This window comes from Pinus tabuliformis, chromosome 9 (assembly GCF_031772625.1).
Source record: "Pinus tabuliformis cultivar Carrire ecotype Pingquan chromosome 9, CPIR1, whole genome shotgun sequence".
Taxonomy (NCBI): domain Eukaryota; kingdom Viridiplantae; phylum Streptophyta; class Pinopsida; order Pinales; family Pinaceae; genus Pinus; species Pinus tabuliformis.
Genome location: NC_142307.1, coordinates 261,745,325 through 261,889,503, shown reverse-complemented (window position 1 = coordinate 261,889,503; position 144,179 = coordinate 261,745,325). Strand labels below are relative to the sequence as shown.

General features: G+C 37.1%; 1 protein-coding gene and 1 pseudogene across 2 annotated transcripts; both read left to right on the top strand.

Moving 5' to 3' along the window:
* The first annotated feature begins 32,906 nt into the window (after positions 1-32,906).
* Positions 32,907-34,458, top strand: LOC149148190 (putative phospholipid hydroperoxide glutathione peroxidase). Its single transcript, XM_089445069.1, has 6 exons — positions 32,907-32,987; positions 33,101-33,177; positions 33,426-33,487; positions 33,647-33,765; positions 33,973-34,140; positions 34,313-34,458. The coding sequence occupies exons 1-6, from the start codon at positions 32,934-32,936 to the stop codon at positions 34,343-34,345; spliced, it is 513 nt and encodes a 170-aa protein (XP_089301195.1). The 5' UTR covers positions 32,907-32,933; the 3' UTR covers positions 34,346-34,458.
* Positions 34,459-60,956: 26,498 nt separating this feature from the next.
* Positions 60,957-97,095, top strand: LOC149148189 (putative glutathione peroxidase 7, chloroplastic; annotated as a pseudogene). The gene is made up of 6 exons (XR_016263191.1): positions 60,957-61,261; positions 95,266-95,658; positions 95,780-95,856; positions 96,122-96,183; positions 96,640-96,758; positions 96,901-97,095. The product of XR_016263191.1 is annotated as a putative glutathione peroxidase 7, chloroplastic (transcript).
* Positions 97,096-144,179: the final 47,084 nt, after the last annotated feature.

The following is a 144,179-nucleotide window of genomic DNA, read 5'->3' as shown; positions in this document are numbered from 1 at the left end:
GAAAAGACAGTTGTACAGTATTCGAATGAAAGAAGGTTCAAAATTTGCAGAACATTTCATATGTTTTTAATACACTTATATGTCAATTAACAGATATGGAAGTTAAAATTCAGGAATAAGATAAAGCCATAACTTTGTTGTGTTCTCTGCCCGAATCATGGGATCACTTCGTAACTTCAATCAGCTTGAGCACTGATGATTCTTTGAAGTTTGAATCAGTCGTGGGAGCTCTCTTGTTTGAAGAAGTACGAAGGAAATTCAGTACTGAAACAGCTGCATCAGAAGCCATGGTAGCTAGAGGATGCTCAAAGGAAAGAGGAGAAAAACCAAGGGGGTCTTCCAAATCTAAATTGAAGAGAAAGGAGTGTAAGGCAAAATGTTGGCACTACAATAAAATTGGACACTCGAAGAAAGACTGTTGGAAACGAAAAGAATCTGATAACCCGAAGAAGGAAGCGAATCAGGTTGATTTAGGTATGATAGATGAAGTTTTATCTGCTGAAGAATTATGTATGATAGATGAAATTTCACCTGAATGTAATGTTTCTCAGGGTTTAGAAAGCTGGCTGTTAGACTCTGGTGCTTCTCATCACATGTGTCCACACAGAAATTGGTTTACTTCGTTTGAAAATGTAAATGGTAGTTCTGTGTCTATGGGTAATAATGTGTCATGTCAGACTGTTGGGATGGGGAATATCAGGATTAAGATGTATGATAACACAATTAGAACATTAACTATTGTTAGACATGTACATGATTTGAAGAAAAATTTGGTTTCTTTGGGAGTGTTGGATTCAGATGGTTATAAGTTTATAGGTCAGGATGGCATCTTGAAAGTCTTTAAAGGAGCCCTAGTGATTATGAAAGCAGAGAAGGTCAGAAATCTTTATAGGTTAAAAGGAAGTACTCAGGTCAGTGAAGCAGCAATTGCGTCAGAAAAGGAAGAAGCAGGTACTCGTCTATGGCATTAGTGATTAGGTCATATGAGCGAGAAAGGTCTTCAGATACTGATGAAACATAAATCTCTTCCCTTCTATAAATATTGTGTGTATGGAAAACAATGTAAACAAAGATTTAAAGTTGGAAATCATAATAGTAAAGATATTTTTGATATATTCATTCTAATTTGTGGGGACCATCCCCTGTTGTATCATATGGTGGTGCTCTATATTTTTTTAACATTTATTGATGATTTCTCCCGTAAAGTTTGGGTCTTTATGGTAAAAAAGAAAGCTGATGTATTCAATGTCTTTAAGTAATTTAAAACAATGGTAGAGAAAAGAATAGGAAAATCTATTAAATGTTTAAGAACTGACAATGGTGGTGAGTTCACTTCAATTGAATTTGAACAATACTGTAAGGATGAGGGAATTATTAGACCCAGAATTGTTGTTTATACTCCTCAGAAAATTCGTGTTGCTGAGCGTATGAATCAAACTCTTATGGAAAGAGCCAGAAGCATGATCAACAATGTTAACATGGAAAAGGAGTTGTGGGTAGAAGCAGTATCTACTGCGTTATTTAGTTAACAGATCACCTTCAGCAGCAATTAGTTGTAAAATTCCTAAAGAAGTTTGGACAGGTCAGTCTTGTGATTATTCACATTTGAGGATATTTGGTTGTGATGTTTATTCTCTTATTCCTAAAAATTAGAGTTAAAAATTAGATCCAAAATTGAAATGTTATGTCTTTGTTGGGTATGACTATGCAGTGAATGGATAGAACTTGTGGGATCCTACATTGTGGAAGATAGTCATTAGTAGAGATGTAACATTTGATGAATCTTCTCTTTTAAAATCAAATGTTGAAAGAATTGAACAGGAACAGGTATCGCCAAATCAACGAGTTTAGTTGGAGGCTAGACCTTTTAGTGACAGTCAAAAGGAAGGAGAGACTTCTGGAGAAAAAGGTGTTGAAGACACAAAGGAAGCCATTGAAGCTTCTAAACCAGTTCAAGTTTCTGAACCAGCTCAACAACCAATCGCTCTAAGAAGGTCTACAAAGGAAAGAAAAACTCCCAAAAGGTATGAAGATTCTGCTTCATATTTTTCTTTGATTACTGAAGATGGGGAACCTTCTTGTTATCAAGAAGCAGTAGATGATACAGATAGAGAAAAATGGAAAACGGCTATGGAAGAAGAAATGGATTCCTTAGCCAAGAACAATACCTGGGATCTTGTAGAGCTTCTTGAAGGGAGAAGCGTTGTTGGATGCAAGTGGGCCTTCAAACTGAAACGGAAAGTTGATGGAAGTATCGAAAGGTATAAGGCGAGACTGGTAGAAAAAGGGTATTCTCAGGTTGAAGGTATAGACTTCCATGAGACTTTTTCTCCAGTTGTAAAACTTGTTTCTATTCGTACTGTGTTGGCACTAACTATGTTACTTAACTTTGAGTTAGAATAGTTAGATGTTAAAACAAATTTTCTACATCGTGATTTGAATGAAGAGATATATATGGGACAGCCTGAAGGTTTTGTACAAGGTCACAACAGAAGATTAGTTTGCAAGCTCAGGAAATTATTGTATGGTCTGAGGCAGTCTCCCAGACAATGGTACAAGAAGTTTGATTCCTTCATGGTGAGCCAGAAATTTATAAGAATTGAGTATGATCATTGTGTATACTTCAAAAGTTTCAATGGCATGTTCATTATCTTAGCTTTGTATGTTGACGATATGATTATTGCAAGCAAAAGCATGGAAGAGATCAACAGGTTAAAGGCTCAGCTCTCTAGGACATTTGATATGAAGGATCTTGGAGTAGCAAAACATATCTTGGGCATGGAGATACATAGAGACAGGAAAAATGGTAAGCTTTGGTTATCACAGCAGAAGTATGTGGAGAAAGTATTTGAAAAGTTCTCTATGAACAATGTGAAACTTGTTAATGTTCCACTAGCTTCCCATTTTAAGCTTTCTTCAGTTTTGAGTCCTAGAACTGATGAAGAAAAGCAGTATATGTCTCATGTACCATATGCAAATGTTGTAGGCAACTTAATGTATGCGATGGTATCTACAAGACCTGAAATTTCACATGCAGTTGGAGTTATCAGCAAGTTCATGGCAAATCTAGGTGAAGAACATTGGTGAGCGGTGAAATGGGTGCTTCGATATCTAAGAGGTACAAGTGACCATTGTATCATCTTTCGTGGTGGTGAAGGATCAGTCTGTGGATATGTAGATGCTGATTATACAGGTGAGTTGGAGAAAAGATGTTTCTAAGTTTCTGGAATAGAGTGCTCAATAAAGGGTGTGTTTTTGTTTTTAACTATGATTCTTTTATCTCACAATTCCAAAGAAGATGTGCAATTTACTGGCAAACTACGATACTGCAATTTTAATTTTTAATGTTGTTTTTAAAATTGACCCCAAAATATAAAAAAAATCTATTATATTCATGAGAAGTGAATATACATGTTGTGGTTCTGAATAGGACTGATCTACCTTCTAGGATCTTACAACAAAAGGATAACAGTCCTTTCTACTTTTACATCTGAATTTACATCATGCTTACCCTATGGTTAAAAACATTACATTAAATAATTACAGTCAGAAAAAAACATGAAAAAAAACGATGAGCTGACTATAGCAGAAATTCCGTAGCATCAATCTCCTCACCATCCATGAACTTTAGATATGAAAAGAACCAGTAGTAGATCTTGTTTTGTCCAAATCACCTGCGTAGTCAGCGTCTACATATCCACAGACTGATTCTTCACTACCATTAAAGACGATGCAATGGTCACTTGTGCCTCTTAGATATCGAAGCACCCATTTCACTGCTTGCCAACGTTCTTTACCTAGATTTTCCATGAACCTGCTAACAACTCCAACTGCATGTGAAATGCCAGGTCTTGTAGATACCATCACATACATTAAGTTGCCTACAACATTTTCATATGGTACATGAGACATATACTTCTTTTCTTCATCAGTTCTAGGACTCAAAACCGAAGAAAGCTTAAAATGGGAAGCTAGTGGAACATTAACAGGTTTCACATTGTTCATAGAGAACTTTTCAAGTACTTTCTCCACATACTTCTGCTGTGATAACCAAAGCTTACCATTTTTCCTATTTCTGTGTATCTCCATGCCAAATATATGTTTTGCTACTCCAAGGTCCTTCATATCAAACGTCCTAGAGAGCTGAGCCTTTAACCTGTTGATCTCTTCCATGCTTTTGCTTGCAATAAGCATATCGTCAACATACAAAGCTAAGATAATGAATATGCCATTGAAACTTTTGAAGTATACACAATGATCATACTCACTTCTTATAAAGTTTTGGCTCACCATGAAGGAATCAAACTTCTTGTACCATTGTCTAGGAGACTGCCTCAGACCATACAATGATTTCCTGAGCTTGCAAACTAATCTTCTGCTGTGACCTTGTACAAAACCTTCTGGCTGTTCCATATATATCTCTTCATTCAAATCACCATGTAGAAAAGTTGTTTTAACATCTAACTGTTCTAACTCAAGATTAAGTAATGCAGTTAGTGCCAACATAGTATGAATAGAAACACGTTTTACAACTGGAGAAAAAATCTCATGAAAGTCTATACCTTCAACCTGAGAATACCCTTTTTCTACCAGTCTCGCCTTATAGCTTTCGATACTTCCATCAACTTTTTGTTTCTGTTTGAAGACCCACTTGCATCCAACAACACTTCTCCCTTTAGGAAGCTCTACAAGATACTAGGTATTTTTCTTCGCTAAGGAATCCATTTCTTCTTCCATAGCCGTTTTCCATTTTTCGCTATCTGTATCATCTACTGCTTCCTGATAACAAGAAGGTTCCCCATCTTCAGTAATCAAAGCAAAAGATGAAGCAGAATCTTCATACCTTTTGGGAGTTTTCCTTTCCCTTTTAGACCTTCTTAGAGCTACTGGTTGCTGAACTAGTTCATAAACTTGAACTGGTTTAGAAGCTTCAACGGCTTCCTTTGTGTCTTCAACACCTTTTTCTCCAGAAGTCTCTCCTTCCTTTCGACTGTCACCGAAAGGTCTAGCCTCCAACTGAACTCGTTGATTTGGCGATACCTATTCCTGTTCAATCCTTTCAACATTTGATTTTAAAAGAGAGATTCATCAAATGTTACATCTCTACTAATGACTATCTTCCGCAATGTAGGATCATACAACCTATATCCTTTCACTGCATAGTCATACCCAACAAAGACATAACATTTCGACTTTGGATCTAATTTTGAACGCTGATTTTTCAGAATAAGAGAATAAGTATCACATCCAAATATACTGAAATGTGAATAATCACAAGACTGACCTGTCAAAACTTCTTTAGGAATTTTACAATTAATTCCTACTGAAGGTGATCTATTAACTAAATAACAAGCAGTAGATACTGCTTCTGCCCACAACTCCTTTTGCAAGTTAACATTGCTGATCATGCTTCTGGCTCTTTCCATAAGAGTCTGATTCATACGCTCAGCAACACCATTTTTCTGAGGAGTATAAACAAAAGTTTTGTGTCTAATAATTCCCTCATCTTTACAGTATTGTTCAAATTCAACTGAAGTGAACTCACCCCCATTGTCAGTTCTTAAACATTTAATAGGTTTGCCTGTTCTTTTCTCTACCATTGCTTTAAATTGTTTAAAGACATTGAATACTTCAGCTTTCTTTTTTGACATAAAGACCCAAACTTTACGGGAGAAATCATCAATAAACGTTAAAAAATATAGAGCACCTCCATATGACACAACAAGGGATGGTCCCCACAGATCAGAATGAATATAGTCTAAAACATCTTTACTATTATGATTTCCAACTTTAAATCTCTGTTTACATTGTTTTCCATACACACAATGTTTACAGAAATCTAACTTCAAGGATTTCAGATCGGGAAGAGATTTATGTTTCATCAGTATCTGAAGACCTTTCTCACTCATATGACCCAATCGTTGATGCCATAGACAAGTACCTGCCTCTCCCTTTTCTGACGCAACCACTGCTTCACTGACCTGAGTACTTCCTTTGAACCTGTAAAGATTTCCAACCTTTTCTACTTTCATAACCACTAGGGCTCCTTTAAAGACTTTCAAGACGCCATCCTGACCTGTAAACTTATAACCATCTGAATCCAACACTCCCAAAGAAATCAAATTTTTCTTCAAATCAGGTACATGTCTAACACTAGTTAATGTTCTAACTGTGTTATCATACATCTTAATCCTGATATCTCCCATCCCAATAGTCTAACATGACACATTATTACCCATAAACATAGAACTACCATTTACATTTTTATACGAAGTAAACCAATTTCTATGTGGGCACATGTGATGAGAAGCACCAGAGTCTAACAGTCAGCTATCTAAACCTTGAGAGACATTACATTCAGGTGAAGTTTCATCTATCATACATAATTCTTCAGCAGATAAAACTTCGTCTGTCATACCTGAATCGACCTGATTCAATTCCTTCTTCGGATTTTCGGATTCCTTTCATTTCCAACAGTCTTTCTTCAAGTGTCCAATTTTATTGCAATTCCAACATTTTGCCTTACACTTCTTTCCCTTCGATTTCGATCTGGAAGACCCCCTTGGTTTCTCTCCTCTTTCCTTTGAGCGTCTTCTAGCTACCATGTTTTCTGATGTAGCTTTTTTAGTACTGGATTTCCTTTGTACTTCTTTAGACATGAGAGCTCCCACGACTGATTCAAACTTCAAAGAATCAACAGTGCTCAAGCTGATTGAAGTTACGAAGTGATCCCATGATTCAGGCAGAGAACATAGCAAGGTTATGGCTTTATCTTCTTCATGTATTTTAACTTCCATATCTGTTAATTGACATATAAGTGTATTAAAAACATTCAAATGTGCTGCAATGTTTGAACCTTCTCTCATTCGAAGACTGTATAACTATCTTTTCAGAAACATTTTGTTGGTTAATGACTTTGTCATATAGAGTTTTTCCAGTTTTTTCCACAATCCTGAAGCTGTAGTCTCTTCAACAATATTAAATAGAACTTCATCAGCCAGACATAACCAGATGGTACTGAGAGCTCGGGCATCCAAGTCCTCCCAGTATGATGTATTCATGGTTGCAGGTTTCTTAGTTTCCCCATCCAATGCCTTGTGCAACCCTTGTTGCACAAGAAAATCCCTAACCTTCAGTTTCCAAAGAGCAAAATTGCTCTTTTTGGTGAATTTCTCCACCTCGAATTTTGCATTCGACATCTTGGCCATTTTTCTAAGGTTTCAATCTTCAGTCTTTGAACTAGGGTTTTTCCTTTTAAAAAAAATAATCTTAGTCTTTGAACTAGGGTTTATCCGTTTTCTTTCTTCAAAAACTTTAAAAAATAATTACCCAAAACAAACCTTGGACAAATTTTTATTAAAAAAAACCTCTGTTTTATTTTTTTCAAAACACATCCACCCCTTTATTTTCCACAACTTTCTGGAAGAAAAAATAAGTTCTGAAACAAAATTTCTTTCAAAAAATACCCGGATGCACCTTTGCTGAACAAGTTCTGGCAGCACGCAGGGAGAGGGTCTTCCTCTTCGCTGGACAGCAGCTTTGGCCTCTTCCACACAGGTCTGGTAGCTAATTTTTCTTGCATGCAGACCAGATCCACATTTGCTGATTGCAACACGCAGAACAAAGGGTCTTCCTCTTCGATGTTCAACAACTGCTTCTCGATTTGCAAACTGGCGGATCTGCAGCTTGCTTACTAGGTTTTGTCTTTCACAAGATGACTCAAGACAAGCTAGCCTCTGGTCAAGCCAGCAACATAACACCAGCAGTGGTGCCCTCTTGCTCTCTTCGACGCAAACCAGCAGACAGTTCTAGACACACGTAGCAGGTCCACGTAGAGCACAGAGCAACGGTTGCTCCTCGACGGTTCTGAAACGGGCCAGCAACAGGCCTCCTTGCTCCTCGACAGTTCTAGATAGAGCCTCCTTTCTCCACGCAGGTTCTGGACATATGGATAGGGCCAACAATGGGCAGCAACGGTGGTCCACGCAGAGAGCACTCAAATCAGGGTTTGGCCTCCCTCAACTCAACAGCTCTGGCTTCCTTGACGGTCCTCGATTTTACATGCAGAGAGCATGGATCTTGTCCAACGTAGAGAACACTCCTCCTTGTAAATGATCCCACACTAGTTCACATGCAGACTCTGGACAGGCCAATGGTAACACGTAGATACCACCCTCCTCTCGACGGTTCTAGACAGAGTGATAACACACAGCAGTTGTCCGCTGAAACAAAACCACGCAGCGGCTCTTTCACCTTTTATTATGCAGCATCTCCTCAACTCAACTCATGCTATGATACCAATTGTTGAATGAATATTGGAAATAATGAAGAAAAGAAACTAAACACATTCAATTATACATTAACCAAGAAAAGAAACAGAATTCAATCATGCGCAAATAGACACACAAGATTTACATGGTAAAACCTCGACTGGGTGTCAAGGAAACATCCACGAGGCAAGGGATTGGAATCTCTATTAATTCAACAATGATTCTCCACGATTACATTTCTCGGGCATTCACTAGTTTTATACCAGTCGCCTCCGTTACATAACTACTATTTCGGTATAGAACTGAGTAGTTACATTTTACCCAAAATTACATAATTTGTTGTCAAACTAACACTTAGGTGAATGCATTGTTAAAAATTTCTAGCCTTCTATTTTCCCCTCTATGAAATAGTACTTGTCTTTGTGGTTTCATACAGTTTTCTCTCAAATATTGTGCATTTTTTGTTTGATATTTTTTATTGTGGATACTCACAAAGATATCATTGCAGGTAGTTTGAAATTATGATACATAGGTAATTTCCTTCCAATGAGTCTTTATAACTTTTTACTATTGCAGAATCCTAAGCATATCCTTTAATATTGTTGCACTTAATAATTGCACAAACATGGTATCAAATGCATTTCAATTCATAAAAGGTATATTGCAGAATCTTAATCATATCCTTTAATACTGTCGTGCACAAGGATGGTATCAAATGCATTTCAACTCATAAAAGGTATAGTGATCATGTAAATTGATTTAACAGGGGTCATTAAACCACACTTTTCTAGCATTGACCCACATATATGCAAGTAGTTAGTATTGCCCCATATACATGCAAGTTGTTAGTATTGCCTCATATGTCAACTTAATTCATTATTCCTTTTAACGAAGTCCAGATTCACAAGTTCCATCACATATCGTCTAGTTGCAATATGGTCTACTGCTAGGAATATTATGCACTCATGAGATGATAGGGGGTAAATTTGTCTAGAGACTAGTGTAAATACCTTCTTGTATTCTTTGTTTTTGGTTCTTCTACATTTGTTCAATACTGAATACTTTCATTCTTTGTTTTTCGTCATCCTACATTTGTTCAATTTTAAATACTTGCGTATCAAAGACTTGTCCAACATTAACCACTGATCACTAAACATTATCCGCTGGTACACCTTTAGAACATGATATAATTGTATCAGCTCTGGAGCTACAGGGTATGTTGCCTGCCAATATGCAGGTAAAGAAATTCCCAGAAAATAAATGTGTGAGATACATACAGACATTACATCTTCTACCATTTTCTGTGAGCGGATTGCAACTGCTTGTAACTGTCAAGAATGTAATGTGTGAATACTAATATTGTTGTATAGTAGAGGTTTAGTATGTGTTGCCTAGGTTGCAAATAAATGATCTATGTGCCACGGTCTGAGTACCCTTAGGGTCACGCACCATGTAAATTCTACAGATTTAAAAAATAAATCATTATTTTTTATAGAAGTTACATGGTATTACCTTTATTAACGTTCTTTTGGAAAGCGATCATGGAGATGGCTGCTTTTCTGAAATTCAACTTTTTGCATGCCAAGATCAAGCTACTTTTTATCAGAAATCTGTTTTTGTGAATTCTGGAACGACCTAAATTTTTAATGAACAAAAAACTTTAATGTCAGATAAGTTCTAAGTGTGCATTTTTCTTTTTACAGGAAATATTCAAAGATTTTAGGGAGCTTATGGACTTCACTGGGTGACCAATTGTCATTACAACCCAGTTTTGGTACAACACAGTATATTGGATTGAGGGATATTCATGCTTATGTTCAGGCAGGTGCTCAAAGTTTTGGAAGCTTAAAGTAAATGTTGGCCAAGAATACTAAGAGGCTATATTTAGTGTTGATTAGTTTTGGATATGTCATAGACAAGACAATGTTTAATGAATTATAGTGTCTTGAATGTTTCCTTTACTAGCAACGTTTCGTGATTTTAAATTATATACAATATTGTTTGAAACTAAAATTTAATCCTTAATTGTGACGGTTTGGATACAATGGATGAATGGAAGATAAAGAATGAAAATTCAACTAGCTGTGTTTGTTTGTTTGTTTGTTTTTGTTTTTTTCTATGAACTACAATCTTAAGAACTACCACTTCAAAAATTTACTCAAAAATGAAATAATTGTTCTTGACATAATGATTATTTTCTTATTGCATGGATTAACATAATGATTATTTTCTTGTTGCATGGATCGTGAAGAACATAATGATTATTTTCTTGTTGCATGGATCCTGGAGATGGAAACTATGTGATTGTTCATTAAAATAAGTGATTATGTAATGCTCGTTCCTTCAAATATCCTATCTTTCTTCTTCTTGCATTACCCCTGAAATAGAAAATTTTGTCAGTTTAGAGGAAATGGTCACATCGTAATTTCAATATAATCCCCCTTAAATAGAAACTTTTGTCAGTTTAGAGGAAATAGTCACATTTTAATTTCAATGTAATCGAGTTAATTACTGATGTAGGAGCATCGAAACACCCTTAATCCAAATTTAAACTCAAAGTTGTGAAAGGGGAAACGTGGATAATCATTGTAAACTAGGGAAAATTTTGTTTAAACAGAGCTAAATTGATGGAATTGATAGTCTCTAGAAGGCTTGATTAAATGCAATTATCTGCCATACATGTGAATAGAGAGAATTAGGGGTTTGATTGAGTGATTGTGGGAGAAACTCATAGAGCGTAAACGATTCGTCCCTTTGTAATTTCCTATATAAGAAAGTCTTTGTTGTGTGATAGAGAGAGGTAAGCAATGTAGTTGCAGGGCAATTTGTGATTCGGGCCGTGAGACCTTAGCTTGTAATCGAGTTCTGTATATAATTAGAATATGCTTGTTATCTGGATTTTGTGTGTCTGTATATGGTTTACGTATTGTTCTTTATTGTAAGTTGATAAATATGCGTGTGTGTGTGTAAGGGACAAAGTTCCTATGAACTTCGCATTAGAAAAAGTAGGGAAAAGGTAAATTTGTGTTGTAACGCAATTCCACCAATAAGCGAATGAGAGATCCATTGAGAATAGATCAACGAAGAAGAGTGTTCAATGGAAACTAGAGTCGACTGAATAGCACAGTGGAAACTGTCAGATCAACTAGATCGACGAATAATCTCGACAAAAGAGGAATGGCAGAGATTAAACCACGTGTTAGCAAAAGGGCGGAGCAGTCTTGAAAAGACAGTAAGCAATATCTTGCACGCCCTAAAGGTGGTAACCAGTATTTCTAAATTCTACATGATTAACCTTAGCAGTCAACACGTAGCACAAGAAAACTACTTTTCTCGCGCACTCTCGACCTAATATCGGTCGTGCATGATTTCATGTGAGATTGCATGATAGTCGTTGGATCGACAGGGATTGATCAACGATGGAGATCGGCCAAGCTAGTTGGCGAGTGGGTGACGCGATAGCTGTTGGATTGAGGAATAAGATCGACGACGTGGATTGAAGCCCCTGACAAAAGGAAGAGTCAAATGTTGAAATAACTACGTCAACTATGTGACACACGGTTGACGGTGATTGGTCAAGTTTTGTTGTGAAGTCTGCTAATTAAAATGCTTCCGATGTATACGTGGGCCCATAACCCATAGGTCCACGCGAAAAATATCTAAAGATACAGTTTCGATGCACCATTAGTGGTATCAGAGTAGAGAAAGGTTTCCTGCGAGAAAGAGCTTGTGTGCAAAAGAAGGAGGTACAATTATGTTGAATATTGGTGAGTTTGTGGTCTTTATATTGTCTTACAGATAGCAACATAAGAAGGTGAGAAGATTGCATCAACCTAGAGCCAAGAGTGCTCATATGGTTCCAAAGGAGAGAACAAAGAGATACTAAAAGACTAAGCTCATAGGAGAGAAGCTTCATGAGGTCTTTTAGTAGGAGGACTTGTTACTGCAGAGGTTTTGTTGTAGCTCATGGAAATATCATAAAGGAAATTCCACAGAGGATGTGGGTAGAACTGCTAAGGGATGGAGAAGGCATATGACCAGGAGGTCATAAATTTTTTGTACCTCGGGACTCTGATGCAAGAGCATTTGAACACCCTTAATCAAAATTTAAACTCAAAGCTGTGAAAGGGGAAACATGGACAATCATTGTAGACTGGGGCAAATTCTGTTTAAACAGAGCTAAATTGATGGAAAGTCTCTAGAAGGCTTGATTAAATGTAATTATCTGCCATACATGCGAATAGAGAGATTTAGGGGTTTGATTGAGCGATTGTGGGAGAAAATCATGGATCATAAACGATTCCTCCCGTTGTAATTTCCTATATAAGAGAGTTTGTGTTGTATGATAGAGAGGGGTAAGCAATGTAGCTGCAGGGCAATTTGTGATTCAGGCCATGAGGCCTTAGCCTATAATCGATTTCTGTATATATTTGGAATATGCTTGTTATCTGGATTTTGTGTGTCTGTGTATGGTTTACGTATTGTTCTTTACTGTAAGTTAATAAATATGCGTGTGCGTGTGTAAGGGACGAAGTTCCTATGAACTTCGCATTAGACAAAGTATGGCAGAGGTAAATTTGTGTTGTAATGCAATTCCACTGATAAGCAAACGAGAGATCCGTTGAGAACAGATCAATGGAGGAGAGTATTCAATCGAAACTAGAGTTGATTGAATAACACAACGGAAACCATCGGATCGCCCAGATCGACGAATAATCTCGATAGAAGAGGAATGGCGAAGATTAAACCACGTGTTAGCAGAAGGATAGAGTGGTCTTGAAAAGACAATAAGCAGTATCTCGCGCGCCCTAAAGGTGGTAGCCGATATTTCTAAATTCTACACGATTAACCTTAGCGGTCAACACGTAGCACGAGAAAACTACTTTTCTCACGTGCTCTTGACCTAATATCGGTTGTGCACGATTTCACGCGAGATGCGCGATAGCCGTTGGATCGAGTGGGTGACACGATAACCGTTGGATTGACGAATGAGATTGACAGCGTGGATTGAAGCGCCTGACAAAAGGAAAAGTCAAACGTTGAAATAACTACGTCAGCTATGGGACACACGGTTAACAGTGATTGGTCAGGTTTTGTTGGGAAGTCCACTGATTAAAATGCTTTTGATGTATACATGGGTCCATAACCCACAGGTCCACGTGCGAAATATATAAAGATGCAGTTTTGCTGCACCAATTACTGAACATTTGAGGGCCTTAACAATATGAGATAGAAAATGTGGAGAATACACCCTATTTTATTTAATTTTTTTATGAAATCTCACAATTAGAGCCAAAAAGACAATCTGGAAGAAAGTAATTGATTGAATTGGTGAAAATTGCAACCCACCTTGGGAACACCTGCATATACATCACTGTCTTTAGGACGATTGATAATAATCCCTGGTTGAGGATTTCAGGATTGTTGGCTATGTCATCATACATAAACACAATAATATTCTCATCTTTCAAGCCACCTATTTTAATGATTTGATATGCATGGAAAACATCAGCCTGTAAACAAGTGATTCAACACCTAACAGAGTTATGCTAAAGTTCTAAGTAACATAAATTGAATGCATCAAGAGTTTGTAGTATTCCTATAATCATAATCTTACCCTACATGTCCATGTAACTTGAAGACCAAATAACAAAGGTATAGAAGTTGGAAGCATAACTTTTCCATCTTTAGATCTATACACATCTTGCTATCAAAATGGAATCCAGATGCATCAACAATCTCATGGAATCCCACAAGGAAAAATAAGAGAAAAAGACACACAAAGAAGATGAACTAACATCCACATTGAACCCAACCCAAGCACCAACACCAACACCGTTCTTCGCCAAACTGATAACTCTTCTATCATTAGTTGGGTCATTCAAGACTTTCTTGAGTCTCTTGGAATCCAACAACCTACTTACAGTTCTACAAGCACAGGCAAACAATATAGAGAAATGTATTACAATATTTGCACCACATCTGATATTTCATTCTCTTCTCTCCCGAAGAAAATGTTGGCCAATCTGATAGTCGACGAAAATAAAGAATTGTTGCTGGCCCATTGCATTTCCAAGTTCTACACATTAACAAATTTCTAGGAGTTTAACAACCATGCCAACACAATGGTAATGAACAACAATGGGGGAAATACAATCTAAATATCACTGGAGATGGTGGGGCTGTGATTGTGTCCTCTGGTTACGTGACCACCAATTCTGGGATCTCATCATACATGACGATGTGTATCATTGCAATTTTGTCAAATAGAATTAGCCATGGGTCATTGTTGAAATATTCTTTCAAAATCATCTCGAGCCCTCTATGTTGTATCATTTTATATTGAAGTGGGGAGACAAAGGGGATGGTTAGAACAACGGGTAGTTAGTTCTAATCCTTATCTGTCTTCATTCATTCCGAAGCAATGGAATGCACAAAACAAACAATGAAGTGGAGGAAGAGAATCTGTCCCTTTAGAAGTTTTTTCCATGACCTCATCCTTGAGAGTTATTTCCTCCATTTTTTTCTTCTTACAATGAGGAAAGAGGGCTCACCAAACAAAGGAGGGAGAGGAAAGAGATTGATTTTATACTCCTATTAAAATGGGTGAGTTATAGATATTTGGGTCATAACATGTCTTTGTAGTTTTTGAAAGTATGCTAGTGTCTATGTGTATTATGCATGGCTGCAAGCATAAATGGGGCAATTGTATGAGAGAATAAGAGAGATGAAATGAAAAGGAAGGCAAACTAGTTATATGGGATCATAAATTTGAAATATATGTATAATACATGCCTAGCAAATTCACCTCCATTGATAATTCCTTGACTGTGATTTACTTGATGCATGTGCCTTGCTCCTTATATTGTAGATTTTAAGGCCTATCAGTCCTCTCTTTGTAAATATTTTACATTGCCTTGTTGTCCATTTAACGATTAAATGTTAAAATTATTTCGCTTTTGGTTTGTGAAGAGCTACCCTCTTCAAAGACACATTAATGAATTTAATTGACCCACTTCAATGACACATAGAGGGGAAGGATTTCAAACAAAAGTAAGACAATGAAATGAATTGTTTAGATCAATATTTGCATTAAGAAGTATACTAGCTTTATTGACGCTGGAAAAATATGTTCATATAACACAATGTAAGCTTGATAAGAGAAGAAAATAATAATGTAAAATATGTATACCAATGCCTCAGGATAGTGCTTTCCCGCACTAAATAAAGTGTCTATTATTCATTGTGAATAGCCTTGTAAGGTTGAGGCCTTGATATCTAACCATTGATGCTCAATCTGTTCATCATAGATGACATTCACCAAAGAACTTAAATCCCTAGCTGATTTAGGAAGTCGCTTCGCATGAGAACACTATCTCATATCAACTTCTTTTAAGCTAGATAATTGTCTCAATTGATTTAGGAACTATTTTAGGTGCCCACGTACATTGTAGTTTGTCTAAGTTTACAAATTGAATATGGTAACTACTTCCATCTTCTATGCTACTCTTTCCTATTCTCCCGCCTTACTACGTTCCTTTTGCAACATGTGATGCAATTGCTAGTTATATCATTATTTAGATGGATTAGTTCAATTAAGATTATTATGAGGTATTATTTTTTTCGTTTAGTTTTTCTTAAAGCAATTAATTATATTCATAATTGTGTTTATTTTAAAGTAGAGTTTCCAATCTTTTAATTTAAATATTAATACTTTTTAAGTGGACAATAGGGATTTAATCTTCATCTAGAATATTCTTAATAGTAATCATAAAAAAAAGAAGATTTATTTCAAAAGTAATTATGTCCTTTCTATCTTTTTAATGAAATAGATGAATTAAAAGAAATGTCATATGCACATAAGTATAGTTTTTCGGGCATGTGATCTTCTTAACCCATAGTATTGGTGCATTTTATTGTAACAAGTCTATTTATATGTTAAAAATCTCCATGATAAAGTAGAGTAAATATCCATGATTAAACATTTTGTTACATGTTTTTTTTTTTAAATGTATATATATTTAATTCATATATTGATACTTATAAATTTTTACTAATCATTTAATTTATATAACTACACAATTTATTAATCAATAAAAAAAAAATTATATATATATATATATATATATATATATATATATATATAATTAATATTAATTTAAAATAATAGTAATTGACATATGAATCTTTTAAAATAATAATAATTGACATATAAAATAATATTTATATTGTATTAAATTATCAAATACTTCTTAACCTAATAACTATCATATATTTTAACTATATCGTAATTTAAATTATAATATTTTATATTAATATAATAAATTACACCAAATTATTATTTTAAAAACTTAAAAAAAAATACAAGTGAGAATTAGATTTAGACTTTTATTTGTTATATATATATATATATATATATATATATATATGATATATAAAATTTGTAAAAAAAATTAAAACGACTGTACACCATTAAAACTTGCAATATTTTAACTATATAGTAATTTAAATTATAATATTTTATATTAATATAATAAATTACACCACATTATTATTTTAAAAACTTAAAGAAAAATACAAGTGAGAATTAGATTTAGACTTTTATTTGTTATATATGAAAGTGCATCTCTTTGATATATAAAATTTGTGAAAAAATTAAACCGAATGTACACCATTAAAACTTGCAATCTAAAACCCGAAATTGAATTATAAAACCAAACTCTAAACCATTATGAAAGTGCATCTCTATGATATATAAAAATTTTGTGAAAAAAAATTAACCCCAAAGCTCGAAATTGAATTATAAACCCAAACTCTAAACCGTTTAAAAATAACTCATCGTACTTTAAGTCAAACTTTGGGAAATTTACATAGTAGTGGGAAGTATGAAACTAATGGAAACTATAAAAAACAATTATTATACCATCAATACAAATATATTACAAAATTAAATTTCATTAATACATATATACTACAAAATTAAATTTCATTATTGATCAGCTAGGCATAAAATATGTCATTGATTACTTATTAGCTTAGATTTATCTTAACGCTAGATCTATGAAGCGCCAAGAGGAATCAAACTTCTCGAGGTGCAAACTTCTTTTTGAATGCAAAACTTTAGGAAATGTTTGCACCTCAAGATATTTGATCCCTCTCGGAGCTTGATAGATCCAAAGTTAAGATGGATCTAGGCTGGTTTCAGTCGTGTGTGGCCAAAGAAAATCTAACGCGCATATGATTAATTTTATCAATAATATGTAAATTCATCTAATATTAATATAATCATTTTAAATATGCTAAATATGTCTCATATTAATCAGGTCATTTTAATTTTAAATTTGCTTAGTTACCTCAATTTGTTGAGATGATAAATATTGTTGATACATTTAATGATGAAATACAAATTTTGAATGTAAAGTGACAATGTAATAGTGTTAAATGATAGAAAATGTGAATAATAAGAATATAGTCAATTATAAATAGTCTTCATTATGATTAGTATCAAACTATTTTCTTCTACTATTCTTATTGTCACCCTTGTTACTTTTGTCATCTTTTCATATCGATTATCATATTTTCATATTTCTTATATGAAAAGGACAGGTTAAATCATAAACCATTTAAATCTTTAGCTCGAGCTATTGTATTAAACATCATACCCTTTCTCCCTTTCTCTCCAATACTAATAGGTTGAATTACTATAACACATAAATCAATGTACATTGTCAATAATTTTTTTGTGCATACACTGAAATCAATGTACAATGTTAATCCAATCAGTTTAAAATTAATGTACCATCATACATCCAATCACATAAAATCAGAAATCAATATCTACACTAAAATCAATGCATCTAATGCAAGCAATCAAATAAGATTAGAAAACAACATTTACACTTAGATCAATGCATCTGGTGCAAGTAAGAAAATAAGATTATAATCTATCTACACTAAAATCAATGCATCTAGTGAAATCAATCAAATAGGATTAGAAATCACCATCTACATTGAAATCAATTCATCTAGTGCAAGCAATCAAATAGGATTAGAAATCACCGTCTACACAGAAATGAATGCATCTTATGCAAGCAATCAAATAGGATTAGAAGTCATCATCTACACTGAAATCAATGCATTTAGTGCAAGTAATCAAATAGGATTAGAAATCATCTACATTTAAATCAATGCATCGAGTGCAATAAATAAAATATTATTAGAAATCAACATCCACATTGGAATCAATGTATCTAGTGCAAGCAATAAATATCATTAGAAATCAACATCTACACTAAAATCAATGCATCTAGTGCAAGCAAGCAAATGGGATTAGAAATCACCATCTACACCGAAATCAATGCATCTAGTGCAAGGAATATTCTTCCCTCCTTCCCCTTCATATATATCTATATCTCCCACCTTCTCTCCTTCTTTGTCTCTTTATCTCAACCCCTTAAACACACACATTCTTTCACTCCATATATATCAATCTCTCTATCCCTTCCTCCCTTTCTCCATCTCTCTCTTCTTCTCTCTCTTAACTATCCATCTATATCTCTATCTCCCTTTGTCTCTCTTAACTTTTGGTGAAGCTCATTGTAGTGAAATAGTTGTCAATCTTGGTGTACCAAGCATGGGGTGCTTGTTTCAATCCATACAACGTTCGCTTGAGTATGCACACATGCAACTCTTTGTAGAAGGTCTCAAATCCTTACGGCTACTCAATGTACACCTCTTCCTCAATCACACTGCTGAGGAATGATGTCTTCACATCCATCTAATGTATCTTCCATTCCATTTTCGTTGAAAGTTCTAGAATATATTTGATTGAAGAGTACCTTGCTACTAGTGCAAAGTTCTCCTCGTAATCAATTCCCTCCACCTGAGAGAACCCTTTGGCCACAAATATGGCCTTGTGTTTCTCCACACTCCCATTTGCTTCTTTCTTTACCTTGTAAAGCCATATGGAACTCACCACTGAATTGTCTACTGGTCTTGGGACCACTTCCCAAACATTGAGTCTGATAATGGATTCATACTCCTCAATCATGGCATCAACCCATACTAGTTTTTGCACTGCTTCCTCGAATGAGTATGGCTCAATCTCTACACTTTCGCTCATTAGAGCCATCTAGCCAATGTATCGATTTGGTGACCTCCTCTACCTACACTGTGATGTGGGTGCTCCCACATTCTCTCTAGCATCATGCATCGATCTATCAACCTCTCTGGTGCACTTCCTTCCATCTTTGAAGTCTCTCCATGAGTGGGTGATTCCACTCTTTGCTCCTATGCATGTGGCTTCTCCACATTGTCTTGAGGTTCTTCCTTTAGAGCTAAAATCTCCTCATCTGCATGTAAGTGAATCTCCCTCTCGAGGGAACATCTCACATCCATCTCTTCATTGAACTTCACATCTTTATGAACCATTGTAATCTTATGAGATGGTAGCTAAACCCGATAGTTGTGAGGTGTATCAGTGTACCCCACAAATATGCTCAAAGCAGTTGTTGGTTCTAGCTTTTTCCTTGCATTCATGGTAACATCATAGTAAAATGATGAACTAAAGATCCTAAAGTGTGCCACATACGGTTTCTTACCTGAAAAAATTCTTCTGATGTACTCATCCCGAGAATTCAATGAGGACTTTTGTTCTACACATATACAATTGTGTTGCATGCTTCAGCCCACAAGTGCAATGTTAGGCTCTAATCATGTAACATTTCCCGTGCAGCTCCCAGAATACTTATGTTCTTCCTTTTAGCGACGCCATTCTATTGTGGGTTATCGGGTGCTATTAACTCCTCTTGAATGCCTTCTTATGCACATAAGTTCTTGAATAAATTTGACACATATTATCCGCTGTTATCTCTCCTGGGAGCTTTAATTTTCCTACCAGTATCTTTCTCAAAAAGCACTTTAAATTCACAAAAATTAGAGACTGTCTAATATTACTTATCCGTGAAGAAAATCCAACACTTACATGATAAATCATATTCAAATATTACATAATGTTTGTGCTTGGTCGTGGAGGCTGTTGAGAATGGTCCACACATCTGAGTGAAATTTTTCAAGGATCGCTTGCGCTCAACTGTCCTTATCATGAAAGTTTGCTTTGGTGTACTTCTCCATTGTACACCCTTTGCATGTGTCTCTTTTCTCTAGTGTACCCTTGGGAAGTCCTGTAGAAATATTTTGCATGATCTTCAAAACTCTGTGGTGCAAGTGACCCAATTTGCTATGCCACAACTCACCAATGTCTCGACTCTACACCTTCTTTGATTGTGTGCTCCAAGTAGCACAATATTCTATATCCAATTTGTAGAGGTTCTTCACTTGAACCCCTTTCCTTTGCAAAATATCACATCATAGACATGGTCCTCGAACACGACAACTGAAACCAAATTATTCTTCAAACCCAGAACATAGATGATATATTTTAATGTAAGCGGAGAACTAAACTTCCTCTAAAAGGTAACAATACCAATATCGGTCACGCTATACCTTTCATCATCTCCCATTTCGATGTGCATTTGGAGGTCCTTCTTCTACAATAACTGAAGAATTCTTTGTTGTCGGTCATATGGAATGAGGTTCCACTATCTAGATACCACACACTACCAAACACTGATGTCACCATGCAAGAAATGAGGGTGAAATCCAGCTCAAATTGTGAAGCAAGAGCTTCATTTTCTGCTCCTCCTAAGGGCTTCTTACCGACCTTCTTGTGCAGAAACTTTGTGGCATAGAGTGCCAAACCATGACAGTGAAAACATTTAATCTTCGGCAAGTCCTTCTTACCACCGTGACTGGAATGTAATTTTGAATAGGATGAATTCCCTTTCCATTTCTTCACCTTTCTATCTAAGGCACAATTCTCCTCATCATCATCCTTGGATGAGGATGCATCTTTGGTGTTCCACCGAATATCTTCTGGCACCAAGTCGAACCACAAATGCTCCCACTCTGGCAGCTTCTCCCTCCCATTTACTGAGTCCTGGTAGTTGTGCTAGCTCGGGAAGGCCTAAAAGTGTTAGGCTAACCATATCATCTTCAAAAACTGTAACAACAACACTTCCAAGCTCATCCTGGCATTGGGTGAACTTGGTGAAGTACTTTGGTATTGTGTCACCCTTCTCCATCTTGATTTTGCTGAGCTTTTATTTAAGTGTCAACTTCTTGTGGTCACTGTTGTTTTGAAACAGGTATGTGAAGGAATTCCACATTGCATATGGAGTCTCCTTACTGTGGAGATTCGAGACAATCTGATCTCGAATCCTTCTAGGATAATCCTTCTCACTTTTTCCGCACATTTTCTCCACTCTACCACATCTTGAGCATCAGTTGTTGGAGGCTTAGGAATATCTTTGTCTATGAATTCCTTAAGCCTTTTGTCTTCCAACACTACCTCCATCCTATCCCTCCAAGCAATATAGTTCGAACTACCCTCAAGGGGATATTTGAGTCTCAATCTGTAGAACATCATCCTACTAGCTTTAAAGTATGATACTGCAAATTCGATTTCACTTGAAAAATACAAACTCGTATTCTCCTATTCTAGAGTGATTTCTACTCTAATACCATGTAGAAATTGCTTGTAAATTCAAACTTCTAATTGTAATTTACTAATAAATAAACTTGAATCTACTCTACTCATCAGTGGAAACAATTAAACAATCACGCAATCACGAAAAATACAAGAGAAAGAATTCAATCAACACATTACACAATGATTTCCTAGGGAAAGCCACAGTTAAAAACCCTTGTTATCTTTATATTGCATTAATCATAAAATATGAGAAGATTACAATGCTTTGCTCAAGCCCGAGCAACCTCTACACTATCTCTATCTGTCTCACAACTTCCTAGATAAGCCCAGGCTAATACTTAACCAATTTTCATCTTGTCCAAGTCCCGATTCCTTGTGTTGTTTCCTTGGGAATTATCCCCCTATTAATTAGGGAAATTCCTCGAATGAATTACGCAATCCATCATAGGCCTTCCTTTGACTGCATGCACCACCTGTACAATTTGGATGATTATAAAACTAATAGTACATTGTCCCTGAATTCCAATATCAACTGGGTAACTCTCAAATATGACATGCATGAGTTATTTATGAATGAATCACCAGTTAATTGGTTGATCACTGCAAGCAACACCACACTACTAGACCTCCCACTAGTTCCTCCAACAGTTGGGACTAGTTTAACTGACTTTAACTAAGTTAAATTGAATTAATTAATTACAAGTCAAAATAAACTCAACCAGGGCTCCTATAAATTAGGAGACACTCTACATGGCTCAAGTTAGACCCTCAACTTGAGTTAACTGAGCCAACTAAGGCAAATTAACTTATTTAACTAATACAAGTTGTCATGAGATGTGGAATTACAATTTTATTCCTAATTTAGTTCAAGAAAAAAATTAAATTAGGATTTTCTTGTTGCATTTTCAACATCATACGCTTGTGGTTTTGCAATATTTGTCTTGATGCATTCTTGAAATCCTTTTTCATCCAATACCACCTCCATGCAATGAAATTAGAGCTGCCTTCCAAGGCATACTCTAGCCTTAACCCATTGAAGGTCATCTTCTTAGCTCTGAAGAGATCCTGCTACACTCAACTACAAATCTGACCCTCTTGAGAAACAACTTCAAAATTCCTGCTCTAATGTGAAGCTGACTCTGATGCCATGTACAAATTATGATTTATATTTGCAATTGCTTATGAAATTTTACTCAAAATCACAAGACACAAACCTACTCTATTTCTCTGCGAAAACCAATTCACAATTTAGAACATCAATCACAAACATGTAATGAGAAATAACAGGCATGCACAAAATATTTTTCAAGGGGAAGGTTATCTGCTAAAATCCCCTTTGCTTCCTTGCATTAATATGATGAATAGAGATGTATTACAATTTCTTTTCTCAAGTGAGCACAACCTGCAAGTGAATAATCTATCTCTCTTCTCACTAAGAATCTACTTGAGCCCTTATTTCCTTGCACACTTCTTGACAAATTAGGTCCCTTTTATTTAGGAAATTCCTCCAAATTTATTGCACAATTCCGAAATTCAATCATCTAACTGCATGAAAAACCTGTACACTCAAGAATAGTATACAATTGATGTTACACTGCCTTGGAATCTCCACCACAGTCAGGGAACTCGTATTCTATACATGCACTAGTTATTTTGGGTTGATTGATTAGTTAACTAGATGATCATTGAGTTTGGCTGAAGTCCCACTACACAACATACCTTCCACTAGTTCCTCCAATAGTTAGAATTAGTTTAACTAAAAACAACTTGAAATAAATGACATTAATTTCTACAAATTATCAATCACACATGCTTAACTGAACTCTAACTCCTCCAACTCGAATTTACTGACAAGAGCAATTCCACCTCTGCTAACTGCATCCAAGTTGTCTGCTGATGTGGAAATTTGAATTTCCTCAATTTAATCAGGGAAAAATCAAATTGAGAATTTCTTGTTACATTTTTCAATAGCCAAAGAAACTAAGCTACTCACTTCTAACTCACTCAACCCAATCCATTTTCTCTCTTGGCTTGACTAATATGATTACTATAGACCGAAGCATATCATCTAACACCATGGATTTATCTTCCTTTCCCATAAATAACATGAATATGATATTTCATTTATTTTCTCAATAGTTCCTTGTGGAAATACTTCACTTCTAATTCCCTTTAGTGTAGTTAGAAAGAGCCCAATCCATTGAGTTTTTTATGGGAAATTCTTGCAAGAATAACAATTATCTCTCAAGCATCTAATGGGTAGAAAATATGCCTTGGGTGAATGATTCCGGACTTTCCCAACATATTTTCTCCCCTACAACCACATTTCTGTGATCCAAGGTCTACAATTCGTCTTTCTTCGTGTAATTTTTTGTCAATTTCTAAATTTATTAATAGTTAGCAAGGGAGAATGCATCATGAGTGTGTCTCAACTTAATGTGTGTCTTAGAATCATAAAGTGAATAAAACAATGAGAGTGAATTAAAGAGAATCATGGTTGACATTTCTTTTATCTAAGAGAATAAAGTATTGCTACGCTTCCCATTAATTGTACTTGACTCATGTTAGAATACTTATGTGACAAGACTTCCACACTAACCTCTACATGCATTAAATGACTGAGTTTTTAAGTCAATTGAGTTGGATGGATTCATTTAAAGAACATGAGGAATAAAAAATGAGATCCTAGACTGACACATAGAAATAAATGATAACTTTCGCATAGTCTCCCTCTTCTCTTCCCTTTTAATGGCATTATAGCCCCTACTATTCTCGTTGCCATGAAATCTTGGATCTTTATATATTATATTCCAACATTAATATGTCCCTAGCTTGATTTTAATATGGCATTCTTGCTCAAAGTAACCATGGGCCTATATAAATATATTTACATAATTCCATCATGTATATCCATTCGCTAGTTAAGTATTATCCTTGATCTCTACACCTAAGAATACATGCAAACATATTTACATCATTTACACACAAAATCATTTATTTAAGCTCATAGAACAAATATAATTTATTTATAATCTAATCTAATATATTCCATAAGTCTAAACCAAGGCATTACAATATTAGTCATTCACATAAAATATTGAGTATTTTTTGTGACGAAATTCCTTTTTGTTAATTATTTCTTTTGTAATGTGGTGAAGTATATTATATGATGGTGGTTATCATAATATATTTAAATTTATTAAATTTAAATTTTATATTTTATGCTTATTCCCCTTAGTTTTGAAGCATTAATTATCTTTTATCAGGTATCTATTATATGAGTAGAAAACATGTATGTTTTATGCAGAAGGATATTGTACCAATATATCGGCATAGATCTATCTTAACTCCAAATCTATTATGCAATAAGAAGGATCAAATCCCTTGAGGTGCAAACATTTCCTCATTTTTCTTCAATCTAAATTTAATTTCAAATCAAGGGACTTGATCCTTTTTTCGATTATTTTAAGTGCTCTCTCTCTCTCTCTCTCTCTCTCTCTCTCTCTCTATATATATATATATATATATATATATATATATATAACACATGGAATTTAAAAATATATCAATAACTAAAAAGAGAAAAATTGAATGTCGCCATAAATAAAATACTCTAATCTCCATTTGAAGTAAAATATTTCAATATCTCTTGGATGGGGTGATGTGTGAGTTAAATTGGGGGGGATGGATCACCCCACTTGTTAGATGAACATGGAAACATCGAAATCCATCTATGACGGGGTTTAAATGATATCAAATCCCATGAGCCAATCTTAACTTCCCACTATGAAAATTGATGGTTACGGAGATGAGCCAATCTTAACTTCCCACTACGAAAATTGATGGTTACGAAGATGAGTGTAGGGGGCTCACCTGTGAATTGGGTTTTAGATCAATGAACCTTGAAAATGGGATTGCTCCCAAACCCTAAACCATGATGTTACACAGGTCGAGCACAAGGTGTGGAATTATATTTATGGTGACATTGATAAGATGGATGACAAAGGGAGAGTTGGTATGGATTGTTTTCATGTGGGAATGAATATAGTATGTTCATGCATAAAGGTTGTTAGGAATTAGAAACGTGCAAGATTGGTGGAGCTTTCCTCAAAAGGAGCTAGCTTCTTCTCAACTTCTCTAGAAAACCTTGTGGTGGATTGGTAATCCTATCCTTCCCTCGACACTGCCTCATGGAATCTCTTGGTTTTGGGGAGGTAAATGGCTAAGGAAGAGGCAAGTTCCTACAAAATTGATACATGCTTGCAATAGAATGGGAGTTGTCTTATGGAAGGGTTATATGTGGAATTCTATTAATAGAGAGGCTTCTAAAACTGAGTTGAAAGGTTTCTGGTGACAATTCTCAAACAATTTGCTACGAAAAAACCCATCATCTTGTGACACAAGGACTCCTCATCATGGATGTAAATTTCCTCACCCTTTTTTACTATTTCATTAATCATATTTACCTGAATGCGAAATTTTTTGTTAAAAATATTGTGGAGAAATAAAATTATGCTGGATTTGTCGTCTCTACCTTTGTAAAAGGGACTAGATTTATGTTAGTTATTTATAGTTGTCTGAAATTGAAGGATTGTGATAATAGTCTTGTAGAGAAGGGTAATTTTCTTGGTGTTATGGTCTCTCCCTCTGTACAAGGGACCATATTTGAACTCTGACCATTTTCTGTTAAGTGTTTGAGTGTTATCAAGGGTCACTGTAATTATGTCTTGCAGGGTGTAGAGTTAATTTTGTTGGAAGTAGGAACCAAGGAGATACTTCTCAGTCATCCTTGGTTCATTATTAAGGAAATCAGGCTACACCTTTTATGCTAGTAAAGTTTCGGTATGCCTCTAGCTGAGTGCATATAACACTACCCATCATAAAAATAATAAGGAATTTCGGTCCCCAAGTGACAAATAATGGAAAGAGAAACCAACCGAACTTACCAACTAACAATTAAGAATAATTTTATTTAAATACGAGTTCCATGTGGATAAATAATCAATATTGGTAATATTATAGGGAACTTACTAGACATGTACCAAGTTTACAATGTCATTATTTGAGGGTAGTTAGCATATCTAGAAAACATAAAGGTATAGAAATTGATCTATATGTCATCAACTTTGTTTTAAGACCAATACAATCAAGATTCCACCTTAAAGAGCTAGAGCTAGAAGAGGTGTAACATATTACCAAGAGAAGGCCCAAAGGGGGAAATATTGTAGGCACCATGATGCACAAGATCTTGTTGCTTGCTACAGGGAGTTGACCCCTAATCTATTTCAAGAGGAAATAACTAGAGCAAAGAGTGAACCTCCATCATACATATCGTCACTCTCGGAGTCAAAAGTACTAGTTGAATGGGTTGACTGGATCCCTAACAAAAGGAAGACCAGAGGATACTTCAACCAATATATGAAGAGAATTGAACTATATTGAAAAATTAATTTTATTATGTGGAGAACTCTTCTAGATAGACGAGAGCACTGAGAGGATGCACCCCACTAATTAGAGCGCATGCACAACCACTCGAATCATGTGAATTGTGGACTAGATTAGATCGAATAACACCTTGACTTACCTCCCATAGGAAACTCTACTCAAGAGAAAGGAAACGCACCTATCCACATTGTTTTTTCATATTCAAACCCTTCATTGTAACCCTCTATGTACATACCTTTTGTCCGTTTTGGTGTATCTCTTGACAAGAAGTTTATCTCATCTCATATCTCAAGATATAATGTTTGTCTATTTTCTTTTCTTTGTTTATGGACTTCTTTATCCTCTCTTAGGAGGATTCTTTATTGGTTATTGTCAGGTCCCCCTAGCGAGAGACTACTAGGGAAAAGTTGCTTCAAGATGTAATTACCTGCTATTCCAGCTAATATAATATTCACCTTACAAACAAAAATCAATATCAACTTTATACGCACACATTGAAATATTTTGTTTATGGATGACAATGACTTTTTTGTTATTCATGTTTTTTAAATGTCACTTGTGAACTCCATGTTACATTGTTTGAACTTTTTAAAAATAAATTATGAAAGGATTTTTGAAATGATTTAATGTTTCAAGTTGATATTTCATCCATCATCAAAAATACATAAAAATAAAATATTAAAAAAATGTTAAATTAAAGATTTTAAAAAATGAAAATTTAATAATAATAATAATAACAAGTAACATAATAATAAGTTATTAAAAATAATTTAATATTAGAAATGAAAATGATTTTAATTTAATATTAAAAAAATTAAACTTAAAAGTTTTCTTCATGAATACATAAATAAAAGGATTCACATATGAGATATTAAATTACAAATAAATTATTAATAAAGTTATGAAGTTAATAAAACAAAGAAATAATCAAGTTAATAAATAAAAAAAGTTATAAAGTTAAGAAATAAAGAAGTTAACATTTTGTTTGTTTATTAGGTAACTTGAGATTTTACCTAGGGGTAAGACTCCGGTCACACCAACCTTTAGATATGGTTTGATTTTTGACCTTTACACCTTAAAGTGCCTTAACAAAACACTTTGATCTATGCCTTGTGGAAAAATAAGGAAGTTATAAAGTTAATAAAATAAGTATATATATATATATATATATATATATATATATATATATTTTTTTTTTTTTTTTTTTTCTTTTTTTCTTTTTAAGAAAAAGCTCTTTAAAAAAGTTAGATTTAAGAGTAAAATGTAAGAAGCTTTTTACTATTGAGTAAGGTTCAATTTTGGTAAGAGTGTGTGATTCACAATATTCAACCACTCAAACTAACCCATTGAACTAGAATTTTTGGACATTAAAACCCACCTAGAAAATATAATTATTGTCACTTTCTAATTCCTAAAGCGTAAAAGAAAACAATATTAATACTTTATCAACCCCACACTAAAATATCAAAAGATTTTATCATAATTCATTTTCTCAAAATTATATTCAATTACAATTATCTATGTGTAAATAATATTTATTTTATTAAAATTACTTAAAAATCTAAATTATCTTATAATAATATACTATTTAAATAATACATTTTACTATATATTTAATACTTTATAATTTTATTAAACATTTACGGTTTACAAGTTGCATATATTACAAATTAAAAAATAAAAATTCCTATATACTAATCTGCCTAGTTTAAAGAGCTCACAAATTAGTCTGGAAAATAATGGAAATTCTAGCAAAGATTATGATAAAAGTTGGCATAAATTTTTGAAAATATGAATTACTTCAAAATTTTGGGTACCCCAAAGATTCTTGATGGTGTTGAATTCAAAAGTTCAAACACTCCCACATTTTGATTTTTTTTTTTTTTTTAACGGAATTCAAGCAAAAAAATCTAAATCCAAACAAATTTGTGATCTTTGTAAACAATGCCTATACTATTCTATTAAAATTTCAATTCTTATTCATTTAAACATCAACACATTACTCATTTCAACTATGGTGGAAAATCTCCAGCTTTCATCTCAATACATTGTCATATTCTTTCACACATATTGTGATGTCATGGAACTTTTTTAGTTTTCTAGAAAAGCTTATCTAGAAGATCAAAGAGAGCACGTTTTTGGAAACACGACATCATTTTGCACCTTGTCAAGATGGCGATGTTTAAGCATCGTGTGGCAGATGGTAATAGACTCCCATGAAACCACAGCTAATCTACACCACAATTTATGAACACCTTATCACAAATTTGTTTTCCTTCATTTGTTTGATGCCACCAGGGTTGGAATTTGACGGGCATTTTGCCCGTCATGAGGCATTTCACCCCTAAAATACGTTTTAAATTTTTAAATGACCGTTTAAGGTATTGTGTTATGAAATGCGAAGAACATATTTTTGACGGGTTAATTTTTTTGAAAAACGTTATTAATACCTTATCTCGCACCATTCCATTAGCCGAAGATTTTTTCTCTGGGAAAGGATATAGTATAGTTTCAGGATGGTAATGTTGATCAAATACAGAATGGTCTGGTGAGCAAACCAACATTAATTTGGAATCTTTCCGTGGACGATTTCCGGGATCTGTGCATGGTCTCCCTGTCTTTCCTCTTCATCTTCGGATTCCAACAGTAGCAAACCCAACGAATGTGGGCTTGTCTTCTTTGTACAATCGAGTTCATGACAATCTAAGTGTTGTTGCGTGTAATGGTAGAATTCTTCAATTCTTTGATCATCGGAGACTGTAAAACTCTTGACACGCTGCATGATAGTTTGATTAGGAAAAACTTCTTCAAACTCATTTTCCTCTCAAGCTAATGTACCTGGTCCCTTGCAAAAATCTTGCAACACAAAATCTGTTGAAGAATCGCATGGAGGCAAAATTAGACTACAGTCTAGAGACGATAGCTCGTTCAAATCTGGCAAATTTTTGGCTAAAAGAGCTGCATCTGCTCCAAGATAATAGTAAGATGGAGATCTCTCCAATGCTAACGACGACATAGATATGGTAAAAATTCTACTTTCTTTAAAAAATTAAGGACATTTTGCCCGGTAAAATGCCCTATGATTGGGAAAAATGCCAAATTCCAACCTTGTTGAAGGAAAACAGCGGCGCACGAGAGAATAGAATGAAGTGGTGGTTGTATGCAAGTTGGGTTTCAAACTTTCCATGAAACCAGGTCTGTTATAAGAATAGCCCTGAAACCAAATGCTAATACAGTAGAGGCATTTTGTATGAGTCTGAAGATTCTGCGTGCAGGGGTGGGTTCTTAGTATCAAGAAGTAAAACAATCGACCCAAATTAATATCATTATTGCTGGCATTTCTTGTTCCATGAATTCCTTGGTTTTTTTTTAATATTCTATTGACTCCATTGGTTATCCGTGAATTTACTTATAATTTACCTATCCATTATCATTGATGCCCTTAATTACTGGTTTCGAAAAATCCAAATCTATGGAATGTTTGGATCATAGATTTGAGTTACTACAAATTTAATTCATATATTTTTAATGCTTAGAAGAAGGGAACTATCCACAATGATTTGTATCATCTTTTAACAAATTTTTGTTTTTGCACATTGTGGGAAACAGTGAAGCCCTCTATAACTGTTGTAGACTCTATTGCTTGATCACCTCACTAATCATGGCACACCCATTGCTTTAAATACAGTTTCAGGACAACTCTGTTGTAGAAATTCTACTTTGCCATGCTTGGATATATGCCTTCACATTTATTTTTCCAAAGACGACTCTATTGCTTGATCACCTCACTAATCATGGGACACCCATTACTTTAAATACAATTGCAGGACAACTCTGTTGTAGATATTCTACTTTGCAATGCTTGGATATATGCCTTCACATTTATTTTTCCAAGGACGAACCTTGTTTGAGTTCTCAATTTCTGATGGCCTCAATATTCAAGTACTCATTCTTTTATAAGTATATAGATATATATCAAATTTTTATAATCCCATACCATAAAATAATTAGTTAAAGTTGTTGTACCATATTCTCGCAAATTTTTTAGCTTGCACTTTATCGGTAAATGGAGAGTGGAACACTCTACAATTCTTGCAAACTTTGTTTCTTAATCATCTCTCTAATCATGGATACTAATTTTCTTATAAATAATTGTAAGATAACTTTGTTTCAAAAATTCTATTTTGCAAGCTTTGGTTATACTTCTCCACGTTTACTTTTGCAATAGTGAACCTTATTTCAATTTTCTATTTATGGTAGGCCACTTTTGCATTGGTAAACCTGGTTTAAGTTCTCACTTTATGGTAAGCTACAACATTCATAGACCCATGCGTCTATATATATAGAGATAGATATTGATTTTTGATAATTCAATAACGGTAAAAAAAAATTAATCACCATAATTGGTGAATAATTTAGGGCTCATTATCCATCCTTTTTTCCATTTGAAAACATTGTGAATAGATTTATTGTTAGTAAATATATTATGAGTTGAACCCAAACAAAAATGGGTAACTCATGCAAACCCCACTACATCAGTCATCAACCATCCCTCACATCTCGGTCTTGACTACTTGAGCTATTGAGTTGTTAATATATGGAAACATTGATTGCCATCTTGAGATCAAAATTGTGCACTTTGGCTTCTTGTTAATTGTAAACAAAATAATGTAGATATGTTACCTTGAGAATTTTTTTTTGACAAAACCGTCTAGAAATTGCTTTGTTTGGCTCTTTATATGCTTTGGAAATTATTACAAATAGAAGCTATAAATTTGTAGATATATATATATATATATATATATATATATATATATATATAGGTAGATATATATGTGTGTATGTATGTATGTATGTATTTTTACTCCTAGGCTTCACATTTTTAGTCTTTCTCTATTTGATTTTGTGCCACAAGAATTGTAAGCTTTCAAAATCTATTTAGGCCCCTTTTGATTTGTTGATGTGACTTGAGGTGCATGTTACATATGAATGTTCTAGCATGTTAGGGTCAAGGACAACAAGTTATGGAGATTTTATTGTTATTGTTCATGAAATTTCAAACTAAAATTCATGATTCAATAAATCTTTTCTATGTTATGGTCATTTTGTTTCTTTGCTTATAATAAATATGTGAAAATTTTTAACATACTTGTAATATTGAAGGGTAATATTTTAATCAAATCTTCATTGGTGAAGGGTTAATTTATTATTAAGACATCACTTTTGAAGGGAAAAATTTTAAACATAACGTTTCTTGATGGGCAGCATAAAGACACAAAATGTCAAAAAAAAATTGTCTGACGGGTAAAGAAGAATCCAATTTCCAACCCTCGATGTCACCACTCTTTTTTCAAAAACTCAAACAAGGACCCACTCTGGCTTGAATGTCCATATCTCCATTCACACACTAAATCCCCATTTTCTTGACCGACTATCTCTAGTATGCATCCTAGTGTTCCTCCGGCCTTTACCCTTCCACGTGCATTTTCTGCAATACCCAGATCACTCCTATATAAACCTCTTATACCCTCCACTAACCCTCATGTTCTTCACTTTGTAGCTTCTGCTAATACTAAATCATTCCCACGCTCTTCTTTTTGGGTTAAACCAAGAGAACTCAATATAGATTTTGATCATTTTCGTGTTGGCTTTCCTGTAATTTCACAGCCATGACTGGGACCTCATCACAACACTATTCCTCGGTCCATGACCTCACAGTCAAGGTAACATATACTTTCATGTTAAGTTTTTGCTTTGAATTGCTCTCTCTGATATTATCATCTGTACACCCATCTGCATATGATATCCTGAATGGACAGTGTTAAATTGAATGTAGGACATTAGGGGTAATGATGTGGATCTCAGCCTCTACAGAGGCAAGGTTTTACTCATTGTCAATGTTGCCTCTCAATGGTAATTCTCCTTTTTGCTTCAGTTTCATATGGGATATAAATTATGCAATTAGAAAGAAAAGGGAAAGAATTTTTAGTGTTTGTGGCTATGTAATTTTGTCAAGTCAGGCCTTTTATAAGATTTGGTTGTATAAATATGTGAGGAACAAAATATTGATGGATTATTCAGGGCTGTTTGTTTCTTTTATTACTGAAATTAATTCCATTTATAAACTTTACTAATTGTGGCCTATCTGTTATTCATTGCAGTGGATTGACTACCTCTAATTATACCGAGCTTAATGAAGTCTATTCAAAGTACAAGGATCAAGGTATTATGGTTATTTCAAACCAACTTGTCGTTCTGTTCAGTTTTCCCGTTCCTGTTGTCACACTTCATTAGCCTATTACTGATCTGTTTTATTCCAATAACAACTTTTCATTAGCCTATTACTGATCTGTTTTATTCCAATAACAACTTTTTTTTGCAGGACTAGAAATACTAGCTTTCCCATGCAATCAGTTTGGTGGACAAGAGCCAGGTGACAATGAACAAATTGCAGAAGTGGCCTGCACTCGTTTTAAAGCAGAGTTTCCAATATTTGACAAGGTCTGCATCTTATATCTGTTTTCTATACCTTTTCATATTAATTCTTCTTGTTCTGCAATAAGAGGATTCATTTAATCTCACCCAATCCATCTGGTTGATTCTTGAGATCGAGAGTGCTCACTTGGCAGCTCTGTAATGTAGGTGGAAGTTAATGGTAGTAGTGCAGCTCCTGTGTACAAGTTCTCACTTGGCAGCTCTGTAATGTAGGTGGAAGTTAATGGTAGTAGTGCAGCTCCTGTGTACAAGTTCTTGAAGTCCAGCAAAGGTGGGATTTTTGGCCAAGACATAAAGTGGAACTTCACTAAGTTTTTGGTGGACAAAGATGGAAATGTTGTTGAACGATATGCACCAACAACGTCACCATTGAGTATTGAGGTATTTGGGAAAACACCATTTCTTGGTTCCATATATCATCTAATGCAGATTTGCTCGTTATCTGCTTGGTCGCTTTTCATACAAACTTTGACATTTAGAGCGATATTAAAAGAATTCATAGTATAAAATTATGTGATAAGAGTTATTGATATTTTCCATTTGATGTGTACAAAATGATGTGAAGAAGTTGTTAGGGATTGCTTGATTGTATTGTGCCATTTCGGTTGGTAAAATAAAAGCAATTTAACAAGAGACTGTTCAATCTGCGCCACGAGATTCAAGGGATCTCTGTCAGGCAGTTTATTAAAGTGCTTTTTTTATTATTATTGGAGTTGCCCAAGATTTAAAGGAACATTGTTCAAGAGTTTTACAGTTGTTCAAAGTCCGTATTTTATTGCATACACAGTGTGTTATGTATTATTTCTTGTGTGTTTTTATCTACATAATCAGAATACTTACATTTCCTTGTATTTTAACTATTTGAACGATGTGGATATGATTCTAACTACCAATAAGTTAAAGTTATAAGCTTAACTCAATATCCGTAAGCTTAATACATAAATACCCTGTGTTTAAATTTTTTAAACGGAGAGTGTAATGTGTCATTTTCCAAATTTGTAATTTCTAAAATTTCATTTGAATAATTTTGATAATTAGATACTTAAAAAATTAATCTTCATTTTTTAATATATGATTTTCAATTTGCTGTATTAGTTGAGATTTATTTTAAGTTTAGATTCATTAAGCATTAAAATAAATGGATGGGTAGTTTGAGGTGTAAATCTTTTTTAAAGTATAAAAATTTGATTAAAGATTATCTTAAGGGATTTGATCCTTGTGGCTACTTGATCGATGAGGCATTGACATGGACCTACATGGAACTATGGTTATTTTAATTGTGGATGGCTACATCAAAAATTTAAATGGTCATGTGTGTGTGTTTTTTGGATAAATTTGATCCATTGAATTTGGTAAGCATAATCTATAATCTAAAGAGTACCATCAAGTAGGTCACTTCAAAAGTTAAATAAGGAATAAGGTAAATAGGAACATCATAGTAAGAAGTACCTTATCATATCTTTTCATATCAATCATATAATAAATGAGGTTCCAAATCAAAGACCATTGGAATCTCTAATTTAGATGTTGTAATAAAATATATACCCTACCCCCTCTTTCCTTTTAATATTAATAATTGTTTTCTCTAACATCAACTTTTGTGACTTCATAAAGCCTCGGGAAAGGCCCCATTTATTTTATGCCACTACTTTTTTACTTTAGAAGGAGATTGCACTAACATACTAGCATAGATCTATTTTAACTACAAATTTGTTATGCAATGTGTTGGATCAAATCCCTTGGTGCAAACATTTCCTCAATTTTTTATTCTAAAATAAAATTTCACATCAAGGGACTTGATCATTTTTTACTTATGACGAATCTAGAGTTAAGCGCACACTCGCTCTCTCCATATATATATAAACTCTAAATCTATTATGAAATATAATGGTTCAAATCACTTTCCATTATGGGAGTTTTGAGAAAGAAATAGATGAGATGAAGCAGCTTAGGATCATCAACGACATTCCCAATATACTCTAACAATTGAGCGTCAGGAATGACATCAAAGCAACTAAAGACATTAGCGTTAATGCAATAGTGGACGTCTTTCCAACCCAATACGGCCCAATAACACGTCCTAATCCCTCTTTCCTTTCTAAACCTGTGGGAACAATCAAGAAAGATTGCTTCATAAAAGGTGAAAACATTCCCTTCATTTTTTAATCTAAAATAAAATTTCACATCAAGGGACTTGATCATTTTTCGCTTATGATGAATCTAGAGTAAAGCTCTCTCTCTCTCTCTCTCTCTCTCTCTCTCTCTCTCTCTATATATATATATATATATATATATATATATATATTTGACATATGAATTTTTGTTGTTGTTGTAAGTTTGGCATTGGTGAGGCTACATCATGGTCATGTCCAAGAATAAGAATCGAATAAGTGGGGAATTGAACCAGTGAATTAATATCTAGGAGTGCCTTAATAGCACACCCAATCACCATATATCCAAGACCCCATGGACAATTGACACATGGAATTTAAAAAAATATTAATAACTAAAAAGAGAAAAATGAAAGTTGCCATAAATAATATATTATAATATCCATTTTCAGTAAAATATTTCAATATCCCTGGATGGGGTGACGTGTGAGTTAAATTGGGGGGACAATGAATCACCCCACTTGGATGATGAACATGGAAATGTGAAAATCCATCTACGATGGGGTTTAAATGACATCGAGTCCCATGAGTCAACCTTGAATGCTCACTATGAAAACTGAAGTTTACGCAGAGGAGTGCAGGTGGCTCAACTATAAATTGTGTTTCATATTGATGACATGTAAAAGGGATTGTTCCCAATCCCTCAACCAAGATGTTACATATGTCGAGAACAAGGCTTGATATTATATTTATGGTAACATTGAGAAGATGGATGATATAGGGAGAGATGGTATGGATTATTTTCGTGTAGAAATGGCTTTGCTATGTCCATGCAGAGAGATTGTTAAGTATTTGAAAGGTGTGATATTGGTGGAGCTTTCCTCGGAAGGAACTAGATTCTATTCAACTTTTCCAGAAAATTAGGTGTGGATTGGCAATCCTCTCCTTCCCTCAACACCGCCTTATGGTATCTCCTAGTTATATGGAGGTAGCTAGTTGAGAAAGAGGCAAGTGCATACATATTGATACATCCTTGCAATATAATGGGAGTTGGCTTATAGTGACATCAAATATGGAATGATATTAGCAGAGAAGCTTTCGAAACTGAGTTGAAAGGTTACAGGTGGTAATTCTTAAACAATTTGCTGGGAAAAAACCCATCATCTCATGACACAAGGAGTTATCTTCATGGTTGTAACTTTCCTCACCCTTTTGAGTATGATGTTAATCATATTTATCTAAATGCAAAGGATTTTGTTAAAAATATCATGGAGAATTTTTTTTTGGTTGGATTTGTCATCTTTCCCATTGTAAAAAGGACCAAATTTATGTTAGTTATTTATAATTGTCTGAAAGTGAATGTTTATGTTAATAGTCTTGTGGAGAAGGGTAGTTTTGTTGGTGTTGTGGTCTATCCCTTTGTGCAAGGGACTATATTTCAACTCTGGTAATTTTTTGTTAAGTGTTTGAGTGTTGTTAAGGGTCATTGCAATTATGTCCTATTAGATGTAGAGTTATCCTTGGCTCAGTTATTTAGGTAGTCGGGCTAACACTTTGTATGTGATCTAGGAGGATCCTAAAAGGCCAAATTTTCAAATTCCTCGAAACATAGCGAAACTAATCTCAAATAGAAGAGATCATCATTCTAAATCTAATGGCATGAATGGCACCTCAATCTGAAATCGTATAGGAAAGTTATGGCCCACTGAATTGTTTTTGAAACAACTAAAGTTTTTGACATGAAGGACCCATAGGAGGACACGTGGTGCTAATGTCAGCATTATGAATGATCACATCATCCATACAAATGTTGATGTGAGCATGATGAATTGGCGGTACAGTTAGCAGGGGGCCAATCGGAAGACGACATGTGGTAGGTGATGTCAACAACCGAGTTAGTAGCCTGGTTGACACACAGGCGCTTCACTGGGGGGGCAATACCATACCGTGTGCATTCATATTGAGGGATATATATTGAAGAAAAAATGACATAATATATTAAGCATATATTAGGGGGTAAAGGGTTTTTATATTTGGTTTACATAAAAAATGGAACTCAAAGTTAAAGAAAAAATATAAAGGGGTATAAGAAATGTTAATGAAAAAATGGATACCTACTATATTTAGTGAAAGTAGGGGTTTTTTAAACTGGAAATGTGTATTGGGTTCATATTGGAAGGGGGTTAAATTATGTGATTTTTAGAGGTATTTTCCAATATGTAAACAAATTAGGGGTATTGTTTAGTATGCCAAGAATGCATGTGATATGCCAAAGGTTAATTAAGTGAATCCCCCGTGAGTCAACAATACAGAAGAATCAAAACTTGCCACATGGTTCCAAGTCAGCAGCTATCAATTTCTCTTAACGAGGCGACATTTTGCACCGTTCTGGTTGTCGATGGATACCAAAGTGTCGCCCACTTATTTTGTTTAGTGACCTACAAAATCGATGGCAGGAAAAGGGCCTATTAGGGCTAATTTGAATAAAATTTAAAAAAAAATGGCCTGACGGCCAGTGGACCATCAACCTTGTTGGCGACCTAATAGTTGGTCATGAATATATATATATATATATATATATATGCATATATATATATATATATATATATATATATATATATATATATATATATATATATATATATATATATATATATATATAACTGATGGAGGGAGCTGAACCCCCCCGACAGGTCTGCCAGCGCCAGTGAAACTCCACCAAAAATGTTTATCGACCAAATCACACAACATGAAAGTGGGGTTTTACCCTAGGTCTCCTGAGGCCAAATCCAAGTGCCCACCACTGTGCCACCCAGTGAGCTTTGCCTAGTCCACCTACCCTCTATTATATAAAGACCCTTAAATCAAGCGTCGGGGCAAGAGGCCGCGTGTCAACCAGTGGGAGAGCAAGAACAATGTTTTGTCTGCGGTCGGCACTATGAGCCGAGGTCTGTCTAAGCATGAATTTGAGATGGATTCTAGGAATATTCTATGGAATCTAGAATGTTATGCAGAGAATCTTGCAAAGAATCTAAAAGTTTCCCTAGAGCCTCAGAGGTGAACAACACATAACAAGGTTGAATTTATAGTCATTTTTCACAACTTTTCACCAGGAAATCAATGATGCAATTTGTTTCTTCATTAGTGATCTATATTTTCAGGCCATCCTAAGAAGTGGAGATATAATGTGTCATTTATAATTGCATGTAATTTGATTTTGCTGTAAATTAATTAAAGAGGCCTCCCTCCATTAAGCAGATGCCAAAGACATAGCCCGCACTAGGTAAACTTCGTTATCAACTTGTTTGTGTCCCTTTTTTCTCATGGTTGCATTTGATTTCCACTTCTTTTATGTGTATTATTCACTTGGTTACATGCTCTTTTAAATGCAATTATGTATACATCTTTGAAGTAAAAGATCTGGATCAAGTTTGGTATCAGAGCGGGTCTTCTTGATGTGAGTTGTGTGAGTGAATGCTAACCAAGAACAAGCTCCAAATAGGTGAAGGAAAACTCAAATCCTTTGATCCCGAAGCAGGGCATGTAGCATGCAAAAGAAACATGGCAGATGAGGATGCTAAGTTGGAGGAAGAGTGAAATTATTGAAAGATCTTCTACAACATGGCAGAAAAAGTGGACAAATTATTTGTAGAATATGAGAAGACAATGGAAAACTCGGATAAGAAATAGCTAGATGATCATGCCTCGGTAAATCGAGGAGCAGGAGGAGAGCCTCCTGAACCACCCTCATCATTTTCCAGTGAAAGTTATTATTCTTCCTCTTCTCATCATTTTAACAAACATCATAGGAATGCATCTAAAAAACCATTTTTTAAGCTAGTTGTAAAGTTTGATTTTCCCACATATAATGGATAATGTAATGTAGAAAAGTTAAATAATTCGATGAGATAGATCGAGCTCTATTTCTGGATTCAACAGATCGATGAAGATGAGGCCAAGATCTAATTAGCATATATTCAACTAAGTGTCACCTCTCTCGTCTATGTTGATTTATGTAGCTTGGGAGGTACTCCAAGCCCTAGTGTTTGAGTGTTGGAGGTCAAAGTGCCACAACTAGGCTTGTGGGCTTAGAACCCAAACATGTGGTTTTACACCCACAGATGTTTGGGCCAAAACTTTGACGAGTTTTCAACATGTGATGGATGAGGATGATAACTCTTGGCGAGACGATTCTAACGCAATGAGAATCATCCGATCACGAGTTGTTGTTAAGGAGTTATGAATTTTTGAAGTCATATGTTGGCGGTTGTTACTTATGTTTAAGGTTAGCCAAAGGATATTTTAGGCATATGACAATTGGAAAGCCCCAAGAAGTGACGTTATGAAGCCCGTCTTATTATTATATATAGATGGCGAGTGTGAGGACTTATGATCATCCATTGAAGCAACACAAGAGCTCTAAAAAGAACTCGGTCAAGGGAGAAGGACCTCTGAAATAGCCGTAGCCAAGCAAGACTAACAATGAGGAGGTTCAAGGCTTATTTGGAGGAGAAAAAATTGTTGTTAGGAGGGCCGAGGTTGAGGGGAGCATATCTGGGCCAATTCGGAAGGAGTTTAGGGTAGTTTAAGGTGTGGTTTACCTACACAAGCAAGCCGCAGCCTTGAAGACTTATGTGGAGAGGGCCACAAGTATATTTTTCGTTAGGACAATAGGCCGAGAGGTTGTTCTATGGAACAAAACAGGCTGCAGGCCTTATGTCCACACACAGATTGATCCGAATGGAAAATGCCATCCACCCATGGTATTCATCCACTCATGCTATGCATCCACCCATGGAATTTCCCCATAGTATTATAAGTGGAATCCAACCATGGTATTCATCCACCCATGGAATTTAGCCAGGGTATTGTAAGTGGAATCAACCCATGGTATTCATTCACCCATGGTATTTACCCACCCATGGAATTTACCTGTGGTATTGTAACAAAAAAAATATATAAGTAACAAGTCACATTTGTAAAAGGACATATTATCCACCACAATGTAGCCTTTACAGTTATTATTTGTTTTAATAAAAACAAGTTTCTTTGTAGTTTTATTTACTGTGTGTTCTATCCTTTTCTTTCTGGCATTGCATTTTTTCCAGATCTTGGGGGCCTCCCCCACAAGATCCATTTCAATTTTTTAGATCTTGGGGGCCTCCCTCGAAGATCCAGATCAATGATATCAGAGTTAGGTTACGGTTCCATGGGAATGAGGGTTTGATGCATATTTCAATTTCAAATTTTCGCAGCAATAGTCAACAAAATTTAGGCACGTGCTATGACCTCGACAAAGCACTTTCTTGGGCCAAGTAGGAAGAATTTTTCTTTTTCATTTTTTTGCAAGAATGTTTTTTTGGGTAGCACGTTGCAAATCATATCTGAAACTTTTGGTGAAAATTTTATAAAAAAAAATAATATATCTGGATTCCTTGTGAAAAATACCCAAATTCAAAAAAAATCGGCTGAATAAAAGTCTGGATGAGAGAGATATCGCTCATTTAAAATCAGCTATGTTCTAGAAATTTTTTTGACGACAATTCATGGGCGGTGGATCTCCTATCATTTTCTGTAGCTTTTGTGCAGAATCTTAGAAACTTTATTGTAGACCTGCGCTCCTCTCTAAAAATTACCCAATTTAAAAAAAAATAAAAATAAATAAAATTGGTCGAAACAAAGTTCGGATGAGGGAGATATCGCTGATTTAAAATCAGCTATTTTTTCAGAACTTTTATGACGACAAAACATTTGTAGCATGAATCTGAGTTTCTAGAGTGTCCAAATGGGGATTTCAAATACATGGGAAGATGCAGAATGGTCATTCTATTTCCAAAAATAGGTTCTAGTAAATATTTTGAGTTATATTGACCGAGTTATGTCAATTTTAAATCTGGAGCAGCATTCAGAGCGGGTTTCCTTTGGAGACCTACTCTCCCACCCGGCTTTAGTAGGAACTTTCTTCACATTCATCAGTTTCATCATAGCAGTATCCGACTTGGGATATTTGGAGACATGTCCTCCCACCTCAGCCTATGTAGGCACCTGTTACTTCATCAACGGTCATCATCACGGGTATGGGTCAACCATACAAAATCCTTGTCATCAAAGTCTATTTGCTAGGCTACACACTGTTAGTATCACAGTTCGTCACAAGCATTACATGGTATCTCTATCCTCGGATCTTTGTTTGTCATCGTTATGGGTCATCCAAAAACCAATAATTCATCAAAGTCCATTTGTTAGGCCGCACACTGTCAGTATCACAGTTGGTCACAAGCATTACAGGGTATCTCTATCCTCGGATCTTCGTTCACCACAATATGGGTTAACCACATAAAACCCTTCTATTTAGTGACTTTTCATATTCAACAAAGGCTTCTTAGAAGGGAACTCCATGCAGTGGGGACCATTGTTGATCTGATAATCACCCTATGAGTGACCTCAGTTGAAGATTTATTAAACAAAAGGTATTACATACCCATGTGTTGGTGTGTGTGTTCTGTGTTATTGAAACAACGGATTGATCATATTGTCAATACACAAAAAATAAATGGAAATACAATAGAGAAATACAGTAAGCAACACAAAGACACAAGCAATTTTTAATAGGGAGTTCACCCTATTCTCCAGGGATACGTCTCCGGTCTAGCTTCAGTGGTGGCCTTGTTTTATTGTGTCTTTCAGTAGAGAGATTACAATGCAGGGACTCAATATGAGTTCTCCTGAAGCAAATTTTGCTTGGTAGGGTGGTTCTTGGATTCCCTAAGCCACTCGGAGTACACAGACTCTTGTTCTTCCTACCAGCTCTGTGACCCTTGGTCTACAGTGGAAAGAGCCAACTATGATGCTCAATCCAGATAGATTCCTCTATGGGAAGGCTTGATTCTTCAAGCTCTCTGGTGCCCGATGCTGCCTGTGGTCAGCACGGCCCTCTGTCTCCTCTGCTTGGCTTTACTGCTCTCTGTGCTCATTCCTCCTCTCAAGGTTCATTGTTCACTGTGTCTCTTGGTCGCTTGGACTCTTCTTCATCTAAATCTCCCTTCCTCTGTCTTTGTTCATGGCTTTAGCCATTCGATCTCCATGCCTGTTCGGTTCCTCTCCTGCTTACGTCGATTCTCCTTCCACTTGTGTGCTGGGAGTTCCCTGTTCGGCGTCAGCATAAACGCTTGGGAAGTAGCCATGTGTCTCCATCAGAACAATGCCAGCTTATTCGTCAATTCATTTCTTTGGTTATGTCATGGGTACGTTCTTTCTCCACCGTGGCGGTTAACGGATTCAAAATCCCCTTAAATCGCGGCTTAATTCCCTATCGATTTCGCTTCTGTCTATCGGGTGCAATCTCAGCCGTCCAATCTGGGCTCCTCCAGATCCAACGTCATACACATGTCGAGCGTAGTTGACTTGCTCGAACGATAACGCACGATCACGTCGGTTTTTCTCTCACCTCCGCTGCCACGCGTCGATCGCTGAGTGGGATCGCTCCGCTCTTCTCCAAAACCTCTTACCATTCAAGGGCGTCCCAATCAATACCGCTGGTTTCCAGGTCGTGGGTCCCACCTTCGTATGTTGGCGCTTTTCGTTTCTCCGCCCACGGTCCTCTGGCTCCCAATGTGACCAATGGCTTAGGGCCCCTCCATTTTGGCCCTGTTTGACTAGCGATGCATGATTAGCGCATCGAAAATCAATTCCTTTTCCCATTCCGAGGCTCCTAGGGGCTACATCAACCTCCTGCGAAGTCTCCATGGGCCTCGGTCAGCGCGCTTTGCCCGAGGTCCTCGTCGTTCCGCATCGGCTGCCATGGCCACTGGTTCAGGGTGTTTTCAATTGTTGTTTTGGATTCTTCAAGGATTTGTTTCGTCCCAATATAGTCATGGTTCTATGATAGTCATTTATGCATCCGATTTGGATCACGGCCTCCCTACTGAAAAGATTTTGGACCACCAAAAGTTGGTTTTCTTCAAGCATCAACTAAGTGAGGAAACTGCTATCTCACTTGTCCAATCTCAATCCACTTCGCACTGCTCGGCTTAGAACCTTTAAGCCCAATCCTGAGGTATTCCACCTGTTCACTACACGTCATCCTTACTTTCCTATCCAACACTGTATCTTCCTGCAACTCATTTAGATATTCAGGTAGCAGGTCATCAACAGAAGGTAATTGACTCTACTCTTCAGGGTTCTCAATCATTGAAGGTTCAAACAACCTCAAGCAATCTGCGTTCACGACTGAGTAGATGTGCATGTAAGCTGGCAGATCAAGGTGAAAAACATTTTCACCAATCTTCTCAAGTATCCTGAAGGGTCCATACCAGATAGGTTTTAGCTTCTTACCTTCACCTTGCATCCTGTCCTCGCTGATATACAACCAAACTTGGTCTCCAGCTTGAAAACTATGCTCCATCTGATGCTTATCATGCCTAGCCTTGCACTTGGCCTAGCTCTTTTCCAGTTGTTCCTGTATTGCCTGGTGGATCTCCTGGATCAGTTCAATGAACCTAGTTTCCCTTTCCACATCACTATGTCTATCAACCATGGTATCTTTACCAAAGACAAAATCCAAGGGAGACCTTGGTATGAAACCAAAGCAGGTCTCAAAAGGAGATCTCTGGGTAGAAGAGTGTTTGGCTCTATTGTAAGCATGTTGCAAGTAACACAAGTGTTCATCCTAAAGCTTAGGGTGTTTACTGCAATATCCTCTCAGTAACTGGATCACTATCCTGTAAACTACTTATGTCTGGCCATCTGTTTGTGGATGAAAAGTTGTGCTTTTCTTTAATTTGGTGTCCATTAGTTCCCACAGACTGGATCAAAACTTTCCCACAAATCGGGTGTCTTGATCAGATATAATAGAAGGGGGTAATCCAAAATGAACCCATACATGTTCAAAGAATAAGTTTGCAGTTTGTTCAGTTGTAATCTATTTACTACAGAGTATCAAAATACACATTTTTCTGAACCTATCTACAACAACATATAGATAATCATGACCTTTCCTAGATTTAGGCAGTCCTCCCACGAAATCCATGGAAATGCTTTCCCAAGGGTGAGAAGGAACTGGCAAGGGAGTGTATAAGCCTATTTTTCTGTTGCTGGGCTTGCTTTTAGCACACATAGCACACCCCTTTACATATCTAGAAACTGTCTCACTCATTCTTGGCCAATAGCAGAACCTTTGCAGCTGTGAAACTATTTTACTTACCCCAAAGTGACCTGATATCAAAGAAGTGTGTGCTTCCCTAATTATCTTTGCTCTCTCAGTTTGTTCTCGGCTCTATAGAAAATAGCCTTTCTATCATACAAGTAAGGACTTCATAAAACAATTCCACATATATCCAAAGGAATTACATCTAACTCAACCTCATCTACAAATGCTGACCCAAAAGAAAACTTGAGTTTGCACTGTCTAGTCACTTGTAGTTGTGCTTTATCATTCAACCATCCTAATGGGTATGGCTTCTTATGAGGTGTAGTTTCTAATCCCAATTTCTTACAATTGCTTCAGAAATCAGATTTACTTGTGAGCCACTATCAAACAAAGTATCAAACTTTTGATTTTTGAAAACAACTCGAATATGGAAAAGCTCATGCCTTTTTCTCTCATGTTCTTCATCAATGACAGATTGAGAAGAATTACTAGTAGATGCTTCATAATTCTTACCTTTTATACCTGTGGCTGCAATGATTGTTTCATCTCCCGAGTCTGACCCCAAATCTTTCTGAATAGCTATAGCAGTCTTCTTCTTCTTGCCCTCAGACTTCTTAGGTCTCAGCTCTGGATGCAGAATCCAACAATGCTCATCATCATGCCCCTCCTTTTTATGGTGAGTGCATGAAGCTTTGCCTTTCTTTGCAGTGTTAGCCTTCCTCGCTTTCCACTTCTGCTTTCTTTTCTCCGTGCTCTTGCTTACAATGGGTTGGGATGGTCCACCAACTTCTAGATTTCCATTCTTTCCTCTAGCTTCTAGATGAGTAGCTTGTACAGATACCTCATCTATACTAAGGGGATTGAACATGATGATGGTATGCCTCATGTAGCTGTGTAGACCACCAATGTACTTCAAAATAGTTTTTGGTGAGTCTAATGAAATACCCAACATCAATGCTCTCTTTCAGAACTCTTGAGTATACCCTTGTACACTTTGCCCTTTCAACTGCCGAAGAGTTTGTCAACTCATCATGGCTTGTTGCATGTAGGCCAATGGATAGAACTGTTTTTTGATTGCAGTAACAAATTCACTCCAGACAGAGATGGTCTTACCATGCTTCGTCATATCAGCTTAGGTTCTGCCTTCCAACCAAACCAAGGCAGTGCCCCCTAGGCGAAGGCTTGCCAGCTGAATCTTGCTCTTGTCTGAGTCTATATTTTGTACTCTGCAATACACATCAATTTGTCTAATCCAATTGTCCAACTTTTCAGCATTTAGCTCTCCATCATATAGGAAAATCAAATTTAACATCTAACTCAATCAAAGATGCCTTCTTATTATGCACAGGGCTACTAGGAGGTGTAGGGAAGCTTTCTTCTTTTCCCTTTCCATTGGAGTGGTCATGGGAATGAGATTCATCTTCTTTTTTTATCTTGCTTAGAGCCAGATGAATCTTCACCCTTATGATTTCTAAAGTCCCTATACATGTCTTCTACCATAGACTTTATAGCTAGAAAACTTTCTATGAATTGAGGACCTGGCCCTATAGAACCTTCTTCTGACATTGTCTTCCGAGAATAGACTCTCCCAATTTCAGGATTAGTTTCCACCAACTCTCCTTCTCCTAATTTGAGCTTTGATCTAGTGAGCATTCACAACTAAACCAACACAAGTTGTCTAACCTTATAGCCTAGAGCTCTCATACCACTTGATCTGATAATCACCCTATGAGTTACCTCAGTTGAAGATTTATTAAACAAAAGGTATTACAGACCCATGTGCTGGTGTGTGTGTTCTGTGTTATTGAAACAATGGATCGATCAGATTGCCAATACACAGAAAATAAATGGAAAGACAACAGAGAAATACAGTAAGCAACACAAAGACATAAGAAGTTTTTAATAAGGAGTTCACCCTATTCTCCAGGGCTACGTCTCCGGTCCAGCTTCAGTGGTGGCCTTGTTTTATTGTGTCTTTCAGCAGAGAGATTACAATGCAGGGACTCAATATGAGTTCTCCTTAAGCAGATTTTGCTTGGTAGGGTGGTTCTTGGATTCCCCAAGCCACTTGGAGTACACAAACTCCTGTTCTTCCTACCAGCTCTGTGACCCTTGGTCTACAGTGGAAAGAGCCAACTATGATGCTCAATCTGGACAGATTCCTCTATGGGAAGGCTTGATTCTTCAAGCTCTCTCGTGCTCGATGCTGCCTGTGGTTAGCTCGGCCCTCTATTTCCTCTGCTTGTCTTTACTGCTCTTTGTGTTCAAACCTCCTCTGAGGGTTCACTGTTCACTGTCTCTCTTGGTCACTTGGACTCTTCTCTATCTGAATCTCCCTTCCTCTGTCTCTGTTCATGGCTTTAGCCATTCAATCTCCATGCCTGTTCGGTTCCTCTCCTACCTGCGTCGATTCTCCTTCCGCCTGTGTGCTGGGAGTTCCCTGTTCAGTGTCAGCATGAATGCTCGGGAAGTAGCCACCTGTCTCCATCGGAACAGCGCCAGCTTGTTCTTCGATTCGTTTCTTCGGTTATGTCGTGGGTACGTTCTTTCTCCATTGTGGCGGTCAACGGATTCCAAATCCCCTTAAATCACGGCTTAATTCCCTATCGATTTCGCTTCTATCTATCGGGCACAATCTTAGCCGTCCGATCTGGGCTCCTCGAGATCCAACGTCATATGCACATCGAGCGTAGTTGACTTGCTCGATTGATAACGCGCGATCACGGTGGCTTTTTTCTCACCTCCGCTGCCATGCGTCAATCACTGAGTGGGATCGTTTCGCTCTCCTCCAAAACCTCTTACCATTCAAGGACGCCCCGATCAATATCGTCGGTTTCCAAGTCATGGGTCCCACCTTCATACGTTGGTGCTTTTTGTTTCTTCGCCCACGGTCCTCTGGCTCCCAACATGACCAAGGGCTTAAGGCCCCTCCATTTCGGCTGTGTTTGCCCAACGATGCACGATTAGTGCTAGGCGCTAATCGCGCATCGAAAATCAACTCCTTTTCCCGTTTCGGGGCTCCCAGGGGCTACATTAACCTCCTGCGCAGTCTCCATGGGCCTTGGTCAGCGTGCTTTGACCGAGGTCCTCGTCGTTCCGCGCCGGCTGCCATGGTCACTGGTTCAGGGTGTTTTCGATTGCTGTTTTGGATTCTTCATGGATTTGTTTTGTCCCGATATTGTCATGGTTCTATGACAGTCGTTTATGGATCCGATTTGGATCAATTGCTTCTTAACGAGGGAGGAATGATCCGAATGGAAAATTCCATCCACCCATGGAATTTACCCATGGTATTGTAAGTGACATCCACCCATGGTATTGTAAGTGACGTCAACCCATGGTATTCATTTATCCATGGTATTTACCCACCTATGGAATTTACCTATGGTATTCTAACCAAAAAAGGCTAAAGTAACAAGTCACATTTTGTAAAAGAACAAATTGTACATCACAATGTAGCATGTACACTTATTATCTGTTTTAATAAAAACAAGTTTTTTTGTAGTTTTATTTACTATTTGTTCTCTCATTTTCTTCCTGGCATTGCAATTTTTCAGATCTTGGGGGCGTCCTCCCCTAGATCCATTTCAAATTTTTGTATCTTGGGGGCATCCTCCCAAGATCCAAATCACAGGTAGCAACGTCATCCTATAGAGGGTTGGTTTGTGCCCAGGACAATGTAAAATAGGTAGGGGAGTCTCATGAATGAAAGCCATAATTGCTTCTAGCACTATGTGTGGGTGTTTTAGGGTGATTGCAGCACGCAAATTGCCCTAACCAGGAACAGTGAAAAAAATAGTGAATTGGAGTAGAACTTGTCTTGTGTTGGGTCAAGTTTGACCAGTGTTTGGATCATTTATAGGGTAGCCTGTGGAAGTCAAAGAGAAGGGGAAAACCTCATGGTTAGATGCCCTAAACCAGTGAAGTTTCCATAGTGATTGGGCAGCAAACTTGGAGCAAAATTTTGATGTGTGTTGGGTCAAAGAGTTTGACCAGTGCTTGGATTAGATTGATGGGAAACTTGATGAGACCTTAGGAGTTGTTTGGTGGATCCCATGTGGACTATTAAGAAGCCTACCAAGTAGCCAAGATGACATCAAGAACGTCAGATTGGAAGGCAAGAGGACAACAACAAGGAGTGTTGCAGATGTTCCCTTGGTTATGATTTGATGGTGTCCTAGGAGAGGACAAGTGGTTGGTGCCCAAATTTGTGCAATAGCTCCTCTATTGTAGAGAAAAGGGCATATTGGTGGAGTATGTGGGCAGCTGTGTGTAAGGGTCTCCTAAGTGTGAGGATGTCGTAACGAGGAGGAGATGCTACAAAGTGGACTTGGCCTCTCGTGTACTGTTGGAGGGAAACATGAGAGTGGACCAAGTGTGGACAAGATTGGGCACTTATGTTCTACTAGAGGATAGCGTGATAGTGTACAAGTTAGATCCCGACGAGCAACACCTTTATGGGAAAAGATAGTTGCAAAAAAGGCAGTTGTTGAGCTTAAGAGTTGACGAAGGAGAGGAGAAATTGTGGAGCCCAAGAATTGTGTATGGAGAAGGACTTCTACAACAGATGATGGGCAATCCTCCTAGCCTATGTTCATTGTAGGAAATGGAAACATTACAACGATAGGTGGCAGTCCTACGTTCCCTATGTTGGTCTTCATCAGAGTAGCACAAGAAGACCATAGTGTGTTGAAGTCCCTGAGTAGCTGAGTAGTAGCAGTGGGAATAACGAGAGTTATTCACAAGTGGAACTGTGAACAACTCGACAGGAGTCTCGATGTGTTGATGTGTTGATAGACAAATGATCAACTAGTGAGCAGATTAGATAATTGAGATTTAGTAGCCAGATGGAATTGGAGCATTGATAGAGGCAAAAGCTGTAGATCGGGAGCCGAAGGACTAGGCATGTACAAGGTACAACCTAGGAGAGATGAGAGAGTTGACTTCATCAACTAGATGGTCAAAGTATCTTGTTGAGGGAAGATTTGTCGTTGATGTACCACCAAGCCCTAGTTTTGTATCTTGTACTAGTGGATTTAAGAGGGCCATTATCCCTGGTACGAGAGCCCTAGACTGTTGTATTATATGTTGTTTAATATAATGAATTTCGGTTACTGTACAAAATTGTAAAACATTGTCCATATTATGTGCATGTGTGATTTACTGTTGTATATATTTTGTTGTGCAAAGTAGTATCTTTGAGATTCTTGTTTTGGTAGCATTAGAGAATTTAAGATTCTATCCTAGACCCAAGATCATGGAAATTCAACATGGCATCAGAGGGTGTCTGAGCTACTTTGAGGGAATTTGAATCAGAGTGTGCACAATGAAGCAACTCAGAGCGAGTTGTCGATATCTAGATCATGCAGCAAATGGTTCAGCTAAGGACATGTAGATGTGGTCCCTAAAAGTTACATGGCAAGATGGGTTGGGAGTTCTGGTGGATTGGTGGTGAGCCTCGTGAACAACAATTTGTTGTAGGGTAGATTGTTGGTCGTGGACTTCCATTGATTTGTCATGGATGGTTGGGACAACTTGAGGGTTTCTTTGGCATGGACGGGATCAGGGTTATCGAGATGGCTTCATGTGATGAACTACAGGCTGGTAGGTTAGATTCTTCATCGGATCACGATGTTGCATGTCCAATATTGGTGGAATTTTCATGAGTGGTATTTGACCTAGGAGGATGAGTGCTTGCAGGACTGAACCAATGGAGATCGTGTAGGCTTAGAGAGAGTCTAGCCTCAAAGGGAGAAACCCTATGGAGGTTCAAGATATTCAGGTTCGGATATAATGAGGCAAAGGCACTATTGAGATTGTCAAATTCATTCTATAGGGTATTCTGTAGTTATGGATGCCATATGGGCTAGTGTCATCGCCGAATGATGATGGTTACTTCCTAGTCTTGGAAGTGCCTCCCTCGCTAAGAGGGAGTGTTGGTTTGTGTAGCTTGGGAGGTACTCCAAGCCCTAGTGTTCAAGTATTAGAGGTCAAAGCGCCACAAATAGGCTTGTGGGCTTAGAACCCAATCCTGGGGTTTTGCACCCATAGATGTTTGGGCCAAAACCGTGACAAGTTTTTGACATGTGATGGATGAGGATGACAACTCTCGGCGAGACGATTCTAATGCAACGAGAATCATTTGATTCTGGATTTTGAATAATATATATATATATATATATATATATATATATATATATATATATATATAGATATATCTGTGTGTATGTGTGTGTGTGGAAGAGATGTTATCTGGTCCTATAAATAATTGAAATAAAATAATAAAAGTAAAAATAGTGATAGGCTAAAATAGAATAAAAAAAAATTGACTCGTTGCATTCACTGGTTTTTATGATAATATTCTTAAACCATGGTTTTTCCCATGGTATTTTTCTCTAAGGTAGGCTATTTAAAAGCATGGATTTTCTATGTTTCTAAATAAAAGTATTTGATTGAGGCTTTGAGTGGTATCTATTTCATATAACCTTGCACATTGTAATAGCCAATTCTGGTTGATGGCCCATGGTTAAACATTGAATTTGAACAATGACGACAATCAAAATCATAGTTATAATGGTCGGTCCCCACTCATGTTCCATGGTTAAGCATTGAAGTCGAAGAATAATCAAAATGAAAATAATAAAAGGTGAAAAACACCAATTTTCATAAGTTCACTTGATGCAGACTTAATTTTATGGAGTTTGTTACTTTCAACATTTTTCATGAAAATTTGGTCGAATTTACCATTTAAATAACTTAGTTGTGGAGGTTTTATTTAATAGTGTGTGATAAGCATAAAAGACATAAGTATAAAGGATATTCTAGACTGCTATTGGTTAGAGCCTTTGGAACTCAATATTAGTGAAGACCCCATTATTTACATTCTTGAGGAGGTTAATAATTTGTTGTAGAGGATCATCTGGAATACTTTTAAGATTTTTGTTCTTTATATTCCCATTATTATTTACATTTGGTTGATTTTCACCTTGTTTCTGGTCAACATGGTTGGTTCATTGAGTTTTATATTAACTTTTTCTCTTATTTTCTCTTCTTTTAATTTTATTTTTGGCTTTTCGTTTGTAAGTTCAAAGTTAATTTAGGGTGAGAAAATTAAAAGTTCGATAATCATTTTGAGATTTATTTTAGTTGATGAAATGTGAGGGTTAAGGAGGCAATTTTAACACTAAAAAGGGATATTATTTTGTTATAATTATTTTAATTAAAAAACATATTCTAATTTTATAGAAAGATTTCAAACTATTTTTAGTTTGTTAAGATTTCATATTCTTTGGAAATAAGTAAACCAACCTATATCCATCTTAACTCTGATATACAAAGAAAACATTTTTTTAGAGTGAAAAGAGATTTGATGCCTCTAGGTGTTTGGTAGATTTAGAGTTAAGATACCTCTTTTAGAGTAAAAGAGTTTTGATGTCTCGAGGTGCTTGGTAGATTCAGAGTTAAGATAGATCTATGCTAGTCATATATTTTAATTATATCGTAATTTAAATTATAATATTCTATAATAATATAATAAATTAAACAAAAAATATTATTTTAAAAGAATTTAAAAGATACAAATGAGAATATTAATAAGAGTTTTTCTTTTAAAAATAAAAGTAAGTGAAATTTGAAAGTAGATCTATTTTATATCTGTAAAATTTGTTAAAAGTAATTAAAGTCAATATAAATCGTTAAAGCTTATAACTCGTTTCAAAGTAAACCATTAAAACTTCTAGCTTAAAATATTGTAAAACAAACTCTAAATCATTATAACATATTATAATTTATACGATTGACTGGATTGTTCTTTATCCAACTGAATAATGGCAATATTCATTATATTGCCGATACAATCTGTACATACTATGATATACACCTTTACTCCACCATTCATTTTGTTACACATGAACTCTTCCATCTTGGAGAGATGGCTGAGCGGACCAAAGCGGCGGATTGCTAATCCGTAGTATGGATCATCCGTACCGAGGGTTTAAATCTCTCTCTCTCCGTTCGTCCACTATTGATCCTGAAAACGAATAACCCTGAATCTTTCTACGGAACGGAAAAGACCCATTAACCTAGAGACTTTTTTCACTATTCTTTACGTCCGGGATTATGTCTTGGATCGTTCGATAGAAATCCAAAGATAAAAAGAGAAATGAAAAATACTACTACTGCGTAAACGAACAGCTTAAGAGTAAGATATTAAGTGGAAAGTATAAGTCTAATGGAAATTCCCACAGGGCATAAAATAGACGGTGATGGGGTACACTATTATGTCACTCTGTGATGTGAAGATCACTAGTTCAAAACTCTGTGGGAAAAAAATCTAACCATGTTAAGGGCTGGTGTGGCCTAGGTCAAGCACGATCCATTAGTGATTTTGATGCATTAGATGCCCCTGGACCATGGTTTCTCAAGACATCAGTCAAATGCAGACAACTTGACAAACAAAAAATAAATAAATTTTATGGAAACTACAAAAATCAACCATCATACCATCCATAAACATATAATACAAGGATTAAATCTCAATATTGACTAGCTAGGCATAAAATATGTCATTCACTATATTACAAGGAATAAAAAATGAAAATGGAAGTTTAAAATGCAATACTAAACATGGAAGAGATGTATGTCAAAGTATAAAAATGTGAACTTGAACAAGGGATAAGACTAATTTAAGATTTTAACATTGTATGAAGAGGATGTCTTTCAAGGTTTACATAGAAGATTGTATCATAGCCACGAGATGAAGTGGAGAAGTTGAAAGGGGGAGATTTATTTTTGGGATAAATAAGGATAAGTTTTCAAGGTCAATAATATATTTATTTCTTTTATTTGATTAAATAGGAAGTTGTTACTAGAGTTAGTAGATCTATTTTAATTCTTAATCTACTAAGGGTCACGATGGGTCAAGCTCTCGATTTGCAAATTTCTTTTTTGAGTACAAAATTTGAAGAATAGTTTGTACCTCAAGATTTGATCCCTTTCAACACTTGATAAATATGGTGCTAAGATGAATCTATGCTCATTCTTGATAATATATTTATATTTATATAAATTTCACATCTCTATATATAAAAATAATCTTATTTTGTTTTTATGTGAGGAACAAAATATTGATGGATTATGTAGGTGTTGAGTGTGGGATCCCCCAAGGCAAGTTTTGGGGCTTAAAGCCCAAGTTTTGACTAAGTCCAATGTAAAGACTCCGCAATTTGTGGGCGCGAAGTTGTAATTGGGTCATAGGGTTGTCTACCTTTACTTATGTAATGTAATGTCGGCTTGAGAGTTCTACCCATGGTCTGCGGACCATGGGATTGTATAAATAGAGCGAGGCTCTAAGTTGTAGAGATATCTAATCTAATCTAATCTAATCGAAGAGAATGAAGATGAAGCATTGAGTCTAAGTAGAAGTGTAAAGTCGTGTCTTGGGTCGTAGAGTAGGAGAAGGCTCTGCAGCTGAGTGCACAGAGGCCTAGTAGTCCGCAGCTGAGTGCGCAGACCCCTACAACTGAGTGTGCAGGGTGAGTTGAGTCTGTAACCGATTGAAGAAGTAATAAAGAGAAGTTCTTATCATTTTGTGTACCTTTTTTTCCTGTTTTATGCATTGAAATATATTGGATATGAATTGCAAGTTTACTGTTTATTTGTTGTGTGAACTTATATGAATGTGTTGAATAAGCGAATATAAGCTAAGTATCTGTTTACGTGAAGTTAACTAATAGTTATAAGAAGATAAGTAAGATCCGCGGTGGAACTTAGGGAAAGAGTGCAGATCATTGCCTTAGCAGTGCGAAATCACCTCAATCCCTGATTAGGGTTGTGTGAAGGCGATCGTAACAGAGCACAAAGGCCTCGCAGGTCAGGGAAGTGCGTGAAGTGACTTGCGCGAAGCTATTCCTAGTTGGACTAAGTTGACACCTCATACATCTCACAGGTGCGGAAACTTGGTTCTAACATTCCCCCATACTATTTCGGGTAAGACCTTAGTCCATGCTTTTCGGGCTGTTGCCGAAAGGGCCAGTAGTATATGGATTTGTTTGGCTAACTAACTCTGAACTTGGGTCAGGCCCCATCAAGTCAACAAATGGTTCCATTGCCGGGACCAGAATCTACATAGAGATGTCTGATGACGTATCATTGGAATCCAACTAGGAAGGAAATTTAAGGTTGGTTGGACAAAAGAATTCACCAGTTCACGGCACAGGAGAACAGGAATCCGTAACTAACAAAAGAACAATGGTAAGACTTCTACCTACACACAGAGATCCATGAAATATTCTTCGCATCTTTCCCTACTAAGTTGTACGAGTGGATCGCGAAGCTAGCAGATAGCCAAGGAAGGTGGAAGTTTGACGGTCCTATTGTGTGGACCCCAGAGTTGGTGTGCAGATTGGAAGCATCAGAAGATAAGATCGCGCACATTGTTGATCACTGGCTCGATCGGATTATAGGAGGATTCATCACTGAATTCACGGTAGACACTTCAATCAGCTATAGTGAGGCAGAGCGACGCTTCCTCAAAGGACCGCGAGGTAAGTACGTAAAGTCCCTGAATACTTGGATTAAAATGTTATTGTGTGAAAAGAGGATTATGCAGCTACATTGATTTCCGAGGCTACGTGAAGTGGAAAAACCTACAAGAAAAAAGGAAGTAAGGGACTAGAGAATAACCCTTTGATTTCACCTCCACAAGACAAGGAAGAGCTCACTAAGGTATCTCCGCGATGCGCGATCCATTTGATAAGGCAGAGAATTCCACGCATACCACCCCCACCAACTTCACCACCTCCACCTCCATCTTTGCCAGTAGCGCCTCTGTAGAAATTTCACCTGTAGAACAAACCGATATATGCAATGTCCTAAAGAATAATACTCGTTCTACTTCTACAAAACATTAAGTAGAAGCATAATTGAATTCATGAGCAACATCAAGTAGAAACATGCATAACTGATCAAGAGAAATAATCACACATAACACAAGATATATCCAGGGGAAAGCACAAACATAAAACCCCAACCATGTTATCAATCAAGTGGAAATCCTCTTCACAATACAAAAAGAATTAGCTCTCAAGCTATTCAATGCTCAATGAACTATGAAGATATGAAGATATGTCTCATGAACCAACCAAGCCCTGTATATAAAGGCTTTACCTATGGTCCAATCCCTATTTCCTTGCGCAGTTTGCTTAGGAAATAATAGCAAAAGCATATGCAATTAATTCCAAACATACCAAGTTAACCAATGGTCCAACTATGCAATCCTTGAGGACACTAGTTCCTCAACCATGCAAAAACTACTTACTAGAAATAGTCAAGCATCTGATAGTACATTGTCCCACATCTGATCTCAACTGGGTCTCTGACAAAACTGACATGCAACAGTTATCCATGAGAGAATTCTCAGTTATCTAAAATAATAGTTGTCACATGCATGCAAGCATTAACAAACTATATTTTATTATTTTAACAACTTGTTAAAATAATCTAACTGGACTTGACTAGTTAGAACTAAGTCAAATGATTCTCTCATTATAGAAATCATACTTATTCCCTCAATCAGTGGAGGAAATTAAGGATAAATTCCTCAATTAGTGGGACAACTCATGTGCATGCTCAAAAAGACTTCAAATTCGAATTTCCTTAAGTAATTAACTCAACTGAATTAATTAATTAATATTTCCAACTACTGTTAAGACCAAAATTAATTTTACTTCCTATAGATAGACTAGGGACTACTATAAATAGGAAGGGACCCAGAAATGCTATTTTTAGAACTTTATATGTTTAGCAGTTTCACCTCCCACCCAATGTGGCCAATGACCTCACTAGCCAAACTGCTATATTTAGACATGCTATTTTTAGTAGGTCTATTTTTAGCACATTCTAAATTTAACATTTCTTGTTGCACATTTTTCAACAGCCTCCACCACCACCGCGAGTCAATATGGTAAGCACAATAAAGTTTCATGTGTTCAAGGGATTTGGAAATGAAGATCCAAACCAATTTTCGTTCGTGGTAAAAGCTGTATGGGAAGCGCACAGAGTTACTGATGAAAATATAAAGGAAGCAACACTGGTTAACACTCTCTAGGATTGCGTCTTGGCATGGTACATTAAGAAATCAAGTGATAATCCAAATGTGGGAATCGTGGACATCCAAACTGTGCTAAATAAGAAATTTAGCAAGCCAAAGTCAAAAGCGCAGTTGATTATTGGGTTCAAAGAAATCACAATGCTACTAGGAGAGACTCCTTGGGAGCTGGATCAGAGGCTGAAGTGTATGATTTGTGAAGCTAATATGACTTTGATGGATGAACAACACTGCAAATGGTTTCTAGCATCGCTAACGCTGCATTTGAGGAACACGTTGTCGCAACAGAAAATGACTCAGAAAGAGGCCTTGGAGATCGCGATGAGGCTGCATGAGACCCCAATACAAGATCCTAGCTTGGGAGTTTAACAGATGAATGCGCAGTTGAAAAACTTATGCCTTGAAATATAGAGTCTGAAATAGGACAGGATAACTAGACTAGAAGTGCGCGAAGAGGTATGGTGCATTAAATGTAAGGGTCAGGGTCATGACAAGGACCACTGCCCGATGTTCACAAATTACCTCGCGGGAGGGGAACAGATGCCGTTAAGGCTGGAAGTGCAAGTAGGACCTAGCATGGCGCCTGCTTTGTAGTGCGAGATTTGTCAAATAGGGGGAAAGCATGCTACCGACAACTGCCATTTGTTGTAGAAGTACACGCAGAATTCGCAGCAGTTGTTCTGTAATTTTTGTATATCAGTAGGACACAATGAGCGCACTTGTAGAAGTTATGAGTTGATGATGGACAAAAATCCCACCTACAGAGTTCAAGCCGAAACACGTGCCCTAGACCAGAGTGCAGGGATGGCGTGAACCAGATTTCAGGGGCGCGGAGGAGGACCTGGAAGAGGTCGCAGACAATTGATATGTTATAATTGTGGAGGGCTAGGACACTATGCCCGCAATTGTACAAATCCAACACATCTGTCATGTCTGTACTGTACCTTGTTTGATCATGAGACAGAGGATTTTCCGACACTAATAGCTAGGCTACGCGACAAGGGAGCACTACCACCTCCCCTGACTCAGAACATGAAAATGATGATGTCTCAGCCGTGCGAGGAAGACCCAAATGTTAACATTGTGCTCCAAAGTGGAATTACGATGGGAGATGATAAAGGCAAACAACCAAAAGATAGTGCTTGGGTTCGCAAAGCTCCAGTGAAAGAAGCAGAGTTTGATTTGGAGTGCGCTCGAGAAACCTTTATGGAAGCTAAGAAGAGCTTCGTTGATGCCTCCACTTCAAGAAGCAAAGATAGACCGGAGCCAGAGATGGACCCATCGATGCTTGCAATGTTCCCAAAAACGTGCATGAATCTACTGCGCGACAGTAAGGCTATAAAGGGATTACAGGAACTCATTAACAGATGTGCAGGGACCGTGCTAGGAGAACCGTGCGTAGTCCGAAAGAATGGAAAACACAAGACAAGAACAGGAAGAGAAATGAGGTTAACCACACAAATTGGAGAATATGAGATAGACCAATTAATTTTGGATTTAGGATCGGACGCGAACATTCTACCAAAGCAAACATGGGAGCACATGGGGAGGCCTATGCTATAGTGGTCTCCTATTCAGCTGTGCATGGTGAATCAACATAAGATAATACCCCTGAGAGATTGCAGGGAATCACTGTGGATATTGAGGGAGGGAGCAAGCTAGAAGACTTGGAAGCAATAGAGATTGTTGATGACAACAATCCCTGCCTCGTGCTCTTAGGAATTGACTGGGCCACTGACATGAATGGGGTGACTAATCTAAAAAAGCACAAGATGATTTTCGAGAAGTCTCTGCGCATAGTAATACCACTGGACCCTGCTGAGGGATCGCGTTACACCGAGCCAGTGTGCAACTATGAAAGTGATGATGATTTGGACTGCATCTAAAAAATAACTTCACGAAAGCAAGACTGGGTAAATGCCACTGCGGATGGATGAATTTCATGGGAATGTGAGAGCTCCTATACTTCAAATTTAGATGAGGAGATAGAGCGGTCGCAGAACCTGTTACACGAGGTAACCATGCTGAACTGTAACATGATGACAAGATCATTGCGTTGCATATCAATGGAAACGAGAGATTTACCTACTTATGATGGATTAGGTGAGGTAGATGCTTTCCTGGTCCAATTTGAAAGGGAGGTGCCGGAAAAACAACGTTTGGAAGCCCTGAATTGGGTACTACGCACTACGCTTGCAAGGTGGTGGGGTATGCACAAATAAAACTTTGATGAATGGAGCGCATGTAGGAGGATGATGCGCACACAGTTTGAGAATCATATAGGGCGGCTGATAGCTAGATACAATGTTCGGGATGGTCTGTGTGCGTATCTATCCAGGTGGGTACAGACCTATGGTAAACAACCTGCATCGATGCACATGAACTTCGGGATGGGGAATATGGACAATAAGCATGTGTTGGGGGGGGAATGCATGAACGACTCCTCAAGTTGAAACAACAGATTGTGGAAAGAATGAACGTGTAGAAGGTTATCCACGTGGAAGCCTTTAACGAAGTGTGTGAAGCACTGAATAAGGTATGTAATGTGCAATGAAGTTATTGGGACCTGCGCGTACCAGTAGTCCTATGGGCTTATAGGGAAATGTGCAAGAAACTATTGGGACAAACACCTTTCAGGCTGGTTTATGAAGCGAACGCTGAAATACTGATGAAGTATATCATGTCTAGTCCACGCATAGTAGCACCCACAGATACAACGAATTACGGGGCCTTGAAAGAAGGGATCGCATAGTTAGAAGAAGAAGAACGCTTGGGACCTAATGAATAAATAATCTTAGGCTCCAAGAACTCTTGAATTAAAAATTTCATTTGAGGGAGAAAAGCACCATGGTGGAAGAAGAAGTCAAGAAGCTGGAGGGAGGAATGAAAAGGGATTTTCTTGATAAAAACACTGTGGTGATAAAACAGTATGCACACGATTACATTGATAAATTTGGAGACTACCACTCAGAGTTGATCAGTTTGATGCCTTGGATTGACCTACGTATTACTAATAGGATCACATATGGTGGTGCAATGTAGATGGTAAAGTGCATGATACAGGTAGTGAAGTTAAAACGCGAACTTTCCTCAGGAAACATAATTGATAGTCGATTGAAGCCACATATAGGTGGCATGGCCACCTGACTAGCCATGGAAAACACAGTCTTAGCGATCTAGGTAGTTGAAAGGAGGCGTGGGACTATAAATTACTTTTCCCGAGAGCTGCACGATGTCAGGGCTGTGCGCAGGAGTAAAGTGTCACAAGGTTCAGACAACATAAGGGTAGGTGCGCTACCGCATGGGTTGCCTGAAAAGTGACTATTATAGTCACTATTCACGATGTGATACTTGGTTTGAGACCAAATGGAGTGGGCGGCAAGCATTTAAGGCAAGCTTTATGGGCTAGATTTGGGAAAATCTGCTGCCAAGGGAACATTAATGGAGCGGATTTGGGGGGAACGGTCGAATTCAAATTCAAAAATCACTATAACTTACAAAAGGCTACCCAACAAACAACACTTGGTCATTTGAAAATTGAGTTGTCGTGCGCCCAAAGAATTCTAAACCTAGACCTGTTGAGAGCATTGTTTGAGCACCCACCTGAGCAGTTGAGCGATTTCAGGAAAAGCAAGATGGTAACGTCTCAAGAAGCCAGGGAAATGACTGCCGAAGAGGTCGCACAGGCCATGACAGTAGAAGATGCCCCTGAGAGTGGAAAGATAGTTGCGGAAACCCTAAATCACTACGCACTCCAAGACCCAAGAAAGATAAGCAACCCATGATTCTGGTGCGCGTGCCCCCTCGAAACCTGCTACGAACTAAGTTGACCATGGAAGAAAAGGGGAAAGTTATTAATTTGGAAACTGATGAGGAGGAGGAAGACCTTGAGAGCATCTTGATAGAAGAAGACGAGGACAAAGACATGGAGGAAGAAATCAAGGGTGCAGACCCTCTAACCTGGCTTCTCACGTATGTTTATCCATGGAAGGGGAAGGCCAAGGTGCCCCAGGACCTGGATGATAGCAAAATCTCTCTGCAGACTCCGCTGCTACCCGATGATATCATTTTAAAAGGAGTGCACCTGGGACGAGTGCCGAGTTTGAAATTTGAAGATTGGGATGTCACCAACCACGAGTAATTCCCTCACTAGGCGACCGTGCAGCTCATGAAGCCGATGAAACACACCGTGGCAAGAGTCATAGAGTTGGAGCCACGCGAGTGGTTGCACGGAGTCGAAAAGGCAGGGTTGTTGAACCTGCTCTGGGTTCCGCATTACCATCATGCTCCAGTGACTATCTTTGTCATCAGGCAACTGCTCTAGCTGGTGCATGATGGGTGTTTGTGGCTGGAGGAGCCCATCCTCATCACGTACCACATGATCCATAGAATTATTATTATAGCACCATTTACCACCCTTGGTATTTGTGATGCTTGGTTTATGGCCTAGGGCAACCCCTCCTTCCAGACTTGGTCCAAATATTTTAAAAATAGTGTTCTATTCCCTGTACGCTACTTTTCCCTGTGACAAAAGTGTGTACACGTGGGTTAGTCAATACCCAACCCGCGTATATGTGTTAAAACACATAAAAAAATAAAATTTCCTTAACTATGGGCGGAGTTCACGGGTTTTACCTGTTGATTACCTCCTAGTGCCCATGGCCCAACTGTTTCCCAACTAAAAAACTAATTAGGAGAGGTATAAATACACCTCTATGGGAAGGCCTTAAGGTAGAAGAGATAGAGTTATTATACTGAGATTATCTCTGACTGAGTCTAAAGTATCCATGTGCTTCATGCACTTCCCCAAGTTTCAGGAAACCCTTGTTTCCTTGGTTATAGATATTCTCCCTCTTGCTTGAGATGTCATGGTATTGGTTATGGAAGGAGGCTGTCGAAGACTGGGACTGGACGGATCCGGAGGACAGTTCCACTTGGAGCCAGAAGGAAGAAGACTCAGGTGAATTATCTCCGTGTTAGTTATAGCTTACTACAATAAAAAGAAGCGTTGTCTTGTTTATGAGATTAACTGTGTTTATGCATCAAATAGTGTTGCAATTCATATATGAATGTTATTTTGATGTATGATTAATCATTTCATTATATGATAAAAAGTTGATTTCATAAAAATGCTTTACCTCTATACTGCTATGTATGTCTGGATTGAATAATTTTCAAGTTTGAAGAACATCAGGAGTTGTAGAGGGTCTGAACCCTGCGGGAGCTACCCAAATGAAGGACATCCGAGTATGGTCGCTCTCACATAGTTTGTTTATATAAGCATTTTTCCTAAGTTGTATGAGTGTTTCTTATTGTAGTTTGCTCCTGCTCTGTTGGGGTTCCAACCCAAAGCCCTAGGGTACTTATTCTCGTAACAGAATTGGTGACTCCACTGGGGATAACAATCTTGTTATTCCGAGTTTGGGTTGTTCAGTGTCAATCAGGGCTCAGTCTTTGGTTTGCTTGCTGTTATAGTCTTATTTGGTCTACTAGAGTCTCAGACCTTAAGTCTGGTCTTTTTGATCTGGTTTTGTTTTTTATTTTTCTTGAAAAGATTTGTATACGCACTTTAATTTGTTTACAGTAGCATACACACGCATGTTTTTGTGAAGTGAACCTGCGTATACATGAGTTTCGTTTATCAGAAGCACACGTACATGCCTCTGTGCTTGAACACAGTCGCGTATATCTCTCTGCCCAAAAAGATTTGTTTCCTGGTCTGCTTAGTCTCTGAGTGGTCAATTTCTTTCTAAAGAATTTCATTACTCTACAAGCTTACCATTTCGAAGTCTCTTCCTCATTGAAAAGATTTGGCTTATTTTTGTTTTTTGAGAAAGTTTGTAATTAGTGTTTTAGCATACAAGACTTCGTTCAGAAGTTCTTGAATATTCTGGTCCTCCAGAACAGGGGATTGTTTTCAATCTTAGTGTCAAGCTCGGTTTTTGGTTTACTTTCTTTGCTTTTCATCATTTTGTGGCCTTATAACTTTTCTTGCTTTTTGAAAGTCCTTTTGACAAATTTGAAAGTATTTCTTTCCTGGCTTCTTGGTTAGTTTTTCAAGCTCTTTGCTGCTGTTTGGGTCGTTTAGTACAAGTTGAAGCCTTTTTGCTCAAGTTTTCGTTCATTTTTGAGTTTGTAACTTGCAAGGACTCCTTGTGCCCTTCTTTCGATTTTTGAGTTTTAGTGGCATTTAGAGTGATTTCAAAAGGTTGTTTTGATTGTTTCTTGAAAAAGAAAAGATCTCAAAAAACATTGTTTTTGTTTTCTTTTTCCAAGCTTGATTTTGATTTCTTTTAATTTTCGAAAGTGAATTGTGATCTTCTATGATTTGTCCTTCTTTTTTGGAGAGAATTTTGTATTCAAAAGTTGTATCCTCTTCAATACTTAAGTTGGCTCATTAATAGTTATAAACAATTGCTTTCATTTTTTTAGAGTGATTTAGGATCTTGCATCTTCATGACACCTTGCATTAAGGTAGTTTGCATTGTTAAAACATTAGTAGTCTTTTTAGTTTTTGCATGTGTGAAGTGTGTTTCAAGAAAAGAAAAACTATTTTTCTTTATAAAAGTTTTGTAGAACCCACATAGAGATCTCTTTTCATCGAAAAAAATGATTTCATTCATGTAGTTAATTTTTCATTGATTTCTTTTGTGTCATACAAACACCATTGGTTTCATTTCCATCTATGCCCTTGACTTAAAAGAACAAACATTAAAATCAAGTGCTTAATTAAAATAAACTAGAACTTTTGTATTGTCATCAGAATACACCAACAAGTTTAGGTTAATTAGGGCCTTCGATTAGCTGTGAGGAGAGTTAACTCTCCAAGGCCACTCTAAATTGCAAAATATAGAAGTTTTATTAAGGAGCGAAATCCAATAGCGTTAGGGAGACTGGGAAAGCTCTGTGACTGGGAGTAAAGCACGATGGTTAGTGAATATAAGGACGAGAGGTACCCCCTCTCTTACTTTTCGGACCCTACCTAACGACTGTTCCACCCGGCTTCTGATACGAGTTGGTGACCATAGTTTCCTATCCTAGGAACTACACAAGTGGCTGCGGAGGGGAATCCCATGGCACCTGAGATTGACGCTGTATCATGTTCAGCAGTACTTCTAGAGGGCACCCTTGTGAAGTTTGGGAGCTTGCACCAGCAAAGGCTATTGTCTGGAGGTTAGTGTAACTACCTCTGATACCTTTGCTAGTATGCCTGGGGCATAATTACCCCAGTCTATTTTTGAAAGGCCCTTGTTATTAACTTTCTTGTATTTTGGTGTCTGGTCCTAATCACCCGGAGCGGAAATATTTGAGAGTTGTTTGATTGCTAATATCTTTAGGAACATTTTAGTGAGTGTTCTGTGCTCCTAGTCGGCCTAGATTTATAATTTTTTCGAGTCTTTAAGTAGATCTTTTAAATAATTCAAAGTGGTTGACTGACCATCGCGACGGTCTAGGAGACTTCGTGGGCTTTCACCTACGAGTCTAGAGCCTTCTCCTAGAAGGCGTAGGAGCGATTCTGCCAGTGGTTTCGAACCAGTGGCAGCAGGCGCATTGAAAATTGATCCTCCGCTTGGGGGAATTAGTTCACAAGATAGATCTGGTACTAGTACAGAGTTAGAGAGGAACAAACCAGTTCTTTCTCGAGTACTCTTCTAGTTGGAAGATAGTATTGAAGTAGAAGAGCTTTCAGAGTCAGTAGCAGCTCTCAATTCTTCTCTCCCTCCTGACCATCCAGACGTTTTGTTATACATTGGAACTCAAACTCACAGGCCTTCGAGCCCAGATTTACATACATATATTCCTTCGATGACCACTGCTGGAAGCATGGAATCTACAATGAGTGTTGCAAGCATGCAAACTCCCATATCTGTACAAGGGGGAGGAACAATTTCTGTCCCTTATAATACTCCCATCACGACTATATTTGGGTCTACTTCCATTCCATCAACGAGTGGAAGTTCTCAAGCTACTGCATCTAGTTTTGGTTTCTTCCTTTTTGGAATGTCGTTTCAAGGTATTCCTTCAGTTCCTTTGAACATACCATCGACCACCTCTACATCCATGATGAGTGGATTGCTTCTTTTGAAGGTTTCCCATTTGTAAGTGGTCATATACCACATTCTAATCCAACAGTAGGGTCAATGCCTTTTCATTTTACAAGTCAAGGTAGTAACCCCTTCTAGAGTTGGATAAACCCCACGGTTAGTGGGATAGGAGCTGGGAATCAATTTTCTGGCCAACAAGGGAATGTTTCGTATTCCTCGGTTAATTCATTTCAAACTTTTCCACCCTTTTCTAATGCAGGGAACCCTTATCAGAGGCTGTCAACTCCTTTCAATACTTCGTTAGGGGGTAACTTCACTGGTTACGGAGGATTTTCGGAAGGAGTTGGTCAAACCCTAAATTTTTCTAGACCACAAGGGTCACCTTTTGGTTCAGTAGGTTCTACGAGTTACTTCAGGCAACCTGGTGCCTTTCAAAATCAGGTCATTATTTTCATACCTTTGGGAACCCTGCCCGCTCTGGATGGAATTCCCAAGGTCCCCCACGACTTCCTTTTCTGGCGACGCTTAATTTTCCAGACTTAACTAAATTGACGAATGATCCAATTCTTTATAATCCGGTCTGGCCTCCGGTCCCAACTAAACTTCCCTCGAATATTCCAAAGTTCAAAGGGAAGAGTGGTGAAGACCCGGGAGACCATGTGACCACATTTCACTTATGGTGCTCATCCAACTCCCTGATAGATGATTCGATCAGGTTGAGGTTATTTCAGCGCACCCTAATCGGAAATGCAACCAAATGGTATATAGAGTTGCCAGGGGGCACCTATACTTCTTTCGCTGATTTGGCTAATATTTTCTTGAACCATTTTCAGTTACCTGTCTGCTATGAAGCCAGAACTGAACTTTTGGTAAACTTTCAACAAGACACAACAACTCACATTTTGGATCACATCCGAGAATGGATAAGGAGAAAATGGCTAATCAAAGCTGAAATTCCACCAAAGTTCCTTCTCGAATGGTTTCTCAAATCATTACAACCTAAGATCTCAAAGGATGTTTCTCTTTCTGGTGTTTATTTGGAAGAGCAGGCTATTTTTCGAGCCCAACAATTAGAAATGATATATTCTCAGTCTGAGACTCTTAAGAAAATCCTACCTGATGCTCCTAGATCTAAGGTTGACTTAGCCAAACCGAAGCCAAGCCCTCATGCCGACGGAATAGTTGGATCAATTGACGCAAATACGGTGAACCTTTTGAACCAATTGCAGCAGTTGTCTCTACACACTGTTTCTTCTAACCAGATAGCACCGTCTACACCTTCATCTTCCCAACCTACCTATATAAACGCCATCCAGACCTCTAATCCCAAAAGCAATCAACAATCCGATGGGAAGAGGAAGGGACAAGGTAAGAAGAAGAACCGGGAGGGGAAAGGCAATGCGAACAAACCCGGCAATGGTGTCGGTGAGGGTAGAAAAGAGTCTAAGAAAAAGATTAAGTTTCCATGCAAGTTATGCAATGGAGATCATTTGACTCACCTCTGCCCTAAGATATAAGATGCTCAACGCCTGCTAGTGCAGCAAGGGTCCTCTATCTCCCAATCTGTTTTGACTAAGAAATTACTTGCTGGTGTGAACTCGAACGCTAGTACCTCCACAGGGAGCAACTAGGAAGGGGAAAATTCCTCAAATTTTTATATGATGAACTCTCATGTTGATGTTGATACACAAGCACGCGATTATGGTGAAGCAGAAACATCTAAGGCTAAATCTGTTACCACAGACCCACTTCATATTGAGCAACCCTCTGCTAAGTCTATACCTTATATACCGAAGGTTTCACAAAGCGCTCGACTATTAACCCTAATGCTAGGTAAGCCCAGAACTACTCGATTGTAGAAGATCTGGGTCAAATTCCTTGTGCTATGTCTGCTTTGGAGGTACTTCAATCGTGTCCTGCTTAGAGAAGTGCTTTGCTTTCGAAAATTGGTGCAGTAGATCCAAAGAATTATTTAGTACTCACTTTTGATATGTTGAATGTCAAAAAGAGACTTCCTCACCATATGGCTTTCCAGATAAAGTCCACTTACCGAAAAACCAATATTTTTTCAAACAGTTATAGATGAGGGTGCTTCCACATGCGTAATGTCTATGTAATGTTGGAAGGCCATTGGATTCACCTTCAGCTGTTCCTTCACCGACTCTCTTGACAACATTTGATGGAAATTCTCATAGGTCACACGGAATTATCCCTGCCTTTCCTATATGTGTTGGAGAAAATGTCGTAAGTATTGAGGTAGGAATTTTTGATCCCAACCTCGATTATAACCTCCTCTTATGAAGGAATTGGATTTACGAGATGGATGCCATAGTTTCATCTTTATTCCACATCCTCTATTTTCCTCATGAGGGGAGAATTGTTAAAATTGATCAGTTAGATTATTCTATAGGTGACTCCCACGCAACTTCATATTATACCGTTCCATTGGTGGATAACCCCCGTCAACCTATTAAGAATTTAGGAGCTGGGATGTACTCTTCGTTAATGGGTATATTTGACCTTCCTCCTCCTACAACTAGAATCAATGCAATTTCATCCCCCAGGGGGCCTTCACGGAAATAGTTCTTTCGAACTCATTATTTTTTAGACCCTTGGACCTTACCTTCATCTATGACCACATTAGATGGAGGGCAGGTGGGTGGAATGGCATTTCCCATGTTTGTGGTAGAACTTAATTATCAATCTATTGTTAACTCTACTGACAACCATCCCACTCCTTTTTCACAAGAGGAGTTAGATGGTGATGTGGCTTTAGCTTGGACCCTCGACTCTACTTCATCTCTAGATTGCTTAGATACATTTTTACCATCTGAAGAAGCAATTTTGGAGGCAATTATGGGTGTGGATCGACCATGGGAAGATTTACATCACCGTTCATATTTTCTTCCTCCATTGCATGAAGTTGAATCCAAGTTCTCCAATTTTCTTACTAGATATGTTTGTACAATTTCAAACCCTTTGGCTCCAGCACAATTATCTGTCGAAGGTAATATGTCGGTTATCTCAAGAACTGTACCTATAAACATCTCTAGGAATCCTAATGTTATAGAAAATGTCTTCATTGAACCCGATTGTTCCCCTAAAGAAATTCTAATTTACACCAATCTCTTTAAAGAGTTTAGAGGTGTTCGTTTGGTCTTATGAGGAAATTCTTGGGATTGATCCATCTATAGTCCAGCATGAGATCAAGACATACGAAAACACCAAACCTATTTGTCAGAAGCTTCGACTGGTCAATCCTCAGAAAGCAATAGCTATTAAAACTGAAGTTGAAAAGCTGCTTAAGGCGGGTTTCATATACCCCGTTCCTCTAACAGAGTGGGTTTCTAATCCAGTCCTGGTAGATAAAAAGTAAGGAACGATCCGAGTATGCATCGAATTTACGGATTTGAATAATGCTTGTCCAAAAGACAATTACCCCATGGATTTTATTGATCAAATTGTTGATGAATGTGCAGGTAATGAAATTTTTTCGTTCAAGGACAGATTCTCTGGTTACAATCAAATTACTATCCATCTAGAGGACCAGCACGACACAACTTTTATTTGTCCCTGGGGAACGTTTTCATACAAGAAGATGCCTTTTGGTCTTAAAAATGCTGGAGCTATTTTTCAGCAGGCCATGTCTTATGCTTTCCACAACATCAAACATGTTTTCGAAGCATACTTGGATGACTTAGATTCTCGTTCTCGAAAGATAATTGATCATCCCAGCCACCTTTGGTTAGTTTTTGAGAGACGTCGCTTTTATAAAATCTGGTTGAATCCGAATAAGTGTGTTTTGCAGTCACATCTGGTAGATTGTTAGGATTCATCATATCGACTGAAGGGATTCGAGTTGATCCTTTCAAGGTTGAGGCAACAATTCAGTTGCCTCCCCCGTCTTCCATTTGTCAACTTTAAAGTCTCCAAGGAAAGGCAAATTTATTGAGAAGATTTATAGCAAATTACGCCGAGATTACCAAAGGATTTATGCATTTTCTTAAGAAAGGAGTTCCATTTTTATGGGACGACTTTGCACAATGATGTTCTGATGCCTTGAAATAGGCATTAATCTCTGCTGCATTGTTGAGTCCACCAGACTATGGCAGAGATTTCCTTTTGTATCTCGCTGCGGTAGAATAAACCATAGGTACGGTTCTGGTTCAGGAGGATGATGCTCTCAGTGAGCATGTAGTCTACTACTTGAGTCAAGGCTTAGTAGGACCTAAGCTACGCTATTATCCTATTGAGAAATTGGCCTTGGCAGTTGTCCATGTTGTCCAACGGCTTTGTCATTATATTCTACTACGCAAAACATTCATCTTAGTGGCTGTCAATCCTTTTTAGTTTGTCCTCTGTAGGTGAGTGATTGGGGGCAAGTATAATCGATGGATTGTTATTTTGCAAGAATTCAATCTCGGGTTCTTACCAGCCAAATCTAACAAGTCTTTAGTTTTTGCGGAATTGATTTTAGAGTTGCCTTGTGAGGAAGCCATTGTTTATGAGAAAAATTTATTTGACGAACATTTATTCCTCATTTCTTCACAAGATCCCTGGTACAAAGATATCATTATATATCTCCAAACTTCGAAGTTCCCACCTGCTTCCTCTAAAAATGAGTGTCGAAAGTTACATCACCTTGCCAAAAACTATGTTATCATTGGTGATACATTATATCGCAAAGGGGTTGATTCAATCCTTAGGCGTTGCTTAACTTTGGAAGAAGCAGAGTCTGTACTTAATGATTGCCACAATAGAGCTTGTGGCGGTCATCTATCAGGGCTTGCAACAGCCCAGAATTTTTTTCGCGCCGGCTACTTTTGGCCTTCAATTTTCAAAGATTGTATTGAAGCAGTCAAACGTTGCCACCCTTGTCAAATTTATACTCGAAAAATGCATGCACATCCAGCTCCACTTTTTCTTGTTATCACTATCAATCCGTTTATGAAGTGGGGCATTGACTTTACTACTTTTGATCTGCCTTTGGCGGCGAATCACAAGTACATCATTGTGGCTGTAGACTACTTTACAAAGTAGGCTGAGGCCATGCCTACTTACAAAAATGATAGTGAAACAACAACCTTTCTTCTCTTCAATCAGGTTATTTCACGATCTCGTATCCTAAGAGAGATTGTCACTAACCATGGAAGTCATTTCCAGAATCAACTGATGACCAAATTGGCTCTCAAGTTGGGCTTCTGGCAGGAGCATTCGTCTCTGTATTATGCTCAAGCCAATGGGCAAGTCGAAGCCATGAATAAGTCCCTCAAGACTATCCTACAAAGGACAATTCACAAAAATCGCTCCAATTGGCACATCATGTTGTACCTGGAACTCTGGGCTTACTGAACCTCAATGAAGACTACCACCACTTTTACTACTTTTCAATTAGTTTAGGAGCTGAAATCTATTTTTCTTATCGAATGTGAAATTTCTTCCCTTAAGCTAGCTATAGAAGTTCTTCCAGAGACATCTAGTCTCGAAGAACGCCTCGTTCATTTGGAACATCTCGATGGGCAGCATAGATGTCGCCATAATAAATGAGACCCATAAGAAGAGGGTTAAAACTCAGTATGATAAAGTTGTCCGTCCTCAGGTTTTTTCTGAAGGTGACCTTGTCTTGATCTATGAACAAGACAAATATGCCTTGGGGGTAGGCAAATTCAAGTCTATGTGGCATGGTCGCTTTGTAGTTAAGCGAGTTTTGGGGAAAGGGGCCTATGAATTGATTGATTTTGAAGGGAACAAGCTGGCGGAGCCCCAAAATGGGCTCTACCTTAAAAAGTGTTTTTCTTAGGTTCCTACTGAGCAATCGCTTGTTTGTATATATTGTATTTTTACATATTTGTTTGGCATTTTGTGATATTGACATTTTTTGATCTGCTTTGGCAGGTGTTGATGGATGGTTTGATATATTTCGGCTTCGCCGATGGTGCTAGTCGGCACACTCGGAATCTTTCTTCCGCGGCTTGGGTGATTTATTACCCATATGGCTAATTGATGGTGTTAAGGGGAGTATGTATTGGCCCGCATCCATTGGTGATCCAAATTCGAAGCTAGTACAACTGCAACCAACTGTTGTTTCCTAGATCTATTGTTTTTGGCTGCTTCCAGGATGAGAGGACTACTATATTGTGTTATGAGCATATGTTCTAGTGAGGAACCCATTTCGTTTCATGTGAAAAGGTTTCTGGTAACCCTAGCTACGTCAATTTTAAGATCTGGAGGAATACAGTCTTTATTTGTAGTTATACTTATTTATCTCTCTCTTTATTTTGGTTTATAGTTCTCAATATTTTTTTTGATATTACCGAATCTATACCTTTCATTTATGTGTATTCTCTTTTCCCCATGACTTTGTGCGATCTGGGCTAGCCAGGAATAGAAAGAAATGCTTTTTCTCATGTGTATGCTCTTTTCCGCCGCGTCTTAGTGTGATATCGGAAAATCAGAAACATTGAGGAAAATATCTAGTTTCTGGCCAAATCTAACTTTAAGCCGTAAGGCTTGGATACTTTTGCTTATTTTTATGGTTTGTGTGGTTTTTTTTTTGTTTTTCAGGCAAAAATGAGGTTTTACAAGCAAGCACACTAAGAAAAAACAAAAAAAACAAAACTCATCATTTCCAAAAATTATTAACCTTTTAAACTAGCTCACTTGGTCTAAAGTTATTTTATGAGAATAGAGGTCTTGGGTTTAAGTCTTTCTTTTTGTTGAGTTACTTTTTCAAGAAGCACATGTAACTTATACTTTAAAGGTCTTTTATGTAAAAGTGTTCTCACATATTATAAAAAGGTGAGTCACTTATAATTTTAAAGTCACTTTAGCATTTATTTAAGTTACAATTTGGAGAGTAGTTCGTAAAGTACCATTGTAAAAGTGACTTTAATTTATTTCTAAACGTGGGTCACATAAAGTAATCTCTTTTGAAAGTGAGCTAATTACATTAAGTTTGGAAAGTGGGAGATTATTTTTTGAAATATAACAATATCATTTACTTCCCAACATTTACGTGGTCCATCGGCATCTTCAACAAATTTTCTTCAAAAAGCCATAACTTCTTCATCTTGAAGCCGTTTTCAGGGCCATTTTTTTAATCGGCCTAAATTTTCGAGATATTTCCATTGGAACACTTGGTTTCAACATCTACAACTTCAGTTTCTTTTAAAATGGAAAGTCCATGCCTAGTTATTCTTGACAACACCAACTACTTCCAATGGCTATCCTACATTGTGGATTTACTTAGAACTAAAGGTCTTTATAGAATAGCCTCAAGCCAAGAGTCTAAAACTAAATATGAAGATAAACAAGCTAAATGGGAAAATAAGCAAGATCAAGTATGTGGATTGATAAGGATGTCTATTTCTCTAGACCTTAGATTCCATATCATCGAAATTGATACCCTCGATGAAGCAATGAAATAGCTCAATAAAGTTTTTGGAATTAAAAATGAAATTAGAGCCCATCAATTACAAAATGAGTTTCTTACGTTGGACCCCAATAAATTTTCTTCCATTGAATATTTTTTGTTAAAGTTCAAGACCCTTAGACCTCTTTTGGAAGGTGTTAAGGTTAAGAATCAAGATGGTAGCCTTATCTATTCCATTCTTACTAAGTTAGGACCAACCTACTCTGTGTTTGTTTCCACCTTCCATTCTACTAGATAAGCCTTTATTTCTAAAGGACAAGACTACAAGTCCCCCTCTTTTGATGTCTTTTGTGATTCTTTAATAAAAGCAAGAAAATCTCTTACAACTTGGTATTCTTAATACTGGAAACTCTTCTAAGAAAACCTTAGTAGCCCAACAACAACCAAGTTCAAAGAATCCTAAGAAGCAACATCCTAATAATAATGGTCCTAAACCAAAAAAGTGTCCTAAGCCATTTCAATCTGAAAATGAAAAATCAACTCAACAAAATTATAAGGCAACTAAAAACAAAGGGAATAACACTGATAAACATTGTAACTTTTGTAATTGTGATAGCCACTTAGAATCCAAATGCTTTAAGAAGATGGAAGCCTTGGAAGCAACAATGAAGAAGCATAACATCCATTTGGAGCACTCTTTAACTTCAACTTCATATTTAGGAATAACACTTTCTTCATGTGGTTGTCAAGCATCTCATTCTGGTTATGCACTAAATGTATCTTCTTCTTCTTATTCTCTGGAGTGGCTCATTGATTATGGAGCTTCTTATCACATAACCAAAAACAAAGCCATGTTTTCTTCTTTAAATGATTGTTACACCAAAAATATATATGTTGGTGATGATAGATCTCTTAGTGTTGTAGGGATTGGAACTATTCATCTAGATAATGGTTAATTTAATGATGTATTATGTATTCCTACCTTATCCTGCAATTTTCTATCTATATATCAGATAACTAATTCAGGTGAAGGTAAAACCGTTGAATTTTCACCTCATGATGTTTTAAATAAGGACCTAAGAGATCCTAGAAAGATTTTAGCTACTACCATTACTATTGATTCTACAAGGTTGTATAAGTTTGACAACTTTGGGTCATCAACTCTTCCCTCGGTATTTGTTGCTCATAATGATGAAGTGAACAAACTTTTGCATAAACTATTTGGTCACTTAAACTATCGCTCCCTTTAAAATCTATTTAAAGAAAATATGGTGACAGATCTTTCTATGGTATCTTGTAGGGATGGTGATTGTTTTGGATGTGTACTCAGAAAACATCATCGGGATAGTTTTGGAAAACGTGCCTCTTGGAAAGCCTCAACCCATTTACAACTTGTGCTGTTGGGTCCCTATAATACTAGTGATTACCCCATTACTATTGTAGTTATACCCCTTATTTATATTGATGTACCCATGTAGTGCCCATATTGTTACTATTGTGCCACATAGAAGCCCACTATTGTTATTGTTGTGCCCTACAATATTATTGTTATGTAGGCTCTGATTGTATTGGGACCACTTAGACTCCTATATATAGAAAGGAGGTATTTTCATTTGTATCATCCAAGAATTGTTCACTTATGTAATGTAAAGGAGGTTTCCCCCTCGAAGAGGCTGAATTCTAAGGTGTTGATCTCTCTTTTCTATCTTTTCTTGAGCTGGTTTCATAACATTTGGTATCAGAGCTTTGGATTCTAGGGTTTCGCTGCTCCAAACAGGTCATCGTGGAATTTGCGCTATAACTTTTTTTCTGTGACGTTTCAGAAGTCGCAAAAAAAACCCATTTGAGAAGAATTGACTCTGAACCTTGGGTCCAAATTTCAGTGCCTTTTGCACGATATTTTCGGAGATATGATCTGAGGAAGTTGGCATTTTTGCAGACTCCTGAATTACATTCAAAACAGGTGACTTGGGGAAAATCGTCATAACTCTCTCTCTGAGGATCGGATTGAAATTTCGTAAAAAGGTACAGAAAGAGGACGGACTGTAGTTTCTTGTATGTGTGTTTTAGACTCAAAGGTTGAAACAGTGACTCGCGGCACGTCGTACAAGTTCGCTCTACTGAACCAGTCTAAAAGCAAGTCACTGTGGGAGATTTCACATAACTCTTCCTTGGAGAATCCCATTTGGCTCAGACTTGTGGCATTGGAAAGAGGACACAGAGGGCTACTGCAGGTAGCAATTTCAGAATTGGATGATCCGAAATTACAGAGATACATCAAATTCAATATCAGGCTTCTATAAAGTGAAAAAAGGTGTGTAGTTTTTGTTTTAATTTTTGTGTAAGCTTGGTTTAACGGAATTCAAAGGGCATAGTAAAACATTATTATCGGTAACTGATGCCCCGAGAAAAGAAAATGCAAACACCTAGTAAGGAACCTGAAAGCTCTAGCATGACTCATGAAGAAGAGGAAGAAATGCTACATGATATATCAAAATTACAAGAACAAGTGCAACAAATGTCACGCTCACAAAAGCTAACAGAAGGTAAGGTAAATGGCGTGGAATCTAAGATAAAGGGCATGGAAGCTAAGATGGATGGCATGGACGCTAAAATTGATGGCATGGATGATAAGATGGATGAATGGAAGAAGTTGCTACAAGAAAGGGTCACTAATGGTGAAAAGGTAGTAAAGGAAACTCATGATGAGAATAAAAGAAATGTTAATCATGATTCCATAGACTCTAATGTTGGATCGAAGACTCACCATGTTCCAAAAATCGATATGAGGAAGTTTGATGGCAAGGATCCCGCCACATGGATATTACAGATGGAGCAATTCTTCGATCTCAATAATGTGCAAAACACACAAAAGGTACGTATGGCAACTTTATATTTGGAACCAAATCAGTTTGTATGGTATCAATGGCTTTGTTCTCGTAAACAATTTATCACTTGGGCAATTTTTACGGAAGAATTGATAGCACATTATGAGGATACAAAAAGCAACACTTTTTTTAGCCAATTGATAAGTCTCAAACAAAAGGGTTCAATAATGGAGCACATTGAGGAGTTCCAAAAATTGAACATAAGGGTAAAAGATATTCCAGAGGAGCATAGGATTGATGTGTTCATAGGGTCTTTAAAGGATAATATCCAACATGATGTGCGCCTTTGGGAACCTGATTCATTAGAGAAGGCATTCAGGTTAGCAAGAAAAATGGAAAGCAAAATTATGGCAACTAGGAAGCATACCATTCACAACTATAAAGACGGAAGTGTTGTTGCCCATAGTCTTCCACAACCTACAAGGTTGACACCACAACAATTGGAAGAAAAAAGAGCAAAAGGGCTTTGTTACAATTGTGATAGCAAATACACAAAAGGTCATAAGTGTGCTGAGAAGAAATTATTCTACATAGATTGTGAAGAGGAAGAAGAAAAGGAGCAAGAAAGGTCAAAAGAAGAGGATATATTCCAGGAACAAAGCCTAGATGAAGAACAAATAAATCCGACCATATCTTGTAATGCATTGGCGGGAATTACCACTCCTCAAACCATCAAGATAGAAGGACAAATCAAGAAGAAAAAGGTAATAGTGTTGATTGATTCAGGAAGCACCCACAATTTTATTCATTGTAGGGTAGCAAAAGAATTGAATTGCTTCCTATATCCAGCACCAGAGTGTCAAGTGATGATTGCAAATGGAGGAACAATAAATTGTTCTGGAAAGTGCCATAATATCAAGCTATCCATGGGAGAATATGTATTGACTAGCCCAATGCTTTCCATTCCAATGGGAGGTGCTGATGTTGTACTAGGAGTCCAATGGCTACAATCCTTGGGTACAATAGCTTTTAATTTTCAAGAACTTTTCATGAAATTTTCTGTGGAAGGAAAGGAAGTTGAATTAAGGGGTATTGCAGGGAAACCAGGAAAGATAATCAGCTCTAATGGCATGACAAAGCTTCTAAAAAAGGAGCAAAGAGGTGTAATTGCACAATTATGTTCGCTAGATGTTTCCACATTGGAATCATCTATTTCTCCAGATCTCCAAAAAGTCCTGGACAATCATTCCAAGGTATTTGAGACTCCCAAAGGTCTCCCACCTATGCGTGATCATGATCATGCTATTCATCTGATTCCAGGAAGTGTTCCTCCAAACATCAGGCCGTACAGATATCCATATGTCCAAAAAGTGAAATTGAACGTATGGTTGCAGAAATGCTAGAGGCTGGTATAATTCAACCGAGTCAAAGTTCTTTCTCAGCTCCAGTAGTATTGGTGCACAAGAAGGATGGATCATGGCGCATGTGTCCAGATTATAGGGAGCTCAACAAGCTCACTATTAAAGATAAGTTCCCCATTCCTGTTATTGATGAATTACTGGATGAATTGCATGGATCAATTTACTTCACCAAGTTGGATCTTCGTTCGGGATATCATCAAATCAGAATGAAGATTGAAGACATTCCGAAAACAACATTTAGAACTCATGAGGGTCATTATGAATTTTTGGTCATGCCTTTTGGCCTTACCAATGCACCTTCAACATTTCAAGGTTTGATGAATTCAATTTTCAAACCATTCCTTAGAAAATTTGTGTTAGTATTTTTTGATGATATACTAATCTACAGCAAGTCTTGGAAGGATCATGTTGAACATGTTGACAGGGTGCTACAACTATTGGAGGAGAAACAATTATATGCAAAAAGATCCAAATGTTTCTTTGGAGTCCAGGAGGTGGAATATTTGGGTCATATTGTATCTCATGAAGGAGTTAAGGTAGACCCTAGCAAAATTAAAGCCATTAAGGAATGGAAAATCCCCACATCCATAAAGCATCTGCGAGGATTTCTTGGGTTGACAGGGTATTATCGCAAGTTTGTTAAGAATTATGGGAGAATAGCAGCACCTCTAACAACATTATTGAAGAAAGATTCATTTTCATGGACTTCGGAAGCAACAAAGGCCTTTGAACATCTTAAAGAGGCAATGTGCCAAGCACCGGTCTTAGCTACACCGGACTTCACAAAAACCTTTATTGTGGAATGTGATGCTTCAGGAAATGGAATTGGTGCTGTTCTAATGCAAGATGAAAGACCCATTGCTTTTGAAAGTCGTCCAATCAAGGGAAAGTTTTTAAGCAAAGCTATTTATGAGAAGGAAATGTTGGCAATACTCCATGCACTTAAGAAATGGCGACCCTACCTAATGGGAAGACACTTCAAGGTAAAAACGGATCATGATAGCCTTAAATACTTTTTAGAACAAAGATTATCCTCTGAAGAGCAACAAAAGTGGGTCACAAAGATGTTGGGTTATGACTTTGAAATCATCTACAAAAAAGGGAAGCAAAATGTGGTGGCAGATGCACTCTCAAGAAAGGATGAGGATGTGGAAGCATTGTTGTGTGCCATTTCTATTATCCAACCAGATTGGATAAACGAAGCAAGGGAGGAATGGAAGAATGACGAAGAAGTGTGGGCACTTATTCAAAAGCTACAACAAGATTCCAGTACTTCTGATACATTTAGCTGGCAAAATGATTCGTTATGGTACAAAGATCGCTTATACCTCTGTAAGAATTCCCAGCTAAAACAAAAGATTCTTATGGAATTGCACACTTCTCCCTTAGGAGGGCACTCAGGATTTTTAAAAACTTACCACAGGGTTAAGAAGGAATTTTTTTTGGGATGGCCTTAAATCAGATATTCAAAAGTTTGTGGCGGAATGTTTGGTTTGCCAGCAAAATAAAGTTGAAACAATTAAGACACCAGGTCTATTACAACCTTTATCCATTCCAAGCCAACGTTGGGAGGAGGTTTCAATGGATTTTATCACAGGTTTACCCAAGTCTGAGGGAAAGAGTGTCATCATGGTGGTAGTTGACAGACTTACCAAGTATGCACACTTTTGTGCATTATCACATCCATTTAAAGCCAGTACAGTTTCTACTGCATTTATGGAAACAGTTCAAAAGCTACATGGAAACCCAAAGATTATTGTAAGTGACAGAGATCCCATTTTCACTGGAAATTTTTGGACAGAATTATTTTCTTGTCTTGGTACTCAGTTAGCTCATAGCTCATCTTATCATCCTCAATCTGATGGGCAAACTGAGATAGTAAACAAATGTTTGGAAGGATATCTTCGTTGCTTTGTATCTGATAAACAGACACAATGGGTCAAATGGTTGCCTCTGGCTGAATGGTGGTATAACACTTCCTTCCATACAGCAACAAAAATGACCCCATTTATGGCACTTTATGGGTATCAACCACCATCCATCACATCATATTTAAGAGAAAATTCTAAGGTTCAGGCAGTGGAACATCACATCAAACATCAACAACAAGTCCTCCAACTCTTAAAGGATAACCTCGTGTTGGCACAAAATAGAATGAAACAACAGGCAGATCAACATCGCAGTGAAAGAAGTTTTGATGTAGGTGATTGGGTATTCCTACGGCTACAACCATATAAGCAAATGTCCCTAAAGCAAGCTAAGAAGGATAATAAATTATCACCAAAGTATTATGGTCCGTACAAGGTGTTGGAAAAGATTGGTACTATGGCATACAAATTGGAGCTTCCTGCAGCTTCTCGATTGCACCCAGTTTTCCATGTTTCATGTTTAAAGAAGGTTATAGGTGCCAGAACTTGACGAGGAAGGAAAAATTATATTGGAACCGGAAGCAATCATAGAAACAAGAACTCGACAGCTACGAAATCGATCAATTTCAGAGTATCTTATCAAGTGGAAGAACTTATCCGCTGAAGATTCCACATGGGAGGATGAGAATTTTATGCAGAAGTATCCAGAACTGCTCAAGCGTTGAGGACAACACTTTTTTGAAGGAGAGGGGCATGTTGGGTCCCTATAATACTAGTGATTACCCCATTACTATTGTAGTTATACCCCTTATTTATATTGATGTACCCATGTAGTGCCCATATTGTTACTATTGTGCCACATAGAAGCCCACTATTGTTATTGTTGTGCCCTACAATATTATTGTTATGTAGGCTCTGATTATATTGTGACCCTTAGACTCCTATATATAGAAAGGAGGTATTTTGATTTGTATCATCCAAGAATTGTTCATTTATGTAATGTAAAGGAGGTTGCCCCCTCGAAGAGGCTGAATTCTAAGGCGTTGATCTCTCTTTTCTATCTTTTCTTGAGCTGGTTTCATAACATGTGCATAGTGATTTATGTGGTCCACTTCCAATTGTTTCATTCTCTGGCTACAAATATTTCTTAACTTTAATTGATGATTTCTCGAGACGCACTTGGGTATACTTCTTAAAATTCAAGAGTGAAGTCTTTAACATGTTGTTGGCCTTTAAGGCCTTTGTTGAGAAACAATCTGGACATCAAATTCTTAAGCTAAGAACTGATAATGATAGAGAATATGTTAACAACAAATTCATCAACTTTTGCACTGAGCATGGAATTCAATTGCAACATACTATTCCATATGCTCCATAACAAAATGGTGTAGCTGAAAGGAAGAATCGCACCTTAAAGGAAATGGATAATTGTATGCTTCAATCTAAACGACTTAGACTTAATTTTTGGGTAGAAGCAATTAACTATGCAAATTAAATAGTAAATCACACTCCTACTAAGATTTTAAAGAATATCACTCTAGAAGAAGCATGGAGCTCAATTAAACTAGATGTAAGTCACTTTCATGTTTTTGGAAGTGAAGCATGGGCCCATATTCCAGATGAGAAACATAAAGCCTTATCACCTAAGAGTGAGAAATGTATTTTTGTTTGATATTTTGAAGAAGTCAAAAGATATACACTTCTTCAATATAAATCCAAAAATGTTATCATTAGAAGGGACGTAAAGTTTGCTGAAAATATATTGGCCTATGAGCCTAGTTCGACGAATGTGCCACATCTCTCTATCTTTTCTACCTCTGAAAATATTCCTTCTTCAGATGATGACAACAATGATGACAATCCTTCCCCAGCTTCTTGGGATCCTCCTTCAAATCCTCAACTTCCAAAATGGGTCCGTTCTACTCGAGATGTTGCACGTGCTCTTGCAGGTGATCCTACAAATCAACACTGTACACGTTCTGAGTTCAATAGAGCCTCTTATTTACTGGCTCAAGCTTCAATGAATTATGATCATGGCACCTTTGCAGAAGCTTCAATCCATACAGATTGGGGTGTAGATATGAATGAAGAATATAATTCATTATTGGCAAATGATATAAGGGACCTTGTTCCTCTTCCAAATGGAAGAAAACTTGTTATATGCAAATGGGTTTACAGAACCAAGTTTGGACTAGATGGAAAAGTTGATAAAAACAAAGCTCATCTTGTTGCTAAGGGTTTTTCACAAGTTGAAGGCATTGACTATACTAAAACCTTCTGCCCTGTTGCCAAAATGAAATCTATCCACCTTGTTCTTTTCCTTGCTGCCTCTTTCAAATGGGAAGTCCATCAGATGGATGTTAAATCTGCCTTCTCACATGGGTACTTGCATGAATAAATCTATATGGAACAACCTCTTGAATTTATACAAACAGACTCTATCCTTGTATGTCGGCTTAAGAAATCCCTTTATGTTCTAAAGCAATCCCCTCAGGATTAGTATGCTAAAATGGATAGCTTTCTTTAAGATACTGTATCTTTTAAGTGTCATTCTGACAATACTGTCTACACCAAGAAAGTGGGTAAGTATCTTATCATTCTTGTTCTTTATGTTGATGATCTTATCCTTACTAGTAGTGATCCCAACCTTATAAACCATGTGAATTCTAGCCTTAAAAAGCAGTTTGAAATGACATACTTAGGACACTTGCATTATTTTCTTGGTATTCAAGTCTTGCAATCCAAAGAAGGTATTTCCATTTCCCAATTCAAGTATGCATGTGATCTTCTATGCCACTTTCACATTGAAGACTATAAGCCAACCCCTTCTCCCTTTCAGCATGGATCCAAACTTTCAGTGACTAGTACTTCAGAATTCAGGCTTCTGTGATCCATAATGAATTACAAAAGGTATTTTGGTAGAAATCACACAACATAATTTTTTTTCCAAGACGTGTTTCGAACCAACCTGTGTGGTTCATCATCAGGACGAAATTAAGAGGAAGACCATGGAAACAACTTAAATAGAAAGCAATGTAGACACCAAAATTTCAAATAACAACTAGTTTTTGAAAAATAATATTTAAATTATGATATTAACAAATATTATTAAGTAATGACTATATTAAACGACAAAAAATTCATGCTATGTGATTTCTACTGAAAGAATTTTCGTAATTCACTTGTACTTCCCCTAAAGTCGATGTATCTTATATCCTCAGCTTGGTAGAAAACTTTTGTATCTGACCCATACCCTTCCTGACCTTTCCTTTGTTGTTGGCCTTGTTGCTCGATTTATGAAAATCCCACGTTAAAGTCATTGGAAAGCAGCTAAAATAATACTTCGTTATGTTCAAGGTATAATTCAGTTTGGGATTCATTACTATGCAGAAGCATCTCCTCTATTGATTGGTTTCACTGGTTCTAATTGGGCTGGTGACCCTAATGATCAGAAGTCTAAGGAAAGTTATGTCTTCACTCTTGGTTATGGACCTATTACATGGGCTTACAAGAAACACAGTGCCATTTCTTTTTCTTTAGCAGAAGCATAGTATCGTGGTGCCATTGAAGCTACTAAGGAAGCCCTATGGCTTTGTCAGATTGTTGTGGGGAAAATGCCTATGCAGGACGATCCTATCCACCTAAGGTGTGACAGCGCCTTAGCAAAAAACGAATACAGCTATTACGATTTCTTCCTTTATGAAATGTGAAAGAGGGGAGATTGGCAGACTTACCGTTGTCTTCCCGTTGTCCCTCGATCTAGATCCTCTTCTCTTTGTGTGTCCACAGCTACTTGAATCCCATGAGATCACAAGAGAACAACTACCTGTGACAAGAGAACAGCTACTTGCGACAAGAGAAGAACACAATGCAAAGGCAAATATACATGTTCATAAATGATTCAGGATTAGAAGTAAATCAAATACACTAATGAAATCATACAAAATACACCAGCATATAGGAAAGAATCAAGATAGCTTTATTGATAAGTAACAGGGTTCAGGAAGAGATACAACCCATAGGGCTCCAATCCAGCATCTCCTTCCCAGCAGAATGGAATTCCTTCTTCAGCTCCCTTCAAAGCATTAAGCACCCAATGTTTCCAGCCACAAACCAACAACAATTCTTTGCAATCACAAAATTCCAGCCCCTTTGATCCCATGGAGGAGAGATCCATATATAGATGTTTGGAGAGAGGATGAGTCAGCTTGAGTTTTGACTAGTGTCCTCTCCCTTTGTCAGTTCTTGAGTCCACTTGGAGGTTCTTGCTTCCACTTGGAGATTTGGAACCTCTTACTCATCATCAGTCGAATTCCCTGATCCAAGTGTCATTTTGGAAGCTTCATGGGCATTGACACCTTGAGGAATGACTCTGCCACATGTCCAAACTCGCTCAGCGCAGGTAGCTAGTGTTGGAGTTGACATTCAACGCAGGTAGCCAGTGTAGCAGTTGACATTCAGTGTAGATGCTCAGTGGAGCAGTTGACATGATCCAGAATTGGCTTGTTTTTGAGTGTTTTCAGGTGGAGAACTTCTGTGAATTGCTGTGGTTAGTTGGCCTTGTTCCTCTAGGGGTAGGAACAACATGTTTAGGGACTTTGGATCCCTTATATTATGGACATTTCATGCTCAATGCTGTAAGGCACAAAAATGTCTATAACAGTTGCCCCCTAAAGTATGAGGCCGTTTATCGGGTGAAATGCTTTATCCAGGAGGGTCCGAAGTTCATCCATCTGCTGGGAGGAGACTTGTAATAAAATACAATACAATACATTATGATTCATACTTCTTTCATTATCTAGCTGAGGCGGGAATTCCCATGCTCAGCTTTATAAATTCATTTTTGTACATAGAACAGACAATCGTCTGATGGTAGACTGATAATTTTGGCGAAATTATCATCCTTTGAGTAGGATGATCATCTGCTGCAATGATGTACATGTCAAATGTCTTTATCTTTCCTGAATATATATCGCAGCCCGGATGGATGAAACTAGATCCGGGGTCTTCAAACTCGTTCGATCTTCACTCTAAGTACAAGTCGATCCATGTGAGAATTGCGCTGAAGTCAAACATGGAAAGACATCGCTTGATTACCGGTCAATGATGTAAACCGTTAACAAGCGCGAGAGGAATCACCGATAATGATAATGACCCTCAAGGTCCTGCAGTACAATTCACGTGGTGTGAATAAAGGACTTGGCGTCGAACACCACGCAAAATCTTCTGGTCGAAGGTCATTGACGTATACCTGTCGCCGGAAGTGAGAAACTTGCCATTGAGGAATGCAAGCTTCAAAGTACTGAAGGGGTTGTTCCTAGATAAACTCCTTGGATAATGAGATGATGTCGACAAGGAGCGATCCGTCACAGGAGGGCCTTAATGAATCCCACACCAGTGACACGGAACGGAGCTAATGATTTTAATGGAGGTGAAAACGATTTGTGACATATGATTCAGGGTGGTGGTCATGAATGGATGAAGGATAATGTATGGTAGTGGATGGGACCCGGTTGACTCTTTCTGAACGACTTCTCTTGAACATATGGCGACACTGATGCGATGGATTGGTAGCATTACCCCAAATATGGATGGTATGGCGAGACCATGGCGATGTGACCGGTGAATGGAACAACCCAACCCGAATGTGGTACGGAGGAAAAGTGTCATGTTCAAGAGCAACCTGCTACCATCAAAGTTTTCTTGATTTTTCCCAATTTTTCCCCAGTCATTGCTGACCAGTACCTCTTTATTTTTGTCAAGCTTGAGGAGGATAACATATGCTTGTTCTATAACCTGCCCTTCGGGCAAGCCCATCGCTATGTTTTAACGAGCTTAGCGATAGTGAAACTCGTTCTCGTCTAAAGACAAGTTTGTCGCTATTTAATAATTTTAACGAGTCTAACGACAAGGATAACTCGGTCCTTTTCATTTTTAGAGAGTCTGAAAAGGTACATAAAGTTAACTCCAAAATTCCTTTTTCGTCATCTAATCCCTTAAGTCCGAAAAAGTATAAAACAATACAGAAGGGATGAGTTTTCGATAATTTTAACGAGCCGAATAAAACAAGCGCTCGACCTTTTTGTGCAATAATCCCTCAGGTCCAAAAAGATTAAAATCTAGAGGAGGGATGGCTCTTCCTGTCCTTTAACGAGCTGGAAGGCCAAAACTCGGCAATCTTTTCATATTTTACGAGTCAATTGAAAAGAGCTTAAAGAAGACTCGTCTTTTGAGGAACGAGTGATAAACAGGGATAGCAACTGATTCCAGGTACAGGTTGGAATTTTCCAATCACGGCAGTGTCACAAGGATGGCTAGGTGAAATCACTCTTCGCAGCTGTTCCTCAAAATGGGTAAACAATCATATGGAGGTGAACGATCGGCCAAATGAAAAGTGGAGGTGGCAGGTGCAAACACGACCAAGGCTTTAACGGCTGATAAATTTACGATCACAGTGGTTATTTACCGGGATAGGTTCATTTTTTAGTTAAAAATGAGCTTAAACACTGGAGGAAACTCTGCTCACTGCTTATATTTATTTTTTAATGAGCATGAAGACCGCGTTAAAACTGCTCGGATCTTGCGTTTATTTTTTAACGAGCATGAACTTTATGCTAAAACTATTCGATTACCCAGTCATAAGGTAAGAGTGTCTCATGAAAGATCCCATTTTTTATAGAGCTTGCGCCTTACCAAAGCTATGCTCCCTCTCCTTTCTTTATGCAAGTTAGGAAATGGCTAACCCAAAAAACAGATAAATAACCGCTCTTTGCTTGCACTCCAAAAGGTTTGCATGCCCCCAGGTATAAAATAGAGTTTCAAGGTTACCTCTACTTACCCTCTGCCAAAACATTTGTTTTAATCGAGAGAGGCTTACCTCTTTCAGGTTACCCAAAGATTGTCTCGTTAATCTTTCAAACAAAACACTTCGTCGGCAATGTCTACCAAAATAGACAAGGGTGAATGACTGGTGCCAAACACGTAACTTTGACAAAAGAATCTTATTCCAGAACAACCCCTCTTCCAACCACGGACGGGGTACGGACTAGTCATATTCTCCCGCGGAAACCTACCCTATACCCAAAGTTTTCCTACCGAAGCAGGCCAGGACGCATGCCCCCTGGGTTCCGGTCATATCCTCCTGGATTACTCGCGCTCATCAGGAGGACGGACCATGGGTTGAGACACTTATTGCGTGTATAGACCATTTAGGGATGGAACATGACTATTTGCGATGCGTGATCCGGGAAACGAAAGTTGGTCTACGAGCTTGACCATTCTTCCTTCATGCAGAAAGCACATTACTCTAAAGAGTGAGGAGACTACAGCTCCCATGCAATATATATAGTCTCGTCCAAGGAGTAGGTTATAATCCAAGGGTCCTTGAACGACCATCACGTTCATTTGAACGGTCTTCCCTTTCAATGTTACAGGCACATTGGGGAGGATCCCTAAAGGTCGACTGGTTCCTTTATCAAAACCTGATAGATTTCTCATCTCAGGCAAGAGCGCTGGCGAACCAAGTGCTCTCCAAGCAATAGAGGAAAGGATACTCACAGATGCCCCCTCATCAATGATAGTGCCAGCCATTACCATTCTGTATATTTGACAAATAATTTTGAATGGTATACTGGCAGGCAACTGGGGTCTGCCTAGTTGGTTCCAATCAAAGGACACAACCAGGTTGCTTGGTGGTGGGACCGAATATACGGCCGGATAGCGCTCTGATGAACTTACTTCCTGCGATAAAGGAATGGTGGCATTGCCCCCTTGATCATCAGAGTCAGTGCTGATGAAGAGAATTTGGACGGTGTCGTCTTGATTCTCCTCTATGAAGGTGTCATTCGAAGATAGAGCCTCTGAAGGCAAAACTGGGTCAACTGCCGTATCAACCTTTTGACTTTCGTCAGTCATGGATCCAGACGGTTCATCTTCAATGACAGGTGCTTCGGCTGACCAGCTGGGCAGGTCAGCCGGATTCTCAACTAGCGAGGGACTTGGCAAGAGTTTTTGATATCCAGGAGGAAGTTGCGCTCATAAAATCGGGCGATCTTCCAGAACTCTTTTCGCCTCGTCTAAGAAGGGACAACGGTGGATGGCGTGATTGCCTTCACACAGTCTGCAGGGAAATTTAGCTTTCCCGCTCTGTCCTGGAGCTTCACTCCCACTAGTTGATGGTGAGCAGTCGACATGGCTATCAGAGGTCGACGCTACCGAATTGTGCAAACGGGGGGACCAGTCTCTTAGTATCTGGGGGATACAGGGACAATCTCTATGGAAGTGGTCTCCCATGCATATGACGCATGGCGATTTAGGCCTTACGAGTGCAGTGTGTGGATTTTTGTTAGATGACACTTGTTTGCCCCCAGTCGCCTTAGGCTCCTTCTTCTTCTTCTCTTTCTTCTTCTTCTCCTTCTTCTCCTTAGGAACTTGGTTTCTAATTCGACCAGTTCCGTCAAGCGAAGAGGAAGGAGGGGAGGAAGATGAAGTTGAAGGCTGGGAGGCAACTCTTGTCTGATCTAACTGTTGACTCGACTGTTCAGGAATGGTGGTATTTTGAACGACATTGGTTGAAAAGAGCCAAACTGGTAGGCCAATTGTCAGTCCTGGAAGTGACAATGTGGCCATGTGGGGCGCACCAACATCTCCCCAAGAGGAGAAGGGACTAGGATTTCCACCCAAGGGAACTCCTTGGTTGGTGTGCTCCATTTTTTCAACCTAAAGATCAACGCAGGATAAAAGGGTGATTGTTCCGTTTAAAATAAATTGTTAACGATGCTTTAGACACAACTTGCTTTTTCAGTTTTAAAGAGTCGAGAAAAAGCTAAAGATGAATCTAGTCTCCTTCGATGTTTTAACGAGCCCGAAGTGACAAATGCTCGGCTGGACTTTTTCTGTTATAGAGTCTGAAAAAGGCCAAAAGAAACTGCTCTGGAGATCTAGGCAGAGGGTGTGCCAAACTTTTCGCCAAACCACAGAATACTTTTTACGGTACGGGTGGTCGATCTTCGTGAATGCTGTGTTCACTGCATTGCGATCAGTAGGGCGGCCGACACAGCTTCCTAAGGATAAAAGATATATGCCTATAGCGGTCTCCCAATATATACGCGACGGTACGTGGGAGCACAAATCCGTACTAGCGCTACCGTCTCTCAGGAGGAATCACCCACCTTCTTCGAGATCGACAGTCACTAGGCTTAACGACGCCGGAACACGTCTCTAGCCTAGACCTCTATGTTGTGCGTTATGTTACAAAGCGTTGTTAGGTTCATTCAGTTTATTTTAGGTTGATCTTTTTAAAGTTTGCCTTTCAAGGTTCACCACGAGATGTATAATACAAATTCCTAAATGCAGTCTAATATGATAAGCAAGCTTTATTATCTTTCAACTTTGAAAATCCTAGCTACTAAGGGAAGAGAAAAACAGTATCTTTTCTCAAAGAGCAATCAGCACACTCTAATGCACTTTCCCTAAATCCAAACATGCAAACTATCAAATGCAAAATGCACAATGCAGGTGTTTGTTTTCCACTTTCTTAGTATAAATGCCTACAAAGAAATCTTTTTGCACAACTTTGAATTTGCTTTTAAAATGATCAACACAAACAAGTACACTCTTTCGAAATCAACAAGGGTAGAAGAGATTAAAATCACTTTGCGATTTTCGAAATAAAGACTTGTTTTGACACTTAAAAGACACAAATTCAAACCAATAAGCAAAAGTAAATCTATAATCAATCTGCAAACAACCAATGAACTCTCTTCTAAGACCACAATCAATCAGATCTGAATCAAAGGCTACAGGATGACTACTTTACTCATGCAGAGGAAGACTGTAAATGACGCCACAAACACATAAAAACATTCACAATCTTTTTGTACAAAAAAGAGGCGGAATCTAAGCAAAGAAAAGGCTTATCAGACTGGTACCTATGCTGGTTAAAGGCTGCAAAAACATAGATCAAAACAGGGCAACAGAGGACAATGAACCCCAGCTGCACAAGGCCAAACTGGTTCAGCGCAACCTCAACACTGAGGACTTGACATTCAACACACGTAGCCCCTTCGGGACCTGCGTTGAAATGCAGACTGCCTTCACAGCAGTTGCGCTGAAAGAGAAACTCTCGTTTCCCTTCGGTTCTGGGTCATAAAATGCTCAAAAATCAACTGTTTCAGGCCAAATCAGAAACACAAGCAAGGTATAAACAGAGGGATGCTTTGAGAGGGTACTAAATACTATCACAAGGATCACCAAATCATTTGTGGATCTAGTTTAGATCATAGACAAGTACAACAACTGGATAAAAACAACAACTTTCTACTTTGCATCCAGGAAAGATGCAGTTCAATAGTTACTGCCAAGTCTATGAAATAAACAAATGACGGAAACACAAATGAAATGAATAAACAAGTTCTTCCCCAGCGGAGTCGCCAATTTGTTGTGGGGAAAAATGCCTATGCAGGACGATCCTATCCACCTAAGGTGTGGCAGTGCCTTAGCAACAAACGAATACAGCTATTACGATTTCTTCCTTTATGAAATGTGAAAGAGGGGAGATTGGCAGACTTAGCGTTGTCTTCCGGTTGTCCCTCGATCTAGATCCTCTTCTCTTTGTGTGTCCACAGCTACTTGTCTCCTCACTTGCTCAAGAGAACAGCTACTTGCGACAAGAGAAGAACACAATGCAAAGGCAAATATACATGTTCATAAATGATTCAGGATTAGAAGTAAATCAAATACACTAATGCAATCATACAAAATACACCAGCATATAGGAAAGAATCAAGGTAGCTTTATTGATAAGTAACAGGGTTCAGGAAGAGATACAACCCATAGGGCTCCAATCTAGCATCTCCTTCCCAGCAGAATGGAATTCCTTCTTCAGCTCCCTTCAAAGCATTAAGCACCCAATGTTTCCAGCCACAAACAAACAACAATTCTTTGCAATCACAAAATTCCAGCCCCTTTGATCCCATGGAGGAGAGATCCATATATAGATGTTTGGAGAGAGGATGAGTCAGCTTGAGATCTGACTAGTGTCCTCTCCCTCTGTCAGTTCTTGAGTCCACTTGGAGGTTCTTGCTTCCACTTGGAGATTTGGAACCTCTTACTCATCATCAGTCGAATTCCCTGATCCAAGTGTCATTTTGGAAGCTTCCTAGGCATTGACACCTTGAGGAATGACTCTGCCACATGTCCAAACTCGCTCAGCGCAGGTAGCTAGTGTTGGAGTTGACATTCAACGTAGGTAGCCAGTGTAGCAGTTGACATTCAGTGCAGATGCTCAGTGGAGCAGTTGACATGATCCAGAATTGGCTTGTTTTTTAGTGTTTTCAGGTGGAGAACTTCTGTGAATTGTTGTGGTTAGTTGGCCTTGTTCCTCTAAGGGTAGGAACAACATGTTTAGGGACTTTGGATCCCTTAGATTATGGACATTTCATGCTCAATGTTGTAAGGCACAAAAATGTCTATAACACAGATCCTGTCAGAGTTTAGTTTTCAGCAGCAACATCCAAATACACTCTGGTGTGATAATCAAAGTGTAATTCAACTATGGAAAGATCCTGTCCAACATCAGCACTACAAACAAATTGGACTACAAATGAAATTCATCAAAAATCTCATTCATGACCATGTTATTGATGTGCAATATTTTTCATCTGATGATCAAGTTGCAAACATCTTTACAAAGGCTCTCACAGAGGCGAAGTTTACTAAACATCGATTTATGGTTGGAGTTTAGGAAGTTGTCACTAGGGGGTATAGGCTCTAATGCCTCCTTCCTTCTCCTATTGTGTCATCTTTGTACATCCTTCAATCCTATTCCAAGTTTTCCTTAAGGGGGGATGTTAGGATATTCCCGACACATAGGAAATAATTAAGTATAACTTGGTCTAATGCATAGTTAGGTAAAGTGTGTTTCTTTAGTATGTACTTTCTGTAACTTACAATCCCATGGGCATGATATGTTCTAAACATGAAGTGATCTAACAGTTCAATCTCTCCTCAGTATTACTGACGCTTTATCCATGGCTTAACACTCGATTGGTCCGTGATCTCTATTCAAAGAGCATGGAGGGTCATTTGTTAGGGGACCGTTCATGAGAGAAGATTATGTAAATTTTCTTTCTTTCACATTGATAAATTGCCTAAAGTGTCCGCGTTGGCTCATGTCGTGGACTTTTTCTCTCTTTGAGGGTTTTAACCACATCAAGAATAATGGTGTATTGATATGTGATCTGTTTGTGAACAGTGTCCTTTGGTGTTCTATTTAAGTAACTTCCCTATAAATTCCTACAATGGTTACCAAGGGAGAATGCACTGTGGGTGTATCTTGATTGAATGCGTGCCTTAGAATCATAAAGAGAATAAAAAATGTGCTAGTTTTAAGGAGAATGACAATTGACATTCCTTTCGACAAGAGAATGAAGTACTCTTACACTTCCTCTTAATTCTACTCAAATTGTATTACAATAATGATGTGAGGAGACTTTGCCACCAACCTCTACACGCATCAAATGACTGGATTCTAAGTCTATGGAGGTGGATGGGATTTTTTTATAACAGATGATGGATATGAAATGAGATCATAGGATGACACTTAGAAATAAATGATTATTTTTCCATAGGATCCCTTTCCTCTTCCCTTCTGATGGAATTATAGCCACATCATTCTCTCTACAACCATTTTTTACCATTATATATTATATTCCAACATTAATATTTTGATAACTTGCGTTTAGTATGGCAACCTTAACCGAAGTTACCACATGGTCCATATAATCCATACCTGAAGTTTTCTCATGGTCCATATAATTATATTTACATCATTTTTACATGCCTATCCTTTCACTAGTAAAGTCTTAGCCTTAAATTTAAGACGAGGAATCCATGCAAGCATAACATTACATTAGTTACGCATAGGATCATTTACTTAAGCTCACATGGATAAAATCTTGTCATTTTCACCACACATTCACAACTTATATATAATCTAATCCATTGCATTTCATAAATCTAAGCTAAGGCATTACAATAATAATTATTCATAACAATATCATGTGTAGGATTTGTTTATGGATCCATCGCATTGATATTGGTTAATTTATCGATGTTATGAACCATCATACATGGTGCATCACCATATATGATGGTTCATAACATTGATAAAGTAACCAACATCAATGTGATGGATCTGAAAACAAATCCTGGACATAATACAAATCGCAGAATTGTCAGATCTGAAAAAATATCATATCAAGTACCTTTATTTGACCAAATCCTAGCAACTTATTTGTTAATGCGTCCTTTTCTAATGGAAAAATATTACATCACACTTGATTTATATTTCTTGAATTTGTATTTTTTTTATATATGTTTATTCGCTTTAAGAGATTAATTATTGTTTATAAGGTATTTATGATTAGCAACTTATCATAAAGTGAGATTAATCCAATGTTTACTTACCTAGAACAACAATATCTCTAAGAGAAAATATATAGGTAAACAAGGAGAATTGAAGATGATATAGATGTTCTAATACACTATCCTATATATACACAAGTAAATTAGAGAAAGATTTAAATAATTTGCATAGTTAACTAAGTTAAAAAAAATAAAGAAAAATACAAAAGTAATTATAATAGAGATGTGTTTTATAACTAATAGACAAAATGAGCTTTTCCCCTGGAACCTCACAATATAATTTGGGGCCAGATTGTGATACCTTGTTGTTTAAAATGCATTTTTGAATGCATATAAATAGATTCAACACCCAATAAAACCATCCGGATGCTTGAAATTTGTAAATTAAATAGCCTTATGATTCTTAAAATCCTCTACTAGATTTTAGGATTGGAAAAATTGCCCAAGAAAAGGGCCATTTTTCTAACACCTAAAAGTAATAATATATCATAATTGAGACATCCGTGAAATAAATAACATCAACATCACAAAATTTTTAGTCCCATAAATATAATAAAATTATACCAAATTATATTAACTATACTTTATTGTTTCAAAATTCTATTTTTTATTTTTATTTTTTATTATTATATGATATTTATTTCACTGAAAGTGCTCAACCTTGCCGCTTCTTCCTTTTTAATTAATTTGGCTAATTAAAAGAAATGTCATATGAACATGAGTTATGGTTTTTGGACATGTGATATTAGTAAGTCATGATATTGGTTCATAATATTGTAACACAACATATTTATAGGTTGAAAATATCCATGATAAAGTGGGGCGAATCTCCATGGTTAAGAATCTTGTTACATGTTTTTATAAATGTATAAATGTTTAAATCATATGTTAATCATTTTATAATCAATAATAACAATAATTAAAAATAAAATTATAGTTTAGTTAATTAAGTGTGTCTATTTTGGAATAAGGCTTCCACAATTTTAATTTAGTTATCAATAATTATTAGGTGGATGGTAAGGATTTAATCTCTAAATAATATTTTTGTATATTATTTTTAATAGTCACAAATTAAAGTTGAAATTTATTTCAAAAGTAGTCATTTATTTTCTACCTCTTTAATCATTATTAATTAAAAATAAAATTGTCATATGGACAAGTGTCATATGGAACAAGATGTGTTTTTTTTTTGGCATGTGGTAGTGATAAGCCATGGAATTGGCCCATGACATTCTATGGAAGACTATTTATAGGTTAAGGATCTCCTTCATGATTTTTTATTTTTTGGGCAATGCGAGATGTATTAAGAAGTGTATGTTTTGATTTTTATTGTAGATTGACTCCTATGAGAATTTATCAACCATTTAATTTATATACTCGTGCTAATTTTTATGGTTTTTTAAGTGTTTTGATGTCTATCGGCATTCAACAACCATTATGTGTGTGTGTGTGTGTGTGTGTGTTCTATTGATAATTAGAAAGATATATTGTGTGCATCCATAGTTGCTACTTCTTCCCCCATGGCCTACTACTAGGGAAACCGAACAATGGAAGAGTAGTATTGTGGTCCAAAAAATGTCATATATCCAACAATGGCTAAGCCATTTGCTAAACATGTTTCTAACATTAGTTTTCATTAAGTAATACATTTGACTAGACTGAGCAAAACCAACATATAGTTGCATAGAGATAGTAGAAGCAAAAACCATAATGCCACCCTAGAGGGAGGGTTTGCTAACAAAACTGCAACCCATGGAGGAGCTCAAGTGGAGGTGGAAATATTGATGGGAGTCATCGGTGTGCCTGCCAATTTTGGTCCCTTTCCACGATATGGTATGGATTAAGTTCAAGCCAACTAAAGAGCTTAATCTCGGTGCTCAAGGGACATGTCCTTATGCTAAGCCTCTACGTCATTGAGTTGTAGGGAGATTCTCTCTTGGCTTCATTTCGATCCAAAAAAAACTTTTCCTAAGAAATCCTTGACATGTCAGTGAAGCTTAATCATAATGAGTTGTTGATTCTACCATCTATGAGAGTGGCGTGGGTCCGGTGCCCACTCAATGATTGAGGCCGAGACTTCAACATCAGAGAATTCATCTCAATTGGACGTAACTTCTGCTACTACATGGTGAATTTCCTACTAGATATGTTTAGGGGTTTGGATGTGGAATCTCTAAATAGCATAGTGGGTGTGCAAGTGGCCCCTGGCACTACTCTCAACCAACTTGGAAGAGCCTTGTCGACTCTTGGCATGTTGATGAGGGATGGGTGCAGAAGCCAACGAAACAACGAGTAAGTAGTGTAGAGAAAGAGTAACATACTTCTACCCTAGTGAACACAATGCTAAGACAATGACGAGGCTAGGGAGGGAATGACTACGCATGGAGTAGGCACAAAGTTGGGTGGCAAACCAAGAGTTAATCGAATAGATAGAAAGCATGAAATGCATATAAAGAGAGATATAGTGCCACCCAAAGGAGATGAGCTCAACGTTAGTGTTGAGGCTAGGGAAGGGCTGACAGAGCGGGATGAGGGGATAAAACAAGTCGACAGGTCGAGTGTTAAGCGATGTAGACTAAAAACCGATGAAATTATAGGGCATTGTTGATCAAGAGAAGGGTTGAATGTTGTCAGCATTCCAAAGAAAATGCCACCCCACCAAAGAGTGGTCAAATGAAGACAAGAAATGATAACAAACTTTATAAACTCACCACCACACAATGTAAAGAATTAACTGCTTACCCAATTAAAGAAATTGTATATCTCTCTATTTGTTGTTGGAAGAAATGAGGTCTAGGAAAGGAAGTAGGGAAGGATCCTTGCATCTAGGACTCTTTGCAAATCGATTCCAAACACCAAACTCTAGAACAATACCACTAATTTGTTAACATTTCTAATTTTTTCTAACTATGCCATTTCAACTGTTCTAGAACATCATGAACAGATTAACCATTTCAATATTCCAAAACATGTGCACCTACAATATTAATACATTCAAGTTACTCGTTCACAAATATTGGGATGTCATGGAACTTTTCTAGAAACTCTTTTCTTGCAGACACACGTTTTCTGACACGAAACATCATTTTCCACTTGCAGAGATAGTAATAAATTCCCACAAAACTACAACTACACCACAAGTAGAGATATCTGAACTTTATGATCACAAATTTGCTTTCCAGCCTTTGTTTTATGCCCACTGCTTCTTTTTGGAGGCTCAAACATGGACCCACTCGTGGTTTAAGATCTGTATCCCTGTTCACACACAAAATCCCCATTTTCTTGACCGCCTTTCACTCGTATGCATCCCCGTGCTCCCTCGACCTTTCCTCCAGTCTTCCACGTGCATTTTCTGCGTTACCCAGATTCAGAGCACTTCTATATAAACCTCTTATACCCTCCACTAATCCATATGCCCTTCACTTTCTGCTAATACCAGATCATTCTCACGCCCTTCTCTTTGGATCAAACCAAAAAAATTTGATATTTTTCGTGTTGTGTTATCTGCTAAATCCACAGCCATGACTGGGACCTCATCAGAACAATATTCCTCGGTCCACGACCTAACAGTCAAGGTGATTTGTAGTTTAATTTTAATTTAATTCTTTGATTTGTTTTCTCTGATATTATTATTCTCTACACCCATTTATGATTTGCATATGAGATTCTGAATGGATTGTGTTAAATTGTATGCAGGACATTAGGGGTAATGACATGGATCTCAGCCTCTACAAAGGCAAGGTTTTACTTATTGTCAATGTTGCCTCTCAGTGGTAATTCTACATTCTACATTTTGCTTCAGTTTGGGATCAATGATTTCATAATGGGTTTAATTTACGTAATTAGAAAGAAAACGAAAAAATTTATAAAGTTTTGTCTCTATAATTTTTCAAATCAGGTTCTTTATAAGATTTAGTTCTAAAATTATGTGTGAGAAACAAAATATTGATGGACTATGCAGGGCTATTTGTTTTTTAACTGAAATTATCCCATTTATAAACTTGAAAAATTGGGGCCAGTCTGTTCTTTGTCTTGCAGTGGGTTGACTACGTCTAACTACACTGAGTTGAATGAAGTGTATGCAAAGTATAAGGATCAAGGTACTATCCAAACATACATGGTTAACCTCATTAAATGATTCTTACATTTCCTTACCGTCCTATTATATCCAGTTGTTGTTGATTTGTTGATAATAGCATGTGTCTTAGAAAAGGAAGGTAAAAATTCTTTACCTTTTTAATGGTATGGGATTAGCATCCTTAGGTCAATTCCTTTTTTTGAGTCTGTTGAAAATTTTTCATTACTTTAAACCAACTTCTAGTTCTGTTCCCATTCTCCCTTAGGTCAATTCTTTTATTTGAGTCAAAATTATGCATTACTTTAAACCAAGTTCTAGTTCTGTTCCCATTCTCCCTTAGGTCAATTCTTTTATTTGAGTCAAAATTATGCATTACTTTAAACCAACTTCTAGTTCTGTTCCCATTCTCCCATTCCTGTCTTGACAATATATTAGTTTATTACTAATCAATGTTATGCCCGCAATATTTTTTTTCCAGGATTAGAAATACTTGCTTTCCCATGCAATTAGTTTGGTGGACAGGAACCAGGTGATAATGCACAGATTGCAGAAGTGGCCTGCACTCGTTTTAAAGCAGAGTTTCCCATATTTGACAAGGTCTTCATCTTATTTCTGTTTTTTATACCTTCTCAGATTTACTACTTCTTGTCATACAAGAGGTGGATTAGTTTAAAAGTAACTAATCCATTAGGTTGATTCTTGAGATCCTTGGTGCTAAATTGGCATCTCTGTAATGTAGGTGGAAGTTAATGGGAGCAGTGCAGCGCCCGTGTACAAGTTCTTGAAGTCCAGTAAAGGTGGGATTTTTGGAGAAGACATAAAGTGGAACTTCACTAAGTTTCTGGTGGACAAAGATGGAAATGTTGTTGAGCGATATGCGCCAACTACGTCTCCATTGAGCATTGAGGTGTCTGGAAAAACCACCTTTTCTTAGTTCCATGCCTTCTTTGCAGAGATTCTCGCTGTCTGCTTAGTCTTTTTGCATACGAACTTGACAATGTTTGTTCAGTTGCACAACATTCAAGGCAACATTGTTAAACAGTTTGTCTGTTGATGCAAGTATTGCATCCACTATGTTATGTGGCATTTCGATTAGTTTTTTAATCATATATTTCAATGCAATTTTAACTTCTTGAACTATCATTGAATGAAAAATGATTTGGATATGTTTGTTTTGCACTAATAGCTTAATTTTAATCTTAACACTACGCAGGACCCTCCTCGTCTTTATATCTTCAAATGGAGCCTGTAATATGCTATTTTCAAAATTTATATATCATTTTAAAAAATATCTCTCATTATTTTTTAAAATATATAATTTTTAATTTATTTATATGATTTTAGATTTATTTAGCTAAAAAAAAATAATTATAAATAATATTTTTTAACAAATATAAATGCTTTTTAAAATATAAAATTTAAGAAAAGATTTGTACTTAGAGGGATCTTTATATATATATATATATATATATATATATATATATATATATATATATATATATATATATATATATATATATATATATATATATATATATATATATATTTTAAATATAAAATTTAAGAAAAGCTATGTACTTCAAGGGATCTTTATATTTGATACTTGACTTTTAAAGTTTTGGATTTTAGATGATTATGTGTATTTTTTTGTGTTTTAAATAAATTTTATTTTTGAATTTACTAAGTATTATATATACTTTGTACTATCAAAAGGGCCACTTCAAAAATTACATGATGATTAAGATGAATAACAATAAAGTAAAAATGAAGAAGATGAATGGTAAAAAGTAATAGGAAGCTTGTAATAAATAACAAATAGATTACACAATGATCTTCTCAATCTATTTTCTTAAGTTTTTTGTATAGTTGTGCCTACTATCTTTCACATATTCCATATAGGTAATATGATAAAGGAGGTTGAAATCACACACCATTCAAACCTTTAATCTTAGATGTTATAGTGAAGGGCATACTCTATTTCTCCTTCTTTCTAATATCAATGGTTGCTTTCTCTAACATCAATCATTTTGATATCAATGGTTGCTTTCTCTCACATCAATCCTTTTGATTTTCAGTGGTTACTTTCTCTAACATCAATCCTTTTGATTTTATGAAACTTAAAAAAGAATCATATTTGTGAGACCAACAGAAGGGGACTTGCACAAGGAATATTTATACCAATTAAGGAAATATTGGCAAATAAGAACTCTGGCGCCCAAACGTGCACTTGGGATTATAGGAGAGTACCCCAACCATGGGATGTTGACAACATAATCTTAGAATTTTGAGTTCAAGTGACATTTTATTGTAAATTCAGGTACCACTCCCAATAGAAGTTGGACAAACGAGACTTATATGACCTTTTGGTTTGGTTTCTTGCCATATGGACATCTACAGATGTAGATGTTGGAGTCATGTGACCTTTTGCTTTGTGATTCTCATTCTATCATCTCATGAATTGCATTGTCATGTGAACCTTTGCCTTTAATTATTTTCCATGATCATGATCTCAAATCATGTAACTAATTAATTATTCACTTCCTCACTACTAAATTCCTTTACTATGAGTAACATTTCATTCAATTATATTTAATCTATCATTTCAAAATAGTGGGAAATATTTATCATGTAGTAATTATCCATTGTATAAACAATAAAATCAATACACAAAATAGAATAAATTAAATGTATGTACTATACTAACTCTAAAATCAATGTACAAAGTAGAATAATGAATTTATTGTACGCATGTCAAAATCAATGCACTATATTAAGAGCAATGCAACAAACAACTTTAAAATTAAAATGACCTATAAAAGTTATCCAATTAATGTGGATTGATACCAAAACCATTCTCTAGTAAAATTCTGCATTGAAGTACAAGTAAAACCTATGTCTGAATTTTATTAAACAAATAACATGTTTATATAGCATTGCATGAAGAGAAATACTACAACAAATTAAGAGATAAGTGCTCAATTAAATCATAAGAACTAGCAACTAAGCACACTAATAGAGATAGCTAGATAAATATCTCAATTAATCCATAAGAATATGTGATATGAAACCAAAAGGATTCATCACTTTTCAAACTACAATAATCTTTAATACAAATAATAACATGACATGCTAAATACATATGCTAATCCCTATCATTCCTCTTAACAACAAAAACATTATCATGCAATGCTAAAGTTGAAGTGGAAATTGAAAAATATTGTCGTTGATGATGACCTTGCTTACCAATAAAGTAGAAAACAGTAGATCATTATTGAATCTAGTGAGACAATGACTTGTAATTTAAAATTATTAGATAATGATATGAAAGTGCCTGAGGAACTCAGACATTAAAAAAAGGAGAAGAAATATTTAATAACATTGTATGTTTAGACATATGATGTGCTCATTTCCTTACAAACCCCTAAAGTGTTTTCATGTACCTCACTAGGAAGAACATCCATATATAATTCACTACATTAATGAATTGAATATCTTCCACTAAATGTACCATAAAACTAGTAGGTAAATATTGCTAAAAAATACAAATAATTTCTACTATTTAATTGTTTCGATTGTAGAAATGTAACACTTCATCTCTCCCCATAATGTAATTATAACTATGACTTAGTGTCACCATCAACCATGATGGTAGTGTTTTAATGACTTATGAACTGTGACAAACAATTAAATACAATGTGATTGCATTTTGCTAATTAATGAATAAAATGTGATGAACAATTGAATGAAGGGTGTAGCACTAGCATTGGCCATGATATGACAAAAATGCACTGATGAGGAGGTTGCAAGATTATTGTACCTACTCAACTAAACACCTTTCATTGAAAACCCATGTCACCAATTGCTAGAAATTAAATCCGAAAATTTTCCCTCTTTGCCCACTTTCCAAAATCTAGCTATTGAAAGATATTTGGGTATAAGTTGGGAAGCCAACCACCCATAGTTATGAGGGTATGGGAAGTAGTTACTATAGTTGAAAATTGTTAGCAAATGGTACAACTAGTATTGATCTCATTTTTGCTAGTTGACCCACAAATTCCTTTTCCACAAGCCAGAAAATTATGGGGTTTCTTGTGCAAGGGCAAGAGTGTCGACGAGTGAAGTTTCTTATGCTTCACTGCCAACTTCCTCGAATCTCACTAGCCAGGTGAGATAATGGGACTATGTCTGAGGTTTATTGCCCTGAAATAAACTACAATAAAATTTATACAACATATTTGTACAGTAAAGCAAAGAAAATCATGTACAACAAAGAAACAAACAAAAAGGAGATGATACAAACAATCATGTACATAATGTAAAGTAACTAAATTGAAATTTAAACAAGTTGAAAACAAACTAATAAATGAATTTGCACGTAGATATTTATGATAATGTCATGTCAGCCATAAGACCACACATGCATCTCTTGAAATATGACATAATTTAATTAACAATTTTAGCCACTAATGTCAAAAATATTTGCTCATAAAAATTAACAATATAAAGTAAACTTTTTGGAGAAATATGTTGGAAAGATATAGGTTGTCAACTGTATATTTTATTAATAAAAATATGAAAACACCATAATATTTTGGATGATTCCTGTGAGAATCTAGACCAAAAATAAACTCTAAACCATCTAGGATGTAAAAAGACTCATACATATATACTTGAAATTCCAACATTAAATCAGACAAGGTGTGGGGCAACTTAGACACTTTCAATAAGATTGGATCAACAATATGTTCTGCAAAAGTGCACCAATTAGCACTAATATGACAAATATCAGGCCTTCTAACAACACAAGATAATGTAAGAAATAAATAACAACCATGATAAAATAATCATAAATTGATGAGCTCACTTTCTTCTTGTTAGTTCTTGAAGGATTTTTTTTGTCACCAAAATAAGTAAGATATTGTACTCTAGAATAAATTAATTAGAGAAGAAAACAACAACTTCAAAACTTATGCATATCTCTCCTCGCTAGTATTTTCCATCCTCCCATCTATGCTTTATGTTTAGTTTTATATTCTCCTTGTGTAATTGGAGAGAAAATTTGTTTTATAACTAAATGTGTTTATTATGTTAAACTCTTTTTATTTTTATTTCAAGAGAAGACAACTAAAACACTCTTTCCTTAATTAATTAAATTTATATTAATAGGTGGGGTCCCCGATCATGTCCATGAAATATTTCATCAATCCTTGTAACTCCCATGAAACAAAGCATATACAAACATGATATGATCAATAATACCATCACCATAAAAGCATTCATATGAACCATCTTGACATCCATCATCATTTACAAACAAGCATGTGAAATAATCATTGTGTCTCCCATCAACAATAATGCCATTGATACGTGTAACATAGTCAATAATATGGTGCCCCCAAAATATGATAATTTTGTAGTCTAAAATATGTCCAAATAAAGTAAAGTGAAAACATATCATGCCAAAGAAATAACTCATGTTAGCTCAAGTGGTCTTCTCAAGCTAGTCATGTAGAATGGCCTTTTCTCCTCCACCTTTTCTCCTTGTACCTGTAAACACGTGTTTTGGAAGGAGATTTCTCTCCACCCCCATCCTTCTTCTAGAGGAATGTAAATATGTGTATGTGATTAAGTGGCCTCAGAGGGAGCATGGGAATGCATGACTGGCATATGAAACTTTCACAATGCAAGATGAGTAGGGGAATCAAGGGGTTGATGAGCTTGGAATTATGTGGCCTGAGATAATGCAGAAGGTACTTGAGGAGAAATGATCACATGATGAACTGAGTGATCACAAATAGTAGGTTAATGTGTAGATACATATGCAATTCTAAAAAGGTTGGCCTCCCAACCATCATTATGTACAGGCTGCTACTGAGATACATGAGGTTTTTGGATTTCCATGATGTTAGGATGTGGGAGAGGTACATTTTGTGAAGAAAGTGGATTAGGAGGGGGGGAAGGACGACCTTTGAGGTATAAGTTTCCAATTTGAGTGAGTCGATTGAACTTCTCAGAGTCCTCATCAAAGTGTATAGGAAATATTATTCTTTTCTTCTTGTTTTCCCTCCATGGTACATTGGTTCTTCTCGCTTGCCCCTTTCAAATGCTAAAGAAACTCATAGTGTGCTGTGATCAAGAAAATATGTCATGCAACCATTAATTCTTGAGCATGAATATATAATAAAAAAGTAAAGGATTGTTTAAGATCATGTTTCACATAAATGATGGGGTGTTTTACATACACAAAAGTGGAAAATATATAACATGGGGGAGGGAATTGTTTATTCATGCAACAGGAGAAAGTGTTATGAACAATATGCTGACACAATGCATATGATGTGAAAAATGAGATATTTTTGTGCTCATGTAGCTTGTTTATCAAAGCCTTATAAAACTGTGTGCAAAGAGTAATATGTATGGTGCTATAATGTGCTAATTAGTAAAGACAATTATTTCTGAGTTGTTTTCCATATTTACACCACAAATCAAAGCATGGCTTGTGTATATATAAAGCATAATATGTAACAAATATATCCCACGAATTGTATGGGATAAATACATGAAATATCTGTCACTGTATGGGATAAATACATGAAATATTTGTCACTAAGCAAAGGATGAAACATTACTTTGAGTTTTTTTTTTTTGCTTCAAAATGGAAGCCATGGATATTAGCATAAAAGAGCATTTATATGGCAAGTATAATGAACATACACATGGCTAAAGTTCACAACCCATTTGGGGGTAAAACTTTAATGAGGCAGACTTGGTTATCTATGACAACATTGAGGGTTGAGCTTTATATTTTCTTGCCCAAATTGATTTTCAAGCCATAGATAAACTTCATCAACTACCAACAGTTCATTTTGAGTTGATGATGGAAATGGTTGAAGGTAGGGGACGATGTCCTAGCATGGGAGGCATCAAATGATAATTATGGAGTGTGAGTATATATGTTGTGCACAAATGTTGATTTTTTTACCTTTCTAGGTGATTATTTTTGAAGTTAATTTAACACATGACAAGCCATATGAGGATGGAGGTGAACTAGCTTCAGAAAACTTAAAACTGCAAAATGCCAAAAAAAAAAAAAAAAAATTATGCTTTGCATGATGTGCTGCGAAAATGACTATGGCAGGGTCCAAATACAACTTTCAAACACATGAGAAAATAAAGTGATAACATGTCTGTTTACGATGAATTAAAATGCAGGCTTGGAAAGCATAGGATATAAATTGTGGGTTGTGGGTATAATGATAGCCCAAATGCATAAACCAAGGGTTGCAACGTAACCCAAATGTATGCAAGGTGAATGATTTTGGTGCCTCTCTTCGTGAGACCGAACATAGGTCGCACAGTTTTGTGAGGGACAGGCTTTGCCCTCCTTCCTTGTTGTGGCCAAGCTACGTACAACTACATAAGTGGAAAAATTCTCTTTGAATGAGCCATGGTATTCCTTAGCATATTTTAAACTAGTATGGATTAACCTAATATTGTGAGCCAAGATGGTATGGCTGAACATGACATCATAGAGAAAAGAAATATGTGGGTTGGAGAATAGCTTGTGGCCATGAAATTTGTTACGATTTACATGGTCAGGCTCATTATATTTTTCATAAGTATACTAGACACAAGGTGATGGAAACCACTTTTTAGTATTCATGATGGGATTTCACGTTAGTAAGATTGTAAGCTAGTTAGGGCAGAAGGGCACGAAATTGATGGCATTAAACAACTAAATATTTATATGTTGGCAAAAAAGAAAAACAAACTTACCCACTTCCATAGAATGAAATGTGGGCTCGGTAGCAGGCCATGATAGTGAAATTTTTCATGTGTTAGCTATGGCCTTAGGTTATTTTCAAAATGTAAGTAAAATAAAACCCATGCAACAAAAAACTGGATTTACATGGAAGGTTTCCCTTGGAAGGTATAGACTCGTGGCATAGTCATGGTCTCGGGGTGAAAACCAGAAGTACAATTATAATCCAAATCGAATGTCATATGAAATATAAGGATTATGTGTTGAGTAATGGGCTACATTCATTGAACTAACATTATTATTTGTACAGTTGTGGATTCTACCCAAATAATTTTTGAATGCGGGTTATAGTGCAGTCACCTCCATTATATGTATCATTTATTTGAAATAATATCAATCATTTTATTTTATGGTAGCATCAGATAGGTGTTCTAGTCTCAGATGATGCTAAGAGGCTAAGGAACAATAGATCTCCAAACCTATAAAAAAATTCACGACATAAGCTTGGGAAACACCGTAATTAAATTAATTTTCCATAATTAAAATATTTCGTGAGTCTAACTTAGGAAAAGTGATAAATTAAAAGTAGTTAATTAAGGATGTTTGAGATTTCTCTAGAGACTTCTATTGATGAATTTTAATTGATCTTAGTTGTTGGTGGATATTAAAACGTGACCGTTGAAGACTCAACGAGAGATTATAAGAGTAGGTCGAAGGGGCTTGCAGAAGACATCAACTGCATTAGAGAGATCGACACGATCAAGGCAGATTGAGCTACCGAGTTTGTAGATCTAGTGAGGGTGCAGCTCAAGCCATGGAAAAAGAGTAGTAGGGATTTGCAGCAGGAAGAATTTTCAGAGAAATTCTTAAGGGGTTTTCTAGTTTCTAAATCCAAGAAAGGGAGATAGAATTATCTAGTAGGGAGGCCGAAAATCTACATTGCATGTTGCCAAGTTTCCCAGAAAGAGCGAGTGTAAGATCTAGAGCGAAGTGCAAGATCCAAGATCTACATCTCAGAGGCATAACGAATTAGATCCAAAGGGGCAGGAGGAGGCAAGATGACTTGCTAAAAGTGTTTCCAGACAAAGAGTAATTTCTCTCTAGCAGATAGTGCACATTTCTAGTCTGGCTGTAATAATTAGCTAAGACGTGCGAATTTTCTAGAGAGGGCCATATCTAATTGCTGTGAGGGAAAAGCATTTCCCATATTATTTTCTAGTTGAGATAGATTTCTAGAGGATCTCTAGTAGGGCATCCAAAATGTAATTCTATATATTTGTTGCATAATAAAATGAACCCTCATCTGTTACACCAATTTTCCCTTCGATTTTTTTCTCGGTAATTTTAGTAAAAAATAATTGTGTCAAATTTTATTGGGGTTTATCTATTTCTCAATTCCTAATTTCTTTGCTTCTGTGACATAATTTTATTGTGAAGAATGCATCAATGAGTTATTTTATATTTGTCGTAAACAAATAAACTACTAATCAATTAGGAGAATAATTTCTAGTTGTTCCATTCATGGAAATTTCACATGGTATCAAAGTGTTAGTGATCAGATCATAGGCTTAGGAGAGAAATATTGAGAGATCGCACAGTTTCAGACATAGATTTGAAGCACAATATTTAGAGCCGTGTAGACTTGGCTAGGGGTGCGAATTGTTGGGTAGGAAAATTGATTTCCACAAGTATAGTGTAGGAAAAGTTTGATTTACCTAGAGTAGAATTACAGTAGGCAGCGTGGTTGTTGGGGAGCAGTTCTGGTGAGCAGATCAGTTGATTCATTGAGCATATATGGGCATAGAAGATTTACAACAAGGGTTGTAGTTGCCGATCTGTGTAGGGAAGGAAGAGAAAAACACATGGGAGGAATTTCCAGAATTTCTTAGAGGGTTTCTAGTTTCCAATTTCCAGGAGGAGATCCATAATTTCCAATTGTAATAGGTCATAACAGTCTTTCCAGTTCTTCTATTGTAGGAATTTACATGGTAAGTTCCTTAGATGGAAAACCAAAGGACACCGCTCACAAATATATCACAAATTAGTACACCAGTATTATTGACGTGGTTAAAACCCTCAAAGAGGGAAACAATCCATGACCTGAGCCAACACGTCCACTTCAGGCAATTTATTAATGTAAAAGAAAGAAAAATTAAATAAGCTTCTCTCATAAATGATCACCTAATAAATGAGCCTCCATGCTCTTTAAATAGAGATCATGGACCAATCATGTGTTAAGCCATGGATCAAGTGTCGTTAATACCGAGGAGAGAATGAACCGTCAAATCACTTCATGTCTAGAACATATTGCGATGGTTGAATTGTAAGTTAAAAAAAGTACATACTAAAGAAACACACTTTAGCTAACTATCAACTAGACCAAGTTATACTTAATTATTTCCTATGTGTCGGAATATCCTAACATCCTCCCTTAAGAACAACTTGGAATAGGATTGAAGGATGTACAAAGATGACACAATAGGAGAAGGAAGGAGGAATTAGAGCCTATCGCCCCTTAGTGACAACTTCCTGAACTCCAACCATAAATCTAAGTTTAGTAAACTTTGCCTTTGTGAAAGCCTTTGTAAATATGTATGCAACTTGATCATCGATTGAACAATATTTCACTTCAAGAACATGGTCATGAATGAGATTTCCGATAAAGTGCATGTGTAGTTCAATGTGTTTTTTGCGTTGATGTTGGACTGGATCTTTGCATAGTTGAATGGAACTTTGATTCTAACCAAAGTGTAGTCAGATGCTGCTTCTGAAAACCAAACTCTGAAAGGATTTGATGAAGCCACAAGGCTTCCTTACTAGCTTCAACAAGACCAAGATACTCTACTTCTGCTGAAGAAAGAGAAATGACACTTTGTTTCTTGCAAGCCAATATAATAGGTTCAAAACCAAGGGTGAAGACATAACCTGTAGTATACTTTTGATCATCAGGGTCACTAGCCCAATCAAAATCAGTGGAACCAACCAATAGAGGAGATGCTTCTGCACTGTAATGAATCCCAAATGGAACTGTACCTCGAACATAATGAAGTATTCTTTTATTTTCTTTCCAATGACTTTCATGTGGGTTTTTCATAAACTGAGCAACAAGGCCAACAACAAAGGAAAGGTCAAGATGTGTATGGGTCAAATACAAAAGTTTTCCAACAAGCTGACGGTATAAGTTAGAATCAACTTCAGGGGAAGTACAAGTGACTGAAAGTTTGGCTCCAGACAGAAAGGGAGAAGGGATTGGATTATAGTCTTCCATGTGAAAGTGGCGTGTTACACTACAATTTGTCACCATGACTATTTGTAGTCAGTATGGCTCCATCAATAGTCATACTCTCCTCCTTGGCAAGTCTTATACCTCTGCTCCTCATGTCAAACTCCAAAAAAGAGAGAAAGTCTTTAAAAGTCAATATAACTCTGGTTACGCAGTTTCTCTTACCCTTACCTGCGTGTACGCACCTCAAGTTCATAATACCTGCGTACTTGTACGCTCTGTTTGTAAAGGGGTGGGTGCGTACTCCTGTAAAGGTCAAAAGGCGCAAGTTTTACTTCAAAAAACTTACTTGTGGTCGATTCTAGAGCATTCTAGAAGATGGTTTGACGTGGATTGAGCGCCTCCAGATGGTTCATGCATCCCAATGAAAGAGGAACTTATCCCATCAAGAGGGGAGCTATCCAATTGAAAGAGGGGCTTATCCCATTGATGGTGGACCTGATTAACTTCCTCCAAAGCACTATAAATACAGGCATTGGGCCAGAGGGAGGGGAGGTTGAAAGCTGAACATTCCTAAGGGTAGATGCTGCTGAAATTAGGACTCCCTTTTAGAGCTTGAGAGGAGAGATTCCAATCCTTTCTTAGCTTCATTTGGAAGTGGGTGAGCTGATCAAAGTAAAGGAGAACTCTTGCTGGACCCTGGGAGGGTCCTGCACAACACCAAGGCACTGGTTGTAATGGTTTCTTTTGTTTCCAATTAATACAATTAAGTTCATTTTTCTCAACAAGTTGTTATATATAATTTGTTTCGTAAAGTCCTTGGTCTTTATGATGAATATGTTTTATTATATGAGTTATTCAAGTGCTATGTAATCGTTTGCTTGTTAGTGAATGCAGGCTTCAAGGAGAAGGAGCTCATCTGGATCGAAGAGGCTTGGCTGCTGCAAACAAGCGTTGGACTAGAGGTAATCCTTAAACACCTGGTTACTTTTATTTTAAATTAATATTTAGGGAAAGATAGTACTTGATTGTTTTGTTTGTCACTAGAAAGCCTTAGCTTCTAGGGAGGTCGGTTTTGTCCGCAAAATTGACTCTTTCCGCATGACAAAATGGCGACTCCACTGGGGAGTCGCCATTCCATTCAGCTAATTCAGCTAATAATTACTAGCAGTGTACTTAGTTGAATGAAATGAAGCTGGGGGGCATGCACTCTAGCAGTTATGATTAGGGGGCATCAAGCACAGTTTTCTCTCTGTTTCGAGCTTGTGTAAAAATGAAACTACTCTGAAGCATAGTTTTTCTCTGTTTCAAGCTTTTGTAAAAATGAAACTTATCTCGAGTCAATTTCAGTTATTTTCAAGACTCGTTAAACTCATGAAAATACCGAGATTATTTTGCTATCTTTCATTCTCGTAAAACAAATGAAAATGCCGAGTTCTTTCCGTCTTTTCCTGCTCGTAAATTAAATTGAAAGTTGGCCATATGAGTACATTTTTGTCATTTTTTCGAACTCGTTAAAACTTACGAAAAAATGAAACCTTCGAGTTATCTTTTAAGCCCTTTTCAGACTCTCAAAATATGAAAAGATTGCCGAGTTTTTCTTTTTAAACTCGTTAAAACGGAACTAAAAAGACAGTCCTCTTACAGCCCTTTTCTGACCATAAAAACATGAAAAGATTGACGGTTTTTTGTCATTTCAAATTCGATATTGGAAATAAACCGATGTGTCCTTGGTCGCTTTTTACTTTTCAGATCAGAGACACTAATTATGAAATTACTCCTTGGTCGTAAAGATCAAGCGGTTCTCTCAAGTATTATTTTATACTTTTTCGGGCTTGGGAGACACAAATTTACGAAAAAGGTCAACCCTGGAGTCTTCTTAAGTTTTTCAGATTCTTTAAAATTGAAAAACGTCGAGTTTCTCCTATACTGGACTAGTTAAAATTTCACAGTAAAGGACCTGTTCGATTACAAACAGGAAAGGACCACTCCTTCTTAGGGTTCGAATCTAAACTAAGTTGGACTCATCCGAAGGATGAGCTTATAATCAAGCAAATGTTATCCTCCTCAAGCTTGTAAAAAAATAAAGAGGTACTTGCCAGAAATGTTGGGGGAAAAGAGAGAAAAATGAGCCTATTTGTTATCCTTTGTCTCAAAAAACCTTATCACCACTCTTGAACACGACACTTTTCATTCACCTGGGTTGGGAAATCCATTGCCTAACAGTTGATCAAACCACATTGAAAGTCTTCAGCCGGTTTCTGGGTATTAACTTTGGGTCAATTGTCACCAAGCCATCTGTTGTGTCGTTATGTGTTCAAGAGGTCACTGCAAATAAACCATTCATCTGCAAAATACCTGTCATCCATCTTGACCATCCCTGAGTCAGTCCTTACAGCTAAATTTCTTCAACTTGATCTATGATTTCGTGTTGGGGGCTTTCCTACAACGGATCGCTTTCTATCGACATCAACACATTATCTAGAAAGATGATCTAGTAATCGTCAGTACCTTGAAATCTGCATGCCTCAATGGCAGGTTTCTCGCCTTTGACGACAGTTTACATCATTGACTTTCGATCAAAGGATTCCGTGACATGTTCGACACCAACACATCTACTTACATCTCATGGATTGTACTGGGTACTTTGAGAAACATTGGCATCACTGGTGGTTTCTCTCACACTTGTTAACAGTTTACATCATTGACTGGTAATCAAGTGGTTTCTACCATGTTCGACATCAACTCATTTATTCGCATGGATAGAATCGTACTATTTCGGGAAGTAGAAATGAAGACCCTGGATCTAGTTTCCGCCATCCAGGCTGCGAGGAGTTTTGTATTCATTATATAGTAGACTAATTATAAACAGATGGCTGCGTCCATACTGTGTCTACACGAGTCTATGATTATGATGTACTGCGAAATCATTCCTATATCAGAGCAGTAGTTAGTTTGTTAGTTAAAGTTTTTGATCTGAGTATGGGAATTCCTACCTCAGCGATGATATGATCTCATATATGTATTTTGTGTTGAATATTTGCAGGTTCCGACTGGGCTCTCCACAAGATAATCCTTGAAATGATAAAGTGCTTCACCCTTCCTAGATGATATGAAACCCTAATCTACTACAGGCTTCGCACTTTAGGGGGCAATTTGTTACACTGAAATTTGTCACCATGACTATTTGCAGTCAGTATGGCTCCATCAATAGTCATATTGTCCTCCTTGGCAAGTCTTATACCTCTGCTCCTCATGTCAAACTCCAAAAAAGAGAGAAAGTCTTTAAAAGTCAATATAACTCTGGTTACGCAGTTTCTCTTACCCTTACCTGCGTGTACGCACCTCAAGTTCATAATACCTGCGTACTTGTACGCTTTGTCTGTAAAGGGGTGGGTGTGTACTCCTGTAAAGGTCAAAAGGCACAAGTTTTACTTCAAAAAACTTACTTGTGGTCGATTCTAGAGCATTCTAGAAGATGGTTTGACGTGGATTGAGCGCCTTCAGATGGTTCATGCATCCCGATGAAAGAGGAACTTATCCCATCAAGAGGGGAGCTATCCCATTGAAAGAGGGGCTTATCCCGTTGATGGTGGACCTGATTAACTTCCTCCAAAGCACTATAAATACAGGCATTGGGCCAGAGGGAGGGGAGGTTGAAAGCTGAACATTCCTAAGGGTAGATGCTGCTGAAATTAGGACTCCCTTTTAGAGCTTGAGAGGAGAGATTCCAATCCTTTCTTAGCTTCATTTGGAAGTGGGTGAGCTGAACAAAGTAAAGGAGAACTCTTGCTGGACCCTGGGAGGGACCTGCACAACACCAAGGCACTGGTTGTAATGGTTTCTTTTGTTTCCAATTAATACAATTAAGTTCATTTTTCTCAAAAAGTTGTTATATATAATTTGTTTCGTAAACTCCTTGGTCTTTATGATGAATATGTTTTATTATATGAGTTATTCAGGTGCTATGTAATCGTTTGCTTGTTAGTGAATGCAGGCTTCAAGGAGAAGGAGCTCATCTGGATCGAAGAGGCTTGGCTGCTGCAAACAAGCGTTGGACTAGAGGTAATCCTTAAACACCTGGTTGCTTTTATTTTAAATGCATATTTAGGGAAAGATAGTACTTGATTGTTTTGTTTGTCACTAGAAAGCCTTAGCTTCTAGGGAGGTCGGTTTTGTCCGCAAAATTGACTCTTTCCGCATGACATGGCGGAAAAGATCATAGGCATACTTGGACTGGGAAATGGAAATACCTTCTTTGGATTGCAAGACTTCAAGACCAAGAAAATAATGCAAGTGTCCTAAGTGTCACTTGAATTGATTAGTTAAGGAAATTTGTATTTGAAGTCTTTGTGAACATGCACATGAGTTGTCCAACTGATTGAGGAATTTATCCTTAATTTCCTCCACTGATTGAGGGAATAAGTATGAGTTCTATAATGAGAGAATCAATTGACTTAGTTCTAACTTAGTCAAGTCTAGGTAGATTATTTTAACAAGTTGTTACAATTAAAAAAAATATAGTTTGTTAATGCTTGCATGCATGTGAAAACTATTATTTTATATAATTGAGGATTCACTCATGGATAATTGTTGCATGTCAGTTCTATCAAAGACCCAATTGAGATCAGATGTGTGACAATGTACTATCATATGCTTGGATATTTTTAGTAAGTATTCATTGCATGGAGAAGGATCTATTATAGCAGATTGGAGGACTTGTGGCCTATATATTGAGGCCTAGGTAGTCCATGATTTTCATCTTCTGATTGAAGATCATCAGAGTACAGAGAGAGCATGATAGCTATTAAGCTGATTATTTTTGTATGTTGAAGAGGATTTCCACTTGATTGATAATATAGTGTTGGGGTTTTATGTTGGTGCTTTCCCCAGTGATATATTCTGTGTTTTGTGTGATTGATTCCTTCTTATCGGTTATATGTGTTCTTATTGATGCTTCTCTTGGTTGATTAAGCTTCCACTAAATTGTTTGTAGAATTATATCATGTGTTTTGCTTTAGGACATTGCATATATTGGTTTGTTCTACAGGTGAAGTTTCTACATGGTATCAGAGCTAGCTGATTTGTAGAAAAATTCTACAGCCCTAGAGGTCGAAGCCTCAATAAAGTCCAAGTAGGTTCTTGGCACATCCCAAGATGGAGCCTGGGTGTCTTCATCAAGGGTTGGAACCCTACCCATATTGTACTTGATTCATTATAAATGCTATATTAATAAAATCATTTATTTCTATTATTCATTTTTGAGTTCTAAATATAAGTGAACTAACTGGTAAAAGTAACAATTGAAAAAAAAATACTAGTTCACCCCCCTCTAAGTATTTCCAACAATTGGTATCAAAGCCAGTACCTTCACTCAAAGCCTAACAGCTTGAAGGTTGATCATTAGAACACAAATGGCGAAGGCAAGGAAGAAAGTCTCCAATCCTCCTAAAGATGTGTCTCCCTCAACCACTGAAATTGAAGTCAATCAATTTGTGAAGGCTCCATTGTTCAATGGAAACTTTGATATATGGGAAGGAAGAATGAGGAATTTATTAAAGACTCAAGGTATTGAAGTATGGAAATCAGTGATTATTGATAGCATGATGGATGGAGAGTCCAAGGAACATAATACAAGAGAAATGAAAGTAATCTTGAATGGGCAACCTAATTCTATAAAGGCCAATTTTGAAAAATGTTCGTCAGCAAAAGGAATATGGGATAAACTTCATGATCATCCCTCAAAAGGAGCGTTGAAAATGATCTCTAGTGAAGAAAATGATGGAAAACAAGAAGAAAATCCAGAGCCCATCAAGGACGCTGAAGATAAGAGTGATGGCATCAAGGCTAAAGAAGACCTAGAAGATGAAGAGAATGAAAAATATTTTGAAGAAGATCTCCTCACTAAAATTATGGCTGCCATGGAAGAGATTAACAATTTGAAAAAGGAAAATGAGGAACTTAAGAAGAAAGCACAACTTGGTGACCAAGACAAGACAAGGAAGGAAGTTGACCTTGTCAAGCTTCAAGTACAAGAAAGATATGAAGTGCTTGCCAAGATCAAGGAGGAATTTATCAAAACAAGGGAAAGCATCATGAAGAAGTCATATCCATGACAAATTAATTGGATAAGGCAAACAAAAGGGAAGATACCTTATCAAACCACCTTGAACAAAGGCACACGAGCTTGAACAAACTTGAAGTAGAGATTGGTCAATACAAGGAGGATGTCTCCTCCCTTAGATCTCAACTAGAAGAGGAAAGGAAACAAGAACAAGGATCTGAGAAGGTGATGAAGCTTTGACATTCATAGAAGGACAAGTTGATGAAGCAGAAAAGGAGAGAAACACCATGATATGCCAACTAGAAGAAAAGGAGGATGACATCACCAAGTTAAAATCACAAATCACTTCTCTTAAGGCCCAATTGTGTGAAGCAACCAAGATGAAGGAATAAATGGAGATCATTCTATCAAATAAGGATGAAGAATGCAAGAAAATGAAGGAATAAATTGTCTTTCTTAAAAAGGAAGTTGACTTGCTGAATAAGAACTTGAAAAGTTCTCAAACCCTAGATGACATCCTAAGTCATCAAAGGTCTCCCCTAAATAAATTAGGTCTTAGTTATGTAGGTGAATTCTCAAGCAGAAATGATGCAAACCCTAATGCTTCAAACAACAAGGATGTGAGGAAGCCTGGAAGAAATGTTGATGCTCCTATTTCCAGCAAAGGAAAGGAGAAGAGTCAAGGCAACTATGGAAGAAACTCTCCTCCAAGAAGAAATGCAGATGGTGTTAAGGATGCAAGAAGAGATGATTATCATCAAAGGATCCCAAGGCAAAAAGACTTCAGAAGTACATCAAGGAAACCTTCTTCTCCTAGGTACCAAAGTATATTTCTTGGTTATTGTTATTCTTCTACGAACTTTGGCACATGGCAAAAGATTGTAGGGCATATCACAAAGATACATATAATGATTCCCGTCAATCTTCGAGAAGAAATTTTGCAATAAGTCATGAATTTTTATTCATGAACAACTTAGAATGCTTCAAATGTAATAACATTGGACATATGACACGTGATTGTAACTTGACTTGGGCCCCTACACAAGCTAGAACTGTGTCAGAGAAGAAAGTTACACAAGTATGGAGAAGGAAGCAAATTGAATCCAAAAATATCTTGAACACTCCAGCCAACAACACATGTTGTTGACCTGATGATGTCATCCTCGATATTCCAAGTATTTGATGGGGAAACTGTACCAAAAGGAAGACAACACATATAGTTAGGGGGAGCTTATGATGATTAGGCATTCATGCAAAAGCTATTTATGAATGGGCCCTATGAAATCCTTGATGAGCAGCATGGACATTCATTTTTTGATAGATCACCTCTTGAGAACTTTCCATTGAAGAACATGTTTCTGCACTCATAAATATTAGTCACATTAAAAAAATACTTTTTGCTACCTTAGAGGCAAAATTCTTCCATGAGACCTACACAACCTTAAAGAGCATAATTGTTCCTTTCCAACAAGCTATTATATGTCACAAAATTCCAAGTGGTCGGAAAGTTATTGATTTTTTAAGTTAAGGTATAATTTCTGGCTAGCAAGCCTACCTGAATGTGTAAATTCAAGTCGGCCTACCTTTATGATTTGAGCATTCAATTCATGAACGAAATGTGTATATATATAAACCATAGACCTCATTTCTCCTCAACAATTTTGGTGATTATTTCAGAGAAGGAGCACAGAATTAAAAGGAGGACGAGGAGCACATTATAAAACATTGTTTGGGAAACGCTTTAAGGAGGCCAAGAGGGAATACCTCTGTGGTATTCTGGATCTGTGGAGACACTACATTGCAGCAGACGTCAGATTTATGACAATCTACTTTAATTCTTGGGTAGTCCTATAGCTTATATTTGTTGTGGACTACCACAGAAAACAATGAACAAAAAGGCTTGGGCTACATCAGTGGACAAGTATGAGTTTCTTGTGGGTGTTTTGGAGCTGGTGTAGGGTGGTACAGCTATAGGAAGAAGGCCAAGCTGCTACAACCTATTTGGAAAAAATTGAAAGGCCATGAAACAAGGCTGTAGGGTATTCTAGGAGCAGTGAGTAGAAACAACATCATCTTGGAGCAAGGCTGCAGCTGTGGAAGGACTGTTTGGGAAAGTTTAAGAGGGTTGCAGCAGTGGGTTACTAGCCCTAACCAACAACAACAATTACAACAATAAAATAGACCTACAAGCCTACCTTATGAGCAGATCTATTCAGATTTGTGTCAGAATCAATTGATCTCTTGTGAATCAGATTTGTTGACACTTTTGAGTATATTTTTGAGGGGATTCTTAAAGTATCTTATTGAAGAATTGATGTGCAGACTTGAGAACAACCTTTGAGCATTGGAGCAGTTATTAAACTTGTAGCAGTCCTCTTGAAGAATTGATTAGAGGCCTTGTTGATTCACATTGAAGATCTAATATTATGGAGAGCTCTTGGGGCAGCGTGTAGAAAAGCTTCTTGAACCATAGCTTGAATATTTATAAAACCAACTTGACTATTTGAGAATATTTTGAAGCAATGAAGACACCTTGTTGTAGCTGATTTTGAAGGCACACTTGGAGACATGATGCTTTGATGAAGCCCTCATGGAGTAATCTTGAAGATATTTGTTTGGGAACCATGAAGTGTTGTGGTGACACCTTTTGAGAAGAAAAGGTTGTCATTGATGAAGTGATTTGGAGAAGACATTATAGAAATTTCACCTGTAGAACAAACCAATATATGCAATGTCCTAAAGCATAATACTTGTTCTACTTCTACAAAACATTAGCGGAAGCATAATCGAATTCATGAGAAAGCACCAACATAAAACCCCAACCATGTATTATCAATCAAGTGTAGATCCTCAACAACATACAAAAAGAATAAGCTCAATAGCTATCTTGTTGTCTCTATAATCAGAAGATGAAGATCATAGACTACCTAGGCCTCAATATATAGGCCACAAGTCCTCCAATCTCCTATAATATGTATCTCTCTTGGAAATAAATCCTTCTCCATGCAAGGAATACTTACTATAAATATCCAAGCATCTGATAGTACATTGTCCCTCATATGATCTCAACTGGGTCTCTGACAGAATTGACATGCAACAGTTATCCATGAGTGAATCCTCAGTTATCTAAAACAATAGTTGTCATATGCATGCAAGCATTAAAAAACTATATTTTATTATTTTAACAACTTGTTAAAATAATCTAACTGGACTTGACTAGTAAGAACTAAGTCGACTGATCCTCTCGTTATAGAACTCATACTTATTCCCTCAATTAGTGGAGGAAATTAAGGATAAATTCCTCAATCAGTGGGACAACTCATGTGCATGATCACAAAGACTTCAATTCTAATTTCCTTAACTAATTAACTCAGCAGAATTAATTAATTAATATTTCCAACTGTTGTTAAGACCAAAATTAATTTTACTTCCTATAGATAGACTAGGGACTGCTATAAACAGGAAGGGACCCAGAAATGCTATTTTTAGAACTTTCTATTTTTAGAAGTTTCACCTCTCACCCAATGTGGCCAATGAACTCACTGGCCAAACTGCTATTCTTAGACATGCTATTTTTAGCAAGTCTATTTTTAGCACATTCTAAATTTAACATTTCTTGTTGCACATTTTTCAACACTCCCTCTCAACAAGAAAGGCTTTCTCTTGAACCTGATCCTGTAACTCTGAAATTTTCTACATGCAACACATCTACCTGGTCCACTTGCTCCGACAACACTTGGAACAAAAGCAATCCCAACTGACCACTCTGTTGGGCTAGGAACATACTCTGATGTTGAAGCTCTACCCGTTGCTAACAAGTGCTCCTTCTCTGACATCTGTTCTACTGCAACATCTCCATGCATGTCACACCATTGCACACCTCTTTGTGCCACCTAGCACTGTGCAAAACACTTGTGCCTCTCACATTGTTGTAGCCTACTAGTTATGCACTATCCTGGGATTCCCTACACTGTCACTCTCTTTGCCACTCCATCCGCATCTGTCTCTACCCAATCACTCAGTTCCTACTACTCCACATCAGAGCTCCTGTAGCAAGGTCTCATCCAAGAGGTTGGGTACCTCAAGGATCCTACCCCTCCTCCTTGGGAAGATCACTCTATATTTCCCAACCTCCTTCCTGGAGGTATGGTTGCATGTGATCCCTCAACCCACCTGGCTCGAAGTTTCCCCCTACTGGAGGTCTCTGCATGAGTAGATGTCTCTACTCAATCTCCACTCAGCTTCCTCTATTGTGGCTGCTCCACAACCTCCTAAAGCTGCTGCACCAATCGTGGCTCTTCCATAATCGTCTGAGACTTCTTTTGGCTCTGCATCTTGAGAGGTAATATACCCTCCCTCTAAACCACCAAGTCTCAATCAGTTGCCTTGCTGCTCAAGGCTTTGCATGCATCTTGAACCTCAAGAGCATACAGGTTCTTGACCCGTGAACCAATCTGCTTCACCTATCTAGTGATGATGTGTTTACGGAAAGCCTTTCCCTTACTGAAGACTACATCATAGCCTCTCTCTTCCAGCATCGTGATCAACACCAAGTTTCTCTTCAGTCCTGGTACATACTTGACATCGGTCAAGGTAAGGCAAGCTCCATGCTCCCTCTAAAAAATAACCATGCCTACACTTGAGACACTATACTTCTCATCATTACCCATCGCGATGAGTATCTGGAGATCTTTCTTCTCCAAAGTACTGAACAAACTCTTGTCGCCAGTCATGGGGAAAGAATCTCCACTGTCAAGAAACCAACCACTTCCCACTATGGATGAAACCATGCATGCGAAGAGTGTGAAATACAACTCAAATTGTGAAGCAAGTGCCTCACCTTCAGATCCTTCCCCGGAACCCTTCTTGGATTTCTTTCATGGACAATTTGCGGCATAATGGCCCACCTCATGACAATGAAAGCATCGCACTTTCTATTTCTCAACCTTCCATCATTGGAAGAACTGGATTCAGAAAGAGAAACCTTCTCCTTCCCCTTCTTTGCCTTACTCGCTTGATCTGAATTTGAAACTACTTGTAAATGGTTTGCAAGGTATTCAATTCAGATATATACATGTTTAAAAGATGTCCATGTCTTGCAGAAAGAAAACAAATGAAAATTTCAGCTGCGCATGACCCGTTTAAGTATAGCAGATTTATTTCCTTTTACTTTTTAACACACTAAAACGAATTTGTTCTGCAAAATAAATGAACCACATATGCAAAAGAAGTTGATGAAGCAGTTCACCCCTCCTGGGCTACGTCTGTTGGGTCCAAGGCTCCCAAATGGGCCTGTCCTTTTTTTAATTAAATGCTCAAATTGAATATAAAGCTGAAGAGAAGCATCTACAGGTGGAATAGATGGTAAAAACAGATTTAGAATACTTGAATCCTTCAGGATTGACTACTGGTTCACCTCCAATGGATACCTGCAACCCTATACAGTCTTCCCAATACTGGGCCCTAGTGGCTCCTAGAACTTCCACGGCACCAAAACCTCTGCAAATGACCTCAGATGGCTTTAAGATCTATGCCAATGGCTTCAGAGGATCGAAAATACCCAAAATCAAAAACAAATTCGTCCAAAACCGCCTTTCCTAGCCAAAGTTATGGCCCATTAAAGATTCCCTCCAATTTAGCCTAAAAAAACTCCAGCTAACTGTAGTTGGGGCCAGTTAGCTCCGCCAATTATGGCGGGACCGCCCAAATTTGGCGGTCCGCCAAAAATCCCGCCAACTGGACTGTCAGTTAACTCCACATTCAGCGCGCATTTGACCGCAAATCTCGGCTGGTGGTTTACGTTGGAGTTTGTGCTGGCGGTTAAGGAAGGAGCCCACAGTCCAAGGGCGGAGGTCACGTGGTATGGGGGCTGGCCTTAGGGGCTGGCCCCCTTCATTTCCCGCCCAAACCAAATTTTAAACTCATATAGAGTTGCCGCTGCTTTTCAAACAATAGCTGCAGTGGTGGCGCGTTGGTAAGGCTTTGTATTTGTTGAGAGCAGGTCATGGGCTCAAACCACAACCCAACCAAAATTTTAACATGCGCGAGCAGGTCATGGGTTCAAACCACAACCCAACCAAAATTTTAACATGTGCACATACCTTGCTGACGTCACCTCCGGCCACGTGGCAGCCTTCGGGCCTGCCACATGGCAACCTGTGATTGGTCGCCCAAAAAGGAATATTCCCTAGAATATTCCAAGGAATATTCTATGGAATATTCTTTTTTTTATTGAAAAATTCAAAATTTCAATGTTACTGAGAAATTCTTCTTTTTGCCATAACTTTCTCATACGACGACCATTTTTCGAACCGTTTGCGGCACCAGAATCAGGAGGACGAGCACTTTCTAGTCGTTCAACTTTGAACTAGTTCTAAGAATTTTAAATTTTGAGCATTTTACGACACTTAGGACATGAGCACTTGATCACGCCTCCCCATTGGGAAGCTTTTGGACCCTAAAAGCCTTCAACTACTTGTTAAAGAGGTGAGGGTACAGCTCCCTCACTCTGTCCACCTCCATCCACTTTGCCTTGTTCGGTTCGCTGCCTTTGAAACCAACCCGAACATAATCTACACTGCCCCTCCTTGAAGTGCGTGTCCTTCTATCAAGGATTGTATCTTCTTTCAGCTCATATAAGAATTCTGGCGAGAAATATTCTATAGATGGAAGCTGAACAGCACTTCCATGATCAGCAATCAAAGGAGGTTCATACAAACGTAAGTTCTCCACATTGACAATAGAATACATTTGCATGTAGGAAGGAAAATCTAATTGAAAAGCATTATTTCCAACCTTCTTGAGGATTTTGAATGGACCATAACAAATAGGCTTCAACTTTTTACCTTCTCCTTGCATCCTTTCCTTACTAATGTATAGCCATACCTCATCCCCTTCTTGAAACTTGTGATCGACTCTATGCTTGTCGTGTCTTTCCTTGTACTTGCCTTGACTCTTCTCAAGATGTTCTTGATTTTGCTGATGTATTTGCTGAATTCTTTCAATGAACGAACGAGATTTGTCAATATCACTATGTCCCTCAATGGCAACATCTTTCTCAAGAATGAAATCAAGAGGTGATTTTGGCAAATAACCAAAACAAGCTTCAAACGGTGAGGTGTTTGTGGAAGAGTGCTTGGCACGGTTGTAAGCATGTTGTATGTAGTGCAAATGTTCATCCCAAAGCTTGGGATGCTAGCTGCAATATCCTCTCAAGAGGTGCACAATGGTTCTGTTAACAACTTTTGTTTGTCCATCTGTTTGCGGATGGAAAGCAGTACTTTTCTTCAACCTTGTGTCCATCATCTCCCATAGGTTGGACCAAAAACTCCCCACAAATCTGGAATCCCTATCACTAATAATGGAAGTAGGCAAACCAAAGTGAATCCACACATGATGAAAAAATAATTCAGCAGTTTGTTCAACAGTTATAGTTTTCTTACAAGGCATACGTATACACATTTTGCTGAAATGATCAACTACTACATATAAATAATCATGTTGCTTTCTAGATTTTGGCAAACCTCCTACAAAATCCATAGAGATGCTCTCCCATGGTCTAGAAGGTACCGGCAAAGGAGTATACAAGCCAAGCTTCCTATTACTAGGTTTGCTTGTAGCACATAACGAACAACCTCTTATGAACCTTGAAACATAATCTACCATGTGAGGCCAATAGCAATACCTCTGTAGATGTGCAATTGTTTTGCTTACCCCAAAATGGCCAACAATAAGAGAAGAATGAGCTTCTCTTATGACATTTATTCTCTCCCCCTGTGGTATACACAACTTGCCCAAATGAAACAGCAAATTGTTATGCATGTGATAGTCATTTTCCTCTACATGATTCCCTTTACTCAAGTTAGCATACACATCTTTAAAGTCACCATCATATGCATATTGTTCTATGTAACTATCATGTACAATGGAATCATTCTTAAGTAAAGTAACAGCACCAATAATAGGCCTTGAAAGCATATCAGCAACCTTATTCAAAGCACCTTTCTTGTACCTTATTACCAAATGGAACTGTTGCAAGAAGCCCATCCATCTGAAGTGTCGTGACTGTTGTAACTTGCTTTGTGATTGCAAGTACTGTAAGGGCTGATGGTCGGTATGTATAACAGTTTCTTTGCCCATCAAATAGTGTTTCCACTTTTTGATGCTTTGTACCAACGCATACAACTCCTTATCATATGTAGGATAATTTACAACAACACCATTAAAAGTTTCAAAATGAAAAGCAATAGGCTTAACATGCTGTAGAAGAACTGCACCCATGGCATAATCACTAGCATCGGTTTGTATCTCAAATGGCTGTCTCAAATCTTGTAATGCAAGGACCGGAGCTGAACTAATCTTCTCTTTCAAATATTCGAAAACTTTTTGCTGCTTGCCTCCCCATTGGAAAGCATGCTTCACACTTGTCACTGCATGCATAGGAGCTGCTATAGAAGAGAAGTTAGAGATGAACTTCCTCCAATATTGAGCTTCACCCAAAAAACTTCTTACCTCTGTTATGGATTGGGAGTAGGCCACTTCACAATAGCCTCAATCTTAGCAGGATCAATTCTCAAAGCACCTCCTCCTACTATGTGTCCCAAATAAACCAAAGAATTCTTTCCAAATTCACGCTTTGACATTTTAAGAAATAACTGATTCTTCTTCAAAACATCAAGTACTTTCCTAACATGCATGACATGATCTTCTCTAGACTTGCTGAAAATTAAGATGTCATTTAAGTAGAAAATAGCGAAATCATCAAGAAAAGGACGCAAGACATCATCCATTACCCGCATGAAAGTTGCAGGTGCATTGCACAAACCAAACGGTGTCACAAGCCACTCAAAGAGTCCTTGTTTGGTTTTAAAGGCTATCTTCCAAATGTCACTTTCTTCAATTCTTACTTGATGATATCCACTATGCAAGTCTAACTTAGTGAAATATCGAGCATCTTTCAGCTGGTCTAGCAAATCATCTATCCTTGGGAGTGGGTAACAATTCTTTACCGTTATCTTGTTCGAGGCCTTGAAATCAACACACATACGCCAAGTGCCATCTTTCTATGGAATCAATACAATCGGTGACCCACATGGCCAAGTAGTTGGCCTTATGAAACCCTTGTCCAACAAGTCCTTGATTTTCTTCTTTATTTCAGCATTCTCCATAACAGACATGCAGTACATGCCTATGTTTGGAAGAGGACAATCTGGCTGCAAATGGATTTCATGCTAAATCTCCCTCTTAGGAGGCAAACCTGTTGGCTCCTGAAACATATGATGATATGCATCAACTACATCATACAGTTCTGACTTAAGTTTTGGATCACAATGGTCAAATGACTCATGATTCACATCAACCTTGGGCTTAATCATAAGAAGAACAAAATTCTTACTTGAATTGACCAGCCTTTTTACCTATCTTGCATTCACCATCGCTATATTTGTCTTCTTGCGATGAGCTCTAACAATGAACTCCTTGCCATCTTTGAAAATATGATATTTGTTTTCATGGTGATGAAAGATAGCTTTCCTCTCAAACAAGGACTTCCCAAAAAAATTCCTGCTATATCAAAAGGTACCACATCAAGTTCAACTGTGTCAATAAAATGTGCAGTAATTGTAAAGCGCATTGTGCATTTTCTTGAAACTTGTAAATTTGCATCCTTGCAAATCCATCCAAGTGGATATGGCTTCGGATGTGGAACGGTCTCAAGTTTAAGCTGCTTGACCAAGTCCTATGATATAAGGTTTGCTTGTGACCCACTATCAAAAAGTGTGTCAATTTTAGTATGTTTTGAAATCACCCTCACATGAAACAGTTCAATTCTTTCTTCCTCATTAGGAGCTTGTACATGGCAGTTTGAGGTACTAGTGCTAGCTTGAGTTTCAATTTCTTTTCCCTTCAAGTTTTTCAAACCCATGGCTGCAATTTTGGTTTCATCACCTGAATCATCCCCTAAATCCTGTGGTGTAGATGTAGTAGCAGCAGTTTTCTGTTTCCCTTTGGATTTGTTAAATTGAGGTCTTTTTTCAGGATGTAATTTCCAACAATTTTTCTCATCATGGCTTGGTTTAGAACAGTGTTTATAGATCACTTTCTCACTCTCTTATTTGACAGATGCATTCTTTTTGCCCTTTCCTTTGGAGGTTTTCTCTTTGTTTTTCCCCTTGGGGGGCTTGTTTCTACCCTCTTCAAATGTGTTTTTTCCCCTTGCCTCTAAATGTGTAGCTTGGACACAAACCTCGTCCAGGCTAGTAGGGTTAAACATCAAGATGGTGTGTCTAAGGTAGCTATGCAAGCCACCAATGTATTTCAGCAAGGTTTCCTGGGTCTGTAAATCTACCCCTAACAAGAGAGCTCTTCTCCTAAATTCTTGGGTGTAGTCTTGGACACTCTGACCATTAAGTTGTCTGAAATTTTGCCAGTTCATAATGGCTTTCTGCATGTGAGAAAGAGGATAAACTGTTTTTTAATGGCTAACAGAAATTCAGGCCATGTGAAGGTAACCTTACCAAATTTCTTGATCTCCTCTTTAGTCTTGGCCTCCCACCAGACCAATGCTGCTCCATCCATTCTCAAAGAAGCCAACTGAATCTTTGTGGCATCATCATGTATATTCTGGATCCTCAAGTAAACTTCCAACTGCCTAATCCAGTTGTCAAGCTTTTCTGCATTCACTTCACCATTAAACATAGGTAATTCGAATTTTACATCAAGCTTCAAAAAAGGACTTTTTCCAGAGGATCTATGCTTATGCACAGAAGAAGAAGACGAGGATGAAGAGGAAGAAGGTGACGATGGGGGTGGTGGATCACCATTACCTCCATGTCCTTTCTTAGAATGATCATCATCCTTCTTACCTCCTTAAGAGCCCTCTCCTTCATGTGGATGTTTGGACCCTTCTCCAGCCAATTTCTCATTTCTTTCTTGGTACAATATCCTCACCATTTCAGTGAGGTCCAAGAAAGCCTTTCTGAAGACTCTTTCTTCTTCTTTTGGATCCATGTCTGCAGGAATTTCTCCTTCATGTTCAGACATTCTTGAAGCTTCTGCTGAAACTCTTGAGGGTGAAATTGAAGGTGGAGGTGATGGCTCTCTAGCCTTCCTTAACTGAGGATTCTCTCGTTCTCTAGTCAACTGTCCTTCCCCTCTTTTAAGTTTCAACCTGGTAAGCATCAATACTTGCAAGACAGTTAGAAGATCTTTGCACAAAAATAATCAAGAGACAACTACACCAGAGATTGACTGAAAGAGCATTTATCTACTTTGAAATTGTATAATAAGAGCATTTCGAAGGTTTCCTGGCTCGTTTCAGGCTCTGTCTATAGTTTATTTGACTGCTTTTGATACAAAGAAACAACAACATAGCTCTGATACCAACTTGATCTGAATTTGAAACTACTTGTAAATGGTTTGCAAGGTATTCAATTTAGATATATACATGTTTAAAAGATGTCCATGTCTTGCAAAAAGAAAACAAATGAAAATTTCAGCTGTTCATGCCCCATTTAAGTATAACAGATTTATTTCCTTTTACTGTTTAACACACTAAAACGAATTTGTTCTGCAAAATAAATCAACCACAGATGTAAAAGAAGTTGATGAAGCAGTTCACCCCTCCTAGGCTACGTCTGCTGGGTCCAAGACTCCCAAATGGGCCTGTCCTTGTTTTAATTAAATGATCAAATTGAATATACAGCTGAATAGAAGCATCTACAGGTGGAATAGATGGTAAAAACAGATTCAGAACACTTGAATCCTTCAATATTGACTACTGGTTCACCTCCAGTGGATACCTGCAACCCTATACAGTCTTCCCAATACTGGGCCCTGGTGGCTCCTAGAACTTCCATGCCTCCAAAACCTATTCAAATGACCTTAGATGGCTGTAAGACCTATGCTAATGGCTTCATAGGGTTGAAACTATCCAAAATAAAAAAAAAAATTCGTCCAAAACCGCCTTTCGTAGCCAAAGTTATGGCCCATTAAAGATTCCCTCGAGTTTAGCCTAAAAAAACTCCAGCTAACTGTAGTTGGGGCCAGTTTGGTCCGCCAATTATGGCGGGACCGCCAAAATTTGGTGGTCCGCCAAAAATCCCTCCAATTAGACTGTCAGTTAACTCCGCATTTAGCGCACATGTGACCGCAAATCTCGGCTGGTGGTTTGCGTTGGTGTTTGTGCTAGCGGTTAAGGAAGGAGCCCACGGTCCAAGGGCAGAGGTCACATGGTATGGGGGCTGGCCTTAGGGGCTGGCCCCCTTCATTTCTCGCCCAAACCAAATTTTAAACTCATATAGAGTTGCTGTCGCTTTTCAAACAAGACCTGCAGTGGTGGCGGGTTGGTAAGGCTTTGTATTTGTTGAGAGCAGGTCATGGGTTCAAACCACAACCCAACCAAAATTTTAACATGCGCACATACCTTGCTGACGTCACCTCCAGCCACGTGGCAGGCTCTTGGCCTGCCATGTGGCAGCCTCCAGGCCTGCCACTTGGCAACTTGTGATTGGCCGCCCATAAAGGAATATTCCTTTGAATATTCCAAGGAATATTCTATGGAATATTCTTTTTTTAATTTTTTTTTGAAAAATTCAAAATTTCAATGTTACCGAGAAATTCTTGTTTTTGCCATAACTTTCTCATACGAAAACTGTTTTTCGAACCGTTTACGGCGCCGGAATCAGGAGGACGAACACTTTCTATTCATTCAACTTTGAACCAGTTCTGAGCATTTTACATTTTGAGCATTTTACGACACTTAGGACATGAGCACCTGATCACTCCCTAAGGCACAATTCTCCTCATCATGCATGGATGAAGAGTTTTCTCTGGTGCTCCGTCTGATCTCCTCCTTCATCAAATCCAACCATAGTCATTCCCAATTTGGCAGTTTCTCCCTTCCATTCACTGGGTCCTAGTAGCTATGCCAGCTCTTAGGAAGGCCAAGGAGTGCTAGACTCACCATATCCTCATCTAACGTCACAACCCCTACACTTGCAAGCTCATCCCTGCATGTGATGAGCTTGGTCAGATACATAGAGATCATCTCATCCCTTTCACACTTGATCTTTCGAATTTTGTCCTTCAGTGCCAGCTTCCTCTGATCACTGCTATTCTGATATAAATCTTTCAATGTTTTCAACATTGCATGCAGAGTCTCCTTGCCATGGAGGCTCGAGACAATGTGATCTGACACTCCCTCCAAGAGAATTCTCCTAGCTCTAGCCACACACATCCTCCATTCCACCTGCTCAGTCTTATCAGTAGGCCTACGGATTTCTTGATCAATGAAATCCTTAAGACCATTATCTTCCAAAACTGCCTCCATGTGATCCTTCCAAGCTATATAGTTTGATCTTCCATCAAGGGCATACTCAAGCCTCAAACCATAGAACTCCATCGATGAAATAAATGTGATAAGAACTTGAGATCTATATCCCAAATAATAAACTTTGAATTTCTCCTGCTAGTATATTGTTCTTGCTTGGTCACCTGTGCTCTGATACCATGTAGAAATTTCACCTGTAGAACAAACCGATATATGCAATGTCCTAAAGCATAATACTTGTTCTACTTCTATAAAACATTAAGTGGAAGCATAATTGAATTCATGAGCAACATCAAGTAGAAACATGCATAACAGATCAAGAGAAATATTCACACATAACACAAGATATATCCAAGGGAAAGCACCAGCATAAAACCCCAACCATGTATTATCAATCAAGTGTAGATCCTCAACAACATACAAAAAGAATCAACTCAATAGCTATCCTGCTCTCTCTGTAATCAGAAGATGAAGATCATAGACTACCTAGGCCTCAATATATAGGCCACAAGTCCTCCAATCTCCTATAATACATATTTCTCTTGGAAATAGATCCTTCTCCATGCAAGGAATACTTACTAGAAATATCCAAGCATCTGATAGTACACTGTCCCTCATCTGATCTCAACTGGGTCTCTGACAGAACTGACATGCAACAGTTATCCATGAGTGAATCCTCAGTTATCTAAAATAATAGTTGTCACATGCATGCAAGCATTAACAAACTATATTTTATTATTTTGACAACTTGTTAAAATAATCTAACTGGACTTGACTAGTAAGAACTAAGTCAACTGATTCTCTCATTATAGAACTCATACTTATTCGCTCAATCAGTGGGACAACTCATGTGCATGCTCACAAAGACTTCAAATTCAAATTTCCTTAACTAATTAACTCAAATGAATTAATTAATTAATATTTCCAACTGCTCTTAAGACCAAACTTAATTTTACTTCCTATAGATAGACTAAGGACTGCTATAAATAGGAAGGTACCTAGAAATGCTATTCTAGAAATTTCTATTTTTAGCAGATTCACCTCTCACCCAATGTGGCCAATGACCTCACTAGCCGAACTGCTATTTTTTACATGCTATTTTTAGCAAGTCTATTTTTAGCACATTCTAAAGTTAACATTTCTTGTTGCACATTTTTCAACCGACATTGTTGAAGAGATTGACAGGGTTCATTGAAGAAGACATCAAGAGCCATGAAGTACAACTAAATATTTCTTGATGAAGTAAAGCAAGGGTTGGAGCCTTGAAAAAGACAAGGTTGGTGCCTTGGAGGATAGGGTTGGAGCCCGAGAGGATCAGAGTCCTCAAAAAACTAGGTTGGAGCCTGAACTAGATATAGGGTTGGAGCCCTTGATGTTGGTGCCTCAAAATTGACAAGGTTGGAGCCTGGAAGATTGAGGATTGGTGTCCTTGGAGTTGGTGCTCCTAAACTCAAGGTTGGTGGCTTGATAAGATAGAGTCGAAGCCCTAAAAGTTGGAGCCTCACTAAAGTCCAAGTAGGTGCTTGGCACATCCCAGGTTGGAGCCTGGGTGTCTTCATCAAGGGTTGGAGCCCTACCCATATTGTACTTGATTCATTATAAGGATTATATTAATAAAATCATTTACTTCTATTGTTAATTTTTGTGTTCTAAATATAAGTGATCTAACTGGTAAAAGTAACAATTGAAAAGAAATATTGATTCACCCCCCTCTCAGTATTTCCAACAATTGTCATCAGAGCCAGTACCTTCATTCAAAGCCTAACAGCTTGAAGGTTGATCATTAGAACACAAATGGTGAAGGCAAGGAAGAAAGTCTCCAATCCTCCTAAATATGTGTCTCCCTCAACCACCGAAATTGAAGTCAATCAATTTGTGAAGGCTCCATTGTTCAATGGAAACTTTGATATATGGGAAGCAAGAATAAGGAATTTCTTAAAGACTCAAGGAATTGAAGTCTGGAAATCGGTGATTATTGATAGCGTGATGGATGGAGAATCCAAGGAACATAATACAAGAGTAATGAAAGCAATCTTGAATGGGCTACCTGATTCTATGAAGGCCAATTTTGAAAAAGGTTCATCAACAAAAGGCATATGGGATAAACTTCATGATCTTCACTCAAAAGGAGCGTTGATAATGATCTCTAGTGAAGAAAATGATGGAAAACAAGAAGAAAATCCAGAGCCCATCAAGGACGCTGAAGATAAGAGTGATGGCATCAAGGCTAAAGAAGACCTAGAAGATGAACAGAATGAAAAATATTTTGAAGAAGATATCCTCACTAAACTTATGGATGCCATGGAAGATATTAACAATTTGAAAAATGAAAATGAGGAACTTAAGAAGAAATCACAAGTTGGTGACCAGGACAATACAAGGAAGGAAGTTGACCTTGTCAGGCTTCAAGTACAAGAAAGAGATGAAGAGCTCGCCAATATCAAGGAGGAATTTCATCAAAACAAGAGAAAGCATCATGAAGAAGTCATATCCATGAAAAATAAATTGGATAAGGCAAAGAAAAGGGGAGATACCTTGCCAAACCACATTGAACAAAGGCACATGAACTTGAACAAACTTGAAGTAGAGATTGGTCAATACAAAGAAGAGGTCTCCACCCTTTGATCTCAACTAGAAGAAGCAAGGAAACAAGCACAAGGAGCTAAGAAGGTGATGGAATCTTTGACATTCATAGAAGGACAAGTTGATGAAGCAAAAAAGGAGAGAAACACCATGATATGCCAAATAGAAGAAAAGGATGATGATATCACAAGTTAAAATCAGAAATCACTTCTCTTAAGGCCCAATTGTGTGAAGCAACCAAGATGAGGAAGAAATAGAGATCATTCTATCAAAGAAGGATGAAGCATGCAAGAAAATGAAGGAAGAAATTGTCTTTCTTAAAAATGAAGTTGACTTACTGAATAAGAACTTGAAAAGTTCTAAAACCCTAGATGGCATCCTAAGTCATCAAAGGTTTCCCCTCGATAAATTACGTCTTGGTTATGAAGTTGAATCCTCAAGCAAGAATGATGCAAACCCTAATGCTTCAAACAACAAGGATGTGAGGAAGCCTGGAAGAAATGTTGACGCTCCTAGTTCCAGCAAAGGCAAGGAGAAGAGTCAAGGCAACTATCAAAGAAACCCTCCTCCAAGAAGAAATGTAGATGGTGTCAAGGATGCAAGAAGAAATGATTATCATCAAAGGATCCCAAGGAAAAAGGACTTCAGAAGTACATCAAGGAAACCTTCTTCTCCTAGGTACCAAAGTATATTTCTTGGTTATTGTTATTCTTGTACAAGCTTTGGGCACATGGCAAAAGATTGTAGGGCATATCACAAAGATAAATATAATGGTTCTTGTCAATCTTAGAGAAGAAATTTTGCAAGTCATGAATTCTTATTCATGAACAACATAGAGTACTTCAACTGTCATAACATTGGACATATGGCATGTGATTTTAACTTGACCTAGGCCCCTACACAAGCTAGTACTGTGGCAGAGAAGAATGTTACACAAGTATGGAGAAGGAAGCAAATTGAATCCAAAAATCTCTTGAACGCTCCAGCCAACAACACATGTTGTTGAATTGATGATGTCATCCTCGATATTCCAAGTATTTGATGGGGAGACTCTACCAAAAGGAAGACCATGCATATAGTTAGGGGGAGCTTATGATGAGAAGGATCACATATGATAACGCATGGTATGGTCACAGCCATTCATCTGAAAGAGACACACATATCAACATAACCATGTCACATCACTTCACAACCTAGACTTTTGTAATCTGAGTCCAGGGCCTTGCGCTCCAACACGACCTAATCAAAGTACAAATCCTAACATGTAAATAGATGTGTTGATGTCGAACATGCTAGAAAGTCACTTGATTACAAGTCAGTGATGTAAATTGTTAATAAGAGTGAGAGAAACCACCGATAATGACAATGGTCCTTAAGGTACTATCAGCACAATCCATAGAATGTAAACAAAGGAATTGAAGTTGAACACCCGTGAAATCACTCGATCGAAAGCCAATGATGCGAACTCGTCGTTGAGTGCAAAGAACTTTCTAGTAGGGCATGCAAGATCTAAGGTGGAGTGAGAAAGCAACGAAATCATCAAACGGGATAAGCGTACTAAGAGGTAGGCGCTCTTAATTAGTTCTAACTTAAGGAAATCTTCCATAGAATGTATCAGTTGTGGCTAGACCAATTATTGGGCTAGAGGAATTTGTTTGTGTCCGCACTTATAATTTTACTTCACCACTTAGGGCCAATACTAAGGAAAACCAACACCATGATCAACATTGGGTGCCACACAAGTTCGAGGTGGGCGACAAAGTTTTTTTACATTTATAGAAGCAGCACCTCACTGGACCCCACCGCAAGATGTGCTCGCTCCAATATGGGCCATACACCATCACCAAGGCTGTAGGGGACAATTCCTTCGAGCTCAACATTCCATTGTTCCTTGGTATGCACCTAGTGTTCAATGTAGACCTCCTTCGACCATACTTTCCACCATTGTTGGATATATCCAACATTGCAAAACAACTCACACCAGCAAAACTAAACCCAGACTGCATGGAAAATGCCACAAATGATCGAATCATGGACACACAAATCAAGAACACTTGCCAGTAGAAGATCAAACTATATAGGGTTGTCAAAGTTGTCCAACTCCTGCACCAAGGCATGTGGCTCACTAGGGACCAACTTTAGCAGAAGTTTCCCTATCTCATGGAGGCACTCAACACAATGGTGACCATTGCTTCCTAAGGGGGGAGGATTGATCCAGGTGGATTTTGGTGGCCACCTGCCTATTCCAATTGGACCCCCAACATTGTCTTATTCAATTTTTTGGTTTCCTTAATTGTAGCACAATTTACTATTTTTGGCAGTTTTTTGGGTCGTGAACATCCAAAGCCGTTTCGAGGCCCTAAATGACATTTTTTTGGAAAATAGAGCAAACATAAGTGTTTTCCTGTTTTTGTGTTTGAAATTTGTATTCCTTAGATAGATCTTTATAATGAGGTATTGTGTGTATGAAACAAAGATCTTATCCCAAAGTTACGACCCTAAGAAGTTGATGCAACAATTTACTCAAACGGGGCCCATAGTTTTTTACGCCTCATCTTTTAGGGTTAGGTTTTTGGATGTTTAGGGTTTTCAATTATTTCTCAATAATAAATAGGCCTTCGAGCCTCATTATAACACAATTGAGAGACATGTAGCTGCCACATCTCTTCTCAAAGATAAGCTACCATCACTCGAGCTAGTTTATTTCCATTCTAATTGTAAGAATATTTTAGTATTTGATATTAATGAAATGAAGTGTTATTTCTGCTGCATCTAAGTATTTATGGTTATATCAATGATTTGATTTGTTCCTGTTTAAGTTTAGATCAGATCATTATCATTTTTGACATAAATTATTTATAAAAACCTATTTTTATTAGACATAACCATGAGAATCTACTTTTATCTCCCACTAGAATTGAATATCATATGCAAAAATCGTATTAAAAAGAGTCATTGTTGATATAAGCTGGAAATTAAAAATAACAAGTATGTAGGCTATTATGTATCGAATTTGACATTCATTTGATGGCATCCCAAAAACTTGTTTATACTTGAGGTAATCTTGTGAATTCTTTTCGGAATAGATTCATAATCACTTCAATAATATGTCAAGAAAAACATTATTTGGTAATCTAGGCTAGTCACCACTCCTCAATAGTTAAAAAAAATGAATTTTCCTTCGTTTTTCTTTCCTTGTTTCCATTTTATGTGCACCATTTTTTATTTTTTGTGTATTTCTTGGAGGTGATAAATCTTAATCACCTAGGGGTGGAAGGAGAGGGAGAGGTTTTGTATAGTCCCGATGAAAAATCAAATACAAGGTATGATTATGAGTTGGGATCTATAACCAACAATTAGTTTGAATTGCATGGCCTATTGCAAGGCTTGTTGCCGGAAAGAGACCTTCAAGTAACTAACATAACCATCCTTGGAGACTCACTTATTGTGATTCAAAATCTCCTCAAAGATACTTGGCCAAGAGATAGTTGTCTGGAAAACCTTATGAAGAGAATTAGAACATTACCTGAAGAATTCCCCCATAAAATTTTCTTCGAAATCTCAACGAAGAAAAACACTGAGGTTAATGAGTATGCTAATAGATCTTCCCAACTCAAAGCTCAACAATTAGAAACCAATGGCTTCTAGGGGTGGTGTAATTTACCATAACCTCAACCTCAATCATATGGTAATAAACCATAATATGACATACATTAATATCATCATACAAATTTCAAGGCATAATCTCTATGTAATTAAGTTAATTTTGGGATATCAATCCCTATCAGGTGGTAAGGAATCTAGTCTGGATCATGGCATACCATTATCATCTCCACCCTAATGGTAATGCAAGTCGAATCTTATTAACTTGATACTTTTATGTATGGAGGTCGTAAATGATCGTGGAGTAAAATATCCTCCTCTAAGCATGATGGATCTCAGTAGATGAGGAATTAGGAACATGCCTGCAACTTTAAATCATCACGTGGGTGCTTTAATAGGGAAACATATTATCATGATAACCCAAACTCTACACAAACATTATAATTCACCTCTTTTAAGCAACATTTTGGTGGGTGTTGACTATGGATATAGGAGTGCATCGCGACCTCTATGATAGGGTAATTCCTCCCTGGAGATTACAGGAAGGTTGGAAATACACATCTTTGACTTAAAGTGGGATACTCACCTGACACTTTAGCTATGTGGGTGGATATTTTTCTAATTTGGGCTATGATTCCATAATTGGAATGTTCCCTTGTTAACTCGATTAATGCTAGCAAGAAAGATAATGTGAATAAAGTAACAAGTGTGGTGCCTCTATGTAGGAATTATTGGTGTTTTTGACATCTAAGGAGTTCTCTGTGACATTTCCAGGCTATTTAGCTTCCTTGGGTTGTTTTAGTCTTTGTCTTCTACTCTGGTCAAGAGGATAAATGACCTTGTATTGATTCGTAAGGGTCTCATCAAGGAATATAATTTTCGTTCTAGCTATCGGGAGCAGTGGGACAAGGAACAGGTTGTAGGAGGTGACAATTTAAGGTGAAGCAAGAGTGAAAATATGGAAGGGCTTTGCACAAATGGTAGAAAGTAGCCATGGAATTAGGATACTAAATTGTGCGAGTCTAGATATTGTGACGCAACTGAAGCAACAAATCGACGCTATGTGAATGGATTTACTTTTCCTCAATTTGAGGTTAAAGGACTATATGCTGTCAACTATCTAAGTGCGGGAGGAAAACTAGTCCCTCAAAGAAAATCTAGCGAGGAAAGATAATGAATTAGAAGCTTCGCGTAGTCAACTCTTAGACCTCTAGGACCAAATCAACCTCCTACAAGAACACCTCAATGAGAATGAAGATATAGCTAGAACACCTATTCAATAGCTCTTGGACCTGAGTAGGCCTACCATATGAGAGGAATTCAAATGCACCTGAAACATGTTTCCATGTAATTTCTACTTTTTATTGGATAATTTTCATTATATTCATAGTTTTAGGAATGTTTTACAATTTGATACAGTGTGGAGTCTTGTTAGTATGCTATCAACAATCCTCTTTTCTATGGACTCATAAGATAGATGAATATATTGTAAATTTCACATGTACTTGTGGTGTCCAGGCATAGATTTAATATAAATCCTACTCATTACTTTGGTAAAAAATAAAATCCCGACCACCTCTCTTCTTTCACGATATGATGTTTTATCATAGAAGTGTTATTTTTTTGCAAGTGTCAAAAGGTGCAAGAAGGTCAAACCATGAAAAAGTGATTTTGAATAATAATTTTTTATGAATAAGGCCATGTCATCCAAACATGCAAACCAAGAAAATGTGACATAATGTGATGTTTAATGAACCTTGTTCAAAGTTCAAAAGAATTTTCTATAAGCGTATTCTAGCTACTAACGAAAACCTTTAATAGAACATTTGAGATGGACAAAGATCAAGACAAATGAAAACCTAATGTGAAGACAAATGAAAAGTCAAGTTCCATTGCCACATCCACAATAGACCGCATATTATCTATTGTTGCAAAATTATGGTATGCAAATACATTTTCTTTGTTTATTCAAACATAATGAAGATTGCTTCATTTTCTTAGAATTTCATAATCATATCATTGGTACAACCCACTTTCTATTCCATCCACTCTTAACCCACTCAATAAATTAACTCAACCTATTTACATTGCCAAGTTACTTAGATTTTGTATTTTATTTAAATGAAAAGAAAGGAAATAATTTATGGTTAAAACCTTTTTCAATGCTATCAAAGCATGGAATTCTTGAAAACTATCCTTTGGTGATAATTTTTTAGCAAAATGAATTTCCTTTTAGGTCCCATTGTTAAATAAATAGTTCTAAGAGATGGTATTAATCTATCAAAAAATTTGTTCGTTCATGTCAGCTATGGATACTATTCTATTCATATTCTACAACAAACTATTATTTGCTACAAGTTTTGCAATATTTTGCAGCCACTACAAGCTCTACAAAATTTTACAATTTATTATCAAATTCATAATTTGTCACAAGTATTTTAAAATGTTTCAATTTGTCACATGATTCACAATTGCTACAGAGTTTGAAGTTGTAATATGTTAGAGAATGTACAAAAAAAAAGTGATTTTGGTAAATGAGGTGATTTTATTGGTTCTTTTAATAAGTTTTTTCAATTATTTTAAAAGGATTTTACGAATTCAATCTTGTGTTAACTATTATCACCTCTTTATCCAATTAATGCCCCATTTACTAACATGTAAATCAACATACCAGTCTAGCTATATAACCATGATTTCATACCACTCTTGAAATGATTTTCCTCCATTTATATTTTAGCCCTCATGGAAACCTTGATTATTAGTCAAATGTTCTTTTATACAACTTTACATCTTTTCCATGTATTGTTGGTGATAGTTATAATATTCGAGGAGGTATTCATTCACTAAAAGCATTGAGTTATAAGAATAAAATGCATAAATATTTAGAACAATACCAGAATGGGACGAAATTGAAAAAATGGTTGTTTAAGTTTGAGTTGAATAGTGTGCAAAACAAAGTATAGGCACATGGAAAATAATTAAAAAAAGAAGAAGAAGATATTGAATAACTCTTATCTAAAAACCAATCTTCTGGTAGAAAATGTTTAAAAACTAATAATAAATTATGTCTTATTTTACAAAGTTTCATAGTATGTTACATGTTTTTGTAGTTTTCTACAAACTGAAAAATGTTTTATAGTCTACTGCAAGTTCTACAATTTTCTATAATATGTTGTAGGTTCTATAATTTGCTACAAGGGATGTGGAACCTTGTAGCCATTTATAAAAAAACGTAGATTGCTATAAGTTCTCTGAAACTTTTATGAATTAGCTGCAAAGAGATGCCCAATATCTGAGGAGATGTTGGTCTCCATTTTGAAATCATTTTAACTCTTAATTAACCTTCTTATATGCATTTTTTATCACTCTTTCAATGAAATAACCCTCCATTACCATCTTATAAAATATTTAACAATATTTATTTCATCAAGAAAAATTATGGTAAAAAATATTGCTTGTGATATTTCCTTAATTTTTGATAATTTAGAAGTGCTAAAGTCATCTAGAGGGTGTCTAATAGTATGTGCTTAAGCTCTAAATGATTATAAATTTATCATGTAACCTTAAACATAGCACCATGAAAACCATAACGATTAGGTTGAAGATGTTTCAGATATCATACAATCACTGTAGCAACTACGACCCATTTGGCGACAATGATTGGTTAAAAAAAATCTCTATTGTTATCTCATTTAAATAAGTCACAAATCACAGTAAATTTATATTATTTGGAATTATATTCCAATTCGTATTTATAGGCTATGAAATAATATTAGTTGGGAATATATACCAACTGACGTAATTTGAGAATGTAAATACATTTGCATGTATATTTTATTTATGTAATGTAGATCTATTAAGTTGGGATTGTTTCCAACTAATGTTGAACCAAATCCTATTTCACGTATGGATCCCCCTCCTTGTAATGATCTCATTGCTGAAGTATATGGAGATGTACATACTCTACTACCCTCTAGACTTAGACCTATGACCTCTTACAAGGAAACAATGTTCTTAACCATTAAAATAGATAGGTATGGCTTTAATTGAGATTATTAAAGTTTGGCACTTTTTATACACTCAAGTTTCGATCATTTAAAACTCTAAAAATAAAAACAATAATTTGGCGAAGAAAAAGTTAATCACACTACAATTCTTTTTTTTAGGGAAGTTGTATAGCAATCACACATCCTAATTTGCAAGTTGTTTACTTACAAAATCTATCTACCTTATTTTTATGAATTTCTTGGAATGATATGTTGTATTTATGTGTTAGTTACATTTATTTGTCTCAATTTTATTAAAGGCACTTCTAAATATTTTTGTTGTGGCCCTAACTAATACCAACCCAAGCTAGGTTGTGAGGACACATGGGCAAAGGAACCAAGCTTCTCACTTTTAGCTCACTCAACTTAACACATTTTCCCTCATGGATTAGGAAATATTCTCATTATAAACCACCCCAAGCATCTCATCTATCCATTAAACAACCATGACATTCTCTTCTATTCCCATAAACAACAAGAGTAATATGTTTCTTTTCTTTTGCTCATCCCTCACAAATGTACTTCCTTTCTGGTACCCTTAAGTGTAGGTAGAAAGAGTCCAATCCATTAAATGTTGTATGGGTATAACTTGCAAGAATAACACTTAGCTCTCATGCATCCATTGGCCGTAAAATACACCATGGATGAGGAATACCTAACTTTCCCATCTTGTTTGCTCCTCTATAACCATATTTCTCTCGTACTTCAATTTCTCTTTCATAGTGTTAATTTGGACAGTTTATAGATTAATTAATGGTTGTTAGGATATTCCAACACATAGGAAATAATTAAGTATAACTTGGTCTAATGTATATTTGGGTAAAGTATGTTTCTTTAGTATGTACTTTTTGTAACTTACAATCCAACGGTCACAATATGTTCTAGACATGAAGTGATGAGACGGTCTTTTCTCTCATTGGTATTACTGGCACTTGATCCGTGGCTTAACATCCGATTGGTCCATGATATCCATTTAAAGAGCATGGAATGTCATTTGTTAGGTGACTATTCGTGAGAGAAGCTTATGTAAACTTTCTTTATTTTAAATTAATAAACTTCTTGATGTGGTCGCATTGGCTCAAGTCGTGGACTGTTTCCTTCTTTGAGGGTTTTAACCATGCCAAGAATACTGGTGTACTGATATGTGGTCTATTTGTGAGCAGTGTTCTATCTAAGCAACTTACACTGTAAATTCCTACATGGTATTAGAGCTATTCGAGGACAGCATCCATTGGTTATCCAAATTCGAAGCCAGTACAACTGCAACCGACTACCGTTTCCTAGATCTATTGTTTTTGGCTGCTTTCAGGATGAGAGGACTACTATATTGTGTTATGAGCATATGTTCTAGTGAGGAACCCATTTCGTTTCATGTGAAAAGGCTTCTGGTAACCCTAGCTACGTCAATTTTAAGATCTGGAGGTATACAGTCTTTATTTGTAGTTATACTTATTTATCTCTCTATTTATTTCGATTTATAGTTCCCAATATATATATTTTTTTATATTACCAAATCTATACCTTTCATTTATGCGTATTCTCTTTTCCCCATGACTTTGTGCGATCAGGGCTAGCCAGGAATAGAAAGAAATGATTTTTCTCATGTGTATGCTCTTTTCCGTCACGTTTTAGTGTGATATTGGAAAATCAGAAACATTGAGGAAAATATCTAGTTTTGGGTCAAATCTAACTTTAAGCCATAAGGCTTGGATACTTTTGCTTGTTTGTATGGTTTGTGTGGTTGTTTTTTTGTTTTGTAGGCAAAAATGAGGTTTTACAAGCAAGCACGCTAAGGAAAAAACAAAAAAAAACAAAACACATCATTTCCAAAAATTATTAACCTTTTAAACTAGCTCATTTGGTCTAATGTTATTTTATGAGAATAGAGGTCTTGGGTTTAAGTCTTTCTTTTTGTTGAGTTACTTTTTCAAAAATCACATGTAACTTATACTTTAAAGGTCTTTTATATAAAAGTGTTCTCACATATTAAAAAAGGTGAGTCACTTATAATTTTAAAGTCACTTTAGCTTTTATTTAAGTTACAATTTGGAGAGTAGTCCGTAAAGTACCATTGTAAAAGTGACTTTAATTTATTTCTAAAAGTGGGTCACATAAAGTAATCTTTTTTAAAAGTGAGCTAATTACATTAAGTTTGGAAAGTGGGAGATTTTTTTTTTTGAAATATAACATTATCATTTACATCCCAACATTTACGTGGTTCATCGGCATCTTCAACAACTTTTCTTCAAAAAGCCATAACTTCTTCATCTTGAAGCCGTTTTCAGAGCCGTTTTTTTTAATCAGCCTAATTTTTCGAGATATTTCCATTGGAACACTTGGTTTCAGCATCTACAACTTCAGTTTCTTTTAAAATGGAAAGTCCATGCCTAGCTATTCTTGACAACACCAACTACTTCCAATGGCTATCCTACATTGTGGATTTACTTAGAAGTAAAGGTCCTTATAGAATAGCCTCAAGCCAAGAGTCTAAAACTAAATATGAAGATAAAAAAGCTAAATGGGAAAATAAGCAACATCAAGTATGTGGATTGATAAGGATGTCTATTTCTCCAGACCTTAGATTCCATATCATCGAAATTGATACCCTCAATGAGGCAATGAAATAGCTCTGTAAATTTTTTGGAATTAGAAACGAAATTAGAGCCCATCAACTCAAAAATGAGTTTCTTACGTTGGACCCCAATAAATTTTCTTCCATTGAAGATTTTTTGTTAAATTTCAAGACCCTTAGACTTCTTTTGGAAGGTGTTAAGGTTAAGAAAGAAGATGGTAGCCTTATTTATTCCATTCTTAATAAGTTAGGACCAGCCTACTCTGTGTTTCTTTCCGCCTTCCATTCTACTAGAGAAGCCTTTATTTCTAAAGGACAAGACTACAAGTCTCCCTCTTTTGATGTATTTTGTGATTCTTTAATAAGAGCAAGAAAATCTCTTACAACTTGGTATTCTTAATACTAGAAACTCTTTTAAGAAAACCTTATTAGTCCAAAAACAACCAAGTTCAAAGAATCCTAAGAAGCAACATCCTAATAATAATGGTCCTAAACAAAAAAATGGTCCTAAGCCATTTCAATCTCAAAATGAAAAATAAACTCTACAAAATGATAAGGCAACTAAAAACAAAGGGAATAAAACTGATAAGCATTGTAACTTTTGTAATCGTGATAGCCACTTAAAATCCAAATGCTTTAAGAAGATGTAAGCCTTGGAAGCAGCAATGAAGAAGCATAACATCCATTTGGAGCACTCTTCAACTTCAACTTCATCTTTAGGAATAACACTTTCTTCATGTGGTTTTCAAGCATCTCATTCTGGTTATGCACTAAATGTATCTTCTTCTTCTTATTCTCAGGAGTGGCTCATTGATTATGGAGCTTCTTATCACATAGCAAAAAACAAGGCCATGTTTTCTTCTTTAAATGATTGTTACACCAAAAATATATATGTTGGTGATGATAGATCTCTTAGTGTTGTAGGGATTGGAACTATTCATCTAGATAATGGTTAATTTAATGATGTATTATGTGTTCCTACCTTATCCAGCAATTTTCTATCTGTATATCAGATAACTAATTTAGGTGAAGGCAAAACCGTTGAATTTTCACCTCATGATGTTTTAATTAAGGACCTAAGAGATCCTAGAAAGATTTTAGCTACTGGCATTACTGATGATTCTACAAGGTTGTATAAGTTTGACAACTTTGGGTCATCAACTCTTCCCTCGATATTTGTTGCTCATAATGATGAAGTGAACAAACTTTTGCATAAACTATTTGGTCACTTAAACTATCACTCCCTTCAAAATCTATTTAAAGAAAATATGGTGACAGGTCTTTCTATGGTATCTTGTAGAGATGGTGATTGTTTTGGATGTGTACTCAAAAAACATGATCGGGGTAGTTTTGGAAAACGTGCCTCTTGGCAAGCCTCAACCCCTTTACAACTTTTGCATAGTGATTTATGTGGTCCACTTCCAATTGTTTCATTCTCTGGCTACAAATATTTCTTAACTTTCATTGATGATTTCTCGAGACACACTTGGGTATACTTCTTAAAATTCAAGAGTGAAGTCCCTAACATGTTCTCGGCCTTTAAGGCCTTTGTTGAGAAACAATCTGGACATCAAATTCTTAAGCTAAGAAGTGATAATGACAAAGAATATGTTAACAACAAATTCATCAACTTTTTCACTGAGCATGGAATTCAATTGCAACATACTATCGATATACTCCATAACAAATTGGTGTAGCTGAAAGGAAGAATCGCACCTTAAAGGAAATGGATAATTGTATGCTTCAATCTAAAGGCCTTAGAATTAGTTTTTGGGCAGAAGCAATTAACTATGCAAATTAAATAGTAAATCACACTCCTACTAAGATTTTAAAGAATATCACTCTAGAAGAAGCATGGAGCTCAATTAAACTAGATGTAAGTCACTTTCATGCTTTTGGAAGTGAAGCATGGGCCCATATTCCAGATGAGAAACATAAAGCCTTAGAACCTAAGAGTGAAAAATGTATTTTTGTTGGATATTTTGAAGATGTCAAAAGATATACACTTCTTCAATCTAAATCCAAAAATGTTATCATTAGAAGGGATGTAAAGTTTCCTGAAAATATATTGGCCTATGAGCCTAGTTCGACGAATGTGCCACATCTCTCTATATTTTCTACTTATGAAAATATTCCTTCTTCAGATGATGACAACAAGGATGAGAATCCTTCCCCAGCTTCTTAGGATCCTCCTTCAAATCATCGACTTCCAAAATGGGTCCGTTCTACTCGGGATGCTGCAGGTGCTCTTGCAGGTGATCCTACAAATCAACACCGTACACGTTCTCAGTTCAATAGAGCCTCTTATTTACTAGCTCAAGCTTCAACGAGTTATGATCATGGCACCTTTGCAAAAGCTTCAATCCATACAGATTGGGTTGTATATATGAATGAAGAATATCATTCATTATTGGAAAATGATATAAGGGACCTTGTTCCTCTTCCAAATGGAAGAAAACTTGTTATATGCAAATGGGTTTACAGAACCAAGTTTGGACTATATGGAAAAGTTGATAAAAATAAAGCTCATCTTGTTGCTAAGGGTTTTTCACAAGTTGAAGGAATTGACTATACTGAAACCTTCGGCCATGTTGCCAAAATGAAATCTATCCACCTTGTTCTTTCCCTTGTTGCCTCTTTCAAATGGGAAGTCCATCAGATGGATGTTAAATTTGCGTTCTCGCATGGGTACTTGCATGAATAAACCTATATGGAACAACCTTTTGACTATATACAAACAGGCTCTAGCCTTGTATGTCGGCTTAAGAAATCCCTTTATGTTCTAAAGCAAGCCCCTCAGGCTTAGTATGCCAAAATGGATAGCTTTCTTTAAGATACTGTATTTTTTAAGTGTCATTATGACAATACTGTCTACACCAAGAAAGTGGGTAAGTATCCTATCATTCTTGTTCTTTATGTTGATGATCTTATCCTTACTAGTAGTGATCCCAACCTTATAAACCATGTGAATTCTAGCCTTAAAAAGCAGTTTGAAATGACATACTTAGGACAATTGCATTATTTTCTTGGTCTTCAAGTCTTGCAATCCAAAGAAGGTATTTCCATTTCCCAGTCCAAGTATGCATGTGATCTTCTATGCCACTTTCACATTGAAGACTATAAGCCAACCCCTTCTCCCTTTCAGTATGGAGCCAAACTTTTAGTGACTAGTACTTCAGAATTCAGGCTTCTGTGATCCATAATGAATTACAAAAGGTATTTTGGTAGAAATCACACAACATAATTTTTTGTCCAAGACGTGTTTCGAACCAACCTGTGTGGTTCATCATCAAGACCAAATGAAGAGGAAGACCATGGAAACAACTTAAATAGAAAGCAATGTAGACACGAAAATTTCAAATAACAACTAGTTTTTGAAAAATAATATTTAAATTATGATATTAACAAATATTATTAAGTAATGACTATATTAAACGACCAAAAAATCATGCTATGTGTTTTCTACCGAAAGAATTTTCGTAATTCACTTGTACTTCCCCTAAAGTTGATGTTGTCTTATATTTTCAGTTTGGTGGAAAACTTTTGTATTTGACCCATACCCGTCCTGACCTTTCCTTTGTTGTTGGCCTTGTTTCTCGGTTTATGAAAAGCCCACATTAAAGTCATTGGAAAGCAGATAAAATAATACTTCGTTATGTTCAAGGTATAATTCAGTTTGGGATTCATTACTATGCAGAAGCATCTCCTCTATTGGTTGGTTTCACTGATTCTGATTGGGCTGGTGACCTTGATGATTAGAAGTCTAATGAAAGTTATGTCTTCACTCTTGGTTCTAGACCTATTACACGGGCTTACAAGAAACACAGTGCCATTTCATTTTCTTTAGCAGAATCATAGTATCGTGGTGCCATTGAAGCTAGTAAGGAAGCTCTGTGGCTTTGTCAGATCCTGTCAGAGTTTGGTTTTTAGCAGCAACATCCAAATACACTCTGGTGTGATAATCAAAGTGTAATTCAACTATGCAAAGATCTTGTCCAACATCAGCACTACAAACAAATTGGACTACACATGCACTTCATCAGAAAGCTCATTCATGACCATGTTCTTGATGTGAAATATTGTTTATCCGATGATCAAGTTGCAAACATATTTACTAAGGCTCTCACGGAGGCGAAGTTTACTAAACTTTGAATTATGGTTGGAGTTTAGGAAGTTGTCACTAAGGGGGGATAGGCTCTAATGCCTCCTTCCTTCTCCTATTGTGTCATCTTTGAACATCCTTCAATCCTATTCCAAGTTGTCCTTAAGGGGGGAGTTTAGGATATTCCCGACACATAGGAAATAATTAAGTATAACTTGGTCTAGTGCATAGTTAGGTAGAGTGTGTTTCTTTAGTATGTACTTTCTATAACTTACAATCCCATGGGCATGATATGTTCTAGACATGAAGTGATCTAACAGCTCATTCTCTCCTCAGTATTATTGATGCTTTATCCATGGCTTAACACTTGATTGGTTCGTGATCTCTATTTAAAGAGCATGGAGGGTCGTTTGTTAGGGGACCGTTCATGAGAGAAGATTATGCAAATTTTCTTTCTTTTACATTCATAAATTGCCTAAAGTGTTCGCATTGGCTCAGGCCGTGGACTTTTTCTCTCTTTGAGGGTTTTAACCACGTCAAGAATACTGGTGTATTGATATGTGATCTATTTGTGAACAGTTTCCTTTGGTGTTCTATTTAAGAAACTTCCCTATAAATTCCTACAATGGTTACCAAGGGAGAATGCACTGTGGGTGTATCTTGATTGAATGTGTGCCTTAGAATCATAAAGAGAATAAAAAATGAGCTAGTTTTAAGGAGAATGACCATTGAAATT

Bases quoted from the DNA above. Each gene is read 5' to 3' on its own strand.
- LOC149148190 (XM_089445069.1), top strand. From the start codon at position 32,934: ATGACTGGGACCTCATCACAACACTATTCCTCGGTCCATGACCTCACA. The intron at 33,178-33,425 runs GTAATTCTCCTT...TATTCATTGCAG, and splicing joins GTCAATGTTGCCTCTCAATG to TGGATTGACTACCTCTAATT. The intron at 34,141-34,312 runs GTATTTGGGAAA...TGATGTGTACAA, and splicing joins CGTCACCATTGAGTATTGAG to AATGATGTGAAGAAGTTGTT.